At 38.0% G+C, this 144,179-nt stretch overlaps 4 protein-coding genes across 5 annotated transcripts in view; 2 read left to right on the forward strand and 2 right to left on the reverse strand.

Moving 5' to 3' along the window:
• Nucleotides 1–844: 844 nt before the first annotated feature.
• On the forward strand, nt 845–17,490 carry LOC578269 (serine/arginine repetitive matrix protein 2). Its single transcript, XM_011667066.2, has 7 exons — nt 845–1,296; nt 5,136–5,584; nt 6,876–6,935; nt 8,457–8,600; nt 9,463–9,600; nt 11,248–11,416; nt 12,085–17,490. The coding sequence occupies exons 2-7, from the start codon at nt 5,234–5,236 to the stop codon at nt 14,748–14,750; spliced, it is 3,528 nt and encodes a 1,175-aa protein (XP_011665368.2). The 5' UTR covers nt 845–1,296; nt 5,136–5,233; the 3' UTR covers nt 14,751–17,490.
• Nucleotides 17,491–34,841: 17,351 nt separating this feature from the next.
• On the forward strand, nt 34,842–67,802 carry blimp1/krox (Blimp1/Krox1b). Of its 2 annotated transcripts, none has more exon segments than NM_214574.2 (5): nt 34,842–34,959; nt 62,140–62,343; nt 63,122–63,241; nt 63,751–64,009; nt 64,516–67,802. In NM_214574.2, coding segments are annotated over 4 exon segments (2,115 nt in total). In that variant the 5' UTR covers nt 34,842–34,959; nt 62,140–62,178; the 3' UTR covers nt 66,087–67,802.
• Nucleotides 67,803–85,268: 17,466 nt separating this feature from the next.
• On the reverse strand, nt 85,269–121,221 carry LOC575116 (protein white-like). Its single transcript, XM_030994559.1, has 17 exons — nt 121,059–121,221; nt 120,827–120,875; nt 120,054–120,249; nt 118,120–118,191; nt 116,383–116,475; nt 115,267–115,433; nt 114,565–114,739; nt 113,988–114,080; nt 113,465–113,496; nt 112,855–112,960; nt 111,103–111,240; nt 109,887–109,979; nt 109,248–109,383; nt 108,525–108,630; nt 108,063–108,160; nt 87,346–87,407; nt 85,269–86,420 (listed from the first exon to the last, which is right to left on the reverse strand). The coding sequence occupies exons 1-17, from the start codon at nt 121,210–121,212 to the stop codon at nt 86,313–86,315; spliced, it is 1,878 nt and encodes a 625-aa protein (XP_030850419.1). The 5' UTR covers nt 121,213–121,221; the 3' UTR covers nt 85,269–86,312.
• Nucleotides 121,222–133,735: 12,514 nt separating this feature from the next.
• LOC592979 (sodium/myo-inositol cotransporter 2) overlaps nt 133,736–144,179 on the reverse strand; it is a 20,079-nt gene continuing 9,635 nt past the window's right edge. The window contains exons 10-15 of the mRNA XM_003728889.3: nt 143,608–143,715; nt 142,337–142,487; nt 139,277–139,445; nt 137,886–138,101; nt 136,718–136,937; nt 133,736–136,311 (exon numbers count right to left, since the gene is read on the reverse strand). Coding sequence (XP_003728937.2) covers nt 136,124–136,311; nt 136,718–136,937; nt 137,886–138,101; nt 139,277–139,445; nt 142,337–142,487; nt 143,608–143,715 — 1,052 coding nt within the window. The 3' untranslated portion in view covers nt 133,736–136,123. The remainder of the gene's footprint in view (nt 136,312–136,717; nt 136,938–137,885; nt 138,102–139,276; nt 139,446–142,336; nt 142,488–143,607; nt 143,716–144,179) is intronic.

Below are 144,179 nucleotides of genomic sequence, written 5' to 3' on the forward strand. Positions count from 1 at the left end.
TCGAGGACAGAGAGACCATGGGACCTTTTAATCATCCGTTCACACTACCAGAAATCATGGTATAGCTATACAAGGATCTTTTAATATATATACGATACGATGTGAAGAAAAAACATGTAATGAAACAACGTATGGTAAAACGTATGTTTGAGTATTGTTTACAATGAAGCCTCAATAAATTTTCTGTGTCTACTTTGAATGTCATATCAGAACTAAGGAGGCGTAGCCTTTTGGGAGCGCACACTTATGATTGGCCAACTGTCATGTGAACTGACCTCTTCTAAGAGCTTAGATTTTAAGCGCTATATAAAAGCGGAATATTATTATTATGATTATTAAACCAAAGTCTTTATTTGACGTTTCTTGAATACAAGTTTGTTATCTAGACTATGCCCCAATTCTTTTTATATGAGTTTCGTATAAAATCCCTTTAGTATGAACAAGGTACTTGGACCTTCTAAGTAGATGCAGCTAAAGCAAGGGGGAGAGGATATAGTAAATGTGTCTTTATACAATGTTGTTATCTAGTCTGTGTGCCCCTATTCACTATACAATGATTCTTTGTACAACAACGTTTCTTTTTATATGAGTTTCGTACAAAATCACTTCAGTCTGAACAAGGTAGTTGGACCTTCTAAGTAGATGCAGCCATATAGACCCGGTATAAATGCAGCTAACCAAGAGGGGAGGGGATATGGTAATCACATATCCAATTATGATCAGCTGCCCGAGCTTGGCCTGGCCTGGTTGCCAGCACTTTCCCTTCGCAAGGCAGGCAGGCAGGCGAGTCACTGGTACATCCATAGGAAGTGCCCGCTGCTGGTAGCCAGGCGCTATAAAAGCCGCTGGAAGTCGTCGGGATGCTGACAGTCCAGTGCAAGAGCTCGCAGAGAGAGGTGGCGTGCATGAGGGTAGTAGGACAGAGAGGGGGTTTATGATAAGGAGAAGGAGAAGCCTTAATTGGTGGAGTGTGGCATGGCTAGGAGGCCTCTTTCTCAATGCTGATTGAAAGGGATGCATGCATGCTCACATGCTCTCTAGATCGTCTCTGACATTGGACTTTAAAAGGAACCAAGTGCGCTCTCGGATTGTTGTCATATTTTCAAAGCGTAGGATATCCAGTGCTATTTCATAAAGGAATTTTATTTTGATACTTGAAGCGTTTAAGTGGTGCTCTTGGTCTGTCTATCTTGTGATGGATCTTCAGTGACATACATGTGCAAGTGATATATCTTGGATTTAATAACAAGGAAATGTATTCATGTGCAGCTGTTCGGCTAGTCTTCTAATTTCAAGGTATGGCAAAATGAAATTGTGACTGATTTTTCATAGTCAAAATCAAATGATAAGATATTATGAAAACGATTCCTCTTTTTTGTTTTGGCACTTTTTTTTGCTTAGACTTAGAGCCAATGTGTATTAACTTATTGGTAGCCCTTTCCAAAGTGCTCATCACAAAATTACTAAAGAATAAAAGGATTTATATTGAATATATATATCCACAAATGTATTTATAGATTTGACTTAAAGCTGAAAGTAGGCCATATGTGTGACATGGTATCATATATTCAATATTTTTTATATTTTTATTTTATTATGTATTTTTAAAAATATTTTGAACACTTAATTGTTCTAATGAGGAAAACTGCTATTGTTTATTGAGCACAATCTCCTAAGAGATATAACCTATAGATTTGATTTAAATTTTACTTTTTTATCAAGTCATCTTTTGAGGCACTGTACCATTAATATCAGTTATCGAGTACAAATGATGTGTTTTGGAAATAATAATTTACAACTAAAATACAAGTTAAGATATTTCAAAGCAACAAAGATAAACAAAACTAAATTACTAATAGTTCATTAATGATTTACATAGAGGGCAGTGAAAATCAACAGTGTGTGGAAACCCAATGCAATTTTTAATAAGAAAAGAAGGATAATAGAATGAAAAAGATTATAATATATCCAAAAAGGTGGATAATATTTAAATAAGGATTATAATGATAATATGAAAAGAAGGATATGAAACCATCCCGTTTAAGTAAATAACCTTTGTACACATACTGTATCCAAAGTATGCATTGTGTGATTCAGTGTCTGTACTATTTTGTGTTGTCCGTTGATACAATATGCATGCAGTATACTACCAGGGTTCAGTATGTAGTGTATCGTATACCTTGATAGATGCTATAGAACTATATACATTTAGGTAATGGCTATTTTTGTATCACTTGTTCTGGGGGTTGGGGGGGGGGGGGGGTGTCATTCTTTGAGACCCAAAAGGGCACAAACTATTTATCAAACATAAAGATAATTCTGTAATTTTTTGAATGACATTATCATTCAAGAACTTTACAGTATATATACTGGTGATGTCAATTGCATATTATGATTAGTGTAGTAAGCACTGTACTGTTGTTGATCATCAGTAAATAATGATCAAGTCTGACAATTTTCAATTTTAATGTCAATTTCAAATTTTCAATATTTATATTCTGATATGCCTTGTATCAATCACTAGGACATTGCATTGCAGTGTTTATTATTTGAATGCTAGTATAGATTGTGTTTGAGATTTTTTTTTATATTGATAATATTATGTCAGCATACATTGATATTAAAATATTTCAAACAAAATGTTGGCAGAAGGGATCATTTGATATTGACCTGCAAATGTATAACATCATAATCTTCAAAATCTTTATCCATTTATAAATGTGAAAGATTCATCAATATTTGTAGAGGGATAAGCGATGAGTACCAGTTTTCCAATGTTGTTCTTGAAAGAATCCTAAGACTCTTCACTCCAAAAATAATATGAGATCAGGATGATATCGTCTTTATCCTACCCCACATGAATTTGAATTTAGACTAGTACCCTAGCGAGTAGCAAATCCGCTTACTTTCCCCCTAATTCTATGTGCTATATATAGCATTCCAACCGACAGTCGTGATCTAGCACTTTTCCTGGATAATGTGTATAGTTTGTGACACCTAGGAAAGGGTATTTCTGAGTCCCAGGTCCTCAAGATTAAACCAAAGGGATACATGTGTTGAGTGAACCCGTCTGCTTTATGTTGAAGAGGTAGACCTTTACTATCTTAAATATTTTCAAGAAAATATATCAAATTTGTTATCAGTAGTATATTTTCAGCAAGAGTAATTAGACTTAGTTATGAATGATCCTAAAATAGCATAATTGTTGTTGAGGGTTTTAGGTGTGATAGTTTGATGGTTGGTTTCTTTGACACGTCTGCTAGAAATGAAGCATGTGTATGCTTTTAAAGAAGCAACCAGGGGACTGACAGCTTTAATGTCCTCTCTGAGGGACTTGGTAATGATGATTAATGCCTTGTAAAAAGGGAACCAGCAAATCGACTTTGTTTTGAACCCGGGACCCCCTGGTTACGAGACCATTTCTCTACCACTGAGCCACTGTGCCTCCTCAAATTAAGTGATTTAGGGATACCATGCATCGGTTGACATTATCAAATTAGATCAAATCAGACATTCAAATGTTTTAAGTTACAACCTCAATTACACAGGACTGAATCCAATATTAATAGAACTTCAGTTACGTAGGCTTACACAAGTGTAAAAGCACATGGAGTTTGTCTAGTCTGCAGGCAAAGACCCTGTCATTCTTGCGTTAAAAAAGTGTATGAAATAAGAGTCTATGCAGACTGCACAGTCTAGTGCACCCCATAGGCTCTACAGTACACTTTAGCTGTACTTGACACAGCTAGAGAATGACTGAGCTAGACTTTGCTTTAAGAAGTACTTTATGGAATCATGTGTCATGTAGCTGTTAACTTGGAGTCTGTATTTTCAGACTAGTTATATTCTTGTTGTAAACATTGACAAGTTGTATTGGGAGAGAAATATTTTACCCAATGGTCCTCAACTGTCTAGCTGGCTAGCTGCCCATTACACGCTGGGCTGATCTTCTAGCTGGTTCAACATCAAATACAACCATTAATGTAGCAAATGCTCTGGGGATGTCATAAAACTATTGTGGTGGATTTCCTTGTAACACGTTGTCATTTATGTTAGTCACTCAGACACATTCAGCCTGAGTCATTTTCATGTCGGGTTGTGCTCCATGGTAGTTTTTGTCAGTATTGATGCCCTTGGGGATTCGTCAAATGTGCCTTTAGCTCTTGTCCATTGTTTATACCCCAGTCAAAGTGATGAACAGAATCCAGTCAGACAACAGACTGAACAATTTACATTCATTGCCAAGACCCCTTTCTCACTTACTTTGCTGGACTTTGGACTTTGCAGATCTAAGCTAGACAGATCCGCTAGACCACTCCAGAGGTACGGTTCGTGTGGTTTCACACTCATCACATTTTTCACCCTGATGAGACATGTGATGCCATAGCAACAGAAAGCGAACCGGTCCAGAAGATCGACCACATCACGCAGTGGTCTTCTGGATCAGACCACAGGTACGCTTCCTGGCACGGTTGTGCTTTCACACTTACCTTGAGACTGCTGTCACATGGACTGGTCTAGCGTAAACCGGTCCAGGAAGTGAGTGAGAAAGGAGTCTAAGGGTAGTTCAGTTCAGAGTCATTTTTGGCCCGGAGTCAGGAGGGTGGTGTGACAGAGGTATTGGGTATCTTAATACCAGTTCTAGTTTTAATTCACACTTCTGCTCCTTGTTTGAAATATGGATGTAAGTGAACATGAAATGAGGAAAATGATTTTGGGCTTAAAGGGACAGATCATTCGTCCTAGTTATAGCTAAATACCTTGAGCTCACAGGGTGTTACTGCAACATACCAATGAATAAGAGAGGAACCTATGCAAAAAAGAGAAAGTTAATATGGAACCCTACATCTATTTTGGATACATGTTATGAAAGAGTATTTTAGAATGTTGATTTGATGTGTATGAATTGACAAGTTTTTCATTCTGGCAGCACATGTTTTAACACTTTTCTTTTGCTATTTGCTGCTTGCTTTGGTACAGGTCCGCAAGTAAAAGGGACGCGTCATGACACGGAAGTGAACCAAGCTAGCTTCTCAAGTCCCAGGGTTCCCCCTCCATACCTCACCTCACCTTAACCTGACCAGCACATGTTTTAACACTTTTCTTTTGCTATATTTCTGTTTGCTTTGATACAGGTTTGCAAGTAAAAGGGACACTTCATGACACGGAAGTAAACCAAGCTAGCTTCTCAAGTCCCAGGGTTCCCCCTCCACACCTCACCCTGCCTGACCTCATGCCTCCTACCAGGATGAACACGGAGGTCAGCACCATCTACCAGCCCCAGCTACAGGAAGAGCTTGCCTCGGCCACGGCCATCAACACCCCCATCCCCGTTATCGATCCCACCGCTGCCACCAGTCATGGCTCGCACAGGAGACGATCGCCACCCAACCCACAGAGCAGGGGGTTCCAGATCCGCCATGGGGCCTTCAAGCTCAACCAACTCCGGCTTCCGCCGTCGGCGTCGCGCTTCGTCATCATGCAGGTCATCTTGAGCTGTATATGTGCCGTGCTTGGGATCCTCGCGGTGGCCTTCCACTGCTGGATGGCCTACATGTGTATTCCTGTTATCGTAGGAGCATTGGTAAGTTGTCTGTCGCCTTGCCACACATAGCATTGATCCTGCTTTGTTGCCCAAAGACCTTTGATACCCCTTCCCCCAAACCTACCTGAAATGTTTTGAAAGTTTTTTCTTCACATCTGAATTCTTGTTTTGTTGTAAATGCTGTGGCCTCTAAACTAGCCATAAAGAGCATCAATTGGTAAGTTGTCTGTAGCCTTGTCACACGTAGCAGTGATCCTGCTTTGTTGCTCAAAGATATTTGTTACCCCTTCCCCCAAACCTACGTGAAATGTTTTGTAAGTTTTTTTTTCTTCACATATGAAGTCTTGTTTTGTTGTAAGGCTGTGGGCTATAAACTACCCATAATGATAAACATGTACTGTCTGTTCTCTTTATTTCTGAAACAACCAGGAAAGTATGTAACCAGCATTTATAATGTCAAAATACATGCAAAAGCTGCGGAAGATTGTAGATTTGTGAAAGGGTACTCAGAACTATGAGATTTCAAGTTTAAATATAGTGTCCATATAGCACAGATCTTCTTTTACCAATTGCATTATCATCCCGGGACAGCTTCTAGGAGCTGTTCAAAGGGATTACCATTTCAAGGTTCGCGACTTGTATGTACACCCCTTCAGTAGAGGCTACAGGAAGGGACCTAGAACCAGGAGGTTTAACATTTCTCCAGGGTTGCAGGGAGCTTGTATCTAACACCTTCTGTAATCATTTAGCTAAACACTTGTTAAAGGTACTATGTCCCATTTGCAGGCCAAAAAAATGAAAAAGTTAAATTCCAAGTGCATTTGAAAGATAATACTAATTTAGAACTTCCCTTAAAAAGGTGGGGCTTGAAAATGTCTTCAAGTGGGAAAATAATGACTATTAGTTGTCAAATCGACTTTAGGGCTATAGAGTCCAAAAGTAATAGTTTTGATTTTCAGACAATTGTACCGAATGGTCATACGTTTTATGCTGCGCAAAGATTCAATCAGTTTAATCTTGGCCATCACAAGAAGTGGGTTATTGATGTAGACAAATGCTCATGTACCCTTTACAACGCTTTTCATGTATGTTATTACCAAAGAAGAAAAAAAAGCCAGTCAGTCACTCAATAGTGTCTGACAGTGAAGTCTAGCAAGTAAACGGGTTTCCTTGCATAATTTGCATATAAGGTTTAAATTTCACAGATAGGACATACATGACATATTCATAATTCCTGCAAAGTTCTACAACATTTGAGGTTGGCTGCAAAAGGGACATAGTACCTTTAAATTAGTCAATTGACTCGATTACATTCTTTTATTTTCTACAGGAACTCTTTGTTGGAATTATGGGATATACAGCAATAAAGAGACCACACAAGAGACTCTTGGTAAGAAAATGTCAACAGTATTTTGTAGGATAAATCTTTTTTTTTTCTTTCTTGATTTTGAAGTCCTTGATATGTTAGAAATAATACCTTCTCTCTACAGAAAATTTACTGGTAAGTTAAATATTGAAATAGAAATGAATACGCAATCGTAGTAAAGCAATATTCTGTTATTTAAAGGAGCTACACAAAGAAAATTCACTAACAACTCATAATTAGAACAAATTACATATGGATGGAAAGATTTTCTCTTGAAAAACACGAACAATTTGCTGAGAAATCATATAGATATCATGGAAAGGCGTAAAAAGCAATTTTTCAAGACCCTCCTTAGACCCCCGAACGCCCCTAAACGTAAGTCAAACACACAAGCGTAGCGAGCTCTGAATTGTGACGTCACACACTGCACGAACAGCTCAGTGCTGTGTAGCAGTATGCAGCTAGCCAGCCGTGTCCCATATGTGACGTCACAAATATTGACGCTCTACAAAGGACCGCTAAAGGCAGAAAAGCTGGATCTCAAAACTAACATTTTTTAGAGTTGATTACTGTGGGCCCCAAACATATTTTGAAGAGAAGAATTGTTGTATTTGGTTTTGCATCAATTCAAAACACTTTTGATTCTTTGTGTGGCTACTTTAATGATAGACTGAACATCCAAGAGCAGATTTCTCATTGAGGGATTAGCTCATGTAAAATGTTAAGGAATGACAGGTTTCCATTCTTTAAAGCCCCACCGCACTACTTTGGCCAGGAGGGATCAGACCTCCCTGCATGTTCACTGACAGGTGGTTATCTCATCAAATAAGCTCTCAATTAACATAAGAAAAAGAGGATCATGGGGGACCAATGGTCACCGATTAGGCATTGTTTGCTTTATAGAGGGCGCAAGTAGCTGTAAGTAGTGCAGTAGGGCTTTAAAAAAATTCTAAGTTACTGCTGTGGTAATAATCAAATAAGAGAATGTAAGCCCAGTTTTATAACAAATCATGATGCTGTATTCTAGGAAATAACTGAATGTAGCAGAAATTGTATATGATCATCATGCTAAATTCCCCGCAAGATTGTCAATAGTCGTGGAACCATCTGCCCCAATGTATATGAAGGCAGATCCTGACCTATCGAAAATGAGGCAGGAAGCATGGGGCAGGACAGAAATTTTAGAAAATCACAAAAGTTCCTCATCCTCCTGGCTTAATACCATCTAAATCATATCACTTATCAGAGTTGTAATTGTTCTTTTATTCTTAAAACAAGATGTACATTGTTTTTTTAATAAATTTTATGCTTCCTGGGAAAAATCATTGAAACATTTTTGTGGCATATACCCAGTAAATATGATCGATTAATCGATCTGTAATTAAAAAACAAGTCAGAAGAAGAAAAAAAGATGTACATTGTTGATTGTCTCTTTGGCCCTGTATCGTCCTTGCATTTGGTTGGACAATTGTCTTCTTACATGTAAACCCCAATGAAACTCTGATATTATGTCATACTGACTTTCTTCTTCTCTTTCGTTTCTAGATCAAGACGTACTTTGCTGGTTGCCTCTTCGGTTCCCTAGCTGGTTTGGCCCTGGTTATCTTCAGTATCATCGGAGCCACATCAGAACAGCAATACGAGTGCATACTGCTGCCCAACGTTATCGCTCGCTGCAATGTTGTCAGGGTAAGACCGTCCTACATCTGCTGCAGTCTTATTTCTTGAAAGATTAGGGGGCTAAGTCTTGGTTGCTATTAGATTGTAGATGAGGTTTAGTGTTTGGTTTTCGGTTAGTTTTAAAGCCACACTGTCCTACTGGTAGCTACTTGCTCCCTCTAAGTAGAAAACAATGCCTAATCGGTGACCATTGGTCCCCCATGATCCTCTTTTTCTTAAGTTAATTGAGAGCTGAATGGATGAGATAAGCACCTTTCTAGTGACATTGCAGGGCGGTCTAATCCCTCCTATAAACGAGTACAGATAAACTTTAAGGTCAGGTTTTCACGTACTTGTTAGGGAAAAAAGATGAATGGTATCTCCACTGTAACACCTTGTGGTGACTAGTGAACAACGCTTAAAAATTGTTGAATAATTACAATTTTATATAGATATCGGAGAGAATTAGGGGTTATTGCACAAGTTGTTTGGGGCTGTTATCACGGTTTTATGCTGGCGCCACAGCTTGGGAAGGTGTCAGAGGACTATGGAACTGGAGGGGTCTACGTACGGGTACATGTATTTTATGGGCAAAATTATTGTATTGTGTACACGGTTACTTGTCCTAAAAAAGTTCTGTTTACAGTTTTAACAAAATTGGGCTTTCAAGACGTAAATTCAGAGACTCTTCTTCCTACCAGGAATCCATTCACTGCCCCTGGGTCAAGAGAGACAGTTACAATTAAATGCACCATTTTGAGGAATACCTGGCTGGTAAGCATGTGGCCAGGCTTGAAAATGTCCTCTTTTTTATGGAAAATCATGAGGGAAAGCCATGCTATCCTAGTTGATTTAACGTTAAACCTTCTCTTTTTAAACTTTTTATTTGCAGGGTGCCCGATTTACGATAGAACTGACGACTGTCGTCATCGGTACTGGGGTTATTGTGGTCACCCAGGTCATGTTTATGTTCATGTGCTATGGGTGCTGTGCCAGGAGTCAGAACGAGGACCAAAGGGGCAGGTCTAGGGTAAGTCCAGGTCCTTTTCTAGATGATATGCTATGGGTCCTGGACTCTGTCCTGTGTTAGGACCAGAATAAGGGTCTGAGATTCAGGTCCAGCGTAAGTCAAGGGGAGTGTTTCACAAAGACTAAGATCGACTTTAAGTTGGACTTAACTATGGAAGGCAGTTCATGCCACTGTTTGCTCTTACCATTACACGCATTGGTCTCTGAATGGACATATAAATCGTGGTCACAAATCTACAGAATTTACCTTATTTGATAGTTCATTATTGAAGGAAAAATTATTATCTAAAGATCATAATTGAGAGACCAATAGTGAGAGCAACCAGTGGCATGATTGGCCTCCAATAGTTAAATCCAATTTATAGTCAGTCTTAGCCTTATGAAACACCCCCCTGGTCATTTTCTAGATGATGTGTTATAGGTCCTGTACTCTGTCCTGTTCTAGGACCAGAATAAGGGTCTGAGATGCAGGTCTAGGGTAAGGCTAGGTCCTATGGGTGCTGTGCTACATTTAGGACCCCAACTGAGACCAAAAGGACAGGTATAGCGTAATTCCAAATCAAGTTCTAGATTAGGTGTTATGGGTCTTGTGCTTGATCCTAGAAGTAACTTTGTGTTCTTGCGATTCCCCTGAATGGGGAGTTGAAGGAACTAAACAAAAGAAATATAGAGCTTAATAACCCTTTACCTGCTTTGATCGACAAATGGACAAATAGTGAACAGCCACTATCAAATGTTGTCACAATTACAGTGTACGAATGCACTTTAACATTGAACATTTGGGAATAAATTTCAGTTTTTTTGCGAATTTAGGTTCAAGTATTGCCATCTAAACTATGAAGGCAATATCTAAAAAACATTGAACGGATATTTTGCGTCCAAAACCCTTGGACCACAACTTTACCACTACCGGCCTATAGCTTTAAGATGGCAATCTCCTGCATCTTTCAGTTTTGAACTGCTTTGTCAAATATGGGATTTTCGTTGTTGAAAGGTATACCGGTAATCATTTCATTGATTTATATTATGATATGATTACCGTATATTTGTTTTTGACTTTTATTAATAATATATATGTACCTATATTTTACTTTATATTATGTTGAAAAATGCAGGAGTAAAATCAAACTGCTGCGAGAATCAAGAGTTTTATTAATCCATGACAAGTAAGGAGTTGATTAACACGCCTTGAAAATCTATGAAGTAAGGAAAATATCACTTTGGTTCAAGATCTTCATTGAGTTGTCCCAGTAGATCATGGTATTTTCTTTGCATCGCTACTTCCTGAAGATTATTGCCACTATATCAACTAAACTAGAGAAGATGTATACTGTATACTGTACAGGTGTTGTGGTCTAGCGGATAAGTCGTTGGACCGTGGATCACAGGGTCCGCAGTTCGAGTCCCGCCACGGCACTGATGTCCTTTGGCAAGATATTAATCATTAAACATTTGCCACTCTCCACCCAAGTGTTAAATGGGTACCGGTAGGAAGGAATTCCTTGAATGCTGTGAGCGCCCAAATCAGCTGCCTAGCAGAGCCAGGGTAATAGTTGAAGCGCCTTGAGCACCATGAATTGTGGATATGTGCCCGATATAAACATCCAATATTATTATTTTAACTGAATTTATTTTTCTTTCTTTATAGGCAACAAACGCCAACCAATCAGAGGAAGTCCCTGCTAATCTGGAGCTACCGTCCTACGAGGAGCATCTCAATTACCCTGCCTCACCTTTTCACGAGGGGGCTTTCTTCATCAACTCGGTCTCAGGGGGATTTGAACCCCCGTCCTACACAAACATTGGTCTTATCAGTGGTAGGTACACGTAGAATATTAAGATATTAAAGCCCCACTGTACTACTTGTAGCTACTTGCTCCCTCTATATAGAAAACAATGCCTAATCGGTGACCATCGGTTCCCCATGATCCTCTTTTTCTTATGTTATTTGAGAGCTGAGTTGATGAGATGGTCACCTGTTAGTGACCACCCTGGGTGGGCTAATCCCTCCTAGCCAAACTACTACAGACGGCCTTTAATATTCAGTGTTATCATATTTAGTTTACATTATAGAATTGTCTAATATTACATTCTGCTGAAAGCAACAAAGGCATTTGTCAAAGTGAATGCATTTATCACTTTCTGGCTCTGAGCAGACGGTATTCAATATTATTGCTTACATGTTTCTCAGATTAACGATATGTTGAATTGTAATTATATCTTAGATCATTCTTTATCCTAATATGTTTATTATATCTCTATCCGATCTTTGCGTCAAGTTGTCTGTTGAAATCAGAATTGGGGTTGAGCGGGTCATAAATGAGACATTTTGTATAGTGTAGATAAAAATGGCAGTGGTCTTGAAAAGATTTCTTGCTTGCTTGGTTGTTAAATCTTTATGTACACCAAAGATGCCTCAAAAATATACATGTACTTGGATTTATGTTTCTAAAACTTTCTTACTCTTACTTTGTTTGCTTTCTAGATGAGATGCCTGGTGGTGGTATCACCCCCCTCGCTGCAGCTCTAGGACCCGGTGGTCTGCCCTTAGAGCCCCCACCGCCTTACACCCTGTTTGCTCCTAGTCTCCAATCAACACCGGTGGTTGGGAGAAGCTTCACAGGAAGCTCTGCAAATACTACCCCATCAGCGGGACCCGGGGCTGCATCTCCAGTGCAGAACACCGGAGTCACCGGTAGCGGTGTCTCGGGAAATCGAAGTCCAGTGCCAAACCAGGAATCTGAACTTGGAGAGGTGACAGGAGACGGCGGGAGCCGCGAAAGTAGACGGGGGGATCGGCGTAGTATTGCTCCAGGGGTGTACCAACACCAGACAGGACTTAGGGACCGAACGATCCACCAGTCGCTGAGGCTTAGCTCGGACCAGAGCGCGGAGTGGAGCTCTCGTTCCGCGCATCAGCGACAGATTGTTGAGCAACGATCGAGGCAGTCAGAATCAACGACAAACACGGAGGACGATCCAAACAGTTTGCCTCCGGAGCTGTACCGCGATCAGATCAGGAGAAGCGGGCATAGGTATAGCCTTTCTGATCCCACTCTCTTGAGCAGGAACGCTCGGAATCGCCAGAGGCCAAGACCTCCTCCTCCAGATACGGAAGCTCAGTACCAAAGGCAGGACAGCTCTACAGACTTTGCAATAAATGTAGATGATGGTTATAGAGACGAGACGGAAGAAGTTGTTACGTATCAGAGAGAGACCGAGGTTTATAGAAATCCTTCGCCAACCGATCATACACAAGATTCCCCGAGCAGGAGACGAATGCTCCCACCGCCGTATGAAGGCAGGCATAATGTTGTTAGAACTCATTCGAGCACAGCAGCCAGAACAAGTGATGTTGTATACCCTGCAAGGAATGTTGAGAGTTCTCGCGAAGGAACTTCGAGAGTGGAGGAGACTCCCATTAGGAGTGAACCAATTCATTTACAAAGTAGGGTTGATGTTCAGGCAGATATTCACGAAGCAAGAACTTTGCCTAGTAACTGGAGACCTGAGTTGGCTGAGGATTCAATCTACGAATCCATCCCTTCTCTACAGTCTTCACCGTCGCGAGAAGAGCGGAACAGTTCGCCTGAGAGACGGAGGCAGTTTGAAAGCGATGCATCAAGGCATAGTACTAACGCAGCTGAGGGCAGGAATCATGTGGATGATTATAGTGACACAGTGTATAGCTTGGATTTGAATGAACAAGAACGGAGAGGACATTCGAGAGAGGTGCAGGAGAGGGCTGGTAGGGGTAGGGCTGGAAGCAGGAGTTGGGACGAGAGTGCGAGCCAAGAACAAGGGCTCCCAGATGTTGTAGGGTATGGGGATACTTCCAGAGAACAGTCAACGCAGGAAGGTGGTGAGGGTGTCGAACTGGAGAGGGCAGGTAGAACTCATGAGGGTAGACAGCCCCCACCGTATGGGGTCAGGAGGGTACCTGCATACGCCCCTCCTCCGTATAAGACGAGGAATAGATCTCTTCCGAACTATGCAAGGAGACCGAACCTGACATCGCCTCCACTGCCTTACCAGGGTAACCAACGGTCACCTCAGAGGAATATCAATAGAGAGGAGCCTGACAGGACTGGGTCTGGCCAGAGGAACCCTGAGGTTGGTGAACCTTCGGATAGGCCAATCCCAGGTTGCGCGGTCAGGGAGACAACAGAGCTTTCAGATAGACTAAGACATGAGGAAGCTCCCTCTGAAATTCGTGAGCAGAATAATCAAAGGGACGACAGAGGCTCAAGAGGGACAGGGGGTTTAGGGGAAAATGAGGGTTACGACAGGAGAGTAAACACATTCCGTGATCATCCTCAGCCAATAGTATCTCATTCCTTACCTAGACTATCATTATCATCATCACTTGCTATTTCTCCTCCATCTTCGACTTCATCCAGGAGACACCCCTCCCCGGTGTCTCCAAGCTATCCATCATCTTCACTATCATCTCCCAGACAGTACCCGACGTCACCGTCATCATCATCAGCATCGTCTGTGACGTTGACGTCTTCAAGGCCCTCCTCGGTCCCATCATCCATCTCCTCTCCTTCTAGATCTTCCAACGCTGTCTCTCCTAGGAGAGCTAGGGCAGACCTTCTGGCTCGCATCGCCGGACCGGCTTCACGCTCGCCCCCTCCCAACGCGCCCCCATCATCTTCCGCACCCTCACCTTACTCTAGGAGCTTTCAGGCAGATCGAGAAGCGAATCGAGATGCCCCGCAAAAGAACCAATACCCCAAACGTCCTCGACCCATTGCGCCCATCCGGTCCTCCCAATCATCCCTCGTTTCATCACAACCTCAGTATCTCGCAAACTCATCTCAGATCCCTCGACCCCCTTCCCACAACCAAGTCACCCCCTCTCCTCACTTTTCTACCGTCCCCCTCCATCCTCTATCGTTACCCGGAGCCACAACAACTCAGCCACGTTCCTTCCAGCAATCCTCAAGCAATTCTTCCAAGCCTGAGATGGTGTCGAGGAGTAGAACCGATGGGAAACCTGCTGCGGAGATCCATCCCTTCAGGACTGTCCGAAGCACTCCCGTGAAGGCTCAGAGGGCCTACGTAGCCACCAAGGCACTTGCCAATGCCCTCCAGAAAGGCCAATTGAACGACCTCTTAGAGGAATATGAAGAGACCATTATATGACTGAAATCTACCCCATCTTATAGAAATATTTGAAGGTGTGGTCAACCTATTTTTGTTTTTGAACTCTTTGTACTTGAATGGGTGAAAAAAGACTGAGCAATTTTATACCTATACTTTCTTAATTTTTATAAAAGCCTTGTAATTGTGGCATCAATCGATGATGTTTTGTGTAACAATTGTTGCGGATCATGTTATAATTAAAGTTTATATGTTGGTCGAACATTGTTAAAAGATTAAATCTGATCATTTATTCCCATCAATTTGGATGGAGTACTATTGGTATTTCATTGCTACATTATTTTCTTTTAACAAGTGGTCCTGAGTCTACTAAAAAAAAATCTATGGGCAAAAAGTCTGTTGAAATGATATCTTGAACCTTCCATTGTGTTGCCAATTTAAAGATTTAATCTTCAGTGGCATGTACATTTCCATGTAGCAGCGAAACTAAAATGGGCATGGGTCATGCGGATCATTTTCGATAGTTTTCTCTTCATCAATTTTATGATACTAGATCGAGAAGTTCATGAGGAAAAGATTTTTTTTTTTCTGTCCTTGATGAACATGAGCAAAAAGAGGGCTCTAACATTTATTTTGTTTAATTTCAAAACTCAAATGAAAATGGTGCTTATTGAGGATATTATAGAATATTAGAAATTTATATTTTTCTTTTTTTTTGCTCAAGTCAAGATCAGCTGACTTTAAAATATTTTGTTTCTTCCAGAAAGATAATTATGTAATCATCGTTATCGTGATTATAATGATTTTTAAAATAAATTACATATTGATCATACAATAAAAAATAATCAGTATTATATAGCTACTGTTTATGAATGACCATATGATATTTTAGTTCAGGAACTCATTGTGTTGTGTTCAGATTGCTCAGTTCTATATGATATTAAAAGATATTCCAAATTTAAATCATGATTATATTAATTTGAAAGAAAGCATACAGATCATATCATGATGATGACATGAGCGGATATTGAACTGTTATGGATGTGATGGGTTTAAAATTGTGTAATAGTATTGTCCAACAACTCATACATGTAATATTCCAAAGTGTTGTGTTCCAAAAGATATCATATAATCTTCCAAATCGCAAATCATGATTATGATAATTTTTCAAACAGAATATAAATCACAGAATTAGTATTAAAAATATTTGAAATTATCTCAAATGCAAGTCAACTCGATTCAACTCAATTCGTCAAGTTTCTAATGTTCTGTTTTGTTTTAAAATAGTGTTCTGAATTTACTGATGGCAACTGAAGACAAAAATGTTAAGAGTTTATAGAGTTTATTCGCCTTTTACTTGCCTATAATTTTATTAAATCCATCTCATTTGGGAGATGTTTGTTCACATTATAAGTGCATTTTGAAATTCAGTATATTTTCATTACTCAAAAGCAAGAGTAATTCATTATAATTTATACTTATTTCATTATAACTATTTCATTACAGTTTTTGTAAGCTTTATTATATTTCGACCGATACTCTTTAGAAACTATTTCAAACACAATGCAGTAACTCCTAATGATTTTGGTTAATGTTACTTCTTTTTTTGCTATAAGCGTTTGTGATATTAATCACAAATGAAAACCCCACGTTACTAATTCATAAACTTTTAGTAATGTCGATTTTCATCCTAAATTTTCACTTGAAGACAACGTGATGGAAGTATTCTGCCCAGGTGGAGAAAAGTGGGGATAGCAATGGAAAATTGAATTGTCTTTCTTATTACTTTAAATCTATTCTTATGTGAAATTGGTGTTGGTATTGGTAATACTCATGTTTAAAACTCGAGCTGCATGAAATCATGCACTATTTATGAATTCTTGGTAATTTCATGTTTATGTATGAATATTCTTTAAGAATTTACTGTTATATTATATCTAATCACAAAGGTATTCTGCATTCTTTGCGAGTATGTTATTTTTCATTATGTCACTGAAATTTCGCACAGCACTCGACAAACAAATAAATAATTAAAAACCAAGGTAAATGAATAAGTAAAAAGGAATCAATTAATTGATAATAAATAAATAAATTTCTCAGGGTAACGCGACTACCCTTTCTGTCATCTGTAGAGGTGTTGTGGTCGAGTGGATACGTCACCGGACTGTGGATCACAAGGTCCGCGGTTCAAGTCCCGCTGCAGCACTAATGTTCTTTGGCAAGACATTGATCTACATTTGGCACACTTGACCCAGGTGAGGTAAATGGGTTACTGGTAGGATTATTCCTTGAAATGCACTGTACGCTGATAACGGCTGTCGGAGCTAAAGCTAGGGTAATAATTTCCATAGCTCTTTGGAAGCGCATAGCGATGTTATTTTATAATGTATTATGTGCTATACAAGAACTGAATATTATTATTATCTCTTTGTATCATTGTGTTGGCAAAAAATTCTGAACTCATTTGAAATATATCCCTTACGTGCACATATATGCCAAATTAACATTATTATAATAGAAATCAGTACAACATTATAATATCTATGTATTGCTTTCTGTATGGTATATAGATTACTTACATCTTTGTTATTCACATAATGTTCTTGTTATGGTGTTGATGCAAAAGGGCCATTCTTATTCCGTTTTTCGCTTGTCTGTTATCATATTTAACTGAACATACATTGTTTTTGTATTGATGAACAAAATTATTGACAATGAGAACAAGACATTTTTATATAATAGATCAAAGACAAATTTCATTAATGATTTGTATAAATGCAAACTATTTTTCAGGTTGTTATCATTCCGTGTTAATTTTGTCTACCTTAGTTTAAGCACAAAGTGGATTTGATTTTTGAGGTGTGATGAAATTGAATGTGAATGGAAGAATGCAGGAAAGGAGGAGTAGGAGGTGGAATATGAGGGAGAGTAATAGAAGAAACAAAATAGAATGTGAAACAAAGGTTGAGATTTGATTGATTCACTGCTGGGAGAGAGAGAAAGAGAGAGAGAGAGAGAGGGAGAAGGGGATATGGAGAGAGAAAAAAAAAACTGGTGTGTGTGTGTGTGTGTAGACAAGAGAGGGTAAGAAGAAGAAAAGAAGAAAATAAAGAGGGAGAGAGATAGAACGGGAGAATGTAGACAAGAAAAAGGGCAAGAGAGAGAAATAAGGAAGAAGAGAGCATGTTGTTGTTTGGTATTATCGGCGTTTCATTCTTTTTTAAAATATTTATGTGGGAGTAGTTGTGTTTATATAGTTGTGTATAAAGATCGAAACAAATTCTTTCCAAAAAGTATGGTTCAGACAGATCTATCAAACCCCGTCCCATAATCATTTCGATTGTGATTTGGCAAGTGAAGAGTTAGTCATAGAGAACTATATTTCATATCTCAATAATATTCCCTATACTTGCGGCTACCCGACGAAGATGGCGTTATCAACAAACTCGTACGCCCTGCCTTGATTTTTTTTCTCGCCGGGTGTAGATATTCGGGGATTATGTCGTCTCCGGCTCTCAGCAACTCTGCAAGTAAGAGGAGATCGCGGTGGTGGAGATCATTCAAAAAATTAAATCGGCCAGATTATGGACTAGAACCGATTTAGCCTCGGGTTGAAGTTCGTTAAACATATCGATTTTTTAAGGAAGACCCCCCCCCCCCCTGAGTTTAAGGCAAACAAAAGTATAGTAAATCATGAAAGCTAGAGCTTTTAAATTTGTCAATTATAGGGATTCGGGTGGTAATTATATAGGGATCTCCCATTATCGTTAGAACCTGTAGTGAATATGATTTGTGGCTGAAGCTCAGTCATACATTTGACGGCTTTAAAAATGATATTTGATTATGCCTACTCTCTAAATTTGAAAGTCTTATTTTTAAATCTTAAAGTCTTACTTTTAAATCTAACAGAGACTGATATTAGTGACGAACCCTTTGGGATTTAAAATAAGTCTAAGCTAAGACTTGAAATTTTAAGTCCCTGAAAAGGTTTAAAATTTAAGTCAATTGGATTTATATTTCAAGTCTTTTAATATTTATTTTAAACCTTTCTTGGATTCATTTCAAAAATAAATCTAAGCTAAGACTTAAAATTTTAAGTCCCTGAAAGATTTAAAGTTTAAGTCAATTGTATTTATATTTCAAGTCTTTTAGATTTACTGGTCTAGCTAAGCCATTAGAACCATTTGGTAAAACTTCCAACCAATAGGCCATTTTCGTAATGTAACCAAATGTAATGCATAAGTCTTTGTGAAGTGCCTCAATACAAATTATTTCATTCACCTGGTAAGAATAATAGTATTTCAATAGACATAATTCAAACTGCATACATTAGTTGTTGCCAGGTTGGACAAACATTATGGCTTGACCTACCTAGCAACACTTGATATATGCAGTTTGCATTCTGTCTATTGAAATACTATTATTCTTACCAGGTGAACGAAATAATTTGTATTGAGGCACTTCACAAAGACTTATGCATTAAATTTGGTTACATTACGAAAATGGCCTATTGAACGGCAACAACACTTCAATACTGGTACGTCTGTATTATCAATGTAAAGGCATCGGTAATAAGTAGACTTATACATAATTTAATAAATCGAATTTTTTTTCATATACTTGTATTTTATTGAAATTATTTTAGTTCATAGTTAATGTTTCCCTTATTCATGTTTAATTAAATGGAATTCATACGAAGTAGCGAAATGTCCTAATAACTTGTAATTTATATTTGTAGTATTTTCGAAATGAATTGCATATACCTAAATCATCAGTAATTAAGAAATATGCTGTAAATTCAGAAAAATTGTTTAAAAAACATAGATCTGCACGCACCCCATATTCAATATGCAAATTAATTGGTGTCAGCTGGTTCAACTGGAAATATGCCAACAGTCAGTCATCAACAGGTGCAACTGGAAATATGCACATCTTATTGGCGAGAAGTTTAAGTCTTTCCAAGATTTATATCTAGAAGCTGGTTTCGATAAAACTTTTAGTCGAATTCCCAATTTATTAAGTCTTAAAGACTTGAAATATTTTAAGTCTCAAAATGGATTTAAAATTTAAGTCCTAGAAATTAAGAGAGTAATGTACAAACCACTGGTCAATGCATCATAGGCCTGCACATTGAGATCAGGAATAGTTAAAGAGATATTTGAAAACCTCAAAGATATATTGAAATATTGAGTGCAAAAAGAGAAGTCATTCAAGTGAATGTCTGTTATCATATTTCATCAAGCGAACATTGTTTTTGTATGGAAGAACAAAATTATTGATCAAAGACAAATTTCGAACTAACGAATACAGATATTTAGGAATTATCTTCAAACATCGGCCACGTTTACACACGCATTAAAAAACCTAATCAACAAAACCAAAAAGCCTTCGAAACATTCCCCTAAAGACCAAATATCTTTCGCACCGTACTTAAAACTTTTCGATACCTGTATAAAGCCAATCCCTTTTTTAAAAATAGTTTTGAGCACTAATTTTTAAAAAAATTTGGCCCTCGAAAATTTGAAAAATCGCACCTCCCCCCTTGAGCGTCAGGGGGGGGGGGGGTGTCAATTTCCAAAAAAGGTAACATTAACGTGTTTTTACACGTCCCCTCCCCCCTTGAGGTGAGACTCACAAATATGAGGACAACCAGTCATCGAAAGATGGTGCTATTGAAAAGACATTACAGCAGTAGATAAACCGCTATTTTTTAATTCGGACCATAAAGCCCTAAATGACTTCGGATCATAAATGGTATACTTTAGGATAAAAGCCTTTTTATTTTATTTTGAAACAAAGGCCATCTCACTTTGAATATGCACGTGGAAACATTATTTCTCGTCTCCTGATTTTCATTATGTTGATTCACAAGTTCTCCATTCCCTAATTATCTGATCTGTTGTATAAAGGTAATATTTGTTCTGATAAAATGAAAGTGATATTATACAAAATAGTGATAATGCATGATATAAGTCTTATAAAAAAATAGAAGTGTCATAATAACCAATAAGTAACTCCTTTGACTATGGACATCAATGGAGATACAAGAAATATAAATTGGAAATGTAAGATTAAGGACTCGCAGCACTAGAAATAATAGGACGCCATCACCCGGTCAAAACAAATTATTGTTACATCTGGCTATGTTCACCGAGAGTTAGTCTGCTTTGATGGACAAAAGTTTCAAATTTTCTAGTTACAAGATTGTTCTGAAATTCCTTTTCATTCATGCCTTCCTTCTTCGCTTGAACAAACGTGACCGACCGTCATTCCTTTTCACCCCTACAGTTACATATTTATTTCAATAACAAAACAATTATACCGTCCGATGTTTCGAAGACAGTCTCAAAGGGGAAGCCCCTCTGTAATCATAGTTATTGGAATTATTTCTAACGATGCGGCGTGATTAAACAGTTCTATATTGCACAAACAACCAAAAAAAGTGCAAAGTCATGTATGTTCACAATTTGTCTAATAGTTATCAGCCAATGAAAGGCGTTGTATCATTTTGTAAAATGAAGAAAGAAGCGGTCTGATTGGCCAATGGGAGATTAGGCTTCACTGGTCGTAGTACTTTACGTGATCAATAGTAGAACGAAATGCAAAATAAATTTTACTTTAAAAAAAGTAATAAAACGTAATTCATGTAAAATCATCACCCTCAGACTTTACAATGGGAGAAGTTTCCCTGATTGATAAATTTTGACTTATTTTCAATCAAGGTTTATTTTTTTAAATCTCGTGCATTAATACGCATGGATCTTGTACTTTAATATTTGCAAAGAGGGTCACTTAACTGTAACCTAGTTGAAAACATGCATTCAATTCGTCTCGTTGCGCTTTTTGCAAGGGCGCCATCTCATGAGAATGAACGTACATGTTATTCAGGACGCTCTACCATCTGGGTAAGATGCTACTGCATTTAATATTGAATGACGAAAAACACCAATTCTCGCTACCCCAAATAGCGATTCTGCCGAGATCCGGGGAAAATCCTGAAAACGCGCATTGCATTATGGGATAGCTTTTCGACATTACAGCTTCCTGTGCAGGCGTTCGTGATCACAACCCTCTCTTTCACGGTAGAGTTTAACGGCCTTTTGTGCTAAAGTCACTAATTCTGCCCGAAGCTTTCCATTGCATATTATAATCTGTACAAATTACACTGATTGGCATCGATTTTAGCGTGCGTGAAAACTCTGCACAGCGAACACAGGCGCTAGCGCCAGCGGGATGGGACTCTATACCGGAAGTTGTAGTGACGACCCGAGAGAGGGAAAATTACCTCGTCTCGCGAATTTCGAGATTTTCGTACCTATTTAGGGTAGCGAGAATTCCTACCCCCCCCCCCCCCCCCTCAAAATTCAAATTTGATTTTCAGAATTACAAGACAGGGAAGTCATTCTTTTCAAATGATAATATCATATTACAAAAAAGTACGATAAGTACATGTAGAGATAGATAAATAGATAGATAGTTTCCAACATGAAACAGGATTATTTGAGGAAACCAAACAAACTGGAAAATTGATTTGCATAATTTGAAATACACTGTACTACTTACAATATACACAGTCGCATCTACTTTCGAAAAATCTTCGGACTAAGGCAATTTCAATTCTCTTGTACGTCACTGTTTGAAATGTACGAATTTTACAATGATTACGTAATCCGAAAATGATTTCGATAGGTTGAGTTGATATTTCAAAAGTAGTTGCAATCCTGAAATCATTACTTACCTATATTAGGAATTTAATTGCACACGGTTATTTTTATCCATGGATACTGTTTTTTGATAAACACATTTGTGTGCAGCACATGATATTGAGATCATCTATAAAATTTGATTGAAATTAATCAACGGGCTTTGAAATTCGTGGAAAAAGCAATTCGTATCGAGAGTGAAAGGAAGTGTTTTTCACAAATATTTCTTCATTTTACCTCGACGATTGATTGCTCTTTTGACACATTTCGAAATCTAGTAGTATTTACCAAGAAAACCGCAGCAATCATCCATTTAAGCTCTTTTGTTGTGTAAAAAAATATAACTTTATACCCATTTCCGTCTGGAAATAGCAATCATATTGCACATTTATCTGTGGGAAAAGAAAATGGCATCATTGACTTCGTACATGGTCTAGAAGAGAAAGAGAGAGAGAGAGAGAGAGAGAAAGAGAGAGAGGGAGGGAGAGAGAGGACACGTCGGTATTCATGAATCTCGGTTTGTTTGACTCTCGACTCTATCCCTTTCTCCCTACTTTTGCTGATCTAACCTCCCTTTTCTACAACTTCTGCGATCATTCATATTCCTTTTCTATCTTTTTTCTTCTCTTTTGACTTCAACTGTGTTCTATAATTTATTCCTATTTTTAATTTTTCCCCCAATTCATTATTTCTTTATTGTTACATATATTTTTTAAATTATTGATTTTCTATGTATACTTTGTTTTCAAAATGTAATGTAAAACTGCCTCGAGGAACTAATACTTCAAAAAGCTCTGCTTCTAGTTAGTTCCTCTTTTCTCGTGCCATTACATTTGTCTTGTTTCATTGTATCTCTTTGTAATATACTTATTCATTGTATTATGTTTTGCATGAAAAATTAAATCATGCGAATCTTGAATCTTATATCTTTGTAGCAGAGGATAAGGAGAAGAAGAAGAAGAAGAAGAAGAAGAAGAAGAAGAAGAAGAAGAAGAAGAAGAAGAAGAAGAAGAAGAAGAAGTAGGAGAAGAAGAAGGGGAAAAAAAGGAAGAAGGACCTCAACCTAAAGAAATGTTTCATTGTATTATTAAAAGTAATTAGCTTTGAAGAAACGTTGTTGTTGTTGCTATAGTTTTATTGGCGTGTATCATTCATTTATCAATATTTTCGCCATCACTATTAGCCTTGATTAGAGGCTGTACTTATCGTTTAATATTCTGCACTCCAATGGGAAATGAGATGATATATTCATTTGACCCCGGTAGACTATGGGCTGTTGATTTACCTTTGTATATCATACACACAACTGCGGTATGGCTAGACAAATAAGTTTACATTTGCATTATAAACAAACTAGGTCACGGGGAAAGCATTTAGTTCGAGGGATTGAAAGTTTTATAGTCTATGTCCTTTTGTTTGGGACCAGACTGGTTTGATGAAGGGTCAGACGTGGTCATCCTTGACCGCAAAAGACTAGCCTTTGTCCTGGTCCACCCAGATGCAGATAGACCTAATTTATACATTACCAGGGAACGTTCTATGGTCTGGGCTACTGATGACCAGTGCTTGTATTATATTGGTTATACACCGGTCACAACGATAAGGCCGACTGGGCCTGGTTTCACGAGACCGTCAGAAGTACAAGTTCACCGATATCCCATTGAAGCGCGTGTTGATTACATTACATACGTTTCAATTGGTTATCGGCGAATTTGCACTTAATATGACCGACAGCAGAACGAACAGAAAAGAACATAACCCTTAAAAACAAACAGAAAATCGGTAGTCCGAGCGAAACTTTGGAATTTGCGTTTTATTCAATTGTTGTTGTTTTTGTCCACGATATTATTCCCAAACCGAATGGATTGTGATTTTCTCCAACTTAAATAGATACGGTTAAGCTCGAAGGTATTAATTTTTGTCTTTTCCGAAAAGAGGAAATATGGTGCAGGACATGGCGTATTCTGAACAAGAGGCTGTTATTGTTTAGAGAAAACATTTATTTACATATAAAGAATCAACCTCTCTTGTAAACCAACTCTGATGATATAGCGAACGAGTATGATGATTATGACAGTAGGTCTTTGTTGTTCTCTTTTTGAGCATTTTAGGACCTTAAAATGACTTGATCGACCTACTAAGATTAAGTAGATCACGTAGCGAATAAATCTTACCAGGCACAAACTTACCACACCTGGGTCGATGGAGGCAGTTCATGCAGTAACAACAAGTGCATTGTCTGATATACCCACATTGAAACTTTGTCAAAATAAGACCCCTATTTTCGGAGGTACCAAACTTGGTCTTCTGTTTAATATCATGATTATGCAACACCCCAGTCGCCGCCAAACCGACTCATGACCGACCCCAAACCGACCGTTGGGGTAATGTAATTGCCTAGTGCCGGTCTTGTTGGTGAGTTTGAGGTATCAAATACCAGTTTGTTTAAGTTTCATTGAAAAAACTATTAGAAATTCAACCCGCAAAAGCCAGGCTAGGCAGAAGATTATCCACATTAGATTTTGGTCAGATTTTATCTTTTTTCCCCCTTCTACCAAGGATGTAAGAGTCCACCGGGCAAACATGGCATAGATTCGAACTCCAGACCTTCTGATTACAGAGGCACACACCGCCATAAAGATGTGTTCCACAGTAATAACATATGGCTGAATTAAAGAGCGGCCATTAAAACTTGGGGATGTCCTATTCCTCTCTCTGACTCATCGGAGCAGTTTGAATTAATTGAAATTAAAATCACGATAATCCCCGTTTCTCTTTAAACAAAGAATCCAACAGCTTTCAAGAAAGGCGATGACAAATTCTCTGGACCCGTATAAATCTCATCTTTTCCGTGTACTCCTGAGTCACTGTACGTGCTTAACATCGTCTCTTACCTATGTTAACACAAGATCGACACTTTTTGAAGAGCTGGTATTGTTTGGAAAGGGGAAATTCTAGTTTATAACGTTGGAAGACAACGTAACAAGTCGTTATTCTGTTCAAATACTTGTCGTGCTTTCTTCGCGCTGGTTTTTCATTGTAGTGCGAAAGTCATAAACTTGGGCGGCTGAAAGCATAGACGTCTATGCTGAAAGAGAGTACGGTGAAGAGTTAAGGGGCGTTTTATTGGGGGTTATTAAAAGGGACTTAGTATCGGCTCACTTTATAGGAAGGGGGAGGTGAAGTGGGGGAATAGCGGTCTTATTGAGGTTTTTGATGAAAATCATCGCTCTATGTCTTAGAGTGAAGAAGACTCTTGACCAGGAGTAACCTTTCTCTCTTTTCAAATACATCTTTCCGGTACACAAGATGATGAAGCGAATTACATTTAATGTGACGTTTACAAAAGGGAGAAATTATAGAAGAAGAAGAAGAAGCAGAAGAAGAAGAAGAAGAAGAAGAAGAAGAAGAAGAAGAAGAAGAAGAAGGGGAAGTAGAAAAAAAAATGGAAGAAGAATAAAAACAAGAAGGAGGCGACAACCACGATGATTAAGATAACGAAGAAGAAGAAGAAGAAGAAGACGGAGGGAGAGAAGGAGGGGGGAGATTGAGCATTAGAAGAAGAAGAAGAAGAAGAAGAAAAGAAGAAGAGGAAGAAATAGAAGAACAGAATCAAGAAGAAGGCTACGACGCCGATGACGAAGATAAGAAGAAGAAAATAAAACAGGAAAAGGAGTAAAAGTAAGCAGAAGCAGGCTAAGAAGTAGAAGAAGAAGAAAATAAAGTAGAAGAAGAAAACTAAGAAGAAGACAAGGAAGGAAAAGAAGAAGAAGAAGAAGAAGAAATAGAAATAGAAGCAAAGAAAAATAGAAGAAGTAGAAGGGAGCGAAAAGGGAGAAGGAGGACGAAAAGGAGGGGAGGAAGAGGTGGAGGATATTTGAGTTTGCGTTTGGGTTTTATGGAACCCCCAAAAGAAGAAAACAAATCATTAACACACCAGCAGTCATATCCACTGAATATTTTGTAGCCATCAACATTCAATGTTTCATTTAAATCTTAAGTATTGATCTTTTTCAACAGCAAAATCCAAAATTACATTCTTCTTCAGTTTCCACCCTGCTGCCTAAAGTTGCATTGATTTGTTCTTACCTCTTTTCATGAAACGTTTGTGACAATATTATTCTCGATACATGAAGTGTCTATCTTCGCAGAACCTTATAGTTCAATGTTACGAGTATTTATATTAATTAATGTCGGTCAGAGAAGAAGAGGTGTCGTGGTCCAGCGGATTCGCTTCGCCACCAGACTGTGGATCACAAGGTTCGCGGTTCGAGTCCCGCCGCGACACTAATGTCCTTTGGCAAGACATGTGCCACTCTTCATCCATGTAGAATGGTTTGTATACGGAGGTTGATGAAGCACAACCGTTAAATTGGTTTAAACGCAAACTTCGAGTATTCCTTTTAAATTCTCATGTCTAATGTAATTTGTTTGCATTTGCATTATTTTGTATACACATTTCCTTATTCCGTTGTCCTTGTTACCTTTTTTCTCCGATGTTTATCCTAATTTCAATTATTCGTGATGCATGTTCCGGTTATTAATGTAAAACTACAATTACTTTGTTTTATGCTAACTAAATTGCTCGGATGACTACGCATTTTAACCGGGTGACTATGGGTATTGGTGCTACTGTATTATTTTGTATACAAATTTCCTTATTCCATTGTGTTATAAATCTCACCCTCCAAACAACGTCTTTCTCTCCTGCTATGGTGTTTACATCTGCAATGTTTATTTTACCAGGAACCTGTACAATACAAGCACTGCTTTTCAATAGGTTCCTCACATTTTACTTAATCTATCATATGAATTGAGAATCATTGAGACGTGCTCATAATTATATACTACATGACATGACATGACATTGTAGTGTATATGTAAATATATAATTTCTATTGTATATGTATGTCTATATATTTTTTTTTTAAATGTGTAACAAATAATCTTGAAACTTGAAACTTGAAACTTGAAAGTAAATGGGTAACCGAAAGGAAGAAACTCCTTGAATGCTTTAGCGCCTTATTATGGCAGCTCAGCTACAGCCGGGGTTATAATATGATACCCTGTATTAATTAAGCACAATAGTATATCGAAGCATGCTGCGCTATAAAATTGTCCTATTATTAAATTTATCTATCAAGAATAAACCACTCTTATCTGTCACAATCAGTCTTTGAAAAGAGGTAATAATTTTGTTTCCAATTGTATGGGCAATATGTTGTTTTCGTTTTAAAACCGACCCGATACCAGCCAGCAAGAAACAGTTCTCAACCGATCGGTCTAGAATGGTCAGTGAGTCTGAGGCATGTCCAGAAAATGATATGATAGGGGGGGGGGGGGGGGGGGGGGGGGTGTAAGCGAGCATCGGTGTGTTCCGGGGTAGGTTATTCCAATTATGATTATGACTAATGTACAATTTATATCACATTTTTATAGTGAAGGCAAGCTAGGGGAAATCCATTTTTAGCAGTCATTGGCAGGATTTGCACGCATTAGGATTTATTCCACTCCAAATTATACAGTGGAATCCATTCAAAAGAAGTGGTTGAATTGTTCTTTTGAGAGGATATACCACTCGTTTTACTATTTTGGGAGCCAGTATCTCCCCTGGAAAAGAAAATATCCCTATATGACTCTCTAAGAATTGGAAATCCGCTTTTTTATCGAGTCGCACATCAAAAAAGCAGTTAATGTGCACCTGCGAACATTCCCAGGGAACGTCATGATTCTGATGGAGGGGGGGGGGGGGGGCGTTGCACACTATCTCCGCCCTTTATAAGCCTCTTGCTGGATACGCCAACTGATTAAAGAAAGGAAAGGCTCTTTATTTGCGTCATTGCGGAATTAGATTCAGTTAGTTATTACTTCTCAGCCGCTGACGAAGCTAATTAAGCCTCGAAAGGATAAAGAGTCAACAGAGAAAAGATAATTTTATTTACTTTTCTTTCCTCGCTTTCTGAAAACAAGCCAAATGAATTTCGCTCGTTTAACTAAAGTCCTGCATTGTGTGATTGTGCACGGTGTTAAAGCGTGGTTTCGTAATTTTACTGATGTAATAATGAACGACCTTTGTAACTCTTGATTACAACTCAACCTTTTCTCAATGTTCACATTTTAAGAGGAGACAAAGTCGTAAAGTAGAACGTGAACTTTCTAGAAGTCATGAAGAGAGTTGTCTGCAAATAATATGAGTTTAACTTATTGATGTTGTGCATTGTGTGTCGGGGTCCCCCTTGAAATAAGCTCTCGAGCTTTCGTGGGTTATTTTGTTCAAGCTGACTTAATGTTGATCTGTTATTCTTTTATATTGTTGTATGTTAGAGGCTTGGCGGATAAAATCAATCAATCAATCAATCAGTTATCATGACCTTTGTATTTTCATTGTATTGTGGAACATATGACTGTCGTATTCTAACAGCCATATGACTATCATCGCACCCTCCTACCCCCTCCCGTATGATTACGAATAAGCATGGTAGATGATGTGATTGCATTATCAGCTTTCTCAAAAATCATTAAAATTCTAATAAATCATGCTGTTCACGATCATAAATCATTTATAAGGTTACTATGCAGAATTTACTATACAATTATTGATACTGACTTCAAATCTCTTTTTATGCATCAAACCCCGGTTCGACAGATTCATAACCTGCATAATAATGTGTGCACCATATCCGCTGCCCGGGGGTGCATTCCTAACACAATCATGGGCACCATTAGGGCATGAAAATATTCATTTAATTTATTATTCAAAGTTGCTTTGCCTTATATATATACAGGTTCCCTCTTATGCATGCTGGTACACAACCGAGTGAAAAAATGAGACTTATGTCTTACGAACAAAAATTAAAAAATAGAAAACTACAATAAATGAATGAAAATGGAATCGACTCTGGAACAGTAGATCAAAATGTCTTGCGATATTATCCTCATAAAACAATACAACTATGCTACCACCATTCGATCCAAGTAACAACTACTTTCTTTCAATATTTTTTTTTATAAACTGTTTGGGGCAAAAAACACAGTTATATACGCGCAAAGTGATAAGTGAGATCTCAATATCGACTTTTCCTTCGAGATCAAAATCTAATTTTTTCATGAGTGTGATTAAAAAGAAATCACACTGAATAGTGAGATTCTGATCTTGATCAAAATCTTTAAACAAATCTTATCATAGAAAAGCATGGTGAGTATATAATCAAGGGAAAATCCCGTGAATCAAACTTGCAAGATTTTTCAACCTATTAGCCACTACCAAATGATGTATTTGACTTAAATAGTACACATATTCGAGCGTATGCAGAGAGTCATTTTCATCAACTACCCCGCGACAATTAAGTCATCAAGAACGATCCCCAAATGAGGGTATCGATTTCACTTCCTAAAACTACGACAACTCCCTATATGCGACTCATTAGCAATACAAATCGTCTATGTTATACCAACCGAAGTGATGCACATATTAAAGGGATCGTTTAACAATATTAAATCTGAGATACACGGTCCTACATGTTACCAGTGTCTGTGATATGGTGTAATATTGAAGCCCTAAAAAAAATCGCGCTTCAAAATGATCAAGAAGTGCCTCAAAAAAGTAAAAATCTTTGAGTGACCGGTTTTACCATACTCGTTTTTCCCTATAGACTGTAGTGTTATGAAAACCGTTCGGCGAACGCGGTTTTCAAAATTTGTAATTCCAATCATTAATATCTTGATAATCAGACAGGCGATCGGCTTGTAAGAGTCATGGAGTTCTTGACTGGCCTAAAGGTTTATAATTATCATTGCATAATGAGCTAAATCAAGGATTATTTCTAAAGGATCTAAGACAAAGTTACCGGATCCCTTTAAAAGAGAATCTCGATTTACACCTGCTTTTGCAATCCCACGAACATCGAAACAAGACCCGCAGGTGCATGGGAGCTCATGCCCTTTTCATTGTGAAAGTCTTCCATTGCGATTCAAACTCGTTTCGTATTATCAGTTTTTTTCCTTTTAGTAGTCCAAAGGTCGTTAGCAAATCGTGTGCTTACGAAGCTGTAATTTGCCATTGTGAAACTGATAATGATTCGAGATAGAGAAAATGAAAAGAAAAAGGAACACACCATTGAGTTGTTAGACAACGGAAAAACAAACATGAAGTGAGTAAAATAGTTTCTTACCCTTAAGTGATATGAATACAATGGAGAAGGGGAGGAGAGGAGAGGGAGAGACAGAGACAGAGAGAGACAGAGAGAGAGAGAGAGAGAGAGGGGGGGGGGGAAGGAAAGATGTGGGAGAGAAAGGGAAAAGAGAGAGAAAGATAGAGATATATAGGGGAGAGACAGAGAAATAGAGAAAGACAGAGAGAGGGAGGGAGAGAGAGAGAGAGAGAGAGAGATAAAGACAGAAAGAAGAGAGAAAAAAGAGAGGAAGAGAGAAAGAGAGGGAGAAGAAGAAGAAGAAGAAGAAGAAGAAGAAGAAGAGAAAGAAGAAGAAGAAGAGGGAGAAGAGAGGGAGAAAATAGAATGGAGGTTTTTTACATTTATTTTTTAATTATGTTGAGAGTACATGACCTACATGTACAAGCTTTAAACATTTGCATTTTGTTCACAATTTTATAATTTTGATAATGCTAAGCACTAACTTTTTAATGAATCGATGCCACGAATGTTCTTCTAAAAAAAGAATAAATATATTTATCTAGCAGTGACGGACTAAGGGGGAGGGGCAACTGTTGTAGGCCTTCTTTAAAAGAAAATTAATCCACCATACCTTGAGTGCACATAAATGTTCCTTAGTGTGTTCTTGTGATATTTTCTAATCTTCAACCCCCGAAATGACCTAAATGACCTTATTGTCATTTAGATATTTTTTATTGTCAGAGATTTGTTTTTAATTGTCCCCCTCCTGATTAGAACCCTGTATCCGCCCCCGCATGTATCATCGTATATAATCGACAAATAGCCCTCAAATGGTCCGACCCCCTTTCTTTTACAACCCTTTCGTCTCGTAAGGGGCTAATAAATCCGCTTTCTATGGAAGGAAACATATTACGTGAACTCCATAATGAGCCTAATAAAACGGGTACGTGGCAACCGTCGCGAACTTAAACATGCATTCGTTCTTACAGTTAATTAGTGTTCTGTAATATTACTTGAAAGGTGAGCCACCCCCCCCCTCCCCCGGAAAAAAAGTTATGAAGAGAATTCAGTGAAGATGATTTACTAACCAGAAATTGAAAAATGAAGTTTGGATATGATCGCATTAATGAAAATGAGTGATTCTCTTGATTCTTGAAACCAAAAAGAAAGATTGTTTTTCTTTTGTTACAGGAAAAACTCTCAAAGAGACTATTTGTTAATTTAATTGTACTATCTATATTTCTTTGTCACATAAATGTTTCGCTTGGTGTTTTGACAATTTTATTTCAGATACATTGAAGAGCTGCAAACTCCTTGTAATACTCGTGATTTTGAATACGAAATTATTTCTAAATCAATTTTTCTTTAGAAAAATAAATATAAATTTTGACAATTAAAATTGATATTTTCTGAAACATAACCTTATCATTAAATACTTAAAATATGAACAAACTAAATTAGCCATATCTTGTAAAATGTAATTGTAAATGTACTTGATTAGGTAAGAACCTTCATTTGAAATCTGTTACGAACCGTATACATGTGCACAGGCGCGTACGCAGGATTTTTTCAAGGGGGGGGGGGTTTTAATATTTATAAATCGGGCCGAAAATTTCGCAACGACTCAGCCAGCCGCTGAATAAGCGGGGGGGGGGGGGGGGGGGGGTAAGAGGTCACTTTTTTTTTTTTTTTTTGGTCCCAAAAAAATCGCAACGATAAGCGGGGGGGGGGGGGGGGGGGGGGGGGTAAGAGGACACATTTTTTTTTTTTTTTGGTCTCGAAATTTGAAAATTTGACATTTTGCTCCGTTGGGGGGGGGGTAAGGTCAGCTTTTTTAGGTCAACCATGGGAATTTTTTTTTTTTTTTTTTTTTTTTTTAATTAAAAAAAAAAAAAAAAAAAAAAAAAAAAATCCAAAAGGGGGGGGGGGGGGGGGGGGGTTTTAGAGAAATTTAGGGGGGTTTATACACAAAAAATTACCAAAGGGGGGGGGGGGTTTAACCCCCAAACACCCCCTGTGTACGCGCCTGCATGTGCATGATGTTAATGTTACTTTGGGCATGCGGAGATGACTGAATTGTAAAAGTGTTGAATTTCTAATTAAAAAAAAACAAGACCATCTACAAAGGTATTTCATTATTTTTGTTATGAATACATACTGTTCTTACTGTTGTGTAGTTGTGATTTTGTGATATTATTCTTAAAAATATAATGTCACCTTGCTGTGACAAATTAAAGTAGGCCTATATCTGGCAGAGCGTATTAAAAAGTGTACCCAACTTTGGTAGCTCCTAATTAAAAATTCAAAACCAATATGATTTTGAAATCTATTTTTGATGAAGGGAAATTGTTTTCTGTCCAATAATACCCTATTCATAATATTTATGTCATGGGTTACTGAAAACCCACATTAACACACACAAAATGGCTTTTGACCCACATTCTTTGCTTCAGCCCAAACTTGGTACAAGAGGATTTTGACAATACTATTTGGAAAGCCTGTCTCTCAGTCATCCATGGAAGCACAATTGTGAATATGGTATCATTAGACAGGGTATTAGGTACAAATTTACCATGAAATATGATTCAAGATCAAATAGGTTATAACTATTTGATAATAAGCAACCAATGTGGGGAACAATTTTTTTATATACGCACTGTATATCTGATATGATATTTGTGGCAGCTCTATTTTAATCTCGAAAGTAGTTGGAATTATCCAGCCACCGATCAATTCACTTTGCCTTTGGTTTAACAGCACTTTTCGAAAAGTACAAAATAAATCATTAGAAAATTAGGTTTATAACTAAACCATGGTCTATAATAATAATTTTCTCGAAAGGTGATCGAGAGGACAGAAGAATAAGGCGTGTAGTTAAAAGGTATTGACAACATGTATAGTTGTTCTTTGCTTTTGAAAAACAGTGGTGGAAGAAAGGGATAATTCATACTTTATATTTTGCCTGCCTCTGGACAAATTTTGTTACAAATCTACAAATCTCAATTCAATGGCAGTCCATCCGGTACATCGAATGGCATACCGCCTTTGTGAAGAAGTCGGATCATATATATTCCAATATTATAGTAAAATTATAGTTCGAGGATATCAATATCAGCGTCTTATTGAACGTATTTAAAACACATCACACACATTTTTGACTTGATAAGGAAATGTTTGTGTATATGAAATGAGGATTACGTAACCGATTTTTTTTGTTTTGACCTATCATTAGAGAGGTGAAAAAAATATTTTAAAGAGGATTATGAGAAGAGCAAGAGGAACACATATGGAACAAAACTGAATAACGATAAAGCCAAAACGACGGTCCAGTTTTTAATGGGTGTACGGTGGTAACCCCCCCCCCCCCCACACGGGGTTTAATGTTGGGCGAAATCTCCCAACAACACGAAGACGTGAAGGGGGAGGGGGTTCCTAGCTTCGTGTTGCAAATTGTATCAGATTTTAAGTTTTAAGACCTCAAATTCCTTTCCGGGCTTTTAATCGAGGGGGGGGGGGGGGCGGGGTAAACTTTGTCGGCCAAAACCTTCGCTGTAAACGTCATTGATGGGAGAAGCTATTGCCGAAAACGATGATGACGACGATGATTGATGATACAATCTATACGTCATCGAAAATAAAGAAATGACTAAGGTCTACGGATTTTTTTTTTTAAAGTAAAGTATATGCGTGCCGACAAAAACCTTCGAATGAACCGCATATTTGAGATCTGGTTTGCAGATAACTTTCTTATCAGACCTCTCAGTAAATCTGATGCCGTGACTTCGGGCGGGTGATTACTCGAGTCGTGCTTGGACTTTACCCCAATGAAAACTAAAAAACCAAAAGGTGAAAAACAAGCTCCAAGCTGAAGTCAGGCGGCCATCCAGAAAGCGAAGTTGATGGTTAACCAGTCAACAAACACTTGCATTAAAACGATCAGGGTTCCCCCAGAGCCTTGTACCGCTATCTCTTGCGAATGTACACAAGGATAATATAAGCACGTGAACATGTATAAAAGTCAGTTTAATGACGCTCCTTTTTCTACGTTTCTTATCTATTTATATCTAATCCAAAAAGTAACGAAAGAAATGGGAGAGAGAGAGGTAGAGAGAGGGAAGGAGTGGGAGAGAGAGAGAGAGAGAGAGAGAGACGTGAAGGGTAGAAATTATCGTACTAGGCAGTGTTAAGAGCGATTCGATCGGATACAGACGACATTAGTAGATTTCACTTATCGGGAGAGTGCAGCGTACAGGTGAGCGGCCGCCATTTTCTTGCACCCGCCGAAGTTAACCTATCTATCAAGTTGGAAAGCACTTGCTTGCTGTTACCACCACAGAAAAGAGAAAAAGCGAAAAAAGAAGTCTAAAGAAATTCCCCGATTGAAACCGCAAGCTATTTTTTCTACGCTTCAACGAGGTATGTCTGGTATCAGTTATTATATTTGGAGAAAAAAAATGTATTCATACAAACACAAATCCCTTTCTTTTTATTCACAGCGAGTCTCTTCTTTTCATTCCCCAAACCCCAGTATCTGGTTGTGTGTGTGTGTGAGTGTGTACTTTCTGAATTTGCAATGCATATTGTGTGTGTGTGTGTGGGTCTGAAGTTGAACCGTACTTGGCCTATTGTACTGGGGGGAATAAATAGAAAGCGGTGTGCGATAATTTTTTTCATCATTTTTACTTTTGCTAGTCGCAATCGCTTCCTCAAAAACAAACTTCACTTACCCGGCCGTATAGGAGTCATATTACACAGCCGTCGCCTAAATCCTCACGACGTGGCGCTCACACGCTAAGGAGAGAAAGTTCCTCCGAAACTACAATCTCAGGTAGATTCTAACTTCTTGGCGAGTTTTGGCGGGGTGAAAGTTTTTTTCTCTGTTGGTGAAACTTCGGGTCGGATTTGGCATTGGTTTGAGGCGTCGCCCTGCAGTGTGTGATACCGTGCCCATTGGAAGCTAATAGGTAAGGCCATACTTGTGTAAGATCGTCCCCATTTTTGTTAGCATTCATATCTGTTTGTACGTGTGCGCTCAAGTTCGGCCTGTACCCTTGCGAGAAAGTAAACGAAAATGGCGTGGTGAGAGAGAGTTACTGAAAGTGAACTTGACTTTAACGTTTTCTTTCTCGTTTTAAAGAGAATTGACTAGTTCATTCTTGGGAACAGTATTACATTTTCCGACTTGTACTTCTTCTTGATTAAATGTTTTTGCCTTTTGATTTACTTTTTATCAATGTATTTCCTGTTGTACTTTAGGAAGACAAAAGTGTGATATATATTTGTGTGATGTGAGGTCAACTCTTGTTTCACAAGAGACAATATGATTCTAAACTTCAGATTAGTAAGCAAGTGTATATAGCTGTAGGCTCAGCTATACTTTTTGTATGGAGCTATCTCTTAATAGCTCCATACTTTTTTACATTTAAAAACGAAACAATATGTGGTACAATAATATTTAAGAATATAATTACATATAAATTAGACTTGATCATGTTATGAGCTTTAGCTGCAGTAATGAATTACTGAATATATCCGTACACAAACTTAGCTGGCGAATTCGGGACACTTTAAGATTTCGTGAGATATTTAGAACAACGCGGTATGGACATTCTCGTAATAAATTATACTCAACCTTTAAGGCCACCCATGGAAAACACCGTAAGAGGCCACTGTAGACAGGTGGCCTTTCTAGACAGGTTCTTCAACACGCATTTCCTTCTAGAGGGAGGCAATATTGGTGACCACTATAAAGAGGTGACCTTTAAAGAGAGGTGGCCACTAAAACAGGTTTGACTGTATACATTTTGTGCTTTTTAGTTTCTTTCTCTGTCTCACATTCACTGCCCTATGATCTATAACTTCTCATGTATAGAGATACATATTTTGGAAAACTAAAATGTGCTTATTACGATGTATCCCTATATGCGTATGGATTTGGGTCTTGTGAGTTTAATCTATCCTTAGTTGATTAAATTAAATCAAATTCAATTCTTGTATTCATCCAAAATTAACGAGAATACATGGAAATTTGTTTTGGTTACACATTGTATAAAATATAAATGGTTATAGTAAATAGTAATATAGATCAAACATTCATTAACCCTTAATTTAACTAATTATTTGCAACATTTCGATGTACACGAGTCAAGACATGTCAAGGTAAAACTGAAAACTGAAACTGATAGATGTTCATGTCGTTAAAAAAACACTTCTTTTATAGGCCCATTTTGAAATTCATGGAGATAGAGTGAGAGAGAGAGAGAGAGAGAGAGAGAGAGAAAGAGAGAGAGTTGAAGACAGAGAGAGAGAGAGAGAGAGAGAGAGAGAGAGAGAGAGAGAGAGAGAGAGAGAGAGAGAGAGAGACAGGGAGACAGAGAGAGAGAGAGAGAGAGAGAGAGAGAGAGAGAAAGAGAGAGAGGACATTGGCTGTCTAAAATTAGACTTTATATCTAAAGGGTGGTAGTAATATAGGCCAACTGGATATGTTTTTTGCTCTCGATAGCTTATCATACTGTCACAAGCCTCATGTTCCATTGGCATTTAATAGAAAGGATGAAAATAAACCTCCTACTTCGCGAAATTGCACAATAACCCTTCATTATATTACAGCGTATAGCGCCAGCCACCGCATGATGAAGAGTCCTGAACATTTCCTATCAAAACCTAGATCAAACACGGACATCAAAGTCAGCTTTCATTGTCTGATATTTACATTTATTTCTATTGTCATTTCAAGAATGAAATAATAATATTCAGAAGACCAACATTTCTTTGGTCAACCATTGGTAACTAGATTGAGCCTTGGATCCGATATGTCAATAATAAGAGTTGCTTGGGACAAAGGCTACGTGTCAATTCACGGAGGCACTGGGCCAAGCAAACAAAAATGCATGCGGACGATTTATTTTTTGATGCAGATATTATTAATAGGAAGTATTTCATTGGAATGTGTATGTAATTGAGCAATACTAACTGTGGAATTCGACAGCAATTAATTTGGGAAATCCCCACCACAATGACGTCATCTCTTATTTTGACTATTTCAAATGTTTTATACGAGTGGATGATATGATTGTGAGGAGGAAGGTATATCTGGGAAAAATGAAGGGATTAGAGGGCCGAGTGAGGGAGAGAGAGACAGAGAGAGACAGAGAGAGAGAGAGAGAGAGAGAGATAGACAGTCAGATACATGTATAATGAAAGATTAAGAAAAAGCGAGATGGGAGACTGAAACGGAGACATGTAAAAACAGATATCACCCTGAATATTGAGAAAATTGAAGAAAGAGAAGGATAGAAAGAGAGAGAGAGATAGATAGAGAGAGAGAGATAGAGATAGAGAGAGAGAGAGAGAGAGAGAGAGAGAGAGAGAGAGAGAGAGAGAGAAGAAAAAAGAGCTTTTAACAGTTCATTAAATGGATTAATTTATCAATTATACATTTGATCATATTTAATGGTGTATTTACAACTTGCTTTCCTACTCAGCTGTCATATTACGTGTTTATGCATGATTCGTTATTTTTCTATTTCATAATGTCAATCATTGTATCGTCATTTTTGTAAGGAATGCTATTTATTCACGCGAATTTTAATTACTTGAGATTCCACAGCTCACGATGTATCCTTTCTTTCTCTTATCTCATAATCCGATGCCATTTCGAATCGGCCAGTTATCAGATTTCCCCAGTTAATCATTGACTGATTAAATAGCCAGGAAAAGGATCGGTATCTCACCAATTTTTACTCATTAATGAATAAATCCGTAAAGTAATTAGTCCGCGGTGCCATCATCATCATAACATATGCAGGAATACAGAGGATTTATAGAACCCGGACGCCCCCATCTCAATATTCATGCCCCTCCCTGAATTCATTCCTACCCCCCCCCCCATCGTCTATTGAGATTATACTTGATATTCATAGCATATGGGCTGCACAGGCATTAGTTCATATTCTTTCAAGGACAAAAATCAAACCCTAAGGTATAATAAGTTCATTTGTATGATAGAAGCTTTTTTTGAAAAAAGTTATGAATGTTTAACATATGAGATCACTAAGTCAATGCGAATCTCAAATTGGCAGTCTTTCCCCTGGGGCCCTATTCACAATATACTATAGATAGGATATTATTATAAGTCCTCAAAAGATAAAATAAAACCCTCCATGCATAGTCAAACATTTTTCGAGAAAACAAGAATTAAATTTTAGTCATTTTGTGTGTTGGAACAAATGAGAAGTTTGTCCGCCATTACATCACAGAGACATTATCGGTTCAACTTATTTGAAGAGCCCATACCTATAGTGATTACAACTTATACAAATTCATAACTTTCTCATTTTTCGTCCGGTTCCACTCAATATTTCACCATTGTACTTCTCTGATATTTCTGCTCTCCTCAGCTCTATTCAAGAGTAGTTTGCTATTAAGGTAGGATTTCCCTTTAAGGTTGACCACGTTAACCCTAGCTTAAAGTTAATATAATGTCGAGTTGTGGGAAACATGAAAATACTTCGTAAGCTTCTTTCATCCGTTTTAAGTTAGAGGTGGAAGAATATCATGGAAATTTGTCCCTTGAAAAGTATGTCTCTTCAAATGCTCTAATATTCGAAATATGACAAGAAGTGGGTACGTGTTTGGACCGAACTTTTATGCCACGTGTTTCGTGTAGACCCATGTGCACATTCATCTGTACATTGCATTTGACTTTCAGCAAGGCAGAGTCAATACATTTTGAATGATTCTAATACACAAGCAACCTTTTCCAATCGCTTTCCAAATCAAACATTTTAAACAAAAGAATCGCAGGACCAGGACGCAAGTTTGTCTTTAGCATAGTTCACTGATTTACGGAGCGCCAAGAGTCACGTTCTTAATTCTGTACACACTTGTGGAAATCTGTTACACGAAATGATTTCAGTCCTGACATGAATTACATGGTCTCAGGTAAAAATGCCAGAGGTGAAAAATGTCTGAGGTAAAAATATTGTCGCTGTGCGTATTTTGGGACCGGCCCCATAAACCGTCATGAGACTGTACAGTGTACAAAAATGGTTTCCGATCTCAACTCGTGGCGCTCACCTGTTGCACGACACTTCCATGCGAAATGCTATGGGGCAATGACACTAACCGGCGAATTCCTAACTTCAACCCTGGACCTCATACTAAATCCAACCCCAAACCCTTGCCCAAAACCTTTAAAGCCCGTCTGTACAAGTGTACAGAAGGGATTAGACCACCCTGCAAGGTCACTGGACAGGTGGTTATCTCATCAAATCAGCTCTCGATAAACATAAGAAAAAGAGCATCATAGGTGATCAATGGTCACCGATTAGGCATGGTTTGTTATATAGAGGGAGCAAGTAGCTACACGTAGTACACCCATTTACAACCATACTCCAGTAACTTCAAACAAAATTTGTCTGATGACCGTCATGCCACGTCGGCATTGGAGAGGGAAGATAGTTTTTAATCACATTAATAATTTTCACCCCCAAAAGGGCCCCCAGATTGTGCCATCCAGGCATCTGAACAAGGGCATAGTAGGTTACTATCCCATCCGCAGGCTTTGAACTTCATACTTAGAGTTCCCTTTTCTATTCAAAAACTCTGATGCATGACAATTAAGGGTATTTTAATGCATGTATACAAATATGAGGGGAAAACACCTAGTCATTGTATCAGAGAGGGAATGAGAGGTTTATACATTTGCGAGGAATGTGAGCTTTTCTATCGAGATCTGCTGGGGAGTGTTTCACAAAGACTAAGATCGACTTTAAGTTGGACTTAACTATGGCAGGCCGTTCATGCCACTGTTTGCTCTCACCATTTACTGCCATTGGTCTTTCAAAGGACGTACACATCATGGTCACACATCTACAGAATTTACATTTTTTTGATAACTCATTATTGAAGGAAAAAATATTATTTATAGATCATAATGGTGAGAGCAAACAGTGGCATGAACAGCCTGCCATAGTTAAGTCCAACTTAAAGTCGTTCTTAGTCTTTGTGAAACGCTCCCCTGGAATCTATTGATATCGAGGATCATCCTGTGCTAACATTCTATGCAGAGGTTACCCGGAGCGTTCAAAGTTGGAAGAGTAGCGATAGCATGATTACTTATGATGAAGTCGATGTTGACGCGATGACGATGAATATGGCGATGGGGAAGGTGATGGTGAGGATGATGATGATAATAATGATAATTATGATAACCCGATATATTCTATACTGGATCAGCATATAGGTGTATACTTTTTCATATTTCATCGTCAACTATAAAGGTTTAAAATATCTAAAGAGGTATGTCTTGGTCGAGTGGTTAGGTCACTTAACTGGGGGTGCGAAGGTTATGGGTTCGAGAAACGAAACTGCACTTATGACCTTTACATTTATATTACACCTATACGTAGGAGAATAATGACAACTTGGCAAGATATCGAATGACGATGAGGCATTCACTCGCTCAGTCGCTCGCAAAAAGCGAGGTTCTCAGTGCGATCTGCATCTCTATAATTATGTAGTGAGATTTTTCGATTCAAACGCATAAAACAGTGAGATTTTGATCACGATCCTTAAAAAAAACACAATGAAATCTACCACTTTGCTCAACATGTATATGTCATGTTGTGATTGTTCTTGTCTTTGGCCTGCGCCCTACAGCGGTGACCATAAGGGAGTGGAGATGGTGCACATAATGCAAGCGAATAAATGCGAAGACAAGGGTAATGGTTATCTACTAAGCAATTAGAGACAATAGTATCAGTCGATGTATTTTATATTCTCTTTCAGTCTACTCTTATGTCTCGGTCAGCCTCCCTGCTTTCTCTTTCTCTCTCTCTGTCCTTCTATCTCTCTATTTCTTCCGGTATGTGTATTTGGTATATTAACCCCTTTTATTTTGCGGCTAACATGAATGCAATTCCAATCATCAAATGCAGTAAATATCATCAATAGAAATCATGTCTTAAGCACCCTTTCATATTCTCTATTATCACCATCCTTGAACTTTCATCATGCCTCGGCGATTTCTTTATCAAAAAACATTATACAAGCTTGGCGATTGTCACATACAGGAGCTACACCTTTCAAAGCACGCCGTTTTTTGTACTTTCCATTTCCTTTGTCTATATCGGTTTTATTTTTGTATTCATATTTTGCTGTCGATGTAATCATAAGTTAAAGAGCTGCATGCACTTCAAGCGCACGTCAATAATGTTCCCAACATTTAGTTGCATAAATTATTGTGTTATTCATAGTGATAAATATTGTTACTGTCACTGATTATTATCGTATGGAAAACGCAGAGATCAATAAATCTAATCAAATCAAAATCAAAATCAAAATCAAAATCAAAATCAAAATCAAAATCAAAATCAAAATCAAATCAAATTCATTTGCACGATCTTTACATTTTGGAATAGTTTGTATTGATTGACAAATTAAAGAAGGTATTACTCGTTCTGTTCAAATCCCGCTGGTGGCTAAGTAACGTGCCCTTTTCGAGATAGACACATCTGGCCTCAAAATGAAATTTGTTTTTGCTTTTGTTTTTCATATTTGATTTATTTAAAGGCCCACTGCACTACTTGTAGCTACTTGCGCCCTCTATACAACAAACAATGCCTAATCGGTGACCATTGGTCCCCCATAATCCTCTTTTTCTTATGTTAACTGAGAGCTGAGTTGATGAGATAACCACCTGTCCTGTGACCTTGCAGGGCAGTCTAATCCCTCCTGTAAACTACGGCAGATAAGCTTTAAATATGAAATACATAGAAGCCGTTTAAGCAAAATATGTAATGTATGTGAATAAACAAGGAAATCCAATGATTTCGACAGTTAAACATGCGTTTAAACACCATGATGCTCACCTTTTAATTGCAGTATATAAAGTTAAGTTGGCATGGATACTTTCAAGGCCTTAATATCAGTATGATGAAAGTAAAAACAAAATCGAAGCAAATTAAATAACAATACAGATTACGATGCAACAATAAGAACACTGAATGCTAAAAAATGAAAGATTGTTGTTTGTCATTGGTTTGCTGCTGCTAGAATTTAGTTCTTCACGTGCCATATCTAATAATTATATTATATAAATCATAGATTTTCATGTGCATTTGTGTCTGAAAGTAAAACTGTTTGTTCGCTGACCTCCAAATTCGGAGAATGAGATGAAAGGACTTTCGTAAGCACCCATTGAACATGGGAGGCGTTCATCACTGCGCTGTTGTAAGCAGACAATGGTCTCATAAAGGTTCGATGATTTTGATTCTTCACGTTGGGTGTGTTGGGAGATCATCCATGGATAGTTGATAGTGAATTTCAAAACATTTTTGTTCCTTTAAATCAATTTTTATTGGCAAGGGAGTGCGCCGAACTTTTACATAAACAAGTATAATGTATGGCGGGTCCGCGCATGATTCGGAGCAACATACGTTGTAAGACACATGGTAGTGCGATTAATTTCCTGCACTAATTGAATACCGGTAACCCGGGATCATACACGTACACGTCACCTAACTCTAAACCTTAACCTCGAACCAACCTACATCCAATCGTATCCATAACTATAACCTTAAAACCTTAACTTCAAACTAACCTAAACCCATTCGCAACCCTAACTCTAAACCTTAATCTTGAACTAACCTAAATACAACCGCAACACTAACCCTAAACTTTAGTCTGAAACTAACCTCAATCCAATCGCAACCCTAACCTTAACCCTTAACTTCAAACTAACCTACATCCAATCGCAACCCTTAACCTAATACTAACCTAACATCCGATCGCAACCCTTCCCCACTGGCCAAAAAACTTTAACCTCAAACTAACCTTAATCCAATCACAACCCTTAACCTAAAGTTAATCTTAAATCCAATCGCAACCCTAACCCTAACCCTTAACATAACACTAATCTACATCCAATCGCAACCCTAACCCTAACCCGAAACCTCAACATAGAAATTGACTCAAATCCAATCGCAACCCTAAAACCTTAACCTAAAACTAACCTAAATCCAATCGCAATCCTAATCCTAACCCTAAAACTTAATGTAAAACTAACTTAAATCTAATCGCAATCATAACCATAAACCTTTATGTAAAACTTACCTAAATCCAATCGCAACCCTAACACTCACTCTAAACCTTAATGTAAAACTTACCTAAATTCAATCGCAACCCTAACCCTTACTCTAAACCTTAATGTAAAACTAACCTAAATCCAAACGCAATCATAACCCTAACCCTAAAACTTATTGTAAAACTAACCTCTATCCAATCGCAATCCTAACCCTTCCTAAGTCTTGCAAAGAATATTCCATTTTTTTTTTATATCAAAAAGTTTTTTTTTTTTAATTGCTCACATAAAGCTATTTTTGAGCAATTAGTGCAAAACTTAGCTTCCATTCGGTAATAAAAGCAGTGATCGCCACTTCTATGAGCTACCAAAAGGTTTCGATTCTCTTGTCTCGTAACTTCTCTCTAGTTTTCAAATTGGCGTTTAATCAGAAGTCGGTTATTGAAAAGACAGTGACGAGTTGAGCTGGGGCGAGCCCAGGGTTGAGAAAACGCGGGGATGAGCAGTTTCGAATTATATTCTGACACGTGAACCAAACATTGTCCGGTTTGTCCAGGTGTTTTAGGCTCTGAATTTTGAAAAGAGTACACACATGTATTAGATTATATTAGAGGAGGGGCATTTTTCGTTTTCGTATTTTGGTACATCTCATCAAGGTTTTAAAAAGGGATTTACCGTCTTTTAAACGGTCCTCCCCAAAAATATCTATGGAGAACGTAAAGTGACGGTGAGCTTTAATGATAGTCCACTCCAGTTTATCAACGATGGGCCTAATTACTTCTCATACTCCTCATAAATTTCTCATGATGATACGGTATACACTGGTAAACGCGGAAAGCAAATTTGTCGTTTCCAGCGTCTATTTTATCAACTATATTTAATGTAGACAAAACAGGAAGTTTTTATGAGAAATACAAATGCAAGAGTCAGGGGGTTTCAGTTCTATTCATATTTGATTAACCAAGCTCACTTTCGAATAACTATAATGATGATTGAAACTATAGGGACAACTTATTATGATACGGAAGGTTTCGAAAGTTGAGTCAATAAGGGGACCTTTCGATTACAAATTTTGAACAAACATCAGTGCAGGTGCAGCAAGTTTTTGCAAATCGTATACAAAACTCATTTTCTTTCATGCTATATTGGTCTCGCTTTCATAACGACTAGACAGACGAAAGGAGAACAGAGGGGAGAACTGCATGCATTGAAGGCGGTAATACCTATGCGCTGCGTGCTTGTACTTGAAGCTGCTATGTTGTGCAGTCGACTTTCGATGCTTTCAAGAGAAACGAATGTCTAAAGAAAGCCCGCCTCCATAGTACTGCCCTGATTTTTGACCCCGCAGTCAGCCCGCTTTCGATGCGCTGTTGATACTTTCGTAATGATCGAGGGTCGGACTTTGAAACGTTGGGTTGAATTGATGATGATAATTATGGTTTATGAGGAGATATGAAAGCGAATGGAATAATGGCGGTATAGGGATGACGGGTTTCTCGCGCTGGTGATCAGGTTTTGCTTGATTGTAATTGTCGTCAATTTCGGATCGCACTTTTACGTTTCCTGTATTTTGGGAGGAGAGGGAATCGAAGGGTGGGTTGGGATCGGGAGTAGAGGGAAAGAGAGTGAGAGATATAAAGGAGGGGGAGTTGATAGTCTAGTAGATAGAAAGATATATATATATATATATATATAGAGAGAGAGAGAGAGAGAGAGAGAGAGAGAGAGAGAGAGAGGAGAGAGAGAGAGAGAGAGAGAGCGCGGAGGAAATGTGAAAGAGAAATAGATAGGCGGGCGCATTAATAATTGTATATAGAGGAAGAGAGAGACCGATATTGAGTCAAAGATACACAATAGCTAGTAAGAGAGATACAAAATGGAAAGAGAGCGAGAGGTATAGAGAGAGAGAGAGAGAGAGAGAGAGAGAGGGATAGAGAGAGAGAGAGAGAGAGGGAGTATAAATTGATAGAAAATGAATTGGAGGGAGGGGCAGATGGAGAGAGAGAGAGAGAGAGAGAGAGAGAGGGAGAGAAAGAGGGGGTGTATACCTGTAGAGTGTAGAGAGTGAATGGATAGTCAAAAGCCAAGAGATGCTAAATCCCACTCATTTATGTTCTGCGCTCAAAATGTAATGATAATTTTAAACATCAATTTAAAGGAAAAGGGGTACGACTAAAAAGAGATCACATTGAACTATCGGCAGGGGTGATTTCAAACTCTTCAATGGTTACCCTACCGACGATACTGTTTGCTATTATAACGCCTGTAGATCAATCACCCATTCCTTTGGTCGCGGGTCAAGTGCTTCGTACAAAAGACTACAGAAAGTTATTTGCGATATTCACAATAATATTCTGTGCCTAAAGCAAGATGAACTATATATGGATATATCTAAAGCAGACTTGGACATAGTGACCTGAAAACAATGCAGATGAGGCAGGAGAAAGGATTGTGGAAAATCAGTTCAGTCCAATACAATTTGCTTTTTACTGCCGGTGATGGCCTATACAAGCATGACAATGAGGCATGACGATAGTAAAGGTGTTTTGTGAACGGAAAAAAGGGACGAAGAGAGGAATGAGAGGTAGGGAGAAAATGGAAGACGGAGAGAGAGAGAGGGGGATATTAAGAGAGAGAAAGAGAGAGAGAGAAGGAGAGTGAGAGAGAAAGGGAGACAGAGGGGGAGAGTAAGAGAGAAAGAGAGGGAGAGAGAGGGAGAGAGAGAGAGAGAGAGAGAGGGGGGGGGGGCTGGGGGTGGAGCAGTCGAAAATACAGAGAGGGTGAGACAGATAGATAAGAAAGTTATCACAAGAAGCATGTTTACCTTTTCATGATTCCCGCCCGTATGGTTATGAGTTTTGTGTATATGATTTATAATTATTATCTTTTTAATTGGAATTAATATTTTACTCAAGTAGGCCAACCAGGTGAAAGAGGTGCAATCTGAATAAAGCTTGTAACTCTCGTAATAATTAATATGATATATATATTTTTTTTTTTTGTATATTAGTAAGTTTGCACTTATGTCGTTGATATAGTAATAGTCCGGTTTACTAACATATTCAAATTTATGGATGTTTCTTTTCTTGGGGACCTAGTGACGAGGTATCCATTAACATGTTATTGATGAATGAATTTCAACACTTGGAATCCAGTCTGCATTATGTGTTGATATGTTGGGCAAGCCTCGGACAAGCTGTCCAATTGTCAAGAACAACCTTCGTTTAAAAAGTATGCATAAATATTTGAAAATGTTAGTAAACCTGCATATTGCCTCACTCTGGCAAATTCCGTTTTCTTTTGAAAAGCTGGCATATCCCTCTTTTTCACTTTATTCAATGGGTGGTTATTGAAACTAGATTTGATATTGACGTATCTTGTGTATAACCACTCCGTCTATAAACTGAAACAATCAAGAATATATTAAAGAATAATGAAAATCTCACAATTGTTAACTTCTTTACAAGTTATCCTGAATACTCACAATGTTCAAATACATTAAATATCACATTAGAATGCATTTCCCCTGGTGTATATACTAATTGCAATATAGCCTCTTGAGCGATGAAAATCTTTGCCTTTATTTTGGATTTTTGTTGTTGCCGAAAAAGCATATTGTTTTGGTGAAAGATCTCTCGTCCGTTCTACTTGTTCCATTCTTTTATATTTTAAACGCATCGAATCGGTTCAATAAAAAGTACAATGACACTGTGATAAGCGTGAGTCGTATACGCAAGGGCAAGACCTTTTGGAGGAGTCGGTAAATATAACTCGGCAATAATCGGGAGAAATTCAAAGCCTTCAAAGGAAAGGCTACTTAAACTGCGTGTTCTTGCCATGATGAAAATGAGCACTAACACTTTCCTCAAACACAGATTAGTAAAGTGATCCCTTTCAGAGCGAACAGGGGGGCTGACCACTTCGCAGGAGCCGATACTTGAGGGGAACAATACCGCCACCCGCCTGGTCAAAAGCCGCGGCCTCGCAGCGCCCTTGTCCCTCTATTCAAGCCGTTGTGTTCAAACACGCCGGTTAATTTTTTACCAACCTCTTTAAATATCAGATTTGCATTGTGCTTGGACAAAAGATTCAAGTTGGACGAATGGCTATGGGTGTTTAGTTTACCTGTAAATCCGACATTCCCCATTCTCTTATTCCGTGTTGTAGCCCCTGCGCAAACAGACGAACTGTCTCATTATGTATTGATACATTTTTATCGACAGATAAAGATCGAGATTGTTCAATCTCGTAAAATAATGACTCATGTTCGATGCTAGTATTATAGTTGGCAAGGAGTATGTTTCAGATTAGTCTATGTAGCCATCTTTGTGTAAAGCTGTCCGCTTTTGATATCTGCCGACATGCCAAGTTAATCATTGTCTGAGTCGATGACTTCACTAATTAACATGATTAAAGACAAATTTCTTGAAAGCGATTTCAATTCGCATCAACATGGAAGATTGAAATGTCCTACTACCTCTTACCAGACGGTTTTTATCAGTGTAAAAAGAACTGGAAATAAATCAGTCGGTATTAATTTTCAAGTGAGAGAGAGAGAGAGAGGTGGGGGGGGGGAAGGGTAAAGACAGAGACAGAAAGACAGAGAGATAGAAAAGAGAGAGAGAGAGAGAGAGAGAGAGAGAGAGAAGGGGGGCGCAAGGAGGAGTATTTAGGAGAAAGAGGAATAAACAGAGGGATATATAGTGAGAATGGATGAGAGAGATCAAGTGGAAGGATAATAAAAATATGAGAAGGAAAGCAGGAAGGTATAGGGAAGAGTGAACGGCGGTAAGATCGAGAGCTGGAGAGGAGGAAGGGGGAGAGGGCACCTTTTTTGTTGGGGGGGGGGGGGGTGGTTTGATGTGCATTAAATTATTCATTGATTATCACTTTACATGACGTTTTTTTTCTTTAGTCAATGAATTGCTTATCCCTATAACATATTATCTTCGAAGCGTTCTAAATTAAAGTTTATGGAATCAACATACGCTTTTCCCCAAGGGCTGTTATACAGTAATATACATTGTGAATTTGTCCCCGCCCCGAAAGATGTGTCGGTAATTGTTCTGTATTTTTCACTTTCGCAGTACCGTTATTAATTTTTCAATAAGATCTTTGTAAACGTTCACTCGATGGTATTGAGGTGGGAACAATACTTAAAACCAAATCTTAATCGGCCGATTTTAAACACCAGTTCAAGGATAAAAATCGACAAAGTCCTCTTGCGTGCAAACATGAATTGTATGATTATCCAAAGAGTTCCATGAACTTTGAAAGGTTGCCAGGATTGTCTGTAAACAGCACTTTTTCGTCTTTTTATTTTCAGGGGGTATTTTGGGTGGGTGATTGCTAACTCGACTTTGAAGCGACCACCCGAAATAAGTTAGGAAGTTGAAACAAAAGGTGGGGAATATAGTGGGGAATAGCAGAATGATATTTTTTGTACAGGTGATTGCACTTTCTACAAAAGGGACCAACGAATAAAAAAATGCCGTTATACCATGTTTACAGCCTTGGGTTTCAGTATACTTAGTACTGGTAGTGGTAGAGGGATTTTTGTTTAAATGACAGCGTATGGAGGGGTGGGGGCGAATATGCCGAAAGGAATGATAGGCTCTTATTTCAATAATATTTGACGACGGAGAGTTGAATTTAAGACAATATTATCCATTAAGGGGGCACTCATCCCTGCATCCTCTTTTGCCACGCCCAATGCCACTCAGTGTGTAATGTGAAGCAACCTTAGGTAAAGCTCATGCAGGTTGAGCTCCATCTGAAAGTTCCATGGCCTTTGTCGTGATCGTATCTAGAGTCTCTACATTAGAAATTATTAATCGGTGGTTGTCGAAAAAGAGGAAAGGAATTAGATAGACAAGAAAAGCGATGGATTGAAATGCAGAACACGAATGGAAAGAGCATGATATATTAGAACATGAACGTGACTAAGGAATAGAACAGGTGCCAAACAAGATTCTTGAGGAGTGCCAAGGAAATATCAACATCCATGCTGTAATGTATAATCCGTAATTAATGAAAGCAATATAGATCATACAAATGACATATTTCTATCAGAAAAAGCAAACAAATATTGGCACATGCATTGTGATGGGACTTCCCCTAAATGTCTACCGATTCAATATTGAGAGAGAGAGAGAGAGAACCAAAACAAGACTTCTCTGAAAGTCTGTTTGCGTTTCACAAGGGCTTTCGTTTTTCTCTGCACCTGCCCTTGTTAGACTAAGTCATCGAGGAAGTCCTTGATGACGTCTAGATGAGATGTTTGTTTCACTTTCGATGTCATGCAAATAGAGAGTAGTCGCCCTCCTCATCAGCATGCGGCTCGTTAACACAAAATTACTGCGTCGATTATTCACTTTTCTTGATGATGAGGATGATGATGATGGTAATAATGATGAAATTATACTAACATTAACAATACTAATAATAGGAATATATAATAATTATCATGATAATATCAAATTGTACCAAATAGGGCGTTAAATAATACTGCTATTAGCAATAGTGATCAATTAATCAATACATTGAAGGCAAATTAAATCTTGACTCTCTGCACTTTTTAGGGGTTAAAGGCAGACACTTTTAAGTGTAATGTCGTCGGTAGACTACCCGGCGAATTTTGTAATGATAAACACGAGAAATCAATTGAAATTATGTTTTGTTTAATCGCTTGAGTCATTTCACTCACAGAAAATCAATTATTCATGCAATTCTATCCTAACACCATATGGAAAAGTTATACAAGCACTAATATATACAAAAAAGGAGATAATTTCTATTCTTCCAAGGTCGTGCGTTTTTGATATTTGCATTCATGAATTTAGAAAGGCGGTAATTCTTTGTCTATAGGTTTCGTTGTAGAAAACGCGCTACAGCGTCATTGAGCCCAGAATGATTCAATACAAATTTTTATTCCGTTTTGATGGCAAGCCTGCGACACCATTTCTCAGCAATAGATAGAGAGTTAATGAAAATGATTATTACTGGTATTAGATTAATATCAACCGAGATACCCTCACTTCAGCAGACATATTGCCAGTGTAGAAGAAATTAATGGATCTCATTTTGAATTTTAAAAAGGCGGCAAACCCTTGTTTTGTGGCGAATCCAGTGGTTCTGTACTAAAAGGAAAGTGCACAATAAAAATTACAAACATTTCAAAAATAAAATCTCAGAGACTTTACAAAAAAATCAACTTGGGCAGTTTCAATAGCCTTTCCATTGTCTAGTTATATGAATATGACTCTATGGGATATATTTAAAAAGGGAAGGTATTGATATAGCCCCGTGTTGATATTTTGAAAAGTAGTTTAGATCGACTAAAAAGCTAAAGGAAGAACAAGAAAAACCCTTCTTCATGTATTCCAAACTTTAACAAAAAGGTAATGTGCACTCATTTAATTTTACGTCCATCGTTTCAACTGGAAGTGATGCCATAGAAACATGCTAATGATGGGCTGACCAATTGTATACTTATGATCTCACTTGTACAAACTTGAAAACATCCGGGCTTGCTTTTACTCAGCCGCTTTCTCACTACCACAAGCCAATGTCATATAGTTTCCTTTCTCGTGCACAATAGGTCATAGGCCTCGTTAGTATTCGGCCACATCATTTAACTGTTCATGATCAGGGGCGGTTCTAGATGATGAAGACGAAGAAGAAGATGATGATGAGGAGGAGGAGGAGGAGGAGGAGGAGGAGGAGGAGGAGGAGGAGGAGGAGGAGGAGGAAGAAGAAGGAGATGATGAAGAAGGAGAAATAGTGGAAAAAAAAAACAAAAAGAGAAAAAGAAGGAAAGGAGAAAGAGGAGGAGAAAAAGAAGAAGAAGAAAGAACAAAAAAGATTCATCGCTAAAAAAAAGGATTTATATTAAGGACTGTTTGTTTCCATCCTCCACGGTGCTCTCCATGCAAGATGGGTTACATATAAATTGATATTAAGTTAATGCCGTCCGTTATAGCTAAGCCTTTACTGTTCAAGAACGAAATGCAGATTATTTTGAAGAAGACTAATACAGCTTCCGATTTTATTTTTTCCGGTCCGCAGTGGTGGAGGTGTTTCCTCACCCCCTCTTATTTGGTTCCGAGTCTCGACTAAGAAACACCGAATAAAAATGCGGTGTGTGAAATGGCGCCAAAAAGGAATACCACTAATCACGCGATTATCATTTCCCCTCTATCTTGTGTCAGGTAGTACCCCTTAGTGCAGACCGCCATTGCTGCAAGCCTTGAGTTTTTTTAAAGGTTTTTTGCATTTATATTATTTCATTAGAATAAGAGAAAAGATACAAACAAGGAAGGAAAGAGACCGAAGTATATTTACCTTTTCGTCATTAGAAACAAAGATTTTATCCCATTTTCTAGATATTTGTTTGGTGCAGTTTGATATCAAAGTAATCTCCTTTGAACAGAATGTAATTGTGGTATAAATGTGGTAACTCCCTCGTTAAGTTGTCATCCTCGTACTTTTTTGTGTTTTTGTTTTTATAACAGGATGGAAAAACACCCGCATGTAAATAAATGATTTCCATATTAGTTTATTTCTTCAATTAACGGTTATGCATGTCATAATATGTTACGGTTTCCATTTGGTAGTTTACGTCGTACACATATTGCGGCATAGGACTTCCGTAATCTTTGGGTTATTTTTAGATGTCATGAATAGGCATTTCCAGAATATTGCTAAAACAATAACAACACTGTAAACACCGGAACGAAAGGATAAACAACAACAAACAAGCAAACAACGAACGGAGGAAGTTTAAAAGCGAAATTACTGCTGGGTTAGGCTTATAAAAATAGGGTTGGATAATATTCAATGTCAAAACGTTGGAAACATGATTTGCTAAATAAAACGATGATTTCTTGTCTGCTTACCATGTATGTTTTATTTTGATTATGACCAAATGGGGAAATTCGTTTCACAGTTTCCGAAATTCTCAGGAAAAGATTTTTTCTCTTTCCTCGTCGTCGTTTTCGTTGTCATATATGTTTTTGTTTTTTTGCCGTCGTGGGCATATTCATCATCTTCTTCGTATCTTTCTTCTTTTTGTCCTTCTTTCTTCTTTTTTCTTTTTCTTCTTCTTCTTCTTCTTCTTCTTCTTCTTCTTCTTCATCTTCTTCATCTTCTTCATCTTCTTCTTCTTCTTTTTCTTCTTTTTCTCCTACTTCTTCTTCTTCTTCTCCTTCTTCTTCTTTTCCTTCTTCTCCTTCTTCTTTTTCTTCTTCTTCTTCTTTTCCTTCTTCTTCTTCTTTTCCTTCTTCTCCTTCTTCTTCTTCTTCTTCTTCTCCTTCTTTTTCTTCTTCTCCTTCTTCTTCTTCTTCTTCTTCTTTTTCTCCTCCTTCTTCTTCTTCTCCTTCTTCTTCTCCTCCTTCCCCTCCTTCTTCTTCTTCTTCTCCTTCTTCTTCTTCGTCTTCTTACAAAAAAAAAAAAAACTTCTTAACAGAACGAATCAAATTAGCTATTATGCGGAGAGGGGTGCAGTATTACTTAATTAGGGTGATTCAGAGCGTATTTCACCTCTATGATTCCATTGATTTCTGAATACACCACAGGGCATTATTTCCACAACTTCATAACATCGTCTGCTAATGATAGGACAACTTACCCGTTGCCTTTTCTATATATGAAGACGGATAAATACTTTCGAAATATCGACTTTCTGCACAAAATGTCGTTGATAATGTTGATGTTGTTGAAGTTAACTTGTATAACCATGGTAACGGCATTTGGCGTCTCCTTATATACAAAACACCGGAAGCATTCCGACTGCGGTCGAAGCCGGGACACTTTCGCTTTGGTTCCAGGAAAGACGTGTCGTACTTTGGACAGCCTCATTCATTCTTTATCTCAAATGTGCAACAAACCGCCGAGACAAACATTCCGAGGAAAGTGGCGAAAACGAAACTATAGGAAGGTGACGTCATGCATAATTAAGGGGCGGGTACTAGGAAAAAAAGCAACAAGGAGTGCCTAAACCCCCTCTGAGGATGTGGCTCCCCTTTATCTGCAAAATTAATTTCATTTTATTGTATTTTGCCCATTATGCTTATTTCATCTTCAGAATTGTTTATTGTGATTCATTTTCAGCTTATAGATAAATAGAATAATCCACAACTAGGCGCTGTGGCGTGCGCCTGTAATCCAGCTAACAGTGGAAGTTACAAACTGATTCAGCCGAGGACGTAGGTTCGAAACTGAGTCACGTCTTTCGGATGGTGACGTTTAAAGGTCGGTTCTCAGACGTAAATGATCATATCTGATTGATACACGTCTGTAAAAACCCAATACACACACACACACACACACACACACACTGCGAACGTTATTTCACATAGCTTTTCATAAGTTAAAAAAGTCAAACAGAGAAACAAACAAACAAACATTAATTTCGAAGATACTGAAATCGTTTTCAATTTCTTCTTATTTAGAAATGATATGACTTTGTCTAATAAACAACTCCGTCCAAAACATACTTTTTTTGAGTTTCTGACTATCTTATAGCAGTTCCAAAACCAACTTTTATCTCGGCGTCATTGACAAAATAATGCAGAACGGAGAGTGATATCATGTAACAGCAATGATATAGTAGAAGTATGTTCGTCGTTATGTAACATAGTATTGATGCCACTTATAGATATGTTAAACGTTGCTGTTATCGCTTTACCATATTTACCCCAATACCAACAACCCCCCTCCCTCCTCGATGTCTTTGCTATGACTACACCATATAAATACTTCTAGCGGTTTATTCGACCAGGGGATAAATATTTTGCTGTGTGCTCGAGGTATCCTGGAATTTATGACGTCACTGTCCTGTTTGAGAACGAATACTAATGTATTTAATAAGTTATAGATTGGTAAAGGGCAGACCCTAAAAATACTCGGATTTATTCCTGTTGTGGGCAACTTCCAACCCACGGAAAAGCCGAACAAAAGCAGGATGATCCTGTTGTTATTTACATCAAATTGTGTTTACAATGTAATTCATGAATATATAGCTATAAATGTTTATTTTTATCAGCAAATTTCGTGCAAAGCCTTAAAATAGTAATTATAGTTTGCGTGGAAAGGTACATTCTTGGAGAAAAAAAAAGAAAACGAAAACTTTTACCCATTTTGGCAATATAAGATACATGTCAAATATTAGAGACTGATGAATAATTGATATCTATCGAATTAATGTATTATATAATTATACAACCATCGCAAAAACTTTCGAAAAATCAACCTCAGGCAATTCCAATATCCGTGTGTGTCACCTATTGAACTGTTCGAATATGATAACGTTATCCAAATATGATTTCTATATGGGGCATACAATAGGGTATTGAAATTGCCCTTGTGTTTATTTTTCGAAAAAACTATAATCGTGTCATATTTGTATATTTCAATATTCCTGAATTATTGGATTGATATACACCACTGATGCATGTTATACTGTAATCAAAAGAGTCACTCATACTATATATAACGTAAACATAACATAATAATGAGGTCACCATGACTTGTGTGCGAATACGAATTAGGCAAGGGCTAAAAGTTCATCGATTCGTATCTGTGTTAGTCGGTGCATGAAGTATCTTTCTTTGCATTTTCAGCTAAAAATCGTACTCCTCAATTTCATAGAAGGGTTTGATAAATAAGCATAATAGGAATGGTTCCTCATTAACGAAGTCTAAAAGTAAGGTTAACAAATTAAATTGAAAAAAAGTAACAAAACAGAAGCATTTAAAAAAAAAAGGTATGCGTGTTCAATCTGTCTACATTACTCAACCCAGGCAAACATGTTTTTACAGCGAAGGGAATGGGACAATTGTGCTTTCTTTTGCATTAATTGAATTTAAAAGTACCTTCTTCAAAAGTTCAATATCGTTTTTAAATGATTGATTCGTAGTGAGAAGAAATAAAAACCACAAAAGAAAAGAATCTACTCTTTTTAGTATGGTTTGATGTTTGTGTGCTGTAACACGTACCCATTTCATCAAAGGGCCGACTTTCTTTGTCTTTATTTTTACTAGAGTATTTCATTCAATTATGTATATTAACTTTGCATGTACGTTCGAAGTTATATGTATCTACCCTTGTTAAAATGTAACCAATACCTACAAAACTGTATGGGCCCTACTTGAAGAAGAACAACAGGTCCCCTCTTTCATCTATTCATCAAGAGTTTCTTGATCATTTACTGATGAAGATGAAAGCTACCGCATCTTCCCCGCCTTTCTTTTCTAATCCCAGCGAAGGACAATACAGAAGAAGAGAGAGAATTTGTATAAGACACCGTCTCAATGTTTGGTTAATTTGTTAGGGTTTTGCCGCTTCAAAGCGCAAACTCGAGTAATCGCTCACTTGTTTTGTTCTCCTAAATAAATTAGTGGACTTTGTGCGACCCAGTGAATAGCGGAACTTGGCCTGCAGATTCAGTGAGTGTATCCGTGTGGTTACGCCGTGCTAAAAAAACGAGAGCATATCCGCTGTAGCACGCAAGCTCACCTCCGCTACAAATAGCCTACGCGATGCTGCCAAGTTCATAGTACACGTTCTAGCGATCAAGGATAGCGGACACTCATCTACTTTCGCTGCCAGTACTCCCCCGATTAGTTTGTTGTGATTTTGTACCGCGGTGTTTTTCAAGCGAAAGGGAGAAATGGTTATCGTTGAACACCCTCGCCCGCTCGCTATGCGGGATCTCTACTACCTAGCGGCGGCTAGGCGAGCGATGTGCCCGAGCTTCCCCGTGCCTAAGCCTCATCCACAGGTGAGACCAGTAGACTTTCGTGTTGCGTTATTGCTTACGAATGTTAAAGTTTCAGCAAATTTCTTCCTTGGTGGAACAACCATTTATAGTAATTATACGATGTAGGCCTACAGAGCACTTTTACGTATATTATTTAGTAATGAACGCAACTTTGTTTTCTTCCTCCAAAGGCAAATGCCACCAGAACCAGAAATATGCCCGTAAACCGAAATATGCCTCCTTGTTTTGTTAAGTCGTTTAAGTACAAAAAATGCACTGCTTTCAAATGGAAAACATTTTTTTGTTTGACTGTTGATTGTGGTTCGTTTGTATCAATTTTCAAACGATTTCGACATTGTTCATTTAAATATTATGTTGGTTTTGGGGACATATGTCGACTCAGATTGTTGAAAAATGTAATGAATGGGGCAGATATAGTTATTTGATGTGAGTACGTCCATCAACAATTGAGACGTTTTGCGTTTCATAGACAAAGGAAATATATATGAATGTATTCTCCTATATCATGTTTAGTATCATAATGGTTTCACTTAAACCTATTTGAAAAAAGTTATTTTTTAAATATTTGTTTTCTAAATGTTTTGGGAAAGTAACTTTAAAGAAAGAGAGAGAAAGAGAGAACCAAAATTACATGCACTTTAAACAAAAATTCATTAAATGTTGATATCACTGCTATAATGCTAAAGACCTATCAAATCTTTTTGTGGAAGTCACATTTTCTAGTTTCACGCAAATTATTAGGTCAGGCCCACTTAATTTTCTTTAGACCAAATTTGGAAATTCATGTAAATCCTGACACTTCTTTCAACTAAGTTTTCTAAATCATTCAATATACGCGGATCAGCTTCGTTGCAGGCTTTCTTGTTTTTTGTTTTTCGTGTGTTGATATTTTTATTTTCCCCAGCCATCTTGCGCATTTCATGCTAGTTTAGTGTGTTGCTGTTTCTTATTACATCCATAGAGTAGATGTATTTATTTCTGTCTCTCTCCCAAAAAAAAAAAGACACACTTATTATTATTTTGCCTTCTCACATCTCTGAATTTCTTATCTTCCCAGAAAGTAACGTAAATGGCGTCACTTTCGCATATTCCCACTTCCTGTTTCCATTTCAAAAAGCCCCCTCTTTTATTGTTTTGTCCCCCCTCCTCCCACTCCATAGAAGATCCTCCCCTTTCGTTTTTCTCCCCATCTTCTCTTTTTCCTTTCTTCGTGCTCGATAATTCCCGCATCCCGAACTTTTCATTTCAATAAAATCAAAGAGGGGCGCACGCTTTCAGTCTACGACTCATAGGGGTGGGCGGGTCTATTGTGGCGGGGTCATACAAAGAGATAAAGGGGGTACTCCTAGTATTATAGGGGCGGGTAATGACCCGGTCCTCAATTGTTACCTTTACCAGGACAAAGCACCCTTAAAGGCATTAGCTTTGATAACCGCCCTGTAAGTGTCGGCTAGACGGGTTAAGTGAATCGTTAGAATGGACTTGTCAAAACACTTTGGTGAATTCTTAAGAAAGTGGCGGATTTGAATAGCGGTACATCTTTAAGATGGTATAGAATAAGTCAGGAAGTGTGATAGCTTGTAAATAAAGTGAAGGGCGAAAGATGAGGGTATTATTGGTGTGTTGGAAAGTAGGAAAGCCGGAAATTGTCGTCGTGAATGTTCGAGATTATATCATGATGCATATGGTTATGTATGTTGGATAAGGGAATGTCAAAGTATGTCACGAAGACAATGTATAATGATAGTTCATCTATAGAGATATTGAAGGAAAAAATTATTCAATTCTTATCACTAAGATAATGACAATATTCATTTCTTAGAAATCTTTCGCAAGATATACTGAAAAAGAGAATGACATGAAATTCTAGTTTCATTAACATATAGGTATATCAAAAGACAATTGTTATGATAATCCATTAGCTAGAACAGTTTGATCAGGACACAGTATCTTTATCTAGAAAACTGATCAAAAGACTCGGCATAAATACTGCAAATTGAGATGACGTAATGGTGTTCGTTTTATATTGATCAATGCATATCTCGTTTTCTGTTCATCATTTTTGCTTTAAAACAACACCAGAAACAAACAAACAAACACTCAAACATAGAGAGAGTGAGAAAAACAAAATTGCTAAAAAATTGGTAGAAAGTGACATTGTTTATCTGAAGTGACGTCACGGCTTAATGATATCCTACCTACCGCGGATGATATCTGTGTATTCTGAATAGATATTATAAATATGTGATCACCAAGCGGGTGGTTTGTAACAATAAACATTGATTAACGACTTTACATACTCATTAACCAAGACAACTAAATAATAAATATAACAACAACACCGGAACGAACTGCACCCAAACTTTTAGTTTTATTCGAGCCATTCATATTTTACGTGTGTCATTTCGTAGTAACACCACCAACTCGACTGAACGTCGACCCCCAAAACCGACGATTCTCCGCCGTTGGAAGTAATGTCATGTAATTCTTTACTCGGTCTTGTTGGTGTATCGCTGCGGTATCTTTTTGATGCTGTACCAAGCAACAATACTTATTTACATATCCAGTCAGAGTAATTCTAATTTTCTTTTTGGTATTATTCTCGGGTAATTTGGTTGATTTGATTGCGCGGTAGATTTATGGTCAGGTAATTCCCTAATAATGCTTTTGTAGGACAAGAATTGTTCTATTGTAACACCTGAATATTTTTCTTTAAATGTTGAGTTTGCTAATTTTCCCTCTTTTTCAAGACTTTCACAATCGAGAGATACTCGCATTCTATAATACTTCCGATATATCTCTGAATGACTCTCAATTGATGAACAGGAATTAAAAACCAAACTCTTTTCAGTAATTCGAATATTCTAGACCATAAAGACGGAAGGGGAATTTAACGAACAGTCACAATTCGTGAATTCATGATATCAGGTAAAACTATTTAATAAACGATATGGAAATCAATATATCTGTAAAGCGACATGGTAATAGTATATCTGTAAAGCGCTTAGAAACATCATAGATGTATTAAGCGCTACATGAAAGTGGAATATTATTATACACAGAAAATGTACTATTTCGTAGAATTATGATGTTACGTAAAACTAATTATTTACCTAAACACTTTCATTCTGGTTTCATTGCTGATGTATTTTCTTGATATAACGGAATACTACTCTCCATTTCTGCTTATGACGTTTACTTCGTATATATTTCACTGTTTAATTCGCTCGGTGAGTGTTATTATACCATTTGTTCCGGGTGTAATGAATGTGAATGACTAATGAGTTATAATTAATTCATTCAAAATCCTGACTATATTTTGACCCAACATTTATAGCAGCATGCATGATGCAAGTAGGTTATATAATTGTAATGATTCTACGTAATAGTGTCTTAAAGGTAACAAACAAACAGACAAAACACAAACCGGACCAAATAAAACTTAAATAAATAAAGAAAGTCCAAAAGAAAAGATGAATAAAAAGCAATGTTTGCATGGTCTGCAATAGGGAAATTGGCCCAGTGTCCCCGACTGTTCTAGAAGAAAGTTTTCTCGGAATATCATCACCTCATATTCCAAAAGGAGTAGTGACTATATTCTGATAAAAAAAAAACTGCGACCAAAGTTCAATAATTCAGTCCAATCAAAGCGTTCCAGGATATTTGTCTTTCTACATTCTACATTCCAAAGCAAAGAGTGCACACTGATACCCCTGTCTCACCAACGATTCCGACGTGAGATCGAGCAAGAATTTACATTGCCCCTAATGGCTAGGGATCGGTCGGGCTTGCATTGGTGTGAAAGTGCCTAGGCGAAGTAGACACATTTAAGATGAACTTTACACACTAATATGTATAGAATGGTTACTATTGTGAGTCACCCCAATCACAGGGCAATTACGAATACCAACATCACTTTATAGATGGGATCAAGAAGTGCTTGTCTCCCCCCCCCCCCTTGCCCTGCTTTGTAGCCTCACACACAGTATTCTATTCCTGTTAATCCATGCATAATTAAATCTTTAGATTAATCATGTCATTTATTGTATAATTGATTGTTGTAAAGCACATAGAGAATTTATTATTATGCGCTATATAAAAATGACTTTATTATTACTATTATTAATTCTTTAATAATATTTGTTTTTTCTTCGTTTCATTTGTTTGCTCGCTTATGAAGGGAAACCAAAACATATTCTTTTCATAATCTTATATTTGAGTTTTTTTATTGTAATGAAACATGATTGAAACAAACAAATTAATTCCACCTGAAAATGAAAAAAAATAATACAAATAGGAACTGATTCGACATTGTATTGAATAATTAATTAATATTTGTGTGACCGAATGTATTCTCGGTTGGTATTGTTCTAGAAATAATGCGGGTTTCATTTGAACTTTAAAGGTTCGCGAACTTTTAAATGAAAAGACGGTTATAGATTTTTATTTTTGACTACACCCGCCTACGTGACCACTACAAATGTCGCTATTGTTATGACATTCATGGCTTCCCTCATTGTGTGTCTCATTCACAACGGGTAAGTGTCCATGGACTTTGGATTCGGATATTTTTTTGCGTGATTAAAACCAGCCAACAAACAAAACAAACAGGATGGATAGGAAAAAACAACCGATATACCTGCGTGTAATAGCCTTTCGATTCTTAGTAATGACGTAAAAGCGATGTAAAAACGGAAAGCAGTTTGATGGGGTTCACCCTTTGCTTATACTAGTGTTTAGTCATCCTAAAGGGTTCTCGATTTGAATTGCTTCCGACCTGCACGTGCGAATAAAATCCGGTTCCCTTACTGTTCACTAAGTGCGTGGCATAGTAACCCTGGAACTTCATTTGAGAGCGGAAATATTATGAAAAACAGAAGAGAGATTATTTCACAGGGCTGGTTAATTTCCTCAACATTTCAATTGAATTTTATAATTATGAATGGACTAATTTCACTTTCAGTGTTATGACACCGGGTCAATAACCTAGCTCGTATGGCAAATTGCGGTTCAATGTCGTTTGCAATGGTGTATTGAGCTAATATACATAATACGTATATCAAACGGAACTTCTGTTTGATAAGATAGCTTCGTAGAATAACCTTCATTGTGACGTCATTTCTGTGAAGTGTTTGTGCAAAGTTTCAAACATGACTTGTCGTATCCACGCATTGTCCCTTGTTCTTATTATTTATCGTATATTTAGTATCATAACCATTGATATAGGTTCAGGTACTCATATTGTTATTGATTATTAACAATTGATATGCACCGTCAAAGAAAGTATATCAATATAATTTTGAGCTTTCAATATTTTGAAATAAATGTCACGGTATTAAAAAGAAAAGAAAAAAAAAGATTGAATGACACTTCAAAGCATCGGAAATTTGAAGATGGATCCCCCCAATCGTAAAAATGTGTTCATGTTTTTGGCTCTTATATAGAGAGAGTAACAAAAAGGAAGTATAGAAATATTTGAGTGATATCAACAATGCAACTTATTAACAATAATGGGGAAAGGAACACTGCAAAGATAGTAATAGGGGAGTTTGATCTCAAATCAAAGAATTTGATTATTTTACTTCCTTGCATGTTACAGTTTTTTCTTTTTCTTCTCGAAATTGTGCCCCTTCACCATGTTTACAAAAAGCTGGAAACGCCCTTGTCCGCCACAATACGAATTCACCAAACTTATAATTCTCGTCTTTCTCCCTTGTCGTTTTTCGATCAGGTCTTCGATCAGGTCTTCGACAGCCGCCACCGCCTGGCCATGGGGTGCAACGACAACGCCGTGCCGTCTGACATGACCGAGGTCGACTACCAGAAGAAATGCATTTACGAGGTCAAGGACCCCGAACGGGACCCCGCGAGCACGGAGCCGAGGTCGGTGACGTCACTACCAGGCAACCTCCGATTCAAGCGCCGGAATGAACAGGTAAGAATTGGCCCGTTTAGACTACACGAAATTTATATGAAAGGCCATACATGTGTATGTGTATAAAGAATATATGTATAATCAAGAATCCTCGTAATTATCGAATCTAATTTGTTGTTCGAAACGATGTTCAAATGTGCATTTGCTATAGTATACGATATTTCGTTGTATGACGTTCAAGACGAGATTTTTTGTAATCTTACTCATCGTGTAGCTTTAACGATTTTGGTGTAGCCATCCGATTAATTCAGGTTGTCTGAACGAGGGGGATGAGTGCGGTTAATGTACCTACAATGATTGAATGACAATATCATTTTGTACAATAAGTAATTGCCTTTTTCTCTGTTTCTGCCTTTATGGCTCTCGCTATCTCTCTCTCTTTCTCATCTCTCCATCTTCTTCTCTCTCTCTCTCTCTCTCTCTCTCTTTGTGTGTACCTGTCTGTATTCCCATGGAACCTACGATTGTCTCACCCTCTATCTTCATCATTATGCCCCATTTTGTTATTTGCACTGAAATAAATCGTCTACCGACTTCAAAGGAATTTCCTAACGTGCGTGCTTGAAAGTTGTTAAGACGGCTTGCATGACTTGTAAACCATAATGGCTCAAGGACATAAAATCGGGCGAATGGATCACGAGAAATTAAAAAGAGGTCATGTTTAGGCAAAGTTCAAACCAGAAGAGATATGAAAAAAGAAGATACACAAATCAAGTGTATTTCATGATTGATCCGTCCAATCAAGATGTTAATTTAATTTTGTCTTAATCACGCACAGGTGGTCGGTGTCCTAGCAGATGAGTACATACCAAAAGGTACGCGGTTCGGACCCCTAGCTGGAAAGATTTACAGGGAGGAGGAGGTGCCTGAAGATGCCAACAAGAAATACTTTTGGAGGGTGAGTAATATTTTTTTCTTTTTCTCCTCCGTTTCTATTCATGACAGAAATATAGAAGGGCCTACTGATCTAGACGCTTTGTTCGTATTTATTGGATCAAACCTAATAAATGAATACTTTATTGTTCTTCCAAGATTTTAAATACTTTGCTTTAAGATAATGCATAATTAGGAGAAAAAAAGAAGAAAACTAAATAAATCAACAATTAATTGTTTCTTCTTACATTTTAAAATGAATTTAAACGTACGGATCCAATAACATGGTTATTGCTGTATTGCATTAATAGATATGTGAATACACGTTATGAATACGACTTCAAATTGTGTAATAGGAAGACATTGTAAATGTTACTGTGCTCAAATTTTTACATCAAGGAGTGCAATAATAAAAACAAAATATAGATGGATGAATACTGTGTGAAGTACAATGCTAAAAAACAATATAATTATGAATTAACGACCAAGATCACTAATTTTCTCCACTTTATTTTGTTTAATTACCCTTTCTAGATTTACAATGGCCAGAAGTTCGTCCACTACATTGACGGTTTCAACAAGAAGCGAAGCAACTGGATGCAGTACGTCAGCCCCGCCGGAGCTTCGGCGGAACAGAACATCGTTGCCTGCCAGTACAAGACCGATATTTTCTTCTACACTACGAAAGCTGTCGAGCCGGGCCAGGAGCTGTTCGTGTGGTATTGTACCGAGTTCGCTAAGCGCCTCGAGAAACCAGTTGTCGCCTCCAGAGCTAGTCCAGTTATGAAGAGAGGTAAGCAGAAATTAATCAGCCGTCAATTAATAGATTGTTCATAAACTGAACCAAATTCTATTTAAAGGGCTGCATTGATATGCTTTTTTTCTTATCTTTTAATTGGCAAAACACTTGTATTTGTTTCTTTTACTGCTAAATTAATCATCTGAATAGTAACTATATGAAAATAAATAGGCTAGTTGGAGACAAAAGATTCAATTTGCAGAAAATAATGAGTTTAAACTAAAAATATTTGTTAAGGAAAAGTTATTTTGATGGTTATAACGCCATCATGAACGCATAACAAACTTTGAGAAAATAAGTGCAACTGTTGCTTATATTTAGTAACATTAATTGTTATTGTACACAATTCATACAAAATGATTAGATCAAAAATCATTATGAATCAAATTATAATATCATAATTAATCCAATAACATCTTATGAAATAGTGATTCGTTTTTATTTTATTAAAACTTCGTCCAAAAACTTTACAGCTGTTTCATTTGTTTCGTTTTTTTTAGAACCCGCCGTTCCTGTCCCTGCTCCTTCAGAGGATGTTCTCGACTTCAGTCGTCGTCCACACCAACTGTCTTCCACAGTCAATGATGTCAAGTCTTCCTTTCCAATGTCTTCAAGCCTTGCCAGAAGTTCTTCCGACCACCTTGCTGCTGAGGCCGGAGTCAGTAAGACCTTGTACCCCAGCCTTCCACCCACCTTCGCCTTCAGCCACCGGGTTGGATGCAGCCCACCGGGTACGGACATCAAACAGGAGCCACCAAGTCCAACGTCCACTTCCCCTATGGGCAGTTCAACCCTGTTGCCGACCCAACCAGCCATTCCTATGTCAAGGATGTACCCGACCAGTGGTGCTCCGGTTGTTGTACCATTACCTATGTATGGCCTGTCACCAAACTACATCAGTACTGCAGGTGGTCTCACATTGCTTGCCTCACAGCCCATCTACTCTATGCCGTCCAGCAGAATGATGGATTCTCGCTCTTTGGAACTGACCAAGAATCGCCACATACAGCCCAAGCCTCTTTTAAATCGACCACTTGCAGATTCCAATGGCTATCTTTCAGAACACGAAGCCAGCATGAAGCAAGATGTTTCCAGGCGGGTCAGGCGCAGCAGTAACCCGAACTACGGCCATCGTGCTCTTGGCTACGAGCTTCCACGCCGCAACGGCAAGATTGTCTACGAATGCAATGTCTGCAAGAGGGAATTCGGGCAGTTGTCGAACCTCAAGGTCCACCTCCGCGTCCACACCGGCGAGAAACCCTTCTCCTGCGATCTTTGCGGGAAGGGCTTCACACAGTTCGCTCATCTTCAGAAGCATCATCTCGTTCACACAGGGGAGAAGCCACATTGCTGTCACGTCTGCGAGAAGCGGTTTAGCAGCACCAGCAACCTCAAGACCCACATGCGACTCCACAGTGGGGACAAGCCCTACAACTGCAAGGAGTGCCCGGCCAAGTTCAACCAACAAGTCCATCTCAGGCTGCACAAGAAGGCACATCTTGAAGGCAACGTCGAACTCTTCATGGACTTCAGCGACGATGCTGACACCCCAAGCACCGATGGGTCCGTCATCGCTGGTCTTCAAGATCACCTGGCCAGCACTGAGGTCACCGACTATTTCGGGAATACCGATGTGACGTCCCCTAGCAGTCGAGATCGTCTCGACGATGATGAGGAGGACGACGAAGGCAAGTTGATCATCCAAGAGAATGGGAGATCGCTGGAAACATCACCCATGGGCTACATGTTTCGATCTGATGCCATGGACGAAACGTCTCAAGAACTCTGCGACTCCCCCTCGACTGGAATAATCGCGTCCAGCTGCAACGGCGTAGAAGACGACGCGATGGAAGTCACTAAAACCGACCAAGACCAATCAGCAGCCTTTGAGAGCAAAGACAACGTTGCCCTTCCCTTGCTATCTGAACTCCCTGAAGCATCATCTCATGCAATCAAAAGATCCCATCCTGAACTGGAGTTCGGATCAAGAAGCAAGTTATCCAAGTCCAATCCTGCCCTCAAACTCGAGAACGTCGTCCAGAAGATCCTCAATCGTACGAACAAATCATAGAACTTCTTCTTAAGTCGAACAATTTTGATTTTATCAGGGTGCTCGCTTTGGCTAGTAAATGTTAAATTACCAACATAAGAAAAATGCTCAAGCTTGAATCTTGGTTTTCCGACTTGTTTAATGTATTATGGATTTGCGATCAGACTTGAATAGACAATCAGGAAAATAAGCAATTTGGATGCTACGAACAATGTCAGCTCAGAAACAAGCATAATAATATTAGTCAACAGACTCATAATATTTTGTTCGAAAGAACGCATTTGTATATATATTGAATATTGCCAACTGTACGATAGGTGTATGAATAAATATTAATCATACTGAAATCATTACGCCAAAATAAGCCGATTATGACTATCAATGAGTTAGTGCCATATTCTGCCGAATCATCTTTATTTTGTATAAATTATTCTCTATTGATCATAGCTAAAATAAGAATAATACTATTTTTGTCAAATTAATGATTGAAATTTGGACATGCTCTGAATGTTACTATTTTACCTGTGATTTCAAATCAGTTCACATGAGTTAATTACCGATTTGAATACCTCTATAAGACTTTCCGCATCGAACGGATTCTCTGTATTCAACTTTCATCTTGAAAAGTTAAATTATATATGTGTCTTTCAAAAATGATCTGTGTTAACATTCATGTAATTATGTAAAGAGCAGGAGTTTTCTGCTTCTTTTGCTTTGGAGAAAATTGATTTAATTATGATGTGATTGCAGAATGTTTTCTGAAGTTTTAAACGTTTATTATAGTCTACCGAGGTCTACCGATGTAATATTATTGTCTTTCAAACCAGGAAGTCACAAGCAATTATGAAATTGTCTTTCGCTGTATAACTGTCTGATCTGTAGAAGTTGTAGGATTACTCAATACAATGGATGTAAAACGTGATCAGAAAGAATTTCAAGAAATTTAGATTTAAACAATATCAATATCCTTGTTCGTAACCCTTTGAAACGTGCGAATATCGCAAAGACAAATAGCATTATGTGAATATGATTTTCAAATAATATGCATAAGGGTATTTAAATGACCCTTGAGTCGATTTCTTGAAGGCCTTTGCGATCATGATGTAAGTTAGAGTATATAATTTAATCAAGAGTGCCAAAACATGCAGTAGCGGGGTAGCGATACATTGCGGCCCGAATTCACAAAGGACGTTTGTCGACAAACCTAGTTTTATGTGCGTCACAATTATGACGCGTATCGACGCGTTTTTACAAACCAAGGGGTCTGTATGCCCCCCCTCATTCCAGTATCATATTATAATCATGTGCACAAATGTAATGCTCGACCGTCAGCTTGCCGTGGTGAATGAAATATTAATCAATTAACTAATTAGTATTGATATCAAGATATTTTCTAAACTAGACACTAGCGAAACTTTTATGATTCGAACCTTAGTATTCAGTTATTTATTAATGATAGTCACAGGCAAGGTAATTCAAAATAGGATGTGTATTCTCACGTGGTCTTACTATATTTAAGATAAATGTTATTGTTAGAAGAATAGTTTATTTTCTATGTATATATATGTGATGTTCTTTAATACAACTCATGGGATAATAGCAGTGTGCCTAGCAGTGCAAGGCGTTTACGTACATTAGATCTTCCAACAGGATTGTGCCTTATATTGATGACATTTTTTTGTATAAAATTGAAAGTGACATTTTTGCCAATAAAAATTATGTTTATGTCAACAGTGATTTTGATCGGTTTCTGCGATGACTTGTATTTTTGTGAAGGACGGGTTAGACTTGTTACTCGCGACAGAAGAAACGAGAGATATATATTGAGAGAGAGAGAGATGAAGGGCAAACAAGAGGGAGAAAGAGAGAGAGGGAGAGAGAGATGGAGAGCAAGCGAGAGAGAGAGAGAGAGAGAGAGAGAGTGTGTGTGTGTGTGTAAGTATGTGTGCGTGTTTAAGAAAGACATTGAGAGAGAGAGAGAGAGAGAGAGAGAGAGAGAGATGACCAGGAAGAGAGGACATAAAAGGGAGAACAAATCCCAGAAAACAGTAAAAAGATCGAGGGGAGTAACAAATAGCAGTAAAGACAACAAGACGGAGAGAGAGAGGGGGTAGACAGATACAGAGAGTTGGGGACGAAATAAAAGAAGACCCCCGGAAAGAGTAAAAGATGGAGGGGAGGTAACGAATATAGAGAGGGAGAGAGAGAGAGAGAGAGAGAGAGAGAGACAGAGACAGACAGACAGGTAGAAGAAGACGGATGGAGAGAGCTCTAGAGAGAGAAAGAGCGAGAGAGAGGTAGGGGAAGCGATGAATGATGAGAACGTATTGTGTGGATGCAAATCGGAAAAAAGCCTCATGGTTTTTACCCAGTATGTACATGGGAATAAAACTTACTATAAATACAAGAAGACATAATTGAAAAGGAATTTCAGGAACCTATATATATATATATATATATATATATATATATATATATATATATATATATAACAAAAAACAGAAAAAAGGAAATATCTGTCAAGCCCCTATATATTGTGTCATTGAATTTAGAATGTTCTGTTCATCGTAACTGACTCACTTTCGGTAATAACTGCGTTTTCATGATTTTTTTTTTTTTGTCAATGATATTTTATTTTCTCCATTGCTTTTCACAAATAATAACAAAAATAACAACAACAAAATCAATACATAGAATAATCTGCATGTTAATATTATTATATAGAATATGATTTTACATTCACATCTAAATAATACAAAAGAACTTTTACTACTTACATCAAATAAAGCATGAAACATGCATGCATGAAGAAGGCATGAACATAAAAAGACATTTAAGAAAAAAAAAACACATAAACACACGTGCACAGACACCCACACAAACACCCACTGAAAAAATGCCTACATTTTGTGAGAATCTCGACCATTATATCAGCCATGTCCATTTCATTGCTTCTATTCGCCTTCCTCATTTTATTTATTCTGCACGAAGCTATTCTAAATTGTCCCACTTTCTAAAATGATATGTGAGTGTACCTCGGTCCCAAGCTAATTTCTTCTCCTCCTTTCTATTTTCTAATAATCTTTTCTTAATCTCCAAATAAGTTGGTGGTCTTTGTCTATTTTTACTATCTATAAATATCATATATTTTATCAAAATTATGATATGATTTAATTACTGTTCCTTCCCTATGTTTAACTCAACTATCCCTACATGGATACCTTTGTATCGTAGATGTATCAATAATTTGTTTAGGCCGGGTGATGGCGTCCTGTTATTTCTAGTGCTGCGAGACCTTAATCTTGCATTTCCAATTTCTATTTCTTGTATCTCCATTGATGTCCATAGTCAAAGAAGTTACTTATTATGACACTCTTATTTTGTTATAAGATTTAAATCATGCATTATCAATTTTGTGTATAATATCACTTGCATTTTATCAGAACAATATCACCTAAATAACTAATCAGATATTTGGGGAAAATGAAGAATTTGTAAATCAGCAAAATGAAAATCAGGAGACGAGAAAGATGTTTCATAGTGCATATTGAAAGTGAGAAAGCTTTTATTTCGACAGAATATAATCACAAGAGATATTCTTATCCTGAAGAATCCATTTAAGGCTTTATGGTCCGAATCTAAGGCGGGTATTTTATTTGCCGGACATCGCTTTTACCGCTGTGATGTATTTTCAATTGCGCCATCTCTCGGTGGAAGCATACAAAGAGGGATTTCAGGTTCCTGTATCCAAGGCCTAACAAAAAAAAAAGAAAGATGTTGTATTGCCCTTTAGGTGCCAAAACATGGGTCGGTCGGTCGGAAATCTTTTTTTATTATTTATTTATATATTTTTTTTAAACTTAAAAAAACACAACTCCCTCTTCGGGCTGATATTTCTCAGTTTTGTCGCCCATGCATACATACAGGTGTCAGGTAAAAATGCCAGAAGAAATAATGCTAGAGGTAAAAATGCCGGTGGAAAAAACGCCAGCGGTAAAAATGCCAGCGACAAAAGTGCCAGTGGTAAAAATGCCAGTAACAAAAATGCCAGTGACAAAATGCATACATACAGGTGTCGGATAAAAATTCCAGAGGAAATAATGCTAGAGGTATAAAAATGCCAGCGACAAAATTGTCAGCGGTAAAAATACCAGTAACAAAAATGCCAGTGGTAAAAATGCCAGTCAGTATACACCCGTCAGTTTTACCCCTCCTTTAATACAACGTTCAATTGTGAATTAGAGTCCTCGAGTGTGACTTAAAGCCCCACTGCACTACTTATAGCTACTTGCGCCCTCTATACATCTAACAATACCTAAGCGGTGCCCGTCGATCCACTATGATGCCCCTTTTCTTATGTTTATTGAGTGGTGATTTGATCAGATAACCACCTGCCAGTGACCTTGCACAGAGGTCTAATCCCTCCATGCCAAACTAGTGTAGAGGGGCTTTAAGTTTTATGGAAACCAGTGGAAATGACTTTTCCCCCAAAAATCAGATCAGGAAAATTGATTGACCCGAACCCTTGCTTATATGAGTTAAAGGTAATACAATTTTTGGTATGGGGTCATCATGAATTTGGTTAAAATGAACATATTGGAAGCATATGCGATCCTACAATATTCAGTGATCGTTGTCGCGGTAGAAATCGAGTCTAAAGTCATGAAATTGTAAATAATAAACTCTTTATGTTGTATAGCTCCTTCTCAAGGTCAAGATATCAATTATGCTATAAAACAATGTTTCTTGACTAAAATCGACCGATTAGCCTTTTCCGTTCGGAAATTATATATTGCAACTACATATTCTAATATTTTCCTGGTCGAGCTACCATTGTACGGCCGTAGGCGCGATTTGAAATTCATAAAAATTTACCGGGAGCACCGGTAAATCTTTATATTCAATTTTTCTCAAAAAACAGAAGTGTTTTAGGGGCTAACACTTCTTGTGCTTATAATACATCCACAGGGGCATCCAAATATATCAAATTTATAAAGAATCACTATCCACCCAATTTTCAAAATTTCAAAACTTTGTATTAGCAGATGAAATTATACTATATCATTATTACATACAAGAATAATAAATAAATATATATTTTAGGGGATTGATTTTTTGTTGTTCCATGTCAACATTTTGATTTCTACAGAACTAAGAAAATTGTCATTATATTGATAGTTGATCTAGTAATTCAAATACTTAACCCAGTCGTTCAAATAACTTGATATGATGTAAGATCAAGTATAAGTCGAAGTCGCTGCCCGATTATGAGGTGACGGTTGCCCAACTATTGTAAATTTCGATATTCTTAGGGTGAGGGAGCAGGAGGATACAACCTGCAGCCTGAAGGGCCTTTAGCACCCCCTTCAGTTCCCGCGTCGTTCGCCTAAGGCTGTAGAAGTAGAAGAAGAAGAAGAAGTAGTAGTATTAGAAGTTGTTGTAGTAGTGATAGTAGTAGTAGTAGTGGTATAGTAGTAGTAATAGTTGTGGTGGTGGTGGTAGTAGTAGTAGTAGTAGCCTAGTAGTAATAATAGAAGTAGTAGTAGTAGTAGTAGTAGTAGTAGTAATAGTAGTAGTAGTAGTAGTAGTAGTAGTAGTAGTAGTAGTAGTAGTAGTAGTAATAGAAGTAGTAGTATTAGAAGTTGTTGTAGTAGTGGTAGTAGTAGTAGTAGTAGTAGTAGTAGTAGAATTTGTTGTAGTAGTAGTAGTATTAGAAGTTGTTGTAGTAGTGATAGTAGTAGTAGTAGTAGTAGTAATAGTAGTAGTAGTAGTAGTAGTAGTAGTAGTAGTAGAAGTAGTCAGGGGTGAAGATTTCTTTTCGTGACCGGGGGGGGGGGACGAATGCGAGATTTTCTACAATATTTACTAGTAAATTTTTAAAGTAGATTATGCGAGGAGCGTAGCAACCGAGCGAGAATAATTTCGCATCTTTATTAGTCTTAGGCCCTCCAGTCCTCTCCGACTCGTCCAATAATGTCATAACTCGAGAAATATATTCTTGTATCCAGTGGCGTACGCAGGATTTTTTCAAGGGGGGGGGGGGGGGGTTTAAAATCGGGTCCAAAATTTCGCAACGACTCAGGGAAATTTGAAAATCGCGCCGGCCAAAAAGTCGCTCAGTGGGGGGGGGGGGGGGGGGGGGGGGGGGGGGGTAAGCGGACACTTTTTTTTTTTTTTAGGGAGTCCAAAAAAAAATCGCAACGACTCAGCCAGCCGGAAAGTCGCTCAGTGGGGGGAGGGGGGGGGGGGGGGGGGGGGGGGTAAGAGGACACTTTTTTTTGGGGGGGGGGGGGGGGGTCTCGAAATTTGAAAATTTGACATTTTACTTCGCTATGGGGGGGGGGGGGGGTAAGGTCACCTTTCTTATGTCAGCCATGGGGGTAATTATTATTTTTTTTTAGATGGCTTTGAGTGTGATACAAGCAGGCGCGTACGCAGCGGGGGTGTTTGGGGGGTTAAACCCCCCCTTTGGTATTTTTATGTGTGTAAACCCCCCTAAAAAAATCTAAAACTCCCCCCCCCCCCTTGGATTTTTTTTTTTTTTTTTTAATAATTTAAAAAAAAAAAAAAAAAAATCCAAAGGGGGGGGGGGGGGGGGGAGTTTTAGATTTTTTTTAGGGGGGTTTACACACATAAAAATACCAAAGGAGGGGGGGGGGGGTTTAACCCCCCAAACACCCCCCCTGCGTACGCGCCTGCTTGTATCACACTCAAAGCCATCTAAAATTTTATAAATACCATATGGCACTTGTGTCCGGAAGAGAGTTGGTTACCTTGAACAGGCGCGTACACGGGGGGGGGGGGGGGGGTTAAAGCCCCCTTTTGTATTTTTCTGTGTGTAAACCCCCCCCCCCCCTTTGGATTATTTTATTCATTTTTTTTATAAAAAAAAAAAAAAAAAAAAAAAAAATTCATGGCTGATCTAAAAAAGCTGCTTTTCAAATGTCAAATTTGCAAATTTCGAGACCAAAAAAAAAAAAAAGTGTCCTCTTCCCCCCCCCCCCACCCCTTGAAAAAATCCTGCGTACGCGCCTGACCTTGGCCAAGGAAAGTTCTATTTATATGTAAATGAGACAAAATGTGAAGGTGTAGAATACGTCGATTTTTAACATTGAATTAAATAATGGGAGATCGGGGTAACGTGTAGATCACAATCAAAATATTATACACGGTTCAGCATTTGCTCAAAATGTATTAAGCTAGAAAATTAAGGAACAACGTACCATAACTCGACGGTCTCCAATTGCATTGATAGCAGCTTAGGAGAGGATCTCCTACAGACATCGATAATTCCCTTAGATCTGATCTCCTACAGACATCGATACTTTCCTTAGATCTGAACTCATACAGACATCGATACTTTCCTTAGATCTGATCTCATACAGACATCGATACTTTCCTTAGATCTGATTTCCTAGAGACATCGACACTTTCCTTAGATCTGAACTCCTACAGACATCGATACTTTCCTTAGATCTGATCTCCTACAGACCTCTATACTTTCCTTAGTTCTGAAAAGACCGAGAAGGTAAGTGTTTTGCGACGCCGTTAAAAAAAAAAGAAGAAAAAGATTTTGAAAAACGAGTAAAACTACATGCAGTTCAGATTTGTATGTTGTTATGCTGAGTGATGTAACATTCTCAGGCCAGTCATGGTGCAGAAGATTAATTCTGTAGAGAGTTCTAAGGTAGCTTATTATTGATTTTACCATGCTTTCTGATGAGTAGGAAAGTAGGAAAAGGAAAGTGAAGAAATATATATTTGTTAAATCCTGTATGTTATCGCTCAATGTATAACCTCGTATTCTTAGCAAGTAAATTCATATAGTCCACATGCCACTAATCAATGTATGCATTTTCCATTTCGTAATATTTATTGTTTGTTTGTTTTTCTGTTTCTGTATGGTTTTTTTTTTAAATTTCATTATTTAATACACAATGCCTGGCCCAAACCATAAAAGTCACGATGCCGTCTTACAACAGGCAAATGACGACTATGAGTACGGAGCCTAATGTTCTGTGATTCGCTCGACACTAATTTTGAAAATGATCATTGCAACATTGCAATACATTAATTTGGCCATATCATTTTACATGCTTAGCTAGTTCTGTTGATCACGTGATGGAAAAAACACTTAATGTATAACATGGATTTTCCATTATCATCTAGGTTTGAAATAGAAAATGGCATCAAAGCTCATCATTGTTGCGTTTTTTCTGGTCGTTTTTGTGGGCGCAACCAGTGCCAACACCAAAGGCGACAACGAACGAGACAGCGTGACCTTTCCCCGTGATACGTCATTCGACGTTAATGAGGAACAAAGACACTTGATTTGTAAGTATTCTATTGAACGATTTCGATTCCATATGCCTGATTTTTATTTTACGCGGTAACATTGCCTCAGATTCTGAAACAAAATTCTGGATCTACCTCATGCTGTAATCATAATTATGAACCTTTAGGTTAGTCAGGAATCCCATGACTTTTACAAGCCGATCGCCTGTCTGATTATCAAGAAATCGAAATCAATTTTTTGCGTTTTCTTAACGGTTCTTATACCACTAAAGTCTATTGGGAATTATTAGTATGGTAAAACCGGTCTCTTAAAGATTTTTACTTTTTTGAGGCACTTCATGATCATTTTGAAGCGCAATTTTGTTAGGGGTTCAATATCACACCATATCACAGATATGCCTGTCGTAGCAACAAGCAGAATTGACAAAAGACTTAACCCCATTTCGTTGACAATCAGCACTCCTATGCATGAAGTCTTTCGTCTACGACTGATTGTCAACGAAGCGGAGTTAAGTCTTTTGTTAACTCCCTTTCTTGCTACGGCAGACAGCCAGTGAAAACGAATTCGTTTAATACGAATTATGGAAATACAAGCACTAATTTAAACAAACAGAACCTTTGTTATTCCTAGCTCATTTTTCCTGACTGAGGTGTCATAATGAAAGGGCAGAAACTGATTTTCTCTTTGAAATTCAGATACCGTCCGCCAAATGACTTTTGGTTTCCTCTCTTCAAATTCATTTTAGTCACTTATGCATCATATGAGTTGCATCAAATGAAAGAGGAGGATCTAAGCTTTCCAGATATGTGTCATATATTAACTATACTTGTGATTAAGTTATGATAAAACATCGATAATTCTCGGTTTCATTTTTTCTGGGACGCACTGTATATACAAAAAGTGAATGTCAAAGCATTCATGATAAAGCCACGCCCGGCCCCTACAAAGAGGAACGGAATTGTAATCGGGAGATTGGAGGGGGGGGGGGGGGGTCATTCCAGAAGGCTTGTGAAACGTAATTGAATAGAGGGGGCCGGTCGCATAAAATCCCGAGCCGTAGATTCGAAGTTAAACGTTAAAACAACCCCTACGCACAATGGTTAATTATTATTACTCTTTGGTGAGAAATTTGAAAAAGACACATTATTTTGGACGTCTTTAGAAACTATATACTCAACAGCCAAATTTTAAATTAACGGTAGATAGGCCGCTTCACAATTTTTTTAATTTTGCCCTTCATTTGGCATCAGCCAACTCGCTTGTGATTGTATTTTAACTCATGTTTGTAGTAATCATGGGCAGGGGCGGTGACCATGGGCCCGATTGGGTAACACGTCTCTCTGGAAATTTAGAAATATGGTTAGAAAGAAATATAACGTATAGACCATACACAATTATTGGCTGTTTTTTTTTTTCAAGAATGCATAATTTTAGCGTTTAAAATTGCAAAATCTCGCTTGGTCGCCATGCTCTCTCGCCCGATAACACAAACCTATTATATGACATTCAGCCTACGCTCCTGGCCGTGATATATCCATGATAGTGTGGTAGCATGGACTACAAAATCCAAAGCGAATGCGTTAGTATGCGCTATAGCCAAAGATAAGTTTGAGTCCCTTGCGTTTGCCATCCTTCGTTATTATTGATAATTAATTCTGAGTTGCCTGTGAAGGGTAAGAGGGGGAAAAAAATCAATTAATATAACCTTCTGGTTTTTCGTCCCGGAATGATCGAAATGTCATGTACAGGCAACAGGCCCTGTTCCAATGGTTTCAACCACCACCCCTGATCCAAACCCTTAATCTCGGTTCTAGGGCAACCCCCCGGAAAACTACCCCCAAAAGGGCAATTACCCCCGGAAAAATACCCCTGAAGAATTACCCCCCCCCAAGGAAAATTACCTCAGGAAGTTTTCCTCGGGGGGTTATTGTAATCGGGGGGGGGGGGGGTAGATGTCTTCGTTAGAAAATGAAAGTGTCAAAATATTTTCTTTAGATAACTTAAAAACGGGGGGGGGGGGGTGTTGATATCAGACAAGAGACGTGGCGTTAGCCGGCTCCCTTTCCAAAATTGTGCTAGCTTGTAGGTACCGGTACGGTGCTTCTTCTACAGTAATAGGACCTTGTCAGTATCGGTATGGCGAGTTTATAGAACTGTCTGCGCGAAAGGCGCCCCCTATTGGAAAAAACCTGGATCTGCCCCTCCCACCCCCTCCCCCTATTGGAAAGTCCCGGATCCGCGCCTGCATATCTTTTTTTTTATTTGAGTGAGAGAAAATGTTATGGCGTCAGTTCTAGGGTATTTTGTTTAACTGGTCCATTCTGTATTTTATTTTTGTTTCAGCGTGCACAAAAGACGGCGAAGATTGTCTCTGTGACAGAGCAGGAAAAGCATATAATTGCCACTAAAAAGGTAAGTTAGGCAATACTAGAACTGCCCTTATAAAAACGATCGCGAAATCAACGCAAGGTTAATTCAAATACCACAATCCCATAAAAAATAATTTACGGATCATGTAATACACGTATGTGTGTGTGGTGCAATATGCGGGCTTGAACACCAGAGACTAGTGGTAAGAATAGTATTTGACTTAGTGTTATTTAGGGTACGCATATGCATGTTCCCTCCTTTTGAAACCCCCCCCCCCCTCCCTAAGTCCGGTGTGTAATTTAATACGGGCCGGATTTTTGCGTACTACGAGCCGGACTTTGGTGCGTGAAAAGTACCCCTTTACAAGACATTTAGGTAAAAAGCATGGTGTCCATCCGTTCACGGAGTGGGGGGGGGGGGGGGGGGGAGGGGGGGGGGGGGCTTGGGTATATAGAGGGTAGCATGCACGGACGTACGTGCGTCCTATGCCATCTTGCGAACTGTTTACGCACGTGAGCGTAATACCCGTTGTCTCAGTGTTATGTAGTAATCGCCAACTTGCCTACCTCACGAACGACCGAGTCTAGGCGTGCTGCGCCCGATTTATCCAGAGTTTCGATTGACTGTTTGTAATTTAGTTTTAAAAATATCAAATTTATTAATATGTGATTAATTAAAAAAATCTAAAAATGCACATTATTATAGTTCTGTAAGATATATATAATTTAATCTTGCAAGTTTTGTTTGATATTTGATTGGAATTTGAAGATTATATTATGTATTATGGTCAACGTCTGGGCTATGTTAAATCACGTAGCGAGCACGCAACGTACGCGTACATGATTTCACTTTGTATGCCCTGTACCTACACTGCAATGTTCATGCAGACTTCCTATGACTGTATAATATATATACAATTATTGTGGTATTACGCGCAGTACTCAAAAACCGTTCCAATGTACAGACTGGCCCGAATTCACAAAAGAGGTTTGTCGACAAACCTAGGTTTATGTGCGTAGCTAGGTTTGTCGACAAACCTCCTTTGTGAATTCGGGACATTATGGCAGTGTCCGTCTTTAAAGGGAGTGTATCATGGGAAATACTGGTTAACGCCATCTACGTTTTGTTTTGGACAACTGCACGTAAACGAATGGACTTGATTAACTGGGTCAGCGCGTGCTAAACTGGGTCAGCGCGCTAGCGTTCGCGAAACAGACCGAAGTTCTCCTCACGCTTCGGTTTCGCGTATGTTGCACGCACGTGAATGCTGCGGTCGCGTCGTCCGTAGTCGTATATACCCGATATACCCGATACCCCCACGGGAAAGACACATAGTCTCGTCATGACACACTCCCTTTAGCGTCATGAAGCTCACCAAACTATTCACGTAATATGCTATATGAATATACAGTGCGTCCCAGAAAAAACGAAACCGAGAATCATCGATGTTTTATCATAACATAATCACAATTATAATTAATAAATGACACATATTTGGAAAGCTTAGATCCTCCTCTTTAATTTGACGCATGAGTGATTAAAAGCAATTTTAAGAGAGGAAACCCAAAATTCATTTTGCGGGCGGTATCTGAATTGTAAAGGGAAAATTACATTTATAGAAAGTTCAATTTCTCCCCTTTCATATGACACCTCAATCAGGAAAAATGAGCCAGGAATAGCAAAGTTCTGTTTGTTTAAAGTATTGCTTGCATTTCCATAATTTGACCAAACGTGTTCTTTTTTAATGGCTTCTTGCCGTTGCAACGAACAGAGTTGACAAAAGACTTAACTCCATTTCGTTGACGATCAGCCATGCACAAAGAAGACGAAAGACCTGATGCATGGCTGATCTTCAACGAAACGGAGTTAAGTCTTTTGTCAACTCTGTTTGATGCTTCGGCAGGCAGCCAGTGAAAACGAACTCGGTTGATAAAATTATGGAAATGCAAGCATTTTTTTAAAACAAACAGAACTTTGCTATTCCTGGCTCATTTTTCCTGATTGAGGTGTCATATGAAAGGGATAAATTGAACTTTCTATAAATGTAAATTTCCCTTTAAAATTCAGATACCGCCCGACAAATGACTTTTTGCTTTAAATCACTCATGCGTGAAATATGTATCATATGATTTGCATCAAATTAAAGAGGAGGATCTAAGCTTTCCATAAAAAATGTGTCATTTATTAATTATAATTGTGATTAGGTTATGATAAAACATCGATAGTTCTCGGTTTCGTTTTTTTCTGGGACGCACTGTATAGGATTTCCCGGCCAAATTCGCGGGTTTGTCATTTAAATGAATTTGTCTTGCGTTCAAATTCGACGGTTTTAGTGCTGCCAGATATATCTTGAGTTTATATTCTTTTTTCTAGTTTTCAAATCTATGAACTTTTCGTTAGAATCTATGTATGTTTCATTAAATTAAATTAATAAATAATGTGCTTTTTTTCGCTATTTGGTCATTCGATTTGGCGCAACACGATTTCTGACGTCGCGAAGGTGTACTTTTAGCATTTTAATTTATTTCTAGCAGGGAGGTGAAAGAAAGGGGTAGTAACTCTTATAATTTATTCAAACCATTCGTGAGTTCTAAAGCGTAACAATGGGATGTGTAACATTCCAATTGGCTTTGAAGTTCCATGCTCCGAACCGCGCTTCCACTGCGGCGAATTTCGGAGGCCATGCACCAGTTTCACATTTATTAGGGACTTTTAGATTCGCACGAAGACAATAGGTCTATGCTACGCTCGACGTCCTTTTAAAGCACTGCCTTGAATGGACGTCACACGTATTAGTCCACGCAAATCTAAAAGTCCCTATTACAAAATATCAAACTACGGGCAAAATTTGAGTGTAAGTTATAAACTTTATATGGGGAATGTAATGGGAATAGTGCATCAAACATTTTTTTCCAATTTAGTACTCCGCCCTTCCTCTAATTTGTGTGCCAGAGTTGGTAAAAGAAAAATTAGATCCTGGCCAAAAAAATCAATATTTTAGGATAATGCGCTAATTTGTGCGTGTTTTAATGCCCCGTTATTTAATGCATGATATACAATCTTCGATAATTATAAGTTGGCTAATGCGTGTTTTCGCGTGTTTTCTGTATTTTTGCAGTTGGAAAAAGGATGAAATTACTCAAGTTTGTATTCGCTTGTTCTACTCATTACACATTAATTTTAACAATTAATGAGAAATCATTGAAAGGGACAGCGACCAGTTGCTGTGATACCATTTCTGATGTAGGAATTTTAAATCCTGAAATTTCATGCGCTCTCACCACCTGGTCAGTGTTGCAGATTAGCGCATATTTTTTCGGCGGCTTGGAGCATGGGGTCAAAGGAGAGCGGCTTGATTCCAGTCCTTCTCTTTCACGTCCCTGTTTGTAGCATTCAAATTAGCACTTTGTGCACTTAAATTGATGGTCAACATACATTTCTCGTTTATTACACACTTTTTAAAGCTCATTTTTTTCCTTTCAAGATTTTTATTTTTCATGTGTATTTCATCATATTTGATTTTCTTGCATGTATACACTTCATATACTTTAAGATTCATCTGATATTCATCATCCTTTAAGTTTGATTGTTAAGAAGAAAAAAACGACTTACATCAACGGACATGATGGTCTCAATATTTTTGTAAATTTTCATGTAAGAAAGTTGTTTGTCTTGTATTTCATCATAAATTTATTACAATTTCATTATAATGGAGAAAGGGTACAATATTGTGTCTGGGGTAGGTATTTTTGTATCCCCACTTTTCCGGGGTAAATGAACATGTTCGTGCTGAAATGCCATATCCCTTGATTTCGCCCCTTCTTTACCTAATGTCTGACTACACCCATATGCATTGTCCTTAAAATTAATGAATGGAATAACAGAAAAGACCCAAATGGCAAATCATGCATTTAATTGCATGTTTTAAAACTGTAAACGTGTGTTGCATTTCTTCCCCCAAACATTCCTAACTTGAATAAACATAATGCGAATACGAATGACATGTGTTAATTCGAATGATAAAAATGACGCCTCGACAAGTGACGATTAATTTGAATGCTAGTTGAGCAGTTTCTAAATTAAATGACAGATCTATGAAACCCTTCGACCAATATCCTAAATTAAATACCAATAAACGGGAAAATTGAATGATAATCGGCATGGCAAAGCCGATCTGCGCTAACTTAAATGCAAAGTAAAATTAAATCGATTGATAAACTCGCGAATTTCGCCGGGAAATCCTATAATATAATACATTTCATGAAGATATTTCAAAATGTATGGACATGCCTATAGAAATTACCTTCGGATGATTTTGGTTAATTATTTTGAGAAATCTTCGTGTAATTTTTTAAGATTACTTTTAAGTCAAGAAAGTGTATTGTATACTAGTTCAGCTACAGTTGTAGAAGACGCGGTACATTGCCTCCCCCTTACCACCTCTTCCCCAATGAGTATAGGAATTCCAACATTCGGACATGCAACCGTCACTTCGTGGAAACGAGGTAGTCTCAATAAAAGTTGTTGTTCCTCATCAATTTCGATAGAAATTTTCAAAAAGTGGCAGTAAACGTAAATACCTCTTGCAGTGTGTTAAATGTATAAATGGGAAAATGTGAAATGGAGGATGATCGAAGAGCCAGCCCCCCCGCCTTTCCCCCTTCTTTTTTATTGGAATTATATAGTCTACACTGTTGGTTGCGAATATATAGTGGCATTATGATTTGTTGGGGTGGTTATGACGCGATTTGAAACTATTTGAAATCTTTGGATTAATTCCATCAGTGAGTGGAATGGATATTCAGCTAAAAGAACAAGTCAATATTCATTTATAATCATGGCATCTGTTTCGGAAATATGTTTTATCTCACTAAGGAAGCAAACAAAACCTAATAAAGCATCTTTATTTTTCACACACACATTTTTTTTCTTTTTCTCTTTTTTTTTTTTTTTTTTTTTTTTTTTTTTTGTGTGGCTCTGAAAAGAGCCGTTTGTTATTCTAGCCAGGAGAGAGAGAGGTCTGCTACTCTTAGCCGCCGAAGCCGTACAATGTACGACCCTGCCTCTTCAGTGCATACACCACGTCCATGGCTGTGACAGTCTTTCGCTGTACACACACACACACGCACGCACACACACACACACACACACACACGCACATACGCACACACACATACGCTCACACACACACACACACCTATCCATTTGTTAGGCCTTTCAAGCAGATAAGACAAGTCAATGCAAATGTATCCCTTTTGAATGTGAAAAAATATTGACTGTCGTTAAAATCGGTGTGATGTTCAAAGGAAGGGGGGGGGGGGGGGGTCACAAAGATAAAGAAGAGTTCCTTGTGTTGATTAAAGTTATTTTTATCGACTTCTCACAAATACAGGTGGAGCATCGAAAAGAACTGGCAGGCCGACGCCGTGATGAAGGGCAACTATCTCATCTGGTTCGATCAAAGAGGGAAAAGGTTTTAATAGTCTACACTACACCCTCCTCAACATTAATTATTTAGTGATAAATCAATTTCTTGATTTATCAGTTTAGTAAGATAATTGTTAAAAGTCATAAGAACAAATTACTATCACGTGTAATACTCGAAACATTAAATGAAGCACCTCAAATCACCAAATCACCAAATCACCAGAGTCTGTTTTTCTAACATTTTACGTTAAAGTTGTGTCTCTTTGTAATGATTATTATGACACTAGTATAGCCTTTCCCCTAATGGTTTTTCTCAGGTGTTCTCGTTTTATCTTTCTCCATATTGAAACGTTGTATCATCCGCTCAATCTGACTTGCGTGCATAGAACAAATAAGCATTTTTCCCCGAAAAAGTGAAGTTTTCTTTAATGTGCGTTTCTTTCAAGCATTGGGGCGCCCGGAAGTCACTCGGGTAACATTTCATAAAGTATAATATAAACAGACCATATGCAAATTGTCTGTACCTTTGTCGGAAAAAATATATTTATCCAACACAATGTCGTCTCTTTTTCCGTTCGAGAAGAGCAAATAGCGAGTTTTAATCACACCTTGGCCGCTCTCGCAAGCTCTCACTCGTTTCAATGTGGCCAAGCGACTTTGGGGCAAGCGGTTAATGAAAATACTAATCGTTAGATTTCTTCTGGTATTAAACTTGTTTTGATTGATTGTATAATTTTGTCGGAATAAAGGAAACAAAAAGGCTCGACCAATAACTTATCAGCGTCTGAATTGACCTTTTGACCTCGAATTCCCTGATGCAAGCGCACTAATGACGTCATCTTCGCTAAATCGGTGTCTTTTATCGTAACATGCGACACTTTCTCAATGTTTATACATCTTTTTTAATTATAAGTAAGATAAAACATTTTTTCTGATATCACTGAAGTTTTTGGTTTTTATTTTAATGAGTAATTTTAAAATAAGAGCCATTTTACTGTTTTAATTTACTGGACCGTACCATTAAAATCGCAGGGTAGAAAGATGCATTTTCAAAACCGCGCCAAATTTAATTTACGTTCCGAAATTCTGTTAAATGGGTTCGTGTTGTTAATAATCCACTGCTTTCTGCTCCAACAAACGTCCACATGCGGAGTCGTTTATCAACTAAATTATTCAAATTTATGGATGCTTCCTAGTTTCCCACGTGTTTGTGTTGCTGTTGAAGCATTTCATACACCTGCTTTCATTCTTTGTACTCCAGTTGCCAGAACGCAAATTTCATTTTGGTTTTATAGTTTCATCGGAGTGGTTTATCAACTATATGTATTCAAATTTATGAATGCTTCCTCCCCAGGTGTTTGTGGTTTTTATGCATTTCATTCACCTGTTATTATTCTTTGTACTCCAATTGTTAGAATACAAAATGCATTTTGGTTTTATAGTTCCATGCAATAAGTAAGTCAATAAAAGAGAATGTTCTGCACAATAAAAACAATGTGTGTCCCTATTGTACAATGTTATGTGTCCCCTCATTTTGTAATAGTTAATTTACCCATTCACATAATGGAACTACCTGTCCGATGAAGCCAGTGGCCTGTGACCCCTGAGCACTCAACACCGTGTGGGAGTCAGTTTGTGGTCAAATTCTTTTATGAGACAAATACAAGCAAACGTTTCCCTATGCTCCCCTCACCCTTTCTCCTTCTCTGTCCTCATTTGTCCTTTCCTATTTGTTCACTCTCTTTGTGTTCCAATTTCTACCTCTTCATATCTTAGTTTCTACATGTCTGTTTCGCTTCTTTTTCTTTCCCTTGTTTAACTCTAAATGACTTATCCTGCCACAGGGCTAATCCCCATTGCGCCAAGGCACAGATCCCCAAGTGCCAAGTTTATTTTGAGATAATCGGATTAACGCGATGGTACTATCAATAGCGCGTGCAAAAAATTAGGCACAGTACAATGGTCATGAACAATAACTGCTATTACGAATGCTTGCAAACATGCAAGAAGCAGCGAAGCAGTAGCTTGCTCGCGTGTACAAAGCACTATAACGACAAAACCCAATCCTCTCACTATCTTTCTTGAATATTGCTCCCTTTCCAGATTTTATGTCTCATCCATTCTCTTTATTCTTGTTTTTTTAATTTTTATCTTTCAGTCTCTCATTCTTTTTCACTGCCCAACATTCCTGTGTCTCTCTCAATGTCTGTTTTCCCTCCCCTCCTCATCATTCCCCTTCTATTTGACTTATTGTCTCAGGCTCATTTATTTAAATAGAGGGGCAGAAACAAGGCAAAAATGAAACTGAGATGGAAAAAGCCGGGGAGAGTGAAAGCGAGACACAGAGATACTAAGAATGATAGAGAGGGGAAGAGAGAAAGAGAGATATATAAAGAGATATGATGGAGACAGAGAGATACGAAGTAAGAGAGAGAGAGAGAGAGACAGAGAGAGAAGGAGAGTTGGGGGGGGGGGGGGCGCTGAACCTGGAGAATTATAAGGTCTCAACATATAGAAAAATCATTGAGTAAATTTATTTATACGTGTATACATATATTACCAAAAACCTCATTAGACGGATATTTTGAATGATAAAGTTTGTTAGTTAATTATTTCCAAACATAATACATGCTGTGGGCATCACTTTGGCGCAAGTCGATTTTTGCACTCTCGCAAACAATGCCTCCTGTTCATTTAAGCGTGAACACATACCACACAAAAACGATACAAAATGAATTGGGATAAAACACTCTTTCATAAGATGTGAAATAATTAATTGTTCATAGATGATTTTTTAAATAATTAGCAATTTTCTAGGTGTAAACTTTTTTTGACTCACACGGTACATAAATCTGAAGCAGAACCATCTATATACAGAGTTTGGCCATCTTTCACTGGGTCACAACATGGCGTATGTTCTTTTGTTTTGTGCTTGATTTTGAATTTGATTTGATTTTCTTCTGCATTCATGTAAGTACACAGTTTTCGATTACAATAATAATATAAAGTATAATACGTATTTTTCTGACAATGAATCATAAATAAGCAAATACATATATATATATATATATATATATATATATATAAATTGTTATTAAAAAAAAAAAAAATGATAAACTGTCATAAAAACTAAATTTCTTCAAACATTATAACACATTATAACATTATTTGTGGAACAAGGACTGTCATTGTAAGCAGATTGTGTCCAACTCAAACCGGGTTGGCCAAACTCTGTGTATATATGGCTCTGATCTGTAGTAGTGCCAGTGGAATACCCTGCATTAGATTTATCCTCCGTGCCGTACACGTGTGTCCCCATGGCCGATGAGCGGGCAATATACAAGCTTAATCTAGTTCAAGGGAGGTTTAAACCCAGAGCTTGGGTTTTTTTTATTCCTCTTTTGCGAATTCTTCCCAAAATGTTACAAAGTTACAAGAGTAAAATAGACAATTCATGGCCGCATGGGGAATATCTAAAGTTTAATTATGTGTACAATATTAATAAGATGAGATATGTTAACATACAAATAAACGTACATGAAGAAATACATCTCTGTACCGAATTTAAATTTTGATTTTACAAATAGAATCGAGGCTGAAGATTTTACCCACACAATCGTACCTACATATTTGGTACCTTGCGTATGAATAAAGAATAACTTGATTTGATTTGTTCTTTGGATTTAATTGGTCTACATTATATTGAATTTATATTATTCCTTCATATATTTCTTATATATTATGCAGCCAAAACAACGATAATACTGTCATATCGACATGAAATTAGCAAATAGCAATAGTAATAACAAGATAATAGTAATTTATTTACAAAATGATATTAAAAAATATGTTCATGATATTGCCCGCAAGTTAATTAACGAAATCCCAATAAAGTACCAGTTTCACCACTAAAATGACCAATAATCGCTAAAAATGCATTAACAGTAACTTCATAAAAAAAATATTGCGATATTTTACAGTAATTTTAACACGATTTTATTGTCTACCGATAAAACAATACAGGGCCTACTTTTCCAGCACCGAACATTCAAATTAAAGCAGCATGGTAACATGTAAAGCAGCAAATATATCTACATGTATTCTCTTTTCCATTTGCACTAGTCAATAATACGATTTGACATTTTATACTGATTTTAACCAGACCACTTGAACTTCATTTTTAAGTATAGTATGGTAAAGGCAACAATGTGATATCCAGCAAGTTGCCCCGTAATGAGAATGAAATCCTTTTTGAATGCGTCCTGAAAAGAGAAGATGAAACATTCGATTTTAAAAACATTGCATTATATATTTTTTCTTTAGCGATGACTGTAAATATTCTGCGACAATGCAAATTCTCAAATAAACATGTCATAACCCAAGTTCACAAATCGATTAAATTTCCATACACACCTCTACAGAAACGGCTATTAGTGACGACCTTTGAACTTGCTCGAGGCTTGCCTGACAAAGAATTAACCGCCGTTTTGACTTTTGAGACTGGATTAACTTATACGGGATAAATGCAAGTCAGGTACCAGGGATTTTAGGGATAGATGTTTAATTATGTAACATAGGCTTTATTCAAGAGAAGTAATACTGATAATAACAACGAGAGAGAAAGAGAGAGAGAGAGAGAGAGAGAGAGAGGGGGGGGGGGAGGGGGAGTAGTCCAGATTCTGTACGTTTTAATATATTTTTATTCTTCAGTCATCTATGTCCTCCTCCCTTAAGCACACCCGCATAGATCGCGCGACCCCCGAAAATATACCCGACGTTTGCGAGGGTGAGAGTGAAAAACGAGTACTGTCTCCAGTTTAGCGTTAAAGGGGGGTGTAGCATGGCAAATATTGGTTAACGCCATCTACGACTTCTTTTGGACAACTGCACGTAAACGAATGGACTTGAATTAACGGCCAGCGCGATTGACCCGAGTCAGGCCACGGGAGAGACACGTAGTCTCGTCATGCTCCACCCCCTTTAAGGATGTGATATTTTATCAGCCGATCGGGAGCGCGACACGGAAACAGCCCAGGCAGCGAACTAGAAAAAAGCTGAAAAAGGAAATAAACAGACAAAGGGAATAGCTTGAGAGGGGGAGAAAGAGATGAAGAGATGAAGAGAGAGAGAGAGAGAGAAAGATGAGAAAGAGGGAAACAATGAGAGTATAAAAGGAGACGTTCGTACCTTTTCCAGTCCCCATTTGTAGAGCACATCATCCCCTGTCAGACATGTTGTATTTGCACATTCTGTTCAACAAGAAAAAAGGGAAAAAAAAAAATCACAATCGTATTGTTGTATTTTTAATCCATGAACGATTCCAGCAAAAAATCTGTAAAATGTGGCTACCCACCCCCCATAGACAAAGAGTGAGTAAGAGAGGGAAGAGGAAGGAAGGGGGAGGGGTGAAGGTTGATTTGGCCGAGATTTTGTTGTTTCTTTCATCTTCTTCATTTAAGATCAATCTTAAGAGACAATAAATTAATGAGAGATTATTATTTAAAGGTATTACAAAGTTTTGGTATGGGGTCATGAATTTGGTTCAAATTAACATATTGGAAGCATATGCATTCCTACAATATTCATCGATCGTTGTCCCGGTTGAAATCGAGTCTAAAGTTATGAAATTATAAATAATAAACTCTTTTTATTGTATAGGTCCCTCTCAAGGTCAGCTATGAAACAAAGCGAAATGTAATGTTCTTGGATTATTGTAGAGGTGGACTAAGATTAACAGACTTTCATTTATTCATTTTAGTGCAGAGGATTATGTGGGTAAAGACACTTTTAACGGGGGATGCAAACATGGGATGGAAACAATATTTTAATTATTTAACTAAAGATGCAGGAGGAATTTTGATATTTTATAATAATGCAACCGTAGGTATATCTGAATTAGTATTACCAGCATTTTATAGAGACATGCTGGATGTTTGGATGGCTACGAGAATATTTTTGTTAAAGGAAAGTGTTTCTAGGAGGAATGAGATTATCTATAATAATAGATTTGTTTTTATCGATGGTCATGTTCCTCTCGATGAGGGATTATTTAACAAAAATGTTTATAAGTTGCATCATATTGTTGATGAGGAAGGTAATATAAAATCTAATGAGGAATTTCAAAGAAAAGGTTTAAATAGTTTAGAAATAAGTAAACTACAACGTATTTTTCTTGGCATCCCGTCTTCATGGAAACAATTTTTAAATAAAAATACTCACTCAAATATAGATAGGGAATTAGATATGGATATTATTATGTTTGAAAAGGTATATATGTTAGATCAAATAACTTCAGAAATTATATACGCTTTTTTATTAAATAAGAGAGTAGAAAAATCATATGCAGAACGACATTTAGAACAGACTTATAATATTCATGGAAAAGATATACAATTAATATTTTTAAGACTTAGAAAGTGCACATTGAATGGTAAGCTTAGAGAATTTCAATTTAAAATGCTTTATTATATTATATGTACTAAATTACATTTATATACATTTAAAATGGTTAATAGTAATTTATGTTCTTTTTGTGGTAAATATGAAGAAACTTACGAGCATTTATTTTGTCTTTGTGAGAAAGTAAAACCAATTTGGGAAGAGTGTGGGAATTTATTTAATTTAGTAGATATTACAAATATAAATTGGAAAGGTATCCATGTAGGGATAGTTGAGTTTAACATAGGGAAGGAACAGTTATTAAATCATATCATAATTTTGATAAAATATATGATATTTATAGACAGTAAAAATAGACAAAAACCACCAACTTATTGGAGATTAAGAAAAGATTATTAGAAAATAGAAAGGAGGAGAAGAAATTAGCTGGGGACCGAGGTATAGGCTCGGTGTAAAAATGTCAGAGGAAAAAATGTCAGAGGTAAAAATGTCAGAGGTAAAAATGTCAGAGGAAAAAATGTCAGAGGTAAAAATGTCAGAGGTAAAAATGTCAGAGGTAAAAATGTCAGAGGAAAAAATGTCAGAGGAAAAAATGTCAGAAGAAAAAATGTCAGAGGTAAAAATGTCAGAGGTAAAAATGTCAGAGGTAAAAATGTCAGAGGTAAAAATGTCAGAGGAAAAAATGTCAGAGGAAAAAATGTCAGAGGTAAAAATGTCAGAGGTAAAAATGTCAGAGGTAAAAATGTCAGAGGAAAAAATGTCAGAGGTAAAAATGTCAGAGGAAAAAGCGTCAGAGGTATTAATGTTAGAGGTATAAAATAAAAACAAAATCGTGTGGCAAGTTTGTTATGGTTACACCCGGGTTATATATTAGGCTTATCGAAAAAGAACAGCGAGGGATATTCTGCAGTTATTATTTCACCGCTGCTTTATTTTCCACTTTCCCAGTTTAAATTTATTTACCTTTCGGCCCCAAATTGTGACTTTTTGCCCGATTATTGCCGAAGGAAGACGGGGAAGGGGGGGGGGGGAGGGGAGGGTATTCTTCTTCTGGGGCACGGTGACCCGGCTGCTCGCCCCCTTCCTCTTATATTATGCTTTGCTATATATCCTTCCGAACAGTGGTCAATGCCTAGGCAGAGCAGGCAGACTAATGGGACATGGTTTCTACTCCGAGTTTCGCGCCTTGCAAGCAATCTTCAGGCAATTGATAGCATTCTTAAAAGTACATGATTATCCTATAACCAGGGGCGTCGCCAAGGGGGGGGGGGGGTGTGGGGGTACGACACCCCTCCACCTGTCAGGATATTGTCGGTAAAATTGCGCTGCCGTCGGGAAAAAAGAGAAAAGGCGGAGGGGAAAAAGAGGGAAAGGGAAAGAAAAGAAAAAAGAAAAGGAAAAGAAAAGAAAGAAAGGAAAAGAAAGAGAAAGGAAAGAAAGAGAAAAAAGAAAAAGAGGGAGAAGAGGAAAGAATGGAAAAGAAAGAAAAGGAAGAAAAGGAAAAAAAGAAAAAAGAAGAAAAGGGAAACAAAAGAAACGGGGGGGGGGGGGGTGAAGGGAGGAGAGAGGGGGGAGGTAAGAGCCTGAGAAAGGAGGAGTGGGAGTAAAAGAAAGGGGGGGTTGTGGGTGGAGTCGTCTCGTCAAGGAAGCAAGAAAGAAATGGGTAAATATGTTGCTGTGTCGGGTCAGCTGTGTCGGTATTCTTGCTCGATCCTCGTGTACTATATCAATGCAGAAGTTTGAAGTCGGTGAGATGTATATTGTCGGTCAGCCGACAAGTTTTTTCCCCTACGAACTGTGACTTTTTATCCGCTGTGACGACTTCGAGAGTGACTAAACTACAACTACAATACTTGTATTTTCTCGAAGTTTCACTTTCCTATAATAACAGCTAAAGAAATCAGAGGTTTAAAATTTTCGGGGAAACTAATTCAAACCAGGATTAAGAGTCAACAACGGAACGACAAATCGTCTTCCTTTCTCTATAATTTGATGAAACGCCAAAATTTCAGCGCTTCGCGCGGGTGGGAAAAACTTCATTTAGACGAGTCGAGAACGGTACAACGAATCGATTTCTTTTTCTAATAATTTGAGGAAACTTTAAAGCTTCCGCGATTCGCGCAGAGGGGGGGGGGGGGGGGGGGGGGGGGGGACTGAATTCAGATAAGGATTAAGAGTCGAGAACACTACAACGAATCATTTTCCTTTCTCTATATTTTGATGAAACGCAAAAGGAGGAATCATGTACTTTGAAGAATGCTATCAGTTGTCTGATGATCGCTTGCAAGGCGTGAAACTCGGAGTAGCAACCATGCATGTCCCATTAGTCTGCCTTATTCAATATTTATATACCGGTATGCTTTTGTAAAAGCAAATGGTACTGGTACACTGAGCAAAATTCTGGGAAAAAAGATTTCTATAATCGAGAAGTTTAGCCATGTTTTATAGGCTGAGTTGTCGCTCCATGGTGTAATTATTAAATAAAAAGAAAAGTCAGTACAGCCCCCAGAATAGGATCAGATATCTATGAACCTCGCCCCCCCCACTTCTCCTTCACTTTTGAAGATTGCTGGACATTTTAACTGCGTGGCAATGACTACTATTATATGTAATTTCCAATAAATGCATATTTCCGACAATTCCACTTTCTTGTGGGCTTGGTATTTTGATACTCTGAAACAAAGCAGGAAGCCATGTTATCAATGCTAAGCCATCACATTCCCGAAGTGCGCGCGTTGCAATAAAATATTGTCGATTACTATTGTGGTATAAAATAGTCTGGGAGAACATCAATAAGCAGCTTTGTTACTCCGATACAAAGCAGAAAGCCGCCCATGTTCCATCAATTAAAGAGAAAGTTGAGTTCTGGGGAAAGGTGAACAATAATTTGTCAGCGTTTGTTATCATTCTTATTATGCAAGTGTGGAAGAACATCAAAGAAAAAAGTTATTCCCTGAAAATCTATTTCAAATGACTTCATATCCCAGATATGACAAGTAACAGCTTTAAAATGAGGCCCGATTTGATTGCCATATGTTTGTTAGTCCCATATCAATATCTTTCTGTGTACAGTGCTTGTTACTACCAAGACTGGGTCAAAGTTTTTATCATTTTGATGACTCCAAAACCTTGCACTACACACCAATACTTACATGTTTATGCTAGATGATCAACCTTTTCTGATTGCTTCCACACCGTTTCTTTCATAATGCAATCGCAAGACCAGAACTCAACTTTATCTTTAAATGTCAACCGCACCATCACATTCCAGAGAAGCGCGCGCTTTGCAGAGGTTCGGTTTAAGTTACATCGTTATTTATATAATGATGCGCAAAAAAGTTGATTGCGGATTACTATTGAGGTATAAATAGTCTGGGAGAACAGCAATGGGCATCAATTATTCTCTCGACATGAACGTATAGATATCAAAAAGGACAAACGACATGCGATGGAGGTAATTGCATCAAATAAGGGTGGAATGAAGGTCATATAATGAGGGGCATATGTACACGAAAGTATTTGAGGGCAAGGTGTCCATTCTTTGGAAGTGTGTGAGGCGTACACGTGGGTGCAAAGGAACCTTAATAGTCCATGGGCCAAGACCAGAAATTTGAGTGATTGGTACCACTCAAGGTGGCAAGATCTACTTATGCATTTTGAAATGTCCTACATCTATACATAATATTTTGATATGATAGCATTTCCAGACTGGCAGCTTTAATAGTCATGTAATAAGCAGTTTCCATGGCAACACAACTATAAAACCGGTATTATTCAAAGAAACAGTTAAAGTCATTTACAAATTATAAAAACACTTTTTAATGCGTAAAAATATACAGTTTAGAATACCTCAACATAAAGGAAAGTAATGAAATGCAATTTACATCACCATTTATAACGGTTGCCATGGTAACGACCCCAGAATAGCCTAAAATCAAGGATTTTGGAGTAATTTCAGTAATATATTACACAATATACTCATTCAAGACAAGTAAAAGTCCCCTTTCCAAAATAATGACAAAACTATATGACTAATACATCATATAAGCCAAGAATATGCTATATAGTACCTTCCCATTATTACCATGGTAACATGAATTAGAGTTAACAAGATGCCCTGTACGGTACTATATGCCATATTTTGGATATATTTTGGCATTGGAGAGGTGTTGAAAGTTCATTTTGGTGTCTGTATCCAGGTTTTCAGGCCCAGAGAATGAAAGTTTAGAATACCTCACCATGAAGAAAAGTAATGAAATGCAAATTACATTACCATTTATAACGGTTTCCATGGTAACGACCCCAGAATGGCCTAAAATCAAGGATTTTGGAGTAATTTCAGTAATATGTTAAAAAATATGCCCATTCAGGACAAGTTCAAGTCCCCTTTCCAAATTATTAAAAACCTATATGACTAATCTATCATATAAGCCAAGAATCCAACATGAATTAGAGTTAACAAGATGCCCTGTACGGTACTATATGCCATATTTTGGCTGTATCTTGGGATAGGAGAGGTGTTGAAAGTTCATTTTGGTGTCTATACCCAGGTTTTCAGGCACAGGGAACACAGCTAAAGCATTTTTTTGGACATTAACATAGGACATCATCGATATTTTTTATACATTTGCATAAAATCAGAGCAAAATGACCATAAAAGTTTTCTGCCACTGCATATTCAAAAAGCTGTTTCTTATGGTTTAGAAAGATATAACATTGTGATGATCAAAATCAAAAACAAAAGCCCCCCCCCCCGACTGCGACCTCACAAATCTTTAATAATTTTCCTCGCTCGCAAATGAATTTTCAGACCATCACACCCAACTGCGAAGTGTGATGCTTACGCGATATCTTATATAAAAAGAAACAAATATTGAAATGATCCCTGATAATATAATCACAGTGTATAGGGGTATATACCAATGTCTAAACAAAAAGTATAAATTCGCTTTGAGAATTCCTTTGAAGGCGCCCCTGAATATACCCCATCAGCCGCGGGCGCATTTATTTTATAACGCATAATATAGTTATGATTGGTATTCATTTTCCAATTTTTTCTATCTCTCTCCAGTAGCGTATTTTCAGTGATTGCGCCCCCCCCTCAAGGAGGTAGTTATGTTTTATCGTGAGAGTGACATCTGTTCACTTCGATGCGACTATTTTTGTAAGGGGTTTCATTAGTTTATTAGACATCATTTATAAAAAGCCAGATTTGCCTCTTAGGCGTGGGGGGCTGCAGGCGCAGATCCACGGGCCGATTCTACCGGCCCGCCCCCCCCCTAGACCCCCAAAACGGTAACAAAAATAGGATAGTAAAGTAAATTTTACCTTTTTCTAAACAGAAACAAAAGTGCCCCCCCCGACCCCCCACCCCGACCTTACCTTGACCACCCCCTTCCCCCGCTTTTCCAACGGCCGGCTGAGTCGGCGCATACAAATTTCCTCAAAAAGCTCTTATTTCAAACTTTTGCCATTCTGTTTTTCTTATTTTACTGCTTCTATACAAATGAACTGGTCACAAGTGTTTAGATTGCCTCTAACTTCCTAAAATGCTTACAAGGTTTTGATTTAATTAAACGAGCGCTCGCTGAATTTGATGTTTTGCCACAAAACACATTTGTAAGCCCTTTTGTTTTGAGGGAAATTCTACATAAGTATTATCTTTCAAACGCTGTTGGAATGTGTTGCAGTGTCGGGTTTAAAAAGCACAAAATAAAACAAACTATTTTGTTTGTATAATAATCTTTTAAAGCCCATCCAAATGTTATTAAAGTTAAACCGAAAATAGAAATTCTTTTTGCCCAATTGATCGTGAGCTCGGCAGCCACTGAGCAGCGCCAGATCGACGTTGCTCTATCCCTTATTGTTGAACGCCAAACAAGGTAGCAGCAACTCCCGTCTTTTAATGTCTTTTGGTATGACGCGGCCGGGGTTCGAACCCACGACCTCCCGGTTGTGAGGCGGACGCTCTACTGACTGAGCCAACAGTACACCGCTTGTGCTTTTGAGTTTTAGGATAGATATCCAAAAAATTAAACATCGGTTCATTCACTGCATGGATACTTGATGACAATAGCAGAAACCTTTTTTTTGAAAATTTTATAAAAATTGCATGCAAAATTAATGTTCGATTTGGTGTTGAAAAAACTTCTGTGTAGATATAATTAACCTGTCTGGCCACACAAGACAGATCCTTGAGTAAACTAAATTTATACCCGTCCATTTGTCTATCTTATTACGTCCTGTTGACAGGCGCGTACGCAGGGGGGGGGGGGGGGGGTTGACCCCCCCTTTAATTTCTTTATGTGTGTGATTTTAGATGACCCCCCCCCCTCTTTAAAACAAAACAAAGTGCTTTCTGATGTATTCCTCCATAGTTAACATTTTTTGTTTTTCATTTCTTGATGAAGGATATAAATCACATGTACCATGCATCCTTTTCTCGGCACCTGTAAATGTATGGATCTTCAGTGACTGGTTCCTCAGAAACTAATGCTAAGCCAGTCACAGAGAAATTTTGATTTCGACTGAAGCCTCTTCTCAGTGCATGGTATATTTGACTTTTATTCAAATATTATTTGGAAACTTTTCATATTCGTGGAGCGATGGATGCGGTTAACAGCGTTGGTGTATTATGTGGATTTATTATATTCAGATTCTGAATATTGTCAGCGAACTGAATCAAATTGACAAGAATGCAATTCATAGCTGTACACGATAATTCTCAGTTAATTGTTAAAGGACAAGTCCACTCCAAAAATAATTCACTTTCAATGGAAGCAGAAAAATCAGACAAACCAATTAAAAAAAGTTCGAGCAAAATCGGATAAAAAATGATAAGAAAGTTATGAATTTTTAATGACATAAAAAACTTTGAAAATCATAAGACAAATTGGCAACTCACTCATGAGTCTGTGACGTCATTGCCTCACTATCCACTAATTGTTTTCTTTATATTGATAACATAAATTTCCAATTTTCCCCCCTAAAAAAATATATATATATCCTCACACCAGCATCTAAGTTATACTTGATAGTAATATGTTTTTGTGTGGATGCACTAATATAGAGTAATTTTTTAAAAGTTAAATCATGAAAAATGTGAATTTTGATAAACTGTTTATATAAAAATCAATGATTATGAATATACAATATTCAGAAAATAGTATAAATTCTTCAAAGTTCATGAAAGATTCGTGAAATGTATATGCACGCAATATGATACAAATCATACGACCTGGGCAAAAGCATGGGGAAATCAAGTTTGGGGGGATAAACAAAGAAATTAATCGGACAAATATTTATATAAAGCAATTAATAAATAGTGAGGCCATGACGTCACAAACTGAAAACCAAATTGGCAATCTGTGTAGTGATTTTTTAAGTTCCATAGTTTGTCATACCTCATTAAAAAAATCAGAACTTCCCTATTAGTTATCCGGTTTTACTCAAATTTGTGTTTGCTCTGTTTCTTGTTTTTCGGCATCTATTAAAAGCATATTATTTTGGGAGTGGAATTAGACTTTACCATATTCTCTCATTCCCTCTCTCTATTGCATAAAGAAATATGAATATAATCTTTTGCTTTGATTAAGAAATTTGAACATTTTATTAGTATCAAACAGGGAGAAGAAGTGGAGAGGAAATAATAAAAACGAACATTTAAGATACCTGCCAAATGTTCATTCGTGATGGATACGAATGCAGGTATGTTAAAGCGTGAAATAATTCATTATAGAGCGATGATAAATTATTTGACTTTAATTTATTCATTCATTTTACATGAATGCGGTGACTTGTCGGTAAAGACCGGCAGGCTGTGGTATCTACTCAATCTATCAAACGATATGAAATCTAGCTGTAGTTAATACACAGACAAGAAAGTAAATAAAGCAGGTAGATGCCAGATTGATGACGATGACAATGATTACAAGTTTGAATAAAAAATAATCAAACAATGTGTTCTGAGGTCATATTTATTGCATTTTGAGGCAGTTTTATCCACCAGCGTGTTATTGAACAATATGTTCGATAAAAAATGTTTGCAAAAGGTATGTAACTTCTTCCAGCTCAGCACATGATCGCAACTTTAAGAATTGCATTCTTTCATATAATACCCCCATAAAAATTATTATCTTTCCTTTCCTGGTGATGCTACAGTATGTCTGACATAGCAACTCCTATGTTGGTATCGTATGGTCTATTGTAACAGGAGGTCAGCTCTGGTACAGCTACATACCACTGTCTCTTGTTAGCTCACTAATGATTGACAGATGATGTCATTAGGTGAATGATATCTGGAGCATTTTTTTTAGGGTGGAGCTTAGCAGGTCTGAAAAAAATATTCTAAACAAATATTAAAAAATCTTTGAGATATATTTAGATGTTTGAATAACAAAATATGAGTTGTTTGCAGCCCTGCACATCAACACGAATCAACTTATGTTTGGATGTCACCCGACCTTTAAAGGGACTTGGTAATATTGTTATGATAAGAGAAAATGGTGCTAAGGTAGTGAATTCAATGCTAGATGTACAATTAAAGATAACATTGCATGTAGAGGGTTAGTACAGTACAACAAATAAATAACAAATATAGCGAAGATAACAGCATGATATAACAAATAATTATAAGTGTCTTATTTGAAGAAACACTGTTACATATACTACTCTGCAAGTTCCATATTAAAGTGAATTTTTGAAAGTAGAATTTGGTTCTCAAGCGTATATCGAACGCTTCTCATAAATCCATGAATACACCTACATGTTCTGTATTCGCAATAGCATTTGTTATTTATCGTATAATTGTACTAAAGCTATAGAGCGGTTGAGTGTTTTTTCTTGAAACCGAGCGGACCTTGCCCCCCCCCCCCAAAAAAAAAGGGAGAGAGAGAAGAAAAAGAAGGGAAAGGAAAGGGAAAGAGGAGAGAAAGGGAAAGAAAGAAGAGGAAGAAAAAAAGAAGGGGGAATAAGGAGATCGGGGGGGGGGGGCGAAAGGGCCTTGCCCCCCCCATCAACAAAATAGGAGAGAAGGAAGGAAAGGGGAAAAAAGAAAAGAGGAGATAAAGGGAAGGGAACAAAGAGGAAGAAGAACAGAAAAGAAGGGGGATATCAGTTGCAATTTTCCCGCCAACAACGTGTGAATCGGGGGGGGGGGGCAAAAGGCTCTTGCACCCCCCCCCCCAGCAAACCTAAAAGAGAGTGAAGATAGGGAAGGGGTAGGGAAAGAGGAGAAAAAGGGAAAGAACAAAAAAGAAAAGAAGAAAGGTAAAGAAGATCAGTTGCGATTTTCCCGCCAACAAGGTGTAGATCTGGGGGAGGGGGGGGGGGGGGGGCTTGGGGAGGCATCCCCCCTCTCCCCAATAAAATTTGATACCGGTGATTTACAAATGTTGCTGAAATGACGTAAGTTTCCGAGATTTTTCTTCACTTTTTAGTAAATTATACTTTGTTATGCGTTTGTTGGAAAATGACAAATTCCTAAATTTACAGTCAGGCAGGAAATGTGCTTTAGCTGTGCTCCCTGTGCCTGAAAACCTGGGTATAGACATCAACATGAACTTTCAACACCTCTCTAGCTATCCCAAGATATAGCCAAATTGTGGCATATCGTACCCTACAGGGCATCTTGTTAACTCTAATTCATGTTGCCATAGTAACAATGGGAAGGTACTATATAACATATTCTTGGCTTATATGATAGATTAGTCATATAGTTTTTCAATAATTTGGAAAGGGGACTTTAACTTGTCTTGAATGAGCATATTGTCTAACATATTACTGCAATGAAATTACTCAAAAATGCTTGATTTTAGGCTATTCTGGGGTCGTTACCATTGCAACCGTTATAAATGGTAATGTAATTTGCATTTCATTACTTTTCTTCATGGTGAGGTATTCTAAACTTTCATTCTCTGGGCCTGAAAACCAGGATGTAGACACCCAATTGAACATTCCACACCTCACCAATGCCAAAATATAGCCCAAATATGGCATATAGTACCATTCAGGGCATCTTGTTAACTCTAATTCCTGTTGCCATGGTAATAATGGGAAGGTACTATATAGCATATTCTTGGCTTATATGATGTATTAGTCATATAGTTTTGTCATTATTTTGGAAAGGGGGCTTTAACTTGTCTTGAATAAGTATATTGTGTAATATAATACTGAAATTACTCCAAAATTCTTGATTTTGGGTTATTCTGTGGTCGTTACCATGGCAACCGTTATAAATGGTAATGTAATTTGCATTTCATTACTTTCCTTTATGGTGAGGTATTCTAAACTGTACATTTTTACGCATTCAAGAGTGTTTTTATAATTTGTAAATGACTCAAACTGTTTCTTTGAATAATACCGGTTTTATTGTTGTGTTGCCATGGAAACTGCTGATTATACGACTAAGCTGTCCATTCGAAAATGCTATCATAACTTTTTACACGTATATATGCCCAACAAACACAAAAAAAGTACAAAGGTTTTGCCACCTCTGGTGGTACCAATATCTGGTCTGGCCCATGGACTATAAAAACAGATCTCAATCGGGCCCAACCGAACCCAGCCAACCCACACAACCATGACGTTGACCTAGTAGGAGCGGAGATAGCAAAAGCGCGGCAGCAAATGAAGGCACGGGCATCGACAACCAATGACACACCCAAACAAATTTACACTGATACGGTGAGAAATCTGCCTAGAGAAGTACAGGGAAGTTTGCCAAGCCGCACCGTTATCAGAAGGACAATCTTTAATCAACGCAGAGGACCTCTGGAGCCTGCAACCCTAGCAGAATTGAATATGGACCCAGAACAAACGATGACGGATGGGCCCAACCCAACGCAGTTCCTCCTCTACGACAACGGTCCCCAAGCTCGGAGTAGGATAATTGCGTTCGCCACAGAGGAGTGTATTACCCACTTCGCAAACGCTCAAATTTGTTTTATGGATGGCAATTTTGCCATGTCTCCGAAACTTTTCAAACAACTCTACATCATTCGAGTGCCTCTGGGGGAAGTGGAAATCACTGTGCTTTACGCCTTTCTGCAAAACAAATCCAGAGAAACATATCAGGAATTGTTCCAAGCGGTGCTGGACAAGATTGCAGAACTAGGACTCCAACCCATGCTTGCCACAATCATAACTGATTTCGAGATTGCCGCCATGCGAGCAGCAGAGGCAGTTTTCACCCCTCATCGAAACCAGGGGTGCTTCTACCATTTGACGCAGTCAACCTGGAGGCGCGTACAGGTGAATATTACATCAATTATTGTTTTCCTTTAAACAACGAACCTAAATTTATGATTTTGTAGGGAACATCATTCTGTCAAACAAGATAATGCGTATTGCGTAATATTTTATTTCAAATAGGAAAGCTCATTTTATTCCAACATGTCAGAAATAGGACTACTTTATTTTGATCAATGTGATAATCCTATGATTAAGGATACTCATTTTCTATTAATTATTATTGAATTAATCGATTATACGTGAAAACTGTATTGCTCAAAGAATATCGGATGCTGTGAACAACGTTTTTTTCGTTGGTATCGTGAGAATAATAAAATTAACTGAAATACACAGTATGCCCCAGAAGAAAAAAAAGAAACCGGATTTCATGACAAAATTATCAAAAGCTATATATATTTAGTGCAATTTGCATATACAAATCCAATTTTGGTAGAGATACTTTTCATTCTTGTAATTCAATCATGCATGAATTATTCATATCAAATTGTGCATCAAATGAAAGTAGAGAAGCATAGCTTTCAATACATATCTTGTAAAATAATGTATTCATTATTTTTGCCGTTAAATTCGATGTCTATGTTTTGGGACACACTGTTTTGTCTTCCTATTTCTAAGTCAAATGTAAGATTAGTTTGGCATTAAAAAAAAATATGAAAGTACTGTAGTTTCTTTGGGGCACTCCAGCATACATTACAATTAAACCTCGTGTCTTCTTTGGTGTCAACTCTTTCTTATGGTCATCGCTTTTTTTGCAAAGCTTCTGCTGAACTTTGGAACAAACTACATTTAAATGTCAAAACTGTCAGACTGTTAACCAATTCAAAACTTGTCTCAAGACACATTTATTCAGAATAGCTTTTGACGATAAAGTTTAACTTTCTCTGTTCACATAGATGTATGTTTCATATGAATTGGTATTTGGAGGTTTATTTGCTTTTTTTTTGGGGGGGGGTTATGGTTTGGGTCTTGTTTATTATATATGTCGTTGTTTATTATTTTATTTTGTTTGTTAAAGCGTTTAGAGACTTTTTAAAAACTATTATTATTACTTAGCTCAAAACCTTGTGTAAATATTATTCTCACTTATGAATTGTCTTTGTTCATGCAGGAGCTTGGTTTGGGAGAGCATTATCGTGAAGATGCTGACTTCCGCCACTTCGTGGGAATGCTTGATGGCTTGGCGTTCCTACCGGAAGGAGATGTGGTGCGAGGCTTCGAGTACGTGAATGCCGTCGCTCCTCCGGAGGGCAATGCTCTCTTGCAGTACTTTGAGAGAACGTATATCAGAGGGCCTGAGCAGCAACGACAAGGACAGCAATTCAACATGCGCTACCGCCTCCCAGCCATCTTCCCACCGCATGTCTGGAATGTGCATCAGGCCACAATAGACGGCAATCCGCGCACAAACAATGCGTGCGAGTCATGGAACTTCGGCTTCTTAAAGCAGGTGGGACATTATCATCCGACCTTCTGGAAAGCCGTGAAAAACCTGAAGGCAGAGCAAGCAGCGGTTGAAGTCGCGATTTCCCAGTTCATGATGGGAAACCCACCACGGAAGGAAACCAAGAGGGTGTACCGTGATCTGCAGCAGAGGCTCCGCAACCTTTGCATGGACTTGCGTGATGGAAGGCGCGACATGGTACAGTACCTTCACGCAATCAGTCACAACATAAGACCACTACGAATACTGAATGTGGAGGCTGATGAAGACTAAACATGCTGAACTACCTCGTCTGAATTGTTAGGACGGCCTGAAATGAGACTCTCCTTTTATGTGTTTACCTGCAATCTGGCAACTGTGTTGCTGTGTTAGTGTTAGGTGTTCGTTTTTTCTTTATTTTAAGTTGCATGGAAGGGCACTGTATTTTTGTTTTCACTCTTTTCGTTACTCGTTCAGATCTTAAAGTTTGTACTACTTCAGCTGATAAGAGACATTTATTAGTAGAAACTAATTGTAATCAGTCGAATGTGATACGTAGGTGATTGATAGGTGATAACATAAGTATTCGTACATTTAAAAATCATGATAATGTCTATCAGGCGTACAATGACAACAGTTATTGCTATACAGGTCGCACGGAGAGACTGAAGTTATTAAATTCCACACATCTACAATTTTGTGCGCCTCATGTTTAAATATTTAGACTTTGCATTTTTCTTATTTTATTTTGAATAGATTTTTTTTTTTAATGAAGTTGCCCCATCGATAAGTGTTATTTACTTTGAGTGATCAAACTCTGAAATTGACAAATTCACGAGCAAGTTGAGCAACACATCAGAGACATAGTTTTACTGTACACATTCGTAGCATAATGAGACTGCCTGCATGATAATACTGTTTAAGGGATATTTGGTGCAGGATTTATAAAAGGTGTGCTAGCATATTTATGCGACAATTACCAGCAGATACATATTCGTACAAGTCAACACATTATACATAATGCATCAGGAATTTGGTAGGAAACAAACCCGGTTGAATTTGAGGGATTTAAACTGTATTTCTATCACGTGTTTTAATCACAAACATGATTTTATTAAAGTTACACCGTGTTATGTTTAACCCAACAAATACAATAATTTCTGCCTTTCGAAACGTACTGCATAAAGTCGAAAACACATGACAAGATACCTGGCTAGATATGTCTCTACGTTTACATGTAAACCTACTATCCAAACATTCACCAAGCGAAGCTTTAATATTGTTTGTTAAACTTTTGAAATAAAGTATTGATGAAGGAGAAAAAAGCATTCGTGTCTTTGTCTTAATGTGTTTTAGACATCAGTGGCGAATCCAGGGGGGGGGGGCCGAAACGGCCGCGGCCCCCCTATTAGCGGCACAAAAAAAGGAAAAAAGAAAAAAAGAGGAAGAAAAGAAGGGATAAAAGAAAGGAGGAGAGAAAAAAGAAGAAGAAAGGAGAAGAGAAAAGAAAAAAGAGAGAAAAGAAAGAGAGAGAGAGAGAAAAGAGAAAGGAAAAAGAAGAGAGAAGCCGGGTGAGAAATGAAGAAAGACAAGGAAATGGCACAAAGTGACAAAAACAACGAGTAAGGGAAAACTGGGGGGGGGGGGGGGGGGGTGACTGTCCGTATTGTAATTTTAAGGTTGTGCAAAACTGAGTCTGAATTCAGCTTATTTTCAATAGTTCTAAGCATACGTGTTTATGAGCCGTAGTACCTGAAAAGAGTTGTGTAAAAACACTGTCTTCTGAAAAGGCTGCGCCCGGCCCCTCCAAAGGGCGGCAGAATGGTAATCAGGACATTTTGGGGGTCATTCCCGAAGGCTTGGGGCCGTTATTGAGGAGGGGGCCGGCCATAATTATGTAAATGACATTGACGGTAACGGTGGATAAGGAAATAAGGAGGAAGGGGGTGCACATGACTGTGAACTGCAAGCGTATACTGGGGATGATCACCCTATCATTTTAGTCTTTGCAATCCGGGTCGAAATCCAGCATAATTATTATTTATTTTAAAAAGGTTCATGTAAAAGCACTCATGATGAAGCCCCGCCCGGCCCTACAAAGAGGAGCAGAATTGTAATCGGGAGATCGGGGGTTATTCCAGAAGGCTTGGGAGACGTTATTGGAGTGTGGGGGGGGGGGGGGGTTATTGAATAGAGGGGGCAGGCCACATTAAATCCTGAGCCGCGGATTCGAAGTTAAACGTTTGAAACAGACCCTGCACTCAAAGGCGTTGCTAAGGGGGGGGGGGTGGGGTGCGACACCCCCACCTGTCAGGATATTGTCGGTAAAATTGTGCAGCTGTCGGGAAAAGTGAGCGGAGGGGAGGGGAAAAAGAAGGGGGAAAGGCAAAGAAAAGAAAACAAGAAAAGGAAAAGAAAGGAAAGAGAAGAGAAGAAAGAAAGAGAAAACTGGAAAATGAGAAAGAAAAGGGAATGGAAAAGGAAAAGAAAGAAAAGAAAGAAAAGGAGAAAAGGAAGAAAAAAAAGAAGAAAAGAGAGAAAAAAGAAACGAGAATGAAAGAGAGGAGAGAGAGATGTAGGTAAGGGCCTGAGGGAAGAGGGGTGGGAGTTTGAGAGAGAGAGGGGGATGTTGGGTGGAGTCGCCACGTCGAGGGAGCAAGAAAGATACGCATGTTAATTATGTTGCTGTGTCGGATCCGCAGTGTCGATAGTTTTTGCTCGATGAGACAGAGAAACATTTTTGAAAATTCAGTGATTTTTTAATGAAACTGAAATCAGACAAGGATTTAGAGTAGAGAACGGTACAACGAATTGTCTTCTTTCTCTAATGATGTAATGAAACGTCAAAACTTCCGCGCTTCGCGCGGGAGGGGCGAAACATGAACTAGGAGTCGGAACGGTACAATGAATCGTCTTCTTTCTCTATTTAATGAAATGTCAAAGCTTCCGCGCTTCGCGCGGTAGGGAAAAAGGCATAAATTAAAAAAAAAGGCGGATGTGATATCGGACAACATACATGACACGAGCCTGCCCCCTCTCCAAAATTGGGCCCGCTTGTAGGTACCGGTAAGGTGCTATGACCTTGTCAGTATTGGTATGTTAAGTTGAAATATTGGTCTATGCGATTTTCTTTTTCTCTTGCAGTTTTACAAACATTATAACAAACAAATCATTGCAAATTTAACACGTGACAAAAGAGCAGAGGCGGAACAAGGGGGGGGGGCCTACAGTATAGTAAGGCTGGCTGTAACTAGTCGAAAACCTCAACCAGGAGGGTTGACAAAGTAAGCATAGCTTGATAGCATGACTACCCTCAATGAATACATAATAACACAAATGTGGAGGAAACAATATTGGCAAAAGGGAAACAAGAAAGAGGGGTGTACATTGGATATCAACGGAATAGTTAATGGAGTAAACAACTTTCTTTTTTGAGGGGGGGGGGGGGGTAGCTTGTTGTTAAGGTTCATCGTTACTTTAGGACTGTTGTGCCCTAGTTCAGAATGTTTATGTGCGAGTTCGTAATGCATGCTCCGATTATCATTCAAATAATTGCCTCCAGGATTGTTATATTTCCGGCCCGTTTGCGTTCTTCGGATTTAATAAAGATGTCGAATGAAAGAGTTAAAGATCGAAAGAGCACAAATGTGAGATTTATGTAAGTTACGAGGCCGATGAGTATTGCGGGCCGGAAAGCTCAACTCTGGAGGTTAAGTTCGCAAAATTAAGAAAGTTCCTTTCGACATGGGTGTGTATGGTGCCGGGGATTATTTTGACGCAATGCGTCGTAGTGACACGCCCTTATAAGGGGTCACACGTGTCGGAGGGTTTAAAATGGGGATGAGCTTCTGAATCGAGACGGTCTTTTTCTTTTTGAAGCGGGTTTTTAGTTTTCGGAGCGAGTTTTCACTTTTCGGGCGACTTCTTGTTTTTTCTCATTCTTACTCCACTTCCTTTGCCGCCATGAGGTGCTAAAGCTTTAGCAGAGTTCGGGGCACCCAGCCTATATAAGTCACTTTTCGTGATTCCTCGTGATTATATGTAATTATTTGTACTAAATGCACTACTCACTTTAACACTTGACTTTTGTCGAGAACTTTCATTTCTTCGTTTGGACTTTGTTCGTCTCTGGAACGTTACACGGGCTAGGTTGTAGGCTGCCACCGGCCAAACCGGTCCGTTTCACAAACATTAACACATCAACCAATTCAAAATATAAAAAAATGTTAGACATTCATACATAATATATATGCAAGCCTGATCACCAAAAAATAAATTTCAAAATCTATTTTCCACATTGTATTATCCTCAGGACATGTACGAAATACAACACACAGCCATTTATAAAATTTACATTATGGAAGAAAGGAATATAATAGACTAGCCCATGCAGTAGCTGTACGTCTCGACATTATGTGTGATAAAAGTGCTGAGATATTATGACGGCATTTTTACCTCTGACATTTTTACCTCTGACATTTTTACCTCTGACATTTTTACCTCTGACATTTTTACCTCTGACATTTTTACCTCTGACATTTTTACCTCTGACATTTTTTCCTCTGACATTTTTACCTCTGACATTTTTACCTGGCACCGAGGTACACTCACATATCATTTTTAGAAAGTGGGACAATTTAGAATAGCTTCGTGCAGAATAAATAACATAAGGAAGGCGAATAGAAGCAATGAAATGGACATGGCTGATATAATGGTCGAGATTCCCACACAATGTAGGCATGTTTTAAGTGGGTGTTTGTGTGGGTGTCTGTACACGTGTGTGTATGTGTGTATGTAAGTATTTTTATGTCTTTTTATGTTCATGCCTTCTTCATGCATGCATGTTTCATGCTTTATTTGATGTAAATAGTAAAAGTTCATTTGTATTATTTAGATGTGAATGTAAAATCATATTCTATATAATAATATTAACATGCAGATTATTTTATGTAATGATTTTTTTATTGTTTGTGAAAAGCAATGGAGAAAATGAAATATTATTGAGGGGAAAAAAAGAAAAAAAACAACTTGTCAAATGTGGTCTAGCGCCATCCTTTGTTTAAAACATTATAGGAATATCTTCAACACTCATTGCCATTGGTCTTTTCTGTTACAATATTTTAATGTCGCAAACCGATGCAACTTATAAGTTTTCAAAGTTTAGTTTAGTTATTACGTAGTATATTGTATGTAATGTTTATACCGTGTATACATGAATTATATAGGTTCACATTTAGTCTATATTGAATAAACTTGTGATCACATGAGTTTGTATTTCATATTCATTTGAGTTGTCCATAATGCATCCCATGAAAAAAAAGAGATTACATGGACAAAATATGAGGCAAATAGTAATTTATATCAACTTCACTTTATCATGAGTAACTGGCACAATAAACTAGTTGAGTTTTGTTATATTTTCCCCTAAAGATCGATTGGCAAAAAAGTTTCTCAATTACTTATCAAGCAGAAAAAAAAGCACATGAGCTGTGCCATTTTTTTTTTGTTTTAATTTTTTTTTAAATTGTTTTGATTCTTTTAAACATATTTCGATTAATGGGAAAGTTGCCCATATCCAACAAATATTATAGCGCCATCTTGTGTTTAAACGTTACTGTGATCGGTATATAATATTTTGTTTTTAAAAAAAATATTTTTTTAATGCCTTTTTATGTTCATGCCTTCTTCATGCATGCATGTTTCATGCTTTATTTGATGTAAATAGTAAAAGTTCTTTTGTATTATTTAGCTGTGAATGTAAAATCATATTCTATATAATAATATTAACATGGAGATTATTTTATGTATTGATTTTGTTATTGTTTGTTATTATAATTTTTGTTATTGTTTGTGAAAAGCAATGGAGAAAATAAAATATCATTGAAAAAAAAAAAAAATGTTTATTGACTAAAATCGACCGATTAGCTATTCCCGTTTGAAAATTATATATCACAACTACATATTCTGAGATTTTCATGGTCGCAGCTACAATTGTACGGCCGTAGGCGCTATTTGAAATTTATCAAAATTTACCGGGAGCACCGGTAAATGTTTATATTTAATTTTCTCGAAAACAGAAGTGCTTTAGGGGTTAATTTTTTTAGTGCTTATAATACATCCACAGGGGCATCCAGATATATCAAAATTGTAAAGATTCACTATCCACCCAATTTTCAAAATTTCCCAAAACTTTGTTTTACCTTTAACAGTTCTATTTTCATCCTATTGGATTGAAATTATTGTTTTTTCTTCTCCAAAAGGATAGATAAATGAGAGGGTGGTTCACCACTAACAGTTTAGGGGATCTCTTTTTTTTTGCAAGATAAACGCTGCGGCTGGGGGTGGAGGGTTACATCCTGCTTTAAGTTAAGCCGCCCTTCATGTGGGGGGGGGGGGGGGGGTGGACAAAGCTTATCAATCCCTCCGAGAATGACCCCCCCCCCCAACAAAATAATCATCCCAAACAACTACCCCTTGGAAAACTATGTCTTTAAAAAAAAACACCTAATAATCGACTACATTATAGGGGTCTTAAAGACCGTCAATACTACTGGGCCAGAAGGGATTAGACCACACAGCTAGGTCACTGACAGATGGCTATCGCATTAACTCAGCTCTCAAGTAACATAGGGGACCAACAGGCACCGATCGGGGAAGTTTTCTATATAGAGGGAGCAAGTAGCTACAATTAGGACAGTGGGGCTTTAACATTAAAAGGTAGTTGTCCAGTGGTAGGCCTATTTACCCCGCAGACAAGGGCATTTGTCTGCGGGGTAGTCATGATCCCGGGGTATAAAGTATTGTAGAGGTTATTAACGGAGATGCAGATTCTTACCAAGTTCAATGCCTCGCCATTGGTTAATGGATAGCATCTCGTAACCCCATGGCAGCCAATTGATGTACATCAGGGGGTCCAGATAACGTGGAATAGACCTAAGTATCAAAACCAACAAAGAAAGATGAATTAAATACAATTCAATGTGGTGGCAACGTCGTAATCAAGTCTTCAATGGCAGTTTTTTCAAATTTCTTCATCGCCGCTTTTTTCCATCGGTTTTCATTTGCATTTCTAGTAACTAGCCGGTTGGTTAGTTCGTTGGTTTTATTCAATATAATGACTCTGTTCTTCGGCTACATATCGAACAAATATGTTTCAATTTCAATTTCAATCCATTCAAGTAAACATATATTCTATTTTTTGATGGCTGGATTTTTCAGCTAATTTGATAACATAGGCCTAGTACGAGAGCGAAAATAAGTAGTAAAAAGGATGATTATTTAAGAGTTCATGACTTACCCTAAGAGACAGAAATAACCGCCTAGAACGTTTGATATGAAGACGAGAGGAATAGCTTGCGACATTGTCTTCCCAGCCGTTTCATAGATCGCTGAAGCTAGAGCAGCTGTGATGAATAGGGGGAGGGGCGGAACAAGAGGAAGAAAATCGCATAAAGGATATAGTTAATAACAGTTATGCAAGGTTTCGCGAGACCGACGCGCAAATTGATCGACATTTTGATTTAGCGTGCCGTTTGATTTGATATTGGCCCTCTTTTATATTCCGAAATTGTCGGTGTTGCTTTGATGTCGGTCCTATGGGGCTGTCAGTTATATTTGCCTCGGCTATTTTCTTTCCTAATAAGTATTTTTTTCTTCCAAATAAGTATTTTCTTTCCAAATAAGTATTTTCTTTCCAAATAACTATTTTCTTTCCAAATAAGTATTTTCTTTCCAAATAAGTTTATAAGAGAAAATGTACGTCACTAAAAGCGTCAACAATGAATGATATATCATAATATACTACCAAGAAGTAACTTCTTGATACCACAAAATAAAGTGTGAATCCTGTGTACACATCTTGTACAACAAGTTTTATTTTTAAATATACTTGCATGTCTGCGGAGTGCGGGCTAAAACAAGTTTTACGTCTGGTAGTTTTTTCAGGATATGTATTTTATTTTTCTCAGGCAAATTCAATACCAGCATGTACAGATATTTGTAGTTGCTACAAAGTTCTTACCAAAACCGACGTTGATGAGGAAGATGATGATGAGGATACCCGTAGCGATGAAGAACGTTTGAGGGTCTTTCTTTAGACCGACGACGAAGTAGACAGCGAGCGTCGATGCGATCATGAAGCACGATCCTATAATACTCTGGTAATTAGAATAGAATTTGAAATACATGTGTACGATAAATATCTTTCTATAAAGTATCAACAACAAAAAACAAAAAAACAAACCAACATAATAACAATAACAACAACATCAAAACAACAACAACACAACAACAACAAAAGTACGGGGAAATTGTTATACCGTTCTTCCTCCATTTCCCCTTCTTTTTTCGGCAGAGGGGGGAGGGGGGGGGGGGAGATATGGTTTCCAAATCCCTATGAAAACCAATCTCTTATTCTGTTTCCTGATCATGCTGTGTTTATAAAAATTTATGGTGACCCGGATGCAGTATAATCACATATCACCCCTTGTTTTTTCCAAGGCAGCCACTTGGAAAATAATTAATAAATCTGACTTCTGTTCTCATTTGTCATCTTTGTGCAAAAGATTTTTTCCATTCCCATGCATACTCCGAATAATAATAACTATTCAATATTATGAATTTGTGAATGTGGTGCTTCATAAAAAGTACGATACTTTACCTGGACGAGGAAGGCGGTAATGTAATAGGAGCTTAGATGGTAAAGTCCGTCCCGATACTCTCGAACAACCAGAGGGAGATCTCCGGGTAAAACCTACCAGGAAAATGGGCGGTACAAACTAAAAGTATGACATTCTAAAACACATGAGAATAATACCTAGATTAGATCATAAAACAGCATCATAGTATAGTACTCAAGTCACAAGGATAAGCCGATTCTGCCCCGTCTCCACCCAAACTCCACTCCGACTCCACCCCGACTCCACCCCGACTCCATTACGAATCCACCTGACTCCACCCCGACTCCACCCTGACTCCTCCTCGACTCCACACCGACTTCACCCCGACTCCATACCGACTCCACCTGACTGCACCTGACTCCACCCCTGCTCCACCCCGACTCCACCCTGACTCCACCCCTACTCCACCCCAACTTCAACCCGACTCCACCCCGACTCCACCACGTCTCCATACCGACTCCAACCCAACTCCACCCCGACTCCATACCGACTTCACCCCTAATGCAAACTGACTATTTATTCTTTGCCATTGGAGGCAATATAATTTTATTGTTCGGTTTGGTATCGGTTTTGTCGGTGTGACTAAGTTTTAAAGCACCAGTGGAGGAACAGTCCAGAATTCAATGTGATTAGTAGCTTAGAAGTGATCACATACACTGCATATTATATACAAATGAGTCAAATACATGAACCATGTGGGCATGTTTGTTTTATTGGTAAAATATCTTGGCTAGTCATACCTAATTAATGACTCTTTGTAGTGACTTTTTGTAATGACTACAAATGAGCCATAAATTGGGACGAACTATAAACTCGGGACATTGGCCTTTTTAGAACTGGGTGTGTGGGATACAAGAACATGACATCTACTTGACAATCTAGTCTGAAAATGAAGGGCTCATCCCCTCCCTCCCCTCCTCATCAGTGGTAGATCCAGGATTCCGGGGGGGGGGGGCACAAGTCATTCTGATCATTCTCTGCTGAAAACAAAATAAAATAAATAATAAATTGAATTTGACCGGGGTTGCTCCCGGTGTCCTTTAATATCCACTCCTGATGACATCCCATGCTCTGTCTGATTTGCAATGTTAGAATGTCCTAACAGGGCCTTTTTAAAGATGCTGTCATAAACTAAATATGAACATTGTATTTGTTTTAAATAAAACAATTAATTTTTTTTTTTTAGAAATGACTTACGGAAAGAATGAGGAGCGAGTTGAAGATGATGAAGAAGGAAGACATGAAGAAAAGTAGTCCCTGAATTCCATTGGCACGTGACTCCGTGTATGTATCCTCAGGATGAAAATATATCACCATCAGCAACACGCATGCGCACTGATAGGTAGAAAAGGAATGAGATATGCTATACATTATAACGTTAAAAAAAAACACAAAGCGAGGTAGATGAAAGAAAATGGGGGGGGGGGGGAGAGAAAGAGAGAGGAGAATGAGAAAGGAAGGAGATGAGAGCTGAATAGGGGGAAAGATGAGTGGAAAGGGAGAAAGCGAGGGAAGGAAGAGGAATATAAGAAGGAGAGTGTCCAGAAAGGGAGAAAGGTGAGAAAAAAGTGGAGGGGATAGGGAGGAAGACGGAGACGGAAAAGGGGAGAGGTGCAAGGGAGAGTGAGGAGGTAACATGGTGAGAGAAGGACGGAGAGGGAATGAGAGAAAGGGGAGGGGAACGGGTAAGAGCATGAAGGTGACGGAAAGGGGAAGGGGAAGACAGCGAGAGAGGAAATGGAGGGGGATGGAGAGAGAGAGAGAGAGAGAGAGAGAGAGAGAGAGAGAGAGAGAGAGAGAGAGAGAGAGAGAGAGAGAGAGAGAGAGAGAGAGAGAGAGAGAGAGAGAGAGAGCAATGGAAAATGGGAGAGGCGAAGATGAGAGATAAGGGGAGGGGAATGGTCCAACTGTTATTTTTAAGAGGTATATATGAAACAACCCATAACATATTATTCTTATCATTGTTAACTTATCATTATGGTTATTATTATTAACTAATATCATCATTACTGTAATTATTATCATTATCAGAAATAGCATCACTATCTTTATAAGCATTGTCGTCATTATATAAAAAGAGAGAAGTTGTAATCTTGGATGGAGGGACATCGCGATCGGTAGGACCACCCCCCTCGTACGCTTCACACATGGAAACTATTCTGACTTTCTCATATACTTCGGGGTGATTTTTCACGAATATACATATACAAAAGTCGAATGTCACATCAAGGATGATCTTCGCAAAATATCTAATTATTATTACCCCCAATTTGCAAAGAAATAGCACATTTTCACAAAAGGTCGATTGACGCTATCGATTACCCAAACAAGTGTACTTGAGTATCATACTATACACCTATACATCACGGTATGCTATGTTCAAGAGACCCTTCGTTGACATGTAAACCCCTAAATGGTGCTTCATATAATGATCATATAATGATAAAATCGTTGAATGAAACCCTAGGTGACCCACTCATAGAATTTCACGTCACCCTTACCCACCTATAGAATATCACACCAATAAAACATAAGGGTATATACTTGACGTTGTCGATCAAAGAACACGACACGGCACTAATCCTTTGGCAATATTAATATCCTTTGGCAAAATATTAACATGCACTTGCTACTCCACCCAGGTGTTCAATGGGTACCCGGTAGGATGCGACCGCCAATATTGGCCAAACAGTTTTTGAGCGTCAAGTAACGCCAGATTGGAATTCTCCCCAGGGAGTGGAGATTGTACACAGAGTGTGTGTGGGCAAGCACTGAATCCAATGACCGGGGTAATAGTATATATGTAAAGCGCTTTGAGACATTTGTATTAAGCGCTATATGAGCGGATTATTATTATTACTATTATTGTTATTATTATTATTATTATTATTATTATTATTATTATTGTTATTATTATTATCATTATTATTATTATCATTATCAACTTACTGTGATGAGCAAGAAACGGAGGAGAATAAGAATCGGATAACGCCAGAGCCCAACGGAACACCTCCAGAAGAGGTAGATAAACTGAGACATCCAAGGTGCCTGTTTGCTAGAAGGTGATAAATAATAAAAGATTAAAGTTTAGGCTATAACCGGTCAAACCTGTCTATAGTGACCGTCCAAGGGAAACACACAAAGTGGCCTTCTACAGGTGGTCTTTGTAGACAGATTCCTTTAGTACTTGTTTCAATGAAAAACCATTTTCAAGGGAAACAAAAAAGTGAGGTCGTTGTAGACAGGTGGTCATTAAAACAGGTTGGACTTTAGCACAGAAGTATACGAAACACAATGTACAGCTTGGACAGGATTTTGATACATCTGTTTCATGTAGGCCTAGAGAGGTGATTTTTAATACTGCGATCTTCACCAAGGCTGGATCAATTTGTGAAAATTCTGATGATTTCGAAACTCTGCATCACACAATCCTTCCTACTTGCTAGATAATCAACCAATCAGAGTGATTTTTGGCAGTATCTTTACATGGTGATTGGATGTCCAGTTTTCAACATCATGCTGAAAATGATAAAGAGAAGACTTGAATATGTTTTCTTACCTTTTGGAGACACTGCTTTCTAAGTGAAGGCTCTGCATTTGAAATGAAATGAAACAAAATGAAATAGTTTGTACACTTATGTATGCGAAAGTATGTGATATAATAATGGTTGTGTAGATTAAATCGCCTATATCTGTGAGTCATAGTTTGAACAACTATACCATCCACATTAGCAAAAGTATAAGTTAACAATTAGGAAAGAATGAGAGAGTGAGAGAAGCAGTGGGATAGAGAGAAAAAGAGAGAAAGAGAGAAAGAGAGAAAGAGAGAAAAAGAGAAAGAGAGAAAGAGAGAGAAAGAGAGAGAGAGAGAGAGAGATAGATAGAGAGAGAGAGAATGAGAGAGAATGAGTGATAAATAATATGATGACAGGGGTAATGATACATCTGCAAAGCGCCTATAGAGACATCGTAGATGGATTAGGCGCTAATCAAATCCTGGTTATTATTTCATAATTATTAAAATATCTAGTATCATTATTACCTAGAACAATTTTTCATGTCATTCATTTTGATCATCTTACCTCATTATTCTTCCCGCCACGTCCACACTCATCTTGCAAGACACCCTCTATAGTCCGTGCCATTTCACTCTCGCCAAAGGCATTTGCTATAAGCTGCAAAACAAAAGGGGAAAGAGTAATCAGACAAAAATTGTATTATTTTGCTGGGGTGCTGCGCTTGCTGCCCAATATGACTATTGAACTATTGAAATCTGTTGACAAATGATTAATAAATACTCAATACTTTAGGAACCAATCCAATATGGATAACATTCTTGTATTGACTTGATTTCGAATAGGGGAGGCCGGGTGTCTGACTAACAGCGGTGATAAGATGGCCACAAATTACAAGCAAATAAAACCTCTACCCCTAACAAAAAAAAAGTGTCATCAGATTTTTGAAATTGACAGAAAAAAGTATATAACTAAAAGAATTATTTCGCCAAAGCAAGCAAGAAACCATGAAAAATTGCCTTGCCGGCAAGGATTTAGAAATGAAAACCGATTAAAAAAAACACACATTCCCTCCAGCCACGCCCTCCCGTATATAGTGTGTATAGATAACAGGACGAGAGATTTTTCTCATTTGCTTCCTTACCACGACCCTATCTAAGCAAGCAGCATCAATCCCTGGTCTAATGGCCAGGAGGTCTATCAAATAGTCCGCCGGAGAAAATGTGTCCGGGCACGTATATCCCAACATAGAGAAATAGGGGACAGCTTTTGTTCGTTCACCGAAATACACACATCGTCCGTCCGCCAAAAGGAAGAGCCTATATACATCGATACAAAGACAAAAGGTATATTGAAGAACAGAAATTCACTTCGAAGAACAAGATATATTGAAGAACAGACATTCACTTCAAAGAACACAACATATATATTTTAATGAACAAATGGATGTCGGCCAAATTATCAATATCCAGCCTATGATGATAATAGCTTATCATCATTATTGTATGAACACATTAAATTTTTTATTGTACAATTTCCAGATTGACTTTCAAAATTAAGCGAAGTGAGCTAGCAAAATATTTGACGCATTATTATCATGATTATAGTGAGAATTCAATTTTGTTATCAAAAGCATTGTTTAGTAACGTATGAACTTCTTTTTAATTAGACCAATTTCACAATGTGGATCCATAGGTTGTAAAGGGTCCGCAAAATGAATCTACAAGACGCTCTGTACTTAGGCTGCTGTTGTTTGACACAGCCAGAAACTGACAGATCTAGGCTCTATTCAAGGCTTATTGAGGTAAAGTATCAAATTAAAGTCTGTATTTTCTTAAAAACTCACTGGTCAAACATATTGAAGACCTGAGACGAGGGCTGATGAATCGTGCAAACTATGTTGTAGCCGAGATCGGCCAGGGATCGTAGGTTCCTGATGAGATGTTGGGCGACGAACGAGTCGAGACCCGTGGTGGGCTCGTCGAGAAACAACAGACGTCGCTCACCGAATAACTGACAGAGAGAATGAGTGAAAGATCTATAAACACTTTGCAACGGGTTAACGGAGACATTCGTGCGATCTTACAGGTAACAAACGTCGCTCACCGAATAACTGACAAAGAGAATGAGTGAAAAGCCTGTGATCGTGCGTTATTGCAACGGGTTAAGGAAGACATGCCTGCGATCTTACAGGTGTCACACTCTTAAGATTATGTCGTTTGATAGAAATTATAGCGTGTGTATGGCGAGTGTTAACTGACACAGGATTGGTAAGTCCCGTCACAACGAATATAGTCCAAATTGGGTTCTGGGTGAGCAGTTTTATGATATTCTTTATTTTATCCATACCAATTAAAGCCCCACTGCACTACTTATAGACTTACGCCCTCTATATAGCAAACAATGCATAATCGGTGTCTGTTGGTCCCCCATGATCCCCTGTCTTATGTTTTTTTTCTTTCTTATTGAGAGCTGATTTGATGAGATAACCACCTGTCACTGACCTTGCAGGGAGGTCTAATCCCCCTTTGCCAAACTAGTGCCGGACTTTAATATCTGCAGGCCTATAGAATGGGAGGTTATTTTTAAATGTTGATCTATAAATTCTAGCCGTACACTAACTAATTTTAAAAGTGATTAGTACACTTTAAAACTAACATTTTAAAGGAAAACGGTATTGGCACTTGGCAGAAAGATGGAGCTATTTGCGATATCCTTTGCATTAGCATTATCCTTCGTGACTCGTCTGAGCTAAACTAAAATAGGGCTATTGTAGCTTGAACGTTATACATGTGATCGTGATGAAGTCCGTAACGTATGGAACAAATAACTTTTTATAACTGCCCCAAAATTATTATTACACTTTGATGATTGCTTAGTGTAATTTCCTAATTACACTGTTGATATATGAGATGACGATGATTATACATTACATCCAATCGAAGAGATTTGAACCACTGACCTTGCAGGCCACAGACAGCCGTTTACGTTCACTCCCGGATATACGTGACGTACCGACATCAATCAGACTGTCTGCACAATCTAGCATGGAAAACTGAGAGAGTGAATGATTGAGACAACGATGATGATGATGTTAAAGACAATGATAATACTAATGATACAAACAAATGACGATGATGATACTACTAATACTACTACTACTACTACTACATCTACTACTACTACTACTACTACTACTACTTCCACTACTACCACTACTACTTCTACTATTACTACTACTACTTCTACTACTACTACTACTACTACTACTACTACTACTACTACTACTACTACTACCACTACTACTACTACTACTACTATTTCTACTACTACTTTTACTACTTCTACTACTAATACGACTACTACTACTACTACTACTACTACTACTTCTACTACTTTTACTACTTTTACTACTACTACTACTACTACTACTATTACTACTACTACTACTACTACTACTACTACTACTACTACTACTACCACTACTACTACTACTACTACTACTACTACTACCACTACTACTACTACTACTACTACTACTACTATTTCTACTACTACTTCTACTATTTCTACTACTAATACGACTACTACTACTACTACTGCTACTACTACTACTACTACTACTATTTCTACTACTACTTCTACTACTTCTACTACTAATACGACTGCTACTACTACTACTACTACTACTCCAACTAATGATAATAATACAAATCACTCGTTCCTTACAATACGCTTTACAATTAACACAAAACAGTTTACAGAATTAGCTTTTCCTACTTCAATGGATTCAATTGCTATTCCGCATATCACAATTAACATTCTCCACTCCCTGGGAAACATCCAACAAGCTAGTCGCCTCTTTACGGGCGTGCACATGCTTATTCAATCACAACAACGTTTGCATTCTATACCGGGTACCCAATTAACACCTGGGTGGAGAGGAGCAAAGTGGATGAAATGCCTTGCTTAAGAAGTATGCACACAATTTGAATATGTTAGTAACCTGGGGGGTGTTTCACAAAGATTTTTAAGTTGAAATTATCTCTAAGTTAGACAATAATGGAATGCCGTTAGTAGATCTTAGTAGTTATAAGTTCTTTTAAAAGGCATAAAATGTGGTTTTAAATCAATCATATTTTCGATCATCAAGGAGATATCATGTTCTTGATTTTGAACTTATGCAAAGTCTAAAATACTTGAATTTTTGCTTTTGAATATATTTTATTTTAAGGCTACACATGGCTCTCCATAATGTTTAGGTCCAACTTAGAGTTAATTTCGACCCCCCCGGGCTATTATTTACACCGTGCGTAATTCAAATTGTTGACACGTTGCAATTCGCATCACACGGATATTGAAGTTATTTTTTGACAGGCTCCTGCTTCCATAATCATCTCTCGTGAACTTAAAAAATCCCGCAAGGGTAAAAGTTTTAAAGATGTAGAGAGTAGCAAGTGCATGTTAATATCTTGCCAAAGGATATTAATATTGCCAAAGGATTAGAGCCGTGTCGTGTTCTTTGATCGACAACGTCAAGTATATACCCTTATGTTTTATTGGTGTGATATTCTATAGGTGGGTAAGGGTGACGTGAAATTCTTTGAGGATGTAGGGTGGACGGGGGACGGGCTGATTGTGCCCCTGAATCCGCCAATGTCTCGACAGTCGAATCAGTGATTGATTTTCCCCCTCTAACCTGTGTGAGTAGTTCGTCCACCTTGTCGTAGATCTCGTTAGATGTGAGTCGCTTGTACATGGTCATCGTACCCTGTACACAAGGAGACAGATATCAGATATTTTATCAGGATCTTGAGGCTTATTCCGGTCTTACTGTATGGATGGTTATCGTCACATATGTATTGCAACGATCGTTGTAATCGATTTATTCCATAGAAAACTTCTAGTATCTAGCTATGTATTTCCTGACGTATTTAGATAATTTAACAAATGAGTGTATTCGTTCACTAAATTACAAATAAAGTTTTGAGATGGAAAATCAGTATTGAAACAAAGAAGGAAATCTCATTTTCATATTCCATTACAATTTTGATTCATAAAGATATCATTATTTAATATACAACATATAAAACGACTAAATATTAAAAAAAAATAGGACACATCAAGTACTTACAGCGATGATGCGATATTTTCGTATACAAATACTTTAAAAAATAAAAATTAATAATGATAAGTGCATGAATCTAGCAACTGCAACATACAGAGCTATTTGTCTCAAAACACCTCATCTGTATTGCAACTACCAAATAATGCTTCTCGGTTGTACATGTAATGAATTGTCTCGATAAGTAACATCAAACCTATTGAGGGGGGGGGAGGGGGCACAGCGCCCCCACATTTTCAAGTACCCCTAAAGTGCCCATTTTTACATAGAAAAAGTGTCCTTTAAACTTTGACAAGTGTCCCTATTAATTTGTTAAGTGCTCCTTCCCCTTTTCACCTCTGATAAGTGCCCCATTTCCTTCGACAAGTTCCTTTTTTTCTTTGCAATAGGTGTCAACTTTCCATTCTCATAAGTGCCCTTTTTTAAACTCTAGAAATTGCCCCTTTTCGGGTACGAGAAGTACCCCTTTTCACTTTTGATAAGTGCCCCCTTCACCTCTGATAATTGCCCTATTCAAATCTGAGAGGTGTCCCTTTTACTTTGACAAGTGCCCCTTTTCCTTTGTTAGAAGTGCCCGTTCCTTTTAACAACTTCCCCTTTGTAACTCGTATTAACGCACCTTACATTTTTACATGTGCCCTTTTACTTTCCTAATAATTGCCACTTTTCCCTATGTTAAGTTGCCCCCATTCACAAAAAGAGCCCCTTCCTCTTCTCATAGAAAGCGACTAAGAGCAATTTCCACCGACGCTCACTCGCTATACTCGCTCGTATTCATACTTATATTTACTTTATTTTCATACTTATCAAAGGTCTTTTCAATCTTCCGTTAAGAGAATGTGCTTATAACCCCATCTGGATTAGGGTTTTCCTCTATATAAGATGTATTTTTTCGCCGTACTCACAAATCTTAATATTTTTCCTCGCTCGCAAATGAATTTCCTGACCACCACATCCAACTGCAAAGTATGATGGTTTCGATTTGGGATTTCCCTTTAGTTGCATTTGTTTTTCTTCCAGAAAGTGTCCATTTTTGTTTGTGACTCCCACTTTGGAAGTCGCTCAGCCGCCCCTGCCTACTGTATTAATTCTTTAGGAAAGAAGTATGCATGCATGCCTGTCGGCCTATGGAAATACCATTATCCTCCTGGTCTAATGAGCACACGTGGTATTATGACCGTGTTCTTCTATCGTTGTCATTTATAAAAGCATTGTCTTGTCCCTTTCTCGTCTCTGTTGACATCCCCCTTTTCCCTTATTGTGTAGTTCCTTTCGTAGTTACGGACTTGTTCATTTAATTACTCATTATTTCTAAGTATCATTTGAGGTGTTCACACTTGTACATGCATTGCTTTTTAGTGGACCCCTCTGTTTCCAACATATATTTCTACATTGTTTTTAAATGCTTATAATTGATTTATAATGTTTTGTTGGAAACATGAATAAATTGAAATTGAAATTGAAATTGAATCCCCAAGAGCATTGTTATATAAGTTCACACCACGTACCGTAAACATGAGATACTCTCTGACAGTCAGGGTTGGCGGGAGAATATCGTGTTGCTGAACATAGCCGATCAATTCGTTCAATGTTGGGCCCAACTCACTCATGCGTTGCCCGTTGAGGAGTACATTCCCTGTCGCCTCCAAGCCAGAGATACCACGATTGGTCAGTACGTTCAGCAAGGTCGTTTTTCCTGCGCCACTGGATCAAAATATAATTGGACGTTTATTGGAGGATACGCTTACAAAATCACATTTTCTTGTTTTTAGAAATATACAAATATTGTGTCTAGTTTTTATATGCTCCCAATGGTCATTGTTTTTACATTATATTAACATGTAACCTGTGACTTCATGCATATTTACGCAGATCCAACGTGCTACAGACATGATGACTGGCGCACACGAGGTCTAACTTGATGACGCATGGCTGCGTCAATCTTTTGCGCATTATTTGAGATTTGAAATGTACATCCTACAAAAAGTGAATACAAAATGAAGAGTATAAACCCTGCGTTTAACTTTCGGGTGAATGTAAGAACTGTCTCTATAGATAACAACGTTAGGAATGATGCAATGGAAATAACGCTAAATTAGCAAGAGATATAGCATTACATACCCTTGACCCCCATACATAGGCTACACACCAACACCTTTTCCCATATTCGTGTACACACAAGATATTGACCCTCGCACACAACCCGCCACCCACACACACACCCCCTCACAATGCCGAAGTAGGGGGCAAGAGGGAAAATAAGTCGTTCTGTAAAACTTACCTTGCACCCATCAATGCCATGAGCCTTCCAGGTTTTGCAACACCAGAAACTATCAAAAAGGAACAAATGGAAATGAGAGAGGGTTTCAAAACTAATAGGTACAATTATTTGTTCTAAACCCATCAAATGATTTTGCGAAGTCAAGTCACAAGAAGAAGCAAAACAAGTGCTTAATATAACTTTGACAGAATTACTTTCTAAAATTATAAAACTTTCGCACTTTATCACTTACCCTCTTTCAATATACGTGTTGATGTAGGCGGAGGGCGCCCTCTCACCTTGTCCAACAGCCCGGCGCTTGGTGTAAAGGTCACGTTGATGTTGCTCCATGACAAGGTGATCCTTTGGTCCGGTTGTATCGCACCGATACTAGTATGTTGATTCATTCTGGTAATGTTAACTGTGAAGGAAAATAAATAATCAGACAAACAGTACACAAATCAAGTCAACACAAAAAGAAGATGACGTAGCCTCTGATGGTATTAACAGAAGGAATCCGACGATTTAAGAATACCAGATTCAGCCTCTGCTGGATCTTTTACGGACATAACCAGTAGAATTAGCTGACCATCAGACTGAAACATGCATGTCCTCCTTGTATAAGAGATCACTTCTTCCAGGTGACAGAGAGACAAGTAAAGACAAAAACCCTCACTTCACATACACCTACTGCACCTTCATAGTCTGTAGACACAGACTTTAATTAGACAGGTAAACACAATTCCACAGAGTCTTGAGCAGAGCCCAACCTATTCCAGATTCTGTCCGTCTTTGTATATTTTTTTATTCTTCAATTATCTATGTCCTCCTACACGCATCGCACACAGAGCGCAGTGTCTCCATTTATCGCGCGATCCCCCAAAACTATCGTCGAAAAAAAGGGGGCCTTTATAGAGAATCTTCTTCTTCTCTTCTCGCGTATGTCGAGAAAAAAAAAAAAAAAAAATCGTTTTAGATTTTTAAAGTACTGTGAAGCAGCCACTCCTTAGTGGTCCCCTCTAAAGTGTTGGGACCCCAAAAATTGGATGGCAAAATTTCACTTCAATTGTATCACAAGGTGAAAGAGGATGTCATTTAACAATACGAACAATTTAGATTTCAGCTATTATTTGTATGGAAACAAATGTGTAATCAAGAGGTAGAAAGTTTGGGAAGAATTGTTAACCTGTGAAATTTGGTCTTTTAAAAAATAAAAATAAAAATCAGTGACGCGTAGATAATACTCATGTGCGTGAAAGCAGATCCCCCAATGTAAATGTAGACACAGAACAAAACAGAAAGAGAGAAAAGACAGGGGGTGAGAGGAAATGGGGAAGGTAGTTTAAAGACAGATTTACGCTACTTTAATTCTCCGGGGGGTAGTTGTCCTTGGGGGGGGGGGGGGGGGGGGTAGTTGTCCTCGGGGGGTAATTCTCCTGGGGGTAATAATCCAGGGGGTAATTGTCCTTTGGGGGTAGTTTTCCGGGGGGTAATTTTCAGGGGGGGGGGGGGTGATTGCCCAGGGGGTAATTGTCCTAGAACCAATTTTGAGAGTAAAGCAATCTAAAGCTATGGTCACATCACGGCCGCTCGGGCACCGCTTGTTTTACTGGCATCGCTCGGTAGCTGCTGAAGTTAAGTTCGGGCGGCGCCTGCTCACTTTCACTCAAAGTATGCTCGGTGCCCGGGCGGTAGCCGTCCGGGCAGCGTTATTTTCTTTCTGCGGCACAGATTGGGGTTAGGTGCGTGCTGAGCCTATTGGAGAGTTTAGGGTTAGGGTTAGGGTTAGGGTTAGGATTAGGGTTAGGGTTAAATCAAGACCTTTTTCAAAGATTAAGCCCCAATCTGTGCCGCGGAAAAAAAATGACGCGTCCGGGCACCGACCTAATCGAGTGTTCGCCGTCGAGCGATTTAGGTCAAAAATCGAAGCCGATAGGTCAAAGGCTGCTGAGCGTTCGCCGCCCGTCGCCGCTGGGAGATCAGTCGGTCACTGGACGGCGAGTTCAAATCGGTCAGCGGTCAGCTAAATCGCTCGACAGCGAACGTTCGATTAGGTCGGTGTCCGGGCGGCGAACGCCCGGTCACCGAGCGTATTTTGGCGCCCCGCCGATCACCGGCCCGCTTGCGGGCACTTTCCTTAAAATTAGCCGGTGGCCGGGGGTAGACCGCTCGGGTATCTGTGGGTCATCGGTCGGTCACTGCCGGCACGCCGCACGGAGAAGCTCTCCGATTAAATTGACAGGCGACCGACGGGAAATCGACAGGCTCTACAGCCTTCTCGACTTCTCCAAAAAAATCGTTGGGCGATGCCTAAAATCTAGCGGCGACCGGGCATGCTACTAATTGGTCGGTCGCTGCTCTGATTTGTGACCATAGCTTAAGTAACAATTTTTAAACTTTAGCGACAATTGTTCGCCATTGCTAGTCTTTAATACGTCTATGACATGCAGTAACCATGGACCCTACTACAGATGGAATAATAATGAGAGTCTTTCTCTGATCACTTCATGACCACCGCCACCTGATAATGTATATGTTGATGAGCACATTCATTCGGCGCGACAATCATTTGATTATGTAATCACGCATCATCACAGACAAAACAACTTTTTCATTTCTTCAGATTCTTTTCGCTGGGCCAGGGCCCAGAGTGTAGTGTCAGGAAAAGTATCGTGACCAGTTAGAGGAGCAGTGACCCTAAAATTATGACTATTTGTGTGATATTAGATTGATTATTAAAGAAGTGGACACTGGTGGACATACATCTGGACTTGCCAAACTTTGAAAAATACATATTCTTTACTGTCCTATTATCTTTTATTCCTTGGAAATGGGTAGGATAAGTTTTAAAATGAAGTTTAAAGTAATTGTGTCACAGCCAAATTTACAGGTTTCTCTTGTAATCTATCAGCCTTTTCACACACAGCTAAAATTTTATAAACATAATTAGTTTAAAGGGCTTTAAACTAATCAGCTGTACCTACGACATCATTCACACACAGAAATTTCGATGCGATCGTTAATCGTTTCGTTAAAATGCGCAGTAGTGCCATTGTGCATTGAAGGTCATGTCATATCAAACAAAGCGCACGCTCCATCCAGTTTAAACACGTTTAAACACGAATAACCGTTCACACACAAAATGTCAAGCTCTCTAAATACGAACTTTATATCTGCAGCCTGCTTTGAGGGGCGTATGAATCGCGACTTCGTATCTATCCGAACATCGGAATAAACGATGTTCACACAGGGAAATTTTTCTTTAAACATGTTTAAAACTGTTGAGTTAAACACGTTTAATCTAATCATCTCTAGATACGATGAATTTTAGCTGTGTGTGAAAAGGCTGTATATCTAAGTTTCTATTGAAAACTTCATAAGCGTCAATGTTCATTTGTACGCCACGACTGCACATGCATTTTCGTGATTTTAAGCGATTCAGGTTCGTTTGCGCAGGCATTTTGTAGACTCTACCAGGCACAGTTCTGTTTTTTATGGCTGACTGGCGGCGGTCGTGATGAGATTAAAGCTTGGAAGCATGATTGGAATGTCATTATGATACGTTTGACAGAGTCAGGTGCATGAATGTATTATGGTACCGATCAATAGGGACTTTTAGAATGACTGGACGAGAACACGACGAACGCCGACTAATCATGCGTGTCATCGTACTTAACTGCCCACGTTGACTACAATTAGAAATCTTTTAGATTGCACTCGACGATACACATGCATGCAGGAAGTAACACTATGATCATCACGGACAAAGGAAGAGGACAAAATATACAGTTCCTCATTCTACCCTCAACAAAAGAACATCCCTTCACTGCTATTATGTGAAAATGTGTAGAACAGGTGAATATGCATGTGACACCTGTTCTACACATTTTCACATAATAGCAGGGAAGGGATGTTCCTTTGTCTACCTGAGGAACTGTATATTTTATGCGCATGCGGCATACTAGTAACTTGAGCATGTAAAGGCGCTATATAAATACCAATATGTATGTATGTACTAGATTTAGGAAAATCAAGGTTGACGCAGGAAGCTGTAATGAATGGAGATACCGTCTCGAAAGAATTCTCCGAGGGAAAAATATTCAAGATTAACCTGGCTTAACAAAAAGAAATGTAACCCTCTCCAACCATCATTTCCATCAACAGATGTCCATATCAATGCACAGTCCCTCTCTGGAATTCCAAATAGTACGAATGTTACGCAACGTCATCTGCTTCCCTAAGTTCTCTATTCACTCTTTTGCAAATATATGCAAGCATCGAGCTTTGAAGCCATGCGTGGCACCGAAAAATTAAGTCAGGTTCAGTGAAGATGTATTTAGCTATAACATATAAAATACAGAATTAACAGCATAAGACCAATGCAACTTTATATTAGTCATCAAATGCTTTTTCTGTTCTCGGATAGCTCTACTGAATGCATGGCCATTTCAACCAGCGAAATCGACCAAGGAAATCGTAAGTTAGAGCGAATGAAAGGTTTTCATCATCATGATTTTCTCATCTAATTATTGACATTTTCCGAAAATTTCCGAAATTTGTACATAGCTAGGAAGGTAGTCTAAAGGTTTATCTTCCTAAAGAACTAAATGAAATTGTGTTATATGTTTGCGCATTTATTGATTGAGGGCTAGAAGTTGTCAAGTTATCACCACTATTCACCCCAAATACGGGCCCACAAAGCAAAAGCCGCCGTGCTCGCTGGGCTGGGATGTGTGTGGAAAGGGAGGACCTAGTGCTACTAGGGAGCTGTACGGTTTCGGAGGGGGATTAAGGGGATTACGGTAGGGGAAACAAAAGACACGCGGTGCCACGGATGGCTTCAAAGGGGCCTCTTGGACGGGATCTCCATTCATTACAGCTTCCTGGTTGACGCATTCTCGATCGCCGACTGAGACGACATAACGCATGCGCAGTGCCTTAAAATGACGTCACACGTTGCAGTCAAAGCTGTAGACGTGCAAATCTAAAAGTCCCTAGTGTCAACATTTTACGACGTGCAGTAACAAATAAAAAAAAAATGAAGGAATCATGACAAATTCGTTTGACAGTTGATTACACTTGCCTGGTTGATTCTATCGTTTTTTTAATTATTTAGCAGAGAGAGAGAGAGAGGGAGAAATTGTCATTGTCAAGGTTGCGTTAGTATTCATATTTGTCCATCGTCTCTACATTGAACAATATTTTATGACAATAAACGGCACTCTGGTACTTTGACTTTTTTTTTAAATGCAGCATCACATTTCAATCACATGCAGCATCACATTTCAATCACGTGGCAAATGAATGATCCTCAGCAGCGGGGTTTCATAATTTAACGAATAATTAATTTCAACCCGGGCCATATTCTCTCTCTCCTTCTCTCTCTCTCACTCTCTCTCTCTCTCTTTCTTTCTCTCTCTCACTATCTCTATCTCTCTCTTTCTTGGCATTGCCTTGCTTTTCCCTTGCTTCCTTTCTTGTTGATTTTACTGTTCTGATTAACCCATGAAAGTCATCTGTATTGTTATTGCGCCATTTGTGGCCTTTAACAACACTCCTTCTTACCACGGAGTATATAATGTGCATTGTGTATGCCTCGATCATAGCGAAAATAATAAATGATATCGCCGATCGAAATGATTCTTCTCTTTCCCCTTCCTCTTCTTGCTACCAGTAGTTTGCATTATTGTAATAATGAGTACTTTCTGTTTTCTATGTCCATCGGGTATTATAATCTTACTGGGTGCCATAAGGTAGAAAATGGACGTGTGCGCTGGGCCGTTATAATGAAAACGAATCAGGAAATATTCTTTGTTTTCCCCCTTCTTTCTCTTTTTATCCTTCCTTGTGTATTACCTTGTTTTATTTGTTTCATCTTCTTTTTTATATATATTTCCTTATGTATTTATTAAGATTTTCTTTTACTTTTGAGCTTCTTTAAAAAAAAATATTAATTCCGTTTTGTAAATAATAATGAGCAGGCGATAAAGGCTGTTGTTTATAAAGTCTGTGATATTCTTGACAGACAAAGTGCATATGTTCTAAAAACTGTAATGATCAGTGTACATTGCGCAGAGAATGAAGCAGAGAATGAAGCAGATTTACAACATGTATTGGATATTGTAAAAGTCAAAAGTGAAGAGTTTGGTCTACGCATGAATGTCTAGAAAACTAAGTCAATGATTTTTAGTAGAACAGAGAATAAGCCTAGAATATGTTTGAAACTCGTTGGACATATCATTGAGGAAGTCAGTAATTACATCTACTTAGGACAAAATATCACAGATGATGCCAGATACGAAACAGAAATAAAAAGAAGAATAGAAATTGCTCCGAATATATCACTGGCAATGAAAGGATTATTCACAAATAGAAAGGTGAAATTTGCGCTTCGGTTGAGACTAGTAACTGTTATGTATGGTCTGTTCTGTTGTATGGAGCAGAAACATAAATAATAAACAAGGCCATGGAAAATAGAATAACACCTTTTGAAATGTGGACCTACAGAAGAATGATGAAAATATCCTGGAAACGAATGAATACCAACAAAAAGACATTGCACGTGGCAGGGCGTAAACAAATTGCACTAGCAGGATTAGTTAAAGGTGAAATTCGAAGAAAATCACAAATATGTCAACTAATGTATCACTAGAAACTAGTAAGCTAACAGATGGCCATCGTACAAGTTTTAGGTCAACTACATATCGGGTGATTTATAAAAATACAAATACAACCACCTCAATAGCACCTGGAATATACGAGAGATTCGCCGGAAAAATAACGATGTTTTAATGACGTCACTATATGGACCAATACTGCCCAAGCAGACGACATCCCATAAAGAATGAACATAATTGCAAAGCTATTATTTGTCAAATTATAATGAGTTTAGTGTATATAAATGTAATGGCATGTCAAACCATTCAAAAGGGATAGGACCCGATTCTGATATCTAAAATCTTTTGCTTGTAAATACACAGGATATGGGTTAATTAACAATTAAAGAAACCAGACTTTCAAATTGAAAAACCTCCGGAATGATATTAAGGACGGCATTTGTTCCCTCTTGAAACGCCGAACATACCGCGTAGTGTGCAGCTGAATATACAATGGCGTCTTATTTTGCTTACAAGCGACAGATTCCTTTATTTTTGTATCGCTGCATATGTCATCAAAATAAACCATGCGCGGGGTTAAGAGTGAGGCAATATATTATACATTTAGCCTGACGGTAGTGAAGTAAGAGAAAGAACTCAAGAGAAGATGAAAACACAGGCACTGAAAATGTGTGAGATGTCATGGGACATCGTCTGCGTGTGCAAATCATGTCCATACTGTGATCTCACACATCTCAGCAGCGTTCGGAGAGCTCTTCAGGTGCTATGCCGGGGCTGTATTTAAGCGTTTTGTAATTTATAATAATCATTACTTCGAATGTGTCCAAGCATTTTGATAACCTTGTCGAATCAAAGCTTCAACTTTGCAATAATGAAAATAAAGTTAGTTTTTAAAATCAATGGATATCTACTTTAATACTATGATGACGTGCAGTAACAAATTGAAATTTCAGAACTCATGATAAATTAGTTTAACAGTTGATTCCACTTGATTGATTCTATTGTTCGGGCTATTTAGCAGAACGAGATAGAAATTGACATTCTCATGGCTAACGTTTTTCGTTAGTAGTTGTTCATCGTCTCTACAATGCTATTTGAACAATATTTGGTGACAAAAGACGGCATTTCTAAGTAGCGTCAAAAGCCGTCAAATAACGAAAACATGGCACATAAAAAGATCCTCAGTACTGGGTCTGGTTTAAAGGAAACTTAATTTGAACCCGGCCTTATTCTGTCTCTCTCTCTCTCTCTCTGTCGCTCTCGTTTGTCATTGCCTTCATTTTCCCTCGCTTTCTTCATTCTTACTTCGGAATATGTAATGTGTATGCACGTGTATGCCTCAATCATTGAGAATATACTCACTAATATCGCTGAAATGATTCCTCTCCTACCCCTTTTTCTTCATTTACTTCTTCTTAGTAGTTTTAGTTGTAGTAGTAGTAGTAATAGCAGCAGTATCATAATAATCATTATTATTATCATTGTTATATTTATTATTATAGTAAATATCATAATTATAATCATTATTATATATCATTATATCATTATTAGTATGTGTTATTGTTATTATTCTTATAGTTATTTGTATGCTTCTTCTTCTTATCATTATTATCGTATACACAATACGTCATGTGCCAAAAATTTATTGCTATGATACATCCAAGATGTCTACCAAAACTGTCAATTCGTTGCTGAAATATTATCAAGCCAAAAGAAGGAACATTAGAATTTCTATTATAAATTTAAATAAATTATATAGGAGAAATAAATAGAGAATACAATCATGATTTTGGAACTAGGGGATTAGCATGGACATAATGCACTTGTTTACATGACTACATTATATCTTATTCATTCTACCTCCAATTTTTCAGACTTGATTCCACTTGGTTGATTCTATTGTTCGGGCTATTTAGCAGAACGAGATAGAAATTGACATTCTCATGGCTAACGTTTTTTCGTTAGTAGTTGTTCATCGTCTCTACAATGCTATTTGAACAATATTTGGTGACAACAGACGGCATTTTTATGTAGCGTCAAAAGCCGTCAAATAACGAAAACATGGCACATAAAAAGATCCTCAGAACTGGGTCTGATTTAAAGGAAACTTATTTTGAACCCGGCCTTATTCTGTCTCTCTCTCTCTCTGTCGCTCTCGTTTGTCATTGCCTTCATTTTCCCTCGCTTTCTTCATTCTTACTTCGGAATATGTAATGTGTATGCACGTGTATGCCTCAATCATTGAGAATATACTCACTAATATCGCTGAAATGATTCTTCTCCTACCCCTTTTTCTTCATTTACTTCTTCTTAGTAGTTGTAGTTGTAGTAGTAGTAATAGCAGCAGTATCATAATAATCATTATTATTATCATTGTTATATTTATTATTATAGTAAATATCGTAATTATAATCATTATTATATATCATTATATCATTATTAGTATGTGTTATTGTTATTATTCTTATAGTTATTTGTATGCTTCTTCTTCTTATCATTATTATCGTATACACAATACGTCATGTGCCAAAAATTTATTGCTACGATACATCCAAGATGTCTACCAAAACTGTCAATTCGTTGCTGAAATATTATCAAGCCAAAAGAAGGAACATTAGAATTTCTATTTTAAATTTAAATAAATTATATAGGAGAAATAAATAGAGAATACAATCATGATTTTAGAACTAGGGGATTAGCTTGGACATAATGCACTTGTTTACATGACCACATTATCTCTTATTCATTCTACCTCCAATTTTTCAGACTTGATTCCACTTGGTTGATTCTATTGTTCTATTGTTCGGATTATTCAGCCGAACGAGATATAAATTGACATTCTCGTGGCTTACGACTTTGCATTAGTGTTCAGCGTCTCTACAATGCTATTTAAACAATATTTGGTGACAAAAGACGGCATTTTTATGTAGCGACAAAAGCCATCAAATAACAAAAGCATGGCAGATAAAAAGATCCTCAGTACTGGGTCTAATAATTTAAAGAATACTTAATTTGAACCCGGCCATATTCTCTCTCTCTCACTCGTTTGTCATTGCCCTCATTTTCCCTCGCTTACTTCATTCTTATCACGGAATATGTAATGTGTATGTGTAGGCCTCATTATGTTAATTAGGGTCAATGGTCAAATTGTCTCAATATATCTTCCATACATCCATAATTATCAAGGCTAAACAGTAGAAACTTGACATATGGATAGATCATAATGGGAGAAGCATTTTATATAACAATATGACATCGTGAAAATGCATTCTTCATTATGTAAATCATTAGCATACGTATCACCTAATTCGTCAAAGTGACGAATTAAAGTCTAGTATATTTTTTGTTTCTATTCTGCTTTATGTCGCTTCTATGTTAATATTGTAGTTTAAGGACCCCCCCCCCCGGAAAAACAGTAGTGCTCTATAAACACTGATGAATTGGGCTTTCCGCCGATGTTTGTCTATGTACATGGATAAATATTTCATTTTGTATATTTTACTATGTATAATATTTTTTTTTTTCATCTGATTTCGGAAATGAACAATAACAACAACATTGTTATCTTATTAATCAGTTACATCATGACCACAATTTTGTTACCAAATGAAGAGAAGAAGTTACTGAAAAGAATACTTTCTGTATGTTTAACATTTTTCATGTTTATGTAAATTATGCAAATATGCTTAAGGGTCTCCAATTCCCTACACCTACCCTATTCAGGGTCCTACCGTAACAACAATTAGGTTTCATTGAATCAATAGGATGAATTTTTGTTTTTCTTCAATTTTCTTCCAACACTGGTCAGTGTAACAAAATTATTCCAACTTAATGGTATCAGTGTATGAAAGTACGCTTTAACATTTAAAATAAATGCATTCGTATTACTGTAAAGTTGTTCGCTCGTTTTATTTTGCACAACGCAAGTGAACAACAACTTTCGTTCTCTTGTCATTTCTCTGTTTAATTGTACTTACATCAATATTGTAAAGCGGTTTGATAAACATTTCCTATGAAAAGCGCTATATAAGTAGAAGTTATGATTATTAAGAATGATCGTCCTCGTCCTCGAATCTCTTTGGAAGACGGTGATATGGGATTTATATGAAATTTAAAAAAAGACATGGAAAAACAAAAGAGAGATTCCAGAAAGTCGAAGAGGCTGTCTATAAATTTGCAGCAATAAGGGTACTTTTGGCCATTGAAAACGTCTCAACCACCATAGGTTGATACGCAAAGACAAATCTTCAAAGAATGACTTTTGAATTATGAAAATGTGGATGATAATTGCGATCTCTGAAAGAAAAAACAAACAAAAGAAAACAAAACTAACAAACAAACAAGATAATATTCGTATCACTTACCCGCTAACAAATTACAGCGGATTGAATCATGTACGTTGGTTCAGCTGGAATTGTGATATGAGTATATGCTCGGCAGTGAGGTTAGACGAAACCGCTGGCGTTTAGTGTTTATACTTGACGAAAGAGAGCACATCTGGGCCAGCTTCACGAAACCCTATTAATTTCAAGTTCGCCGACACCCCCATTTAAACGCTTGTCGTAAAACGCATTTCGTTGAAATTTCGATGATCTTGGTACTTGTGACCGTTTCGTGAAATGGGGCCCGGAATTCTTACTATTTCTTTTTGTCACGTTCGCGCGTGCGGCACCATCGTTTCGCACCAATAGGGACTTTTAGATTTGCGTGGACTGATGCGTGTGACGTCCATTCAAGACAGTGCATTAAAAGGACGTCGACCTATCAAAGAGGGCGGGGAGGGGACGGCCCAATTCAGAACGTTATAATATTTCGGGGTACTAATTTCTGTAAGTGTTGAAAAGCAAGCAAGTAATCAATCGAACAAACAGACGATATCAAACGAACATAAACAGAAAACACACAACAAACAAAGATAGAAAACCGCACTTATATAGAAGTTTCAACAAATACACGAACGATCTGGCGCTTTTGGTTGAACTAATATATGAAAGGGGTAGCACAAAGTAATACACATATTTAGGGGCACGTTTTCAATTTTACTTGACTTGTTTTTTACCGGAGGGGGGGGGGGGGTACCTTTGTGTCCTCAGTTTTGCCACATGTCTGCTACTGTAAATAAAAGCCGCTCCGAGAGAGAATTTAATTTGTATTGTTGTACGGGTGTACTCAGTCACGCTAAAAGAAAGATTGTTGATGTTCTAGTAGCTTTTTGTTGAGGAGCAAGGTCGCGTTTTTTCTTCTCTGAAAGCATTGTTTAGGTTACCAATGACAATGATAATAGCGGAGTGTGACTTCCTCACCGCTCATGTCTGACACAATGCCACTCCTGTCGCTCGAATATACAATGACACTGGTTTTTAATAACACGGCCGCCATTACAGCGCTCGAGCAATAGGAGGAATTAATTTCTACCCTGTATCCATTTACCTCACCTGGATGGAACGTGGAAAAAGGAGATTAATGTCTTGTCAAAGGACATTAGACCTACGCTAAAATGTCTTTTTTTATTTTTTATTTCCAGCAGATGATTCCCAAATGATGATAACGTGAATCTTGTAATTTTCGAATAAAAAGAGACGAAAATGATATATCTTTGTGGGAATATAAACAGATACGTATGTTGCTACCATCACTATCATTCAGCTAAGCCGTTCAATTGCGCCCTGTCTGACGCTCTCTCTCTCTCTCTCTCTCTCCTTTATTTCCCCCTCCTATGTCTGCATTTACCCTGTTTTTTCTGTGTACCTTTTTCTAATTTCTGTTACGCATGGACCCCATGCTTTCTCTCAATCTGCTCACATTTGTCATTCTTTTGATGTCTCAAGGAATCGTCAAATCTCAAATTTCCCCACCTCTCCAAAAGAAGACAAAAATATTGTGTACAGTTGGTATAGAGGCATTTTGTGTGTGTGTGTGTGTGTGTATGTGTGCGTGTGTGTGTGCGCGTGTGTGTTTTGTTTTGTGATGTTTTGTGTAGTGCTGTGAGTTGAGTACTTTTATTCCTTTCCATGTTTTAAAATAATGTTATGGATAGTTTCGTTTGTTCATTCATATTTAGTAGTACACTGTAGATCAGTTGCTACTATGCAGATATATTGTATGATGCACTTTTTCTTAATCTTAAATATATATATATATATATATATATGATGTATTTATCTGCTACCAAACCTGTACATTGTGTGGTGTTAATTTTTCCTTTTGAATAACAACACTAAAACAAAACAAAAAATATTTAAAGAAATCTCAAATCACTCGCTGAAGATAACGATATACGTATACATGAAATAAAAATTACCTACAAATCCAATGAATTTTTCTTGCTGTTTATTGTGCCACATCCCAAACATTTTTTTAAAAGGAAAATCGCCACGAGACGTATGGAACTTCAAAATTTTATCGCGTCATTTAAGCTGCACATGTATCATCTAATCTATATACTAGTATTCCATGCCAAAGGGTAAAGCCGAGTTAAAAAATGAATTAAAATGTAACAAAATCTAGCGCATGAGTATAAACACTATCACAATTAGCATTTATAGTGAAAGATTTGGAAAGTTAGGTAGCTTTATTGTCTTGTCATGGCTTTGATGTAGATGTATCCATAAATAATGGACAAACTGTGCAAGTAATGACCTACTTCAGCAGATTTTCAACTACTAAAGTTCACCCATTATGGTGTTAGTTTCATGACCCACTTTGCAAAGATAATAGCAAAACCAGGTCCATCAGTGTAAATGCACGAGATGTGAAAAAAGGAAACTTGATTGAAAATAACTCAATTGTTATTAATAGCTTCAAGAGGAACTTCTCCCGTTGTAAGGCTTCGAATTTAGATTTATTGGATCACGATGCTGCTTGTAAGTATCGGCTTGCATGGTGATGTAGATATACAGTAGGCTTGCGGGTGCACCATGTGAGAGAGAGGGAGGATTGACGAGTCCTGAAAAGGGCTCACGGGAATCTTTCTTGAGGGTGTGTAGTCCTCAAAAGGACTGTTGGTTATCTTTCTTAGCTTATAGTTCTAAGGAGAACTATAGCGCTTGGAGAGGATGAGTGGCGGGAGTGGCTTGACGGATAGTCAACCTATTCGAAACGTCGAGCCACTATTTTTGTTCGCCTGTGCAATATGGGACTGATTAATCACGCTACACCGTTATAAATAATTTCAATAAACATGATTACAGTGTGTTTTTTCCCTTTAAAACTTTGAAACACCGGAAAGAATAACTTAATTTTTTTTTCCAATAGATATGTAACTGTATGGGTGACAAGGAGTGACATAGGGTCACAATGTGCGTATTTGGGCATGTGTACACGTCTGTGTTTGTGTGCGAGAGAGATAGAATGAGGGAATCGGAGAGGAATAGAGAGAGAGAAAAGAGAGAGAGAGAGAGAGAGAGAGAGAGAGAGAAAAGAGAGAGAGAGAGAGAGAGGGGGAGGGAGAGAGGGGGTGGGGGAGAAGGAAAGAGTGAGATGGAAAGACAGAAAGAAGTCGAGAAAGAGAAAAGAAGTTCATATTTCCGAATAAATTTGCATGTAAGTATCGACCTAAAAGTGTTCTTTCCGATGTTTTGAAGGACAGGGGAAAATATGAGACACGTGAAAAAGATTCAAAATAGTGCAATGAACATAATTTGGATAATGTGCAAATAACCTATACAAAATAAAGAAATTAAAACTCATATTTTCATCTAAATATCGTTGTACATAACCAATTTGACAAAATCAAGTGTTGAATCAATGAGGTCGCTGAACAAGAGAGAGAGAGAGAGAGAGGGATAGAGAGAGCGTAATAAATTGTGCGGATTTTCAAATAGCACAATTGTGTAAAAATATAAAGAATGAATGAATAATGTTGTGGTCAGAAGCTTTTACAAGCAAGACCCTATATACAATCATATAGATTCATGGTGTTTCTGCCATTCTTAAAAAAAATGACTATATATCATCATGGTAATTTGTACTACATAAAAAGAGTATAATCACACATGCATCTATTTATCAAGATTATGAGGTAGGTTTAATAATTGACTGAGGAGTGGCAATTTTTTTCTTCCTGATTTTTATTTTATTGATTTTCGTTTCAATATAGGCAAGTACAAAATACAGAAGAAATTCAATAATGTACAGAAAAAACTTTAATAAGTTTGTGTGCAAATAGAAAAATTAAGAAAACTGGTAATGATAAGGATAATGATATGTATAGACCTACATCGCAACAGGCTAGCATGCTAAAGGAGCGATGGATTAGGCGGGACAGACTGTGTCCATCGCACCTTTGGATTAAAAACATCTTTATTTTATTTTCCCGGTCACAAAGTAAAAATTAAGTAAATTCATCATGATTTGCATCACAGTGAAGAATGTGTACACCTGGGAGGGGCGGAACTTCCTCCCTAGAGGGACATGGATGTGTTTGAATGCAAATTATGTTGTGGGCCTGTACTGGATGTGCTATTAGAGACTTTTACATTTGCACATAGTAGACTGCTACGGACGTCACACGTAGCAGTCCACTATGTCGACATGCAAATATAAAAGTCCCTATTGCATAATGATGGAGCCCATACATTGGCACACACGTAGTTTTTTCCCCATTGGATACACTGAATGCCTCTAAGCAGCATACTCTGCGACTCCTTGGTTCCCTTGGGCGGATTTCTGGTCAATTTGGGCGACTTTATAGCAGCATTTGTTACCACCACCAAACCATCATTCCAATTGAAGCGCCGCATAGGACGAAGGCGTTGGCGAGATTGAACTTTTGCCACATGGGGTTCTCGTCAATGCTCTTGATCATACTGGCTTCGTCAGGCACCTCATGGTCATCTTTAGGGTTGTATCCGAGGAACCAGTAGCAACACCTCTTCCACGCTGGGTTTTCTACACATTTGGGAAGAAGAACAAATGTTTGGAGTGCTTACATGTATGATGTACACTTAATGTGAGATGAAAGTGGGTTGTGGCAGTCCGCTGTTTGCAGTCAACGTTTGCCATTTTCAAAAGAATATTAGTGGACATATCGTGTATGGATTACCGTAATCAACGTTTCATTTGAAAACATATTATTTCAACTTTATGAAAAGGAAAAAAACACAGTATGTTCAAGATAACGGTTTATTTTGGGGGTTTTGTTTCTTTGCTTTTTCTTGGACGCACTGTATATAAATATTTAGGTTTCAGGCTAGCAAATTTCTGCCCCAGTCTCCCTAGACAAAGATTGCAACGTTTACTATCAGGATTAAGTCAACGTGACACATTTAAATGTGTTATGGCCACTTTAGTTCACCTTCATTATCATCTTGAGCTCTCGATGAAGGGTCAGCCTCTACAGCGCCCTCTCCGTCTTCTGGTATCCTTTTCACTTCTTCTTGGTTAGCCTCGTCGGCCTCTTTGCTCTTGGACATCTCCACAGCCTCTGGGTTCTGTTCAGGATCAGTGGCGCTATTGGTCGGATCGCCTTTTTTAGTAGGGTCCATTCCTCGGGTCCAGTAAGTTTTGCCCATGATCTACAGGAGATTAGCAACACAGTGGATATAGTTACGAGGCTGAAACAGTAACGCTTACTTTTGGCTATTAGCTAATTTTGTGTTAGCATTCATTTTGTGATTGTATTTCCCGGACACCATTTTCATTGAAACTTATGCTGTCAAAAAGGGTAACGTTAAGGGCAGTTAATGATAATAATAATAATAGTGTTGGTTTCTGGAATAGCGCACATAATCTATTGTGATGACGTCTCTAGTGCTTTAACAATAATGATAATGATCATAATTTGGGTTTATATAGTGCTTAATACGGAACACCGTCTCTTATTTCTCAAACTGTTGATTTGTGACCACTCCATCCAAGTTGATGATTTAGGGTTATTTAGCGTGGGTTCTAATATTTCCTTTTCCAGGGAAAAAAAAAAATATTCAAAAAAATGTCATCAGTCCATTCTTCTTTCTTTATTTAATTTTTTTTGTTGTTGTTATAGTTTCATGTCATATTCCGAATATTCGGTATTTGATGAACAAATCTTGTCAGGGGCCTCTTTATCATGTTTCTCTGTTTTTTAAAGCCAGAAGATTTGATGCTCCTTCTGGCTCCAAACAGACGATTTCTACTAGGATCTTCTAATTTGCTGATATACGGAGAAAGGAGAAAGCTCAAACATTTCATCTTCAAAAGAACTCAACCTTCTCTCTATAAAATAAAAGTTTCGGGATGCTTCGTAACTACATGCACAATGTGGACAGGTCAGCATCACCGATAAAATACCGTCTGCACTAGTTTGGCCAGGGGGATTAGACCTTCCTGCAAGGTCACTGATAAGTGGTTATTTTATCAATTCAGTTCTCAATTTACGTAAGAAAAAGGGGATCTTGGGGGACCAATGGTAACCGATTAGGCATTGTTTGCTATATAGAGGGCGCAAGTAGCTATAAGTAGTACAGTGGGGCTTTAAGACACACCTGTTCTGCCGAGGGTTTCTCCGTGATCAGACTGACAGCGATGGTGACGACCAAGGATACCAGGGTCACAATGCAGTTGTAGTAGAGGAAGTGGACCGCACTGACGATGCCCGGTCTGGTGTCCTCCTCTCCGCAGGCTGGGGAAGGGTAAAGGATGTCCAGGATCATCCGGGTGAGACCAAGGGCCACACCGGCCACCAACCCCCAGAAAGCACCCTTGATTGAAAAGCAAAAAAAATAAATGGATGCAAATTGTTTTGTATTGTGTTGTATTAAATGTTGTATAAGATTATGTGTTAAAAAAAAGTTTTATAACATGATTTTACTAATGACCGGTCATTAGCATTTGATAATGACCGGTCATTATCAAAATTACATGTTAGGCAAAATAAATGCCTGGTCACGGGTACGCTCTCAACCAATCATTTGATCAGGATCCACGTCATCATCTTCAAAATAATGATCAGGACCTTTATGTTCATACCAGTGACTTGATCTGCATTCATTATTTTGTCCTAATTTATTATATCAACCACAACCTTCTTCTACGTACAAACACAAGTAATCTACTGCTATTCTATTTAGAGAACACTGTAGGCGATTATGTTTTTATATATTGATTGTTGATGGTATTGAATATTGAAATCATAGGATATCAGAAATCATGGGTAAAAGTAGTTAATAATCAGTGAGTAAAGAAAAGGATAAACAAAACTAGGAACATAGTACACGGGAGGGGTTAGGGTGAGGTAAACAAGAGAGGAAAGGAGGTGAATGAAGAATAGAAAAGGTTGAACATAATAAGAAAGAGGAATCGACAAAGAAAGAGAGAAAGAGAGAGAGAGAGAGAGAGAGAGAGGGGGTGGGTGAGTGACAGAGATAGAGAGAGAGAGAGGAGAGAGAGGGGGAGGGAGTGAGTGACACACATAGAGAGAAAGAAATTAGTCTGCAGGCACAGACCCTAATCTGACACTTAATCAAAACATCATTGTGCCTTGAGAGAAGTCTAGCCCAGCTACCTACTGGTTGTGTCAGGAGCAGCTACAGTACATGGCCTATGGTAGTCTTATAGTGCAGACTCACTTTTACGACTGACCAGGGTTTGTGCTTGCAGACTAGAAAGAAATAGAGAGAGAGAGAAAGAAACAGAGAGAGAGAGAGAGAGAGTGAGAGAGAGAGAGAGAGAGAGAGAGAGAAAGCGAGAGTGAGAGAGGGTGTGACAGAGAGAGAGAGAGAGAGAGAGGGAGTGAGAGAGAGAGAGAGATATAGAGAGAGAAACAGGGAGATAGAGAGAGATGGAGCGAGAAACAGAGAGGGAGAGAAACAGAGAGAGAGAAAAAAAAAAACAGAGAGAGAGAGAGAGAGAGAGAGATGAGATGGGGGACACCAACCTGTTCGTTGGTCCTGGTCCAGATCACGCCCATGACGAAGCAGATGAAGATGGAAGGAGCGAAGTAAGACTGAAGAGATTGGATGTACTGGAAGAGCTGGCCTCCCTGAGCAGCTTGAACAATCGGAACCCACAGGATGCTGATTCCCACCAAAATTAACACAAATACCCTGCAAGATATCCCGAATCAAACACGTCAAAGGAAGAAAAAGAAATAGGCAAATAACATAATAATGGTAATAGTAATGGCCCCTTCATAAAAGCCCTCTCCCTCAACCACCCCCCTCCCCCTTGAGTAAACGAAACACCACCCCCCCCCCCTTTTTTCGGGTAAGAACATTGGGAAAAAATTGAAAAAAATAAGGGAAAAATCGGGGGAAAAAAAAGAAGAAAAAAAAATGTATATATATATATATATATATCGGGAAAAAAAATCGGGGAAAAAAATAATCGGGTCACCGATTTAAATCGGGTAATTATCAGGCCTGCTATACAGAAGACATGTGTGGTAGCGGATCTGTCTAGAAAGGCCACCTGACTACATCGGCCACTGTTTGATTAGATTAGTAACAGGAGGGGGCGGGGGGGGGGGGTGGCGGCATATTCATTCACATCCGAAAGTACTCATGCTGCTCGAAGGAGCCGAATCTATTCGAAGAACGAATTCATACCAGATTCAACTGGGTGGATTTTTAGATATGTCTTCCCACGGCTTTGTAAAGGACATTGGTCCGGAGGCCGGGACTCGAACCGCGAATCATTGGACTCGTGGTGCAGAGAGGGTATCCAACTGAATAATATATAACTGTATAATACCATTAGTCAATATTTTGATGAATTGAGAACTTATTTATATATATTGCAATCGTTTTTTTCTTCAACGTATTGTTAATTTTGTTATAGCATAGTAATAATTGATTCGCTAGTCACTTATGTATTAATTTTGACCTCTACCACGTATAGAAATGAATCAGATTCAGAGGTGAATTGGGGGGGGGGGGGGGAGGGGGAGAACATGGGTTCGAACCTCCCCCTTTTCTCTTGTTATTTATTTTGGGAAATTTAACCTCCTTTTTAAACTTTCAACAACCTTCCCCCTTCTTGATTACGTGAGAAACATCCTTTGGTGTATAAGAACACCCCCAAATCTAACGACTATTTTTCTTTTGTTTGCATGACAATTTTTTTTTATGCGGGATGGGGATTGGACCTCAACCCCCTTTTAACGCTTGACATCCCCCCTCATATGTTGCTCGTCAGAATTTTAGGGATGATGGACCCCCGCCCTCTCCCACTCAATGTTATTTACGGTACGCGTATGCATTTTCCCTCCCTTTGAAATCACCCCTATCTCCGGTGTGTATTAAATACGGTCAATACGGGCCGGATGTTTGAAAGCACCCCCTAATTCCGGTTTGATTAAGTCAATACGGGTCAGACTTTGTCACGCGAAAATACCCCTTTACCAGAGGTTTTGGGAACACGAATGCGGTCCTTCCGACCCCAAAGTGTGTGTGTGTGGGGGGGGGGGGGTGGGTTGGACCACTCCCTCTTTCACAAAATTCTGGATCCGCCCAGAAGTAGAAGGTATAGGAAGAAAGGTCGCGTAGTGATCTGGTTTATACAATTGACCGGTATTAGACATATTTGAAGGTATGCTCTATGGTTATCAATATCGCCACTTGACCGTGCCAAACGGTTTTAGGTTTTATTCTAGTCGTATCGGACATTCATCTTGATGGTCCTTTGCAGAATGTAATGGTAGGGGCCAAGTGTAACTAACCTTCGTAGCAATAACAAATTTAACAGTTTTATAACAAATTTGCTCTCAGCCAACCAAGTTCAAGTATTACAGCAGCTAACAGTTGTTCGCCTGGTATAAACACTTGACCGATATTGAAACATATTTGAAGGTATGCTCTATGGTTAGCAATATCGCGAGTGTTTGCTACTTGACACACAAAACGGTTTTAGGTTTTTGATATTTTCATATTAACACCTTTCACCCAATTTCATTATTGCTTGCTTCGCATTCGTCCCAGAAGTCTTTAAAGGGAGTTGGTAACATTGTTCAGATGAGCGAAAATAGTGTTAAGGTAGTGACTTTAATGCTAGATGTACAATTAAAGGTTATTTGAAAATTTGAGTGCAAACTGACTATTATTAATGATAATAATTGGCAAAAAAATTACCTGATCGATTCCTTAATTCCTTAATTCTGCCAACTATATTCCAATAATTTAATTACAATTTTGGTGGATTCAATCGTCACAAAGCAGTGAATTAGCCTTATATAACATTCCAGACATTTATGTGTTGAACTTTTTTTAAACCCTGCCTTATGTCTAGTTTTCATGGAAAAACGGTTGAGAAAATTCAAATATGGTTGGGATAATTTACAGTTAGAGGGTGGTACATAGTGGCGTATCAAAGAATACCACAAATATCTTTGTGGTTTGAGAATTTTTTCAGGATTTTTTTGCATGTTAATGGGTTAGTACAGTAAAATTAATATAACAAGTAACATTTCATACGAAAATTACGCAGTTTTACATCAACCTTCAACAATTTTAACGAGTCACTTTAAACGTGCATATATCAAAATACCTTTTTTTACAAACCCCATAGGATTTATTGCAGTATTACATTTATAAATTCAACGTAACATAATTAATATCTACAAAAAAATGTTTGAACAAATACAAAATTGACCGTGGGATGTACAGGATGCAGTTTCGATACTATAAGGTGAATGAGAAATGTGGGTTCAGCCCCATAGACCAACAGCCAAAAGGACCGGGAAATAAATGAATAAAAAAATACGGAAAAGGAGAAAGTTCCAAAAGTTCCACAAGACCGACAAAAAACGAGACTGACGAAACAAAGGAATTTACAAGGGAAGATAGAAAAGGTCTGCCTCGTGGGCCGCTGGTCCAGTAAACTCTCAAAAAGTTGCTAGAAGGCCCACAAGACCTTACGTTGTCGGTCTAGTGGGCTGTAGCATAGAAATGTATCAGAATGCATTAACAAGATTATGAGCGTAATGCAAAGAAGGGCATACCGTCCAACAATCATGAGTTCAGTGTTCTTCGCCCTTGGCCGTAGTCGGCGCCATACATCCATGGTGAATATCGTACTTCCGCTGTTGAAAATGGATGTAAGTGAGCTCATGAGGGCAGCAATCATTACAGCCATCATCAGACCTTTAGCACCTGAATACAAGGAAAAGCGAAATACGATAAACCACTTCGGAGATAGCACTAGCACAAGTGACCCCAAATATCCACAGAACTTTTCTACATGGAGACGTCCCATTTTGTGCATTTTAGAATACTTACTGAATAATCAGTGAAGGAGGTATAAAATGGCCTATTGGTATTTCTTCATTTGGTTTCGAGGCAGAAGAGCGTTACTCATATACTTTAACACAGAGTTAACGCCCTCCTGGCTCTGAAAAGACGGTATGGTATAGTGTACATTAATCTACTTTTGCCACTCTCCACCCAGGTGTTAAAAGGGTACGCGGTAGGATGCGAACGTTAACGTGGTTGGATTGGCACGAGTGCGCTCGCAAAATGGCGCCTGGCCGGAAAGCTCCTCAAGGAGCTGAACGTGTACACCATCGTGTGCGGATTAGAAATTTGATTCAGAGACCGGGGTAAAAAATAATTACATTGCAAAGCGCTTAGAAACGTAGTATTAAAGGGATAGTTGAGTTCTGTTTTCAGACCCCAAATGCCTTCAAAGTGCATGGTTATTGCTCTTCTTTTTATCTATGACATTTCTAGTGCCCTTTGAGAACCTAAAATTGCTATGAAGGTAATTTTAGTCAATTTAGCCAAACATTAGCCGAAATTTAGCCAATACGATCACACCAATTCAGCTCCACTTTCAAAAAAATATGGTGACCGTTAATTAATTATTTAATTAAAAATAACAATACATTGGCCGGCTGGTTGTGCGTAACATACTTACCATCACGAAAATGCCCCCCAAAAAGCCAACATCGGCATTGGCTGAAATACGACGTAAAAGGCGCTATTTCGTTATTTCAACGTTTTTTTTCAAGTTATCTAATATTTGTGGTGGTTCACAAGTATTAACAATCGTTATATTTATGGATATTTCAGCCGTCTCTGAACGGATTTTGATCAAACAAAGATGATTTTGTCATTTAAATTGTATGTTCTTTCAAATTTGACACTCAGTTTTTCATTATCTCACAAATTTTTTTTTTTATAGCGCCCTCTGCAATAGAACTCAATTATCCCTTTAAGCGCTATACAATGTGACTATTATTATTATTATTATAATATCATTAATTTATCTTACCGACTGGCATGAGTCTGAGTATAAGAAGAGGATAGGCAATATTTGAACAGGAGCTAGGATTCTGGCAGTACTCCATACAAGACTCGCTGTCCACGCAGGCAACCTCGTCTAGAGAATCAAGGAGAAAAGTGATAAAACAACATAACACTATTTGTCCTTACGTGTAATGGACGTTCCGAACATAACGCTTTGGCGGTTTTCGCCTCATTCTACTTTTTAAAATTTATTTACTGTATTGTTCTATTTGTATACTGCTAACCATTATTGTCAATGCGAAGGAAGTAAACAATGAGTTAAAAGCGTTATTCGTGGCCCGTCTAATAAAGATTTGTGATTAATCGTAACTTATTTGCGATTGATATCAGTCGCATAAGAGTTGGGAAACTGCACTGAAACTTGCGATTGATTGGCGGACTTCCGTATCAAGCTCTTCATAAGACGGGGCCCTGCTCTTGGCATAACTTTGTATTTTATTTATTATGTAAACACAGGACGAATAGATATATCAAAGCATATTACAACCTTTAGAGACAAAATTATATTACTGACCAACCACGAGGGAGATATGAAAC

This window comes from Strongylocentrotus purpuratus, unplaced genomic scaffold (genome assembly GCF_000002235.5).
Source record: "Strongylocentrotus purpuratus isolate Spur 01 unplaced genomic scaffold, Spur_5.0 spur5_scaffold_21, whole genome shotgun sequence".
Taxonomy (NCBI): Eukaryota; Metazoa; Echinodermata; class Echinoidea; order Camarodonta; family Strongylocentrotidae; genus Strongylocentrotus; species Strongylocentrotus purpuratus.

Coding starts and splice junctions, on each gene's coding strand:
- LOC578269 (XM_011667066.2), top strand. CDS start 5,234: ATGCCTCCTACCAGGATGAACACGGAGGTCAGCACCATCTACCAGCCC. Junction 6,936..8,456: donor GACCACACAAGAGACTCTTG/GTAAGAAAATGT, acceptor TTTCGTTTCTAG/ATCAAGACGTACTTTGCTGG. Junction 11,417..12,084: donor AAACATTGGTCTTATCAGTG/GTAGGTACACGT, acceptor TTTGCTTTCTAG/ATGAGATGCCTGGTGGTGGT.
- LOC575116 (XM_030994559.1), bottom strand. CDS start 121,212: ATGAATCAACATACTAGTATCGGTGCGATACAACCGGACCAAAGGATC. Junction 120,250..120,826: donor ATGGCATTGATGGGTGCAAG/GTAAGTTTTACA, acceptor ATTTTGATCCAG/TGGCGCAGGAAAAACGACCT. Junction 112,961..113,464: donor GAAAGCAGTGTCTCCAAAAG/GTAAGAAAACAT, acceptor ATCACCTTCTAG/CAAACAGGCACCTTGGATGT.